Source organism: Cenococcum geophilum, assembly GCF_001692895.1.
Source record: "Cenococcum geophilum 1.58 unplaced genomic scaffold K441scaffold_5, whole genome shotgun sequence".
In the NCBI taxonomy this organism is placed as follows: Eukaryota; Fungi; Ascomycota; class Dothideomycetes; order Gloniales; family Gloniaceae; genus Cenococcum; species Cenococcum geophilum.
Window position 1 is genome coordinate 168,205 of NW_027137563.1, and position 140,019 is coordinate 308,223.

At 42.4% G+C, this 140,019-nt stretch overlaps 23 protein-coding genes across 23 annotated transcripts; 12 read left to right on the forward strand and 11 right to left on the reverse strand.

The window, feature by feature from the left end:
- The first annotated feature begins 17,287 nt into the window (after positions 1-17,287).
- Positions 17,288-19,058, forward strand: K441DRAFT_653190 (malate dehydrogenase). The gene is made up of 6 exons (XM_067647492.1): positions 17,288-17,615; positions 17,713-17,830; positions 17,891-17,931; positions 17,984-18,092; positions 18,143-18,237; positions 18,301-19,058. The coding sequence occupies exons 1-6, from the start codon at positions 17,550-17,552 to the stop codon at positions 18,889-18,891; spliced, it is 1,020 nt and encodes a 339-aa protein (XP_067508334.1). The 5' UTR covers positions 17,288-17,549; the 3' UTR covers positions 18,892-19,058.
- A 213-nt stretch (positions 19,059-19,271) lies between these two features.
- On the forward strand, positions 19,272-20,013 carry K441DRAFT_250598 (uncharacterized protein). Its single transcript, XM_067640770.1, has one exon. The coding sequence runs from the start codon at positions 19,406-19,408 to the stop codon at positions 19,880-19,882; it is 477 nt and encodes a 158-aa protein (XP_067508335.1). The 5' UTR covers positions 19,272-19,405; the 3' UTR covers positions 19,883-20,013.
- A 130-nt stretch (positions 20,014-20,143) lies between these two features.
- Positions 20,144-21,088, forward strand: K441DRAFT_673854 (NAD(P)-binding protein; the record flags this gene model as incomplete). The annotated part of the gene is made up of 1 exon (XM_067650682.1): positions 20,144-21,088. The coding sequence occupies one exon, from the start codon at positions 20,144-20,146 to the stop codon at positions 21,086-21,088; it is 945 nt and encodes a 314-aa protein (XP_067508336.1).
- Positions 21,089-21,722: 634 nt separating this feature from the next.
- On the forward strand, positions 21,723-24,200 carry K441DRAFT_602920 (acyltransferase ChoActase/COT/CPT; the record flags this gene model as incomplete). Its single annotated transcript, XM_067645284.1, has 6 exons — positions 21,723-21,955; positions 22,018-22,072; positions 22,150-22,865; positions 22,944-23,863; positions 23,987-24,050; positions 24,111-24,200. Exons 1-6 carry the CDS (start codon positions 21,878-21,880, stop codon positions 24,198-24,200), a joined length of 1,923 nt encoding a protein of 640 aa, XP_067508337.1. The 5' UTR covers positions 21,723-21,877.
- Positions 24,201-27,655: 3,455 nt separating this feature from the next.
- K441DRAFT_684426 (uncharacterized protein) lies at positions 27,656-29,963 on the reverse strand (the record flags this gene model as incomplete). Its single annotated transcript, XM_067651778.1, has 3 exons — positions 27,656-28,162; positions 28,215-29,806; positions 29,924-29,963. 3 exons carry the CDS (start codon positions 29,961-29,963, stop codon positions 27,656-27,658), a joined length of 2,139 nt encoding a protein of 712 aa, XP_067508338.1.
- Positions 29,964-31,340: 1,377 nt separating this feature from the next.
- K441DRAFT_653196 (uncharacterized protein) lies at positions 31,341-31,909 on the reverse strand. Its single transcript, XM_067647493.1, has one exon. It carries the CDS (start codon positions 31,796-31,798, stop codon positions 31,508-31,510), a length of 291 nt encoding a protein of 96 aa, XP_067508339.1. The 5' UTR covers positions 31,799-31,909; the 3' UTR covers positions 31,341-31,507.
- A 6,485-nt stretch (positions 31,910-38,394) lies between these two features.
- Positions 38,395-40,255, reverse strand: K441DRAFT_673857 (uncharacterized protein; the record flags this gene model as incomplete). Its single annotated transcript, XM_067650683.1, has 2 exons — positions 38,395-40,076; positions 40,138-40,255. 2 exons carry the CDS (start codon positions 40,253-40,255, stop codon positions 38,395-38,397), a joined length of 1,800 nt encoding a protein of 599 aa, XP_067508340.1.
- Positions 40,256-40,992: 737 nt separating this feature from the next.
- On the reverse strand, positions 40,993-43,857 carry K441DRAFT_628012 (DUF300-domain-containing protein). Its single transcript, XM_067646184.1, has 7 exons — positions 43,562-43,857; positions 43,479-43,496; positions 43,372-43,425; positions 43,235-43,322; positions 42,152-43,180; positions 41,715-42,103; positions 40,993-41,661 (listed from the first exon to the last, which is right to left on the reverse strand). Exons 1-7 carry the CDS (start codon positions 43,690-43,692, stop codon positions 41,370-41,372), a joined length of 2,001 nt encoding a protein of 666 aa, XP_067508341.1. The 5' UTR covers positions 43,693-43,857; the 3' UTR covers positions 40,993-41,369.
- Positions 43,858-44,112: 255 nt separating this feature from the next.
- Positions 44,113-54,249, forward strand: K441DRAFT_733094 (uncharacterized protein; the record flags this gene model as incomplete). The annotated part of the gene is made up of 3 exons (XM_067654251.1): positions 44,113-44,165; positions 44,216-44,251; positions 44,300-54,249. The coding sequence occupies 3 exons, from the start codon at positions 44,113-44,115 to the stop codon at positions 54,033-54,035; spliced, it is 9,825 nt and encodes a 3,274-aa protein (XP_067508342.1). The 3' UTR covers positions 54,036-54,249.
- A 214-nt stretch (positions 54,250-54,463) lies between these two features.
- K441DRAFT_540738 (Sac2 family protein) lies at positions 54,464-56,663 on the reverse strand (the record flags this gene model as incomplete). Its single annotated transcript, XM_067642610.1, has 4 exons — positions 54,464-55,624; positions 55,671-56,021; positions 56,079-56,125; positions 56,174-56,663. The coding sequence occupies 4 exons, from the start codon at positions 56,661-56,663 to the stop codon at positions 54,464-54,466; spliced, it is 2,049 nt and encodes a 682-aa protein (XP_067508343.1).
- Positions 56,664-56,762: 99 nt separating this feature from the next.
- Positions 56,763-58,182, forward strand: K441DRAFT_653203 (eukaryotic translation initiation factor 5A). Its single transcript, XM_067647494.1, has 4 exons — positions 56,763-57,031; positions 57,151-57,417; positions 57,473-57,605; positions 57,657-58,182. Exons 1-4 carry the CDS (start codon positions 57,011-57,013, stop codon positions 57,722-57,724), a joined length of 489 nt encoding a protein of 162 aa, XP_067508344.1. The 5' UTR covers positions 56,763-57,010; the 3' UTR covers positions 57,725-58,182.
- A 198-nt stretch (positions 58,183-58,380) lies between these two features.
- K441DRAFT_673862 (RNA polymerase I-specific transcription initiation factor Rrn7) lies at positions 58,381-60,304 on the forward strand (the record flags this gene model as incomplete). The annotated part of the gene is made up of 4 exons (XM_067650684.1): positions 58,381-58,497; positions 58,550-58,646; positions 58,828-58,937; positions 59,003-60,304. 4 exons carry the CDS (start codon positions 58,381-58,383, stop codon positions 60,302-60,304), a joined length of 1,626 nt encoding a protein of 541 aa, XP_067508345.1.
- Positions 60,305-61,257: 953 nt separating this feature from the next.
- On the forward strand, positions 61,258-61,608 carry K441DRAFT_426346 (ubiquitin; the record flags this gene model as incomplete). The annotated part of the gene is made up of 2 exons (XM_067641583.1): positions 61,258-61,437; positions 61,549-61,608. Coding segments are annotated over 2 exons (240 nt in total), but the record flags the coding sequence as incomplete, so codon positions are not given.
- Positions 61,609-62,026: 418 nt separating this feature from the next.
- On the reverse strand, positions 62,027-63,021 carry K441DRAFT_251052 (uncharacterized protein). Its single transcript, XM_067640771.1, has one exon. It carries the CDS (start codon positions 62,988-62,990, stop codon positions 62,283-62,285), a length of 708 nt encoding a protein of 235 aa, XP_067508347.1. The 5' UTR covers positions 62,991-63,021; the 3' UTR covers positions 62,027-62,282.
- K441DRAFT_673864 (uncharacterized protein) lies at positions 62,990-64,658 on the reverse strand (the record flags this gene model as incomplete). The annotated part of the gene is made up of 2 exons (XM_067650685.1): positions 62,990-63,019; positions 63,087-64,658. The coding sequence occupies 2 exons, from the start codon at positions 64,656-64,658 to the stop codon at positions 62,990-62,992; spliced, it is 1,602 nt and encodes a 533-aa protein (XP_067508348.1).
- Positions 64,659-66,050: 1,392 nt separating this feature from the next.
- On the forward strand, positions 66,051-67,794 carry K441DRAFT_653207 (ribosomal protein L1). The gene is made up of 3 exons (XM_067647495.1): positions 66,051-66,141; positions 66,196-66,398; positions 66,459-67,794. Exons 1-3 carry the CDS (start codon positions 66,070-66,072, stop codon positions 67,414-67,416), a joined length of 1,233 nt encoding a protein of 410 aa, XP_067508349.1. The 5' UTR covers positions 66,051-66,069; the 3' UTR covers positions 67,417-67,794.
- K441DRAFT_653209 (alpha/beta-hydrolase) lies at positions 67,465-68,704 on the reverse strand. Its single transcript, XM_067647496.1, has one exon. It carries the CDS (start codon positions 68,613-68,615, stop codon positions 67,605-67,607), a length of 1,011 nt encoding a protein of 336 aa, XP_067508350.1. The 5' UTR covers positions 68,616-68,704; the 3' UTR covers positions 67,465-67,604.
- Positions 68,705-68,717: 13 nt separating this feature from the next.
- K441DRAFT_251070 (uncharacterized protein) lies at positions 68,718-69,091 on the reverse strand. The gene is made up of 2 exons (XM_067640772.1): positions 68,908-69,091; positions 68,718-68,836 (listed from the first exon to the last, which is right to left on the reverse strand). Exons 1-2 carry the CDS (start codon positions 69,050-69,052, stop codon positions 68,781-68,783), a joined length of 201 nt encoding a protein of 66 aa, XP_067508351.1. The 5' UTR covers positions 69,053-69,091; the 3' UTR covers positions 68,718-68,780.
- A 1,157-nt stretch (positions 69,092-70,248) lies between these two features.
- Positions 70,249-72,508, forward strand: K441DRAFT_693101 (HET-domain-containing protein). Its single transcript, XM_067652620.1, has 2 exons — positions 70,249-70,815; positions 70,878-72,508. The coding sequence occupies exons 1-2, from the start codon at positions 70,470-70,472 to the stop codon at positions 72,488-72,490; spliced, it is 1,959 nt and encodes a 652-aa protein (XP_067508352.1). The 5' UTR covers positions 70,249-70,469; the 3' UTR covers positions 72,491-72,508.
- A 1,423-nt stretch (positions 72,509-73,931) lies between these two features.
- On the forward strand, positions 73,932-74,659 carry K441DRAFT_653211 (uncharacterized protein). The gene is made up of 2 exons (XM_067647497.1): positions 73,932-74,311; positions 74,365-74,659. The coding sequence occupies exons 1-2, from the start codon at positions 74,164-74,166 to the stop codon at positions 74,451-74,453; spliced, it is 237 nt and encodes a 78-aa protein (XP_067508353.1). The 5' UTR covers positions 73,932-74,163; the 3' UTR covers positions 74,454-74,659.
- A 4,016-nt stretch (positions 74,660-78,675) lies between these two features.
- On the reverse strand, positions 78,676-79,077 carry K441DRAFT_653212 (uncharacterized protein; the record flags this gene model as incomplete). The annotated part of the gene is made up of 1 exon (XM_067647498.1): positions 78,676-79,077. A coding segment is annotated over one exon (153 nt), but the record flags the coding sequence as incomplete, so codon positions are not given.
- Positions 79,078-79,688: 611 nt separating this feature from the next.
- On the forward strand, positions 79,689-80,633 carry K441DRAFT_251192 (uncharacterized protein). The gene is made up of 3 exons (XM_067640774.1): positions 79,689-79,913; positions 79,990-80,310; positions 80,373-80,633. The coding sequence occupies exons 1-2, from the start codon at positions 79,778-79,780 to the stop codon at positions 80,286-80,288; spliced, it is 435 nt and encodes a 144-aa protein (XP_067508355.1). The 5' UTR covers positions 79,689-79,777; the 3' UTR covers positions 80,289-80,310; positions 80,373-80,633.
- Positions 80,470-81,518, reverse strand: K441DRAFT_251189 (uncharacterized protein). The gene is made up of 2 exons (XM_067640773.1): positions 80,965-81,518; positions 80,470-80,897 (listed from the first exon to the last, which is right to left on the reverse strand). Exons 1-2 carry the CDS (start codon positions 81,453-81,455, stop codon positions 80,882-80,884), a joined length of 507 nt encoding a protein of 168 aa, XP_067508356.1. The 5' UTR covers positions 81,456-81,518; the 3' UTR covers positions 80,470-80,881.
- Between the last annotated feature and the right edge of the window lie 58,501 nt (positions 81,519-140,019).

The following is a 140,019-nucleotide window of genomic DNA, read 5'->3' on the forward strand; positions in this document are numbered from 1 at the left end:
AGCGCTAAATATATATGGGATATACTACGAATATACTGGATTAATATATATTTAGGACCTCCTAATATAATTATATATAATATAGGCAAGAACTTTATAAGTAAGTGTCTGAATAAGGTTTTGCAATACGGTGGATACGGTTGCTTGTAACCAATTGGGTTGATCACGTGAGCTAAGCGAGCTCAGGAGGTCTATTAAATTCCACCTGTAGAAGTAGAAGAGAAGAACGAGACAAATACAATTGAACCAAAAACCCCCCCACCGTGATTCCAACACTGATCAGTGCTGCACAGATCAGCAAGGTATAACGAAGAGAGGCACTGTCTGATTCTCTAGACCTCTTGTTGAAGGCTAAGAATTAAGGTATTGCTTGCTAAGCCCAAAGGCCAGTTTGTGAGGTTACTCGCGCTTCTAACCTGCGTCTATTACGCCTTTAGAGCAACTAGTTTGTGGGTATATCCACGCTTCTAGTCTAACTGTCGAATTAACTGCGGAACTAAAAGATGGCTACCTCCGCAACAAATACTACCGCGATAGCTACCTCCGCGATGGCTACCTCCGCGTCAAATACTAAAAAATGGGAGACTAAAAAATAGAAGACCGGAATTAACGCGACCGCAACCGATATCAAGGAAGTCGAAGCATTCGTTAATTGGCGATTATCGATATATAAGGAGAATGGATAGAAGGGATTCGACCTATGGGAGAGCTTTATCGACGATTTTGAGTCGTTTACGAGGGATATACTTAATAATCTTGGCAAGGATCGATTGAAGAAGATCAGGGATTACCTCCGTGAAAATAGAGTATACGTACGGAAGGAGGCAAGGAAGTCAATTGCAGACGGCCTCTTAGGAGCTATTCATGAACCAACTCCCTCAAAATGGCCTACTGATGACCCTACCGACGACCCTGTCGACGACCCTACCGACGACCCTACCGACGACCCTACCGACGACTCTACCGACGACCCTACCCCACCTCTACTATCGACTGCTCCCATTCAAACTACCCCAGCTATAGACTAGCTCGCCCTACAAGGAAGCTTCGGAAGAGAGATCACCAACTTAGCTAAGCTCTACACGGACGAAGTCAAATACTCTAGTGAACAAGATAACTTTAATTTTAAGTTTAAGATCTTCTAAAACTACTGCCTCTAAGCCGGCGTCCCTAAGCAAGTGTATATTATTGCTATTCCTACTATACTCCGCGGCCTTGCTCTTAAATACTACTTCACCTACCTTAAAGATCTTAACCTTCTCGAGAATATATGCATAGGCCTTAAATTATACTTTAAAGGCGACAAATATAAACGCGATATCCTATCAAAATGGAATGCAATTACGCTTAAATAAGTCACTGCTTAAAAAGGACTTAATATAGGCCAAGCATTTCAGGTATTAATTGACGAGATGTGGTAACTATAACGCGGGTTAGCAAAGGACCTTTAAAATAACACGATATTCTATAATAAGCTCCTTACTGCGTGCTAAGACGTATTAGCTTGCAAACCAGCCTACTTTTAACCCGCTACTACCCTCGCCGGCCTTATTAGCGACATTAAATCCTTAATCGCGACGTACGGTAAATAAGAACAAGAGATTAAGTTATTCTATACCGACCGACAATACTACCCCTCCGACTAACGATACTACCCCCCTAACCGTTAACACCGCAACAAGGGCAAAAAGTGCTTTGTATATAATAAATCTAAATATTGGTCTATAAACCATATAAAAGACGAAAGGGACCGAAGAATACGTTAATATGTCTCCGACTTTAAGGGCAGCAACGGTGATACTGAGGATAACGTTAAATAAGGAGATTAGGGAGCCTCTAACTTCTATCTTAATATAGAACCCTATTCTAGTTATTATAACAACCCTAAGGCAGAGGTGTTTTGGACCAAATTTTCAAGGGAACAGGAATAGAGACTATGGACTTATTTACCACTTTTCTTATTTTCTTAGTTGTTGCCAGTGTCTGAATAAGGTTTTGCAATACGGTGGATACGGTTGCTTATAACCAATTGGGTTAATCACGTGAGCTAAGCGAGCTTAGGAGGTCTATCAAATTCCACCTATAGAAGTAGAAGAGAAGAACGAGACAAATACAATTAAACCAAAAACCCCCCCACCGTGATTCCAACAGTAAGGAATTTAAGCAGTACGCTATAACATTTAGAACAATTACAAAAAGCGTACCCGTTAAAGCCTATAACTTAATTGGAATAATAGAACGCTATTATAGTCCCCTTCGCCGTATATACCGTATTATTACCACGGAACTACTAGACATTAATAAAGACATAGCTCTATAAATGGCTTTTAAGGCAATTAACGATTTAGTAGGCCCTAACGGCCTTATACCCACCTTACTGGTATTTAGAGCTTACCCGTATATAGTGGAATCCGATATACCTAACCCTATAGTTATATAACAAGCTGTAGCCCTTAGGAAAGCTATAAAAGAAGTTAAGAATATTAGAGCCGAACGTTAAGTAGCAGATGCTCTTAATATGCGCAACGGCCCTAAAATAACCGCAATTTACGACCTACTACTTAACTCACTTATACTGGCATAGAGAGAAGGACCTATAGGCCAGCCTAGTTTTTAGTCAGGTCCCTATAATCTACTTAGTATTAATAATAAGACCTATACTATACAACTCCCCTATAGCCCTGTTAACTTTTACAGTATAGTTATAAAACTATACTTATAAGAACCTAGAGATATAGAGGATATATAACCTAATAATAAAAACGAACTACCTTAGTTAATTATAGAACTACCTTAGAAACCTTAACTAGTTAAGCGAGGACGAGGTAGACCACGTAAGTATCCTATCGCAGTTAATACTGTAAATATATCCATATACTTATAAGATAAAAATAAGACTAATAGTAAGTTTATAGCCTTACGATAAAAAGAGGTTAAAGGACTACTTAAGAAAGGAGTCTTTAAATTAGTTAATATTAAGGACGTACCTTAAGGCAACAGAGTATTTAACTCTAGATTTATTGATGAAATTAAGAATCCCGGTACTAACAAGGCCTTTAAGAAATCAAGACTAGTTATATAGGCCTATAATAACCTAGAAAAAGACCTTATACTAACCTAATTACCTATAATTTAATAAGTTAGCCAACGCCTTATTCTCTGTATTACGGCTATAACCTAGACTAATAATATACACCTTTACTTACAAGATATCTTATAAGCCTACGTTTAGTTAATTATAAAACTAAATTAAGACTTCTATATCCGAGCACCTCTTAAACTTAGTATAGCACTTAGAGTCTTACAAGGCACAATCCTTAAGGTCGTCAGACCTTTATACAGCATCTTAGAAGCAGGCAATTATTAGTTTAAGACCTATTATAACTACTATACTAAGGAGTTAAATATAAACCAATTTACTTACAACCCCTACTTACTTTACCTTAATAATTCTACAAGCTTTGGAATAGTTGGCCTTCAGACTAATAATACCCTCTTCTTAGCCAATTCGGTTTTTGCAGCTTTAGAATAAGAAAAGATTAAGAAAGCAAAGTTTCTAACTAAGGAACGCGAGTACCTTACACTAGAGCACCCAATTAAGTTTAACGAAGGCATTATTTAATAACAGGACTATATAATTATACTTATATAGGAGCGCTAATACTAGAACCTAACCCTTGTTAATATTAAGGAAGCTATTATAACAACTAGCTCCAGAGGTATTATTCGTACGGCACTCACACCTAAGGACTAATACGTCGCCCAATAAGTAAGAGGAGCTTATATTGCGTCCGTATGCCAGCCTAAAGCTTCTTTCAATTTATCCTACGCTGCCTAGGTAATTAACCCTGACAAGAAAGACACAAAACTACTTAATAAGAGAATTTAGTGGCAAATTAAAAACTTAATAAGAGGTTTAAGCTTTGTTAAACTTAATATAGAGATACTTTAACTGCTTATATTTACCAATTCCTTATTTATAAACAATAAGGACCTCTTATTACAAATTAGATATATCCTAGTACTAGCAGACTTATCAAATAAGGTAAATATCGTCCACTAGTCCTTAGTTAAGTGTAAGAGAGTCACTAGAAGCGTACTAGCCTCCGAATTATACGCTATGGCCTATAGTTTTAACATCGGCGCTGTAATTAAGACCACAGTTAAATTATAACTCAATATTAGCCTACCGCTTATCCTTTATACCGATTTTAAGTTAATCTACAAATGCCTTATTAAGCTAGGAATAACACAGGAGAAGAGACTTATAATTAATATTATGTACCTACGCCAGTTATATAAAAGACGTGAAATAGCTAAAGTTAAGTAGATTAACGGAGACAGCAACCCTGCGGACGCTATAACTAAAAGTAAACCGTTATTAGCCCTTAAGCGACTTATTAATACAAACCAAATTAAGTTAGAGATGGTAGAATGGGTAGAATGTTCTACCGATAATAGCGTTAATTTAGAGGCATAGGGTAGGGAAGGAAGGGAGGAGAAGTGCGTATATAGATTTCTCGGACTACATAGTTATAGCCTACTAGTTCTTCGTATTTTCTAAAGTACTTCTAGTGTAGCTAGAAGCGTTGGACATATCGCGAGGACGGCTAACGCGCTAGTAGTAAGCGAACTAATAGTGCGATGGCAGAATATGGTAGAATATAGCAGGACATAGCTAATACGCTAGCGATAAGCGAGCTAATGGCGAGGTGGCAGAATATGGCAGAATATAGCAGGACGCGCCTAATATATATATGTGACGCGCGTCGTAAGTAGAAAAACAATAATCCACTAACAATACCGCATAGTATATATCATTGTGATATATATATTCTGCACGTTGTTAAAGCATACTAACATTTACTGTCGGTATACTTTAATATAGTGTAATAGACATAGTATATATGCAGTGCGGTGTGTAGTTAGATTCTTAAGGTTCTAAGTATACGCCTACCTATTTCCACTACAAAGATATTAGTTCCGCTTACCGCCCTTAATTAAGCTAATAGCGATTTTCCATACCGGGTATAGAAAATCCTAATTAGTCCGCTTAACAATAGAGCCGGTAGAATTCTACACCGCTACCCTATAGAATTCTGCCATATTCTACCTACCCGTCTTCCTCTACCATATTCTGCCTACCCGTCTTCCTATACTAGCAACTCTTTAAATGCTAGGAAACCAATAGAACCTCTTTTATAATAATAAGTATGTTTTAATACGTAACTGCTTTTAACTTCTTTATATCAAATCTCCTTTTATATTAAATATCCTTCCGTTCCACCCATTTTATAGCCTATAGTTCTAAATAATTAGTATTAATTAACTTCTTAAGAGCCGTAAATGCCTTGCTCTTAGTCATTAAGTTAGCAGGGTTACTATTACTATTAATCCACTTAACTTCTGTAATCTTTTTACGCTTATATAACTAATAAAGATATATAACGTCTATTATAAGGCGTTTCTCTTATATAGTGCCTAGCTTAACAAGATATTTGTAAAGTAATTTTAAGTTAGTATAAAGTATAAGTGGGAGTTCGATTTATAGGAGTTATTTAATAATTAACTTAATTACGGCGCCGATATTAAATCTATAGGCCATTATATAAAGTTTTAAGGCTAGTACGCTTCTAGTAACTCTCTTACACTTAATTAATAACTAGTAAATAATATTAGCCTTATATAACATGTCCTCCAATACCAGTACGTATCCTATTTATAATAAGAGGTCCTTATTATTAGCGAATAAGACATTAATAAAAGTAAGTAGGCGTAATATATTAATATCTAATTTAATAAACGTAAGGCCTCTTATTAGATTGTCGATCTACAGTTATAGTTGTTTATTAAGTGCTATAACATCTTCCTTTTTAGGGTTAATTACTTAGGCGGTAAAAGAGAGATTAAAGGAAGCTTTTAGTTGATATATAGAGGTAATATATATACCCCTTACGCGTTACGCAACGTATTATTTCTTTATAATTAGTATATTACGGATAATACCTCTTAAGCTCGTGGTTGTAGCTATTTTACTAAGGTGGACTATATTTAGGTTCTTACACTAGTATTCCTAGGTTATTGTAATATTGCCTTCCTAAGAGAGTTAAATAATACATCTGTTAAATTTAAGTGACTATTTAACCATAAGTTGCTCGCGCTCTTTTGCAAGAAAGTAAGCCTTTTTTAGATGTTGTTGCTCCGCGTCTATAAAGGTAGTATTAGCTAGAAAGAGAGTATTATTAGTTTAAAGGCCGATAATACCAAAGTAGTTAGAGATGTTGCTCTATAAGAGGCAAGGGTCGTATATTAATAAGTTTATATTTAACTCCTTAATATAGTAATTATGGTAGGTTATAAACTAGTAATTACCTACTTCTGGAACACCGTATAAAGGCTTAATTACCTTTAGGATTAAGTTCTTTCTAATACCTAGTTAGCTTCCCAGTTTATAAGGTAGTTAGATATAAAAGTCTTAATTTAGCGTTATAAGAGACTGGATATACGCCTAGGAGATATCTTATAGGTATAACTATATGCCGTTACCTCGTAGTATTGCTGTAATGCATAGAATAAGGCATTAGCTAGCTTGTTAAATAGTAAGTAACTAAGTTAATACGATACCCTTTTTAGGATTATTATATACTTAGATAATAAGTCTCGATTTCTTAAAGGCTTTATTAGTATTGGGGTTCTTAATCTTATCTATAAATTATAAGTTAAAGATTCTAACTCCTACGGGTACGTCCTAAGGGTTAATTATCTTAAATACACCCTTTTTAATCAGTCCTATAATTTCCTTTTAACGGGACGTCTTAAACTACTTATAGTTGCTATCCTCTTATAAGAATACGGTGATGTTAGCGGTATTAATATAAGAGGAATACTTACGGGGTCTTCCTTTTCCTTAGTAAGGTGGTTATACTTCTCCAGTTTTAGTAAAGGACGGTTTCTATATAGAGACGGTTTCTATAGACGGTTCGTATATACAGACAGTTTTGTTAACTTAAATATTATTAACTTAAGTGCCGTTACCTTAAATATCTTTAGCTTAAATATTTCTGGGGTCTATTAAGTATGGTTTAACAGCGGTACTATAGAACTTCGTAGGGCCGTTAGGTAAGTTAATAGCACACATTTCCCCCTTAATATTTAATAGATTATATAGTCCTACCCAGTATCTAGGTTGTCCTATATTACCTTCTCTTTAAACTAGTACTAATAAGTTAAGGGGTAGATCGTAAATTGCGGTAGTGCTAGGGCTATTATATATATTAAGTGCATCTGCAACCTAGCGCTCTGCTTATATCTTCTTTACTTCCTCTATAGCTTTCTTAAATATAATCGCACGCTATATTACTATAGGTAAAGGTATATCAGACTCTGTTATTTGGGGGTACGCTTTAAATACTAATAATATAGGTATTAGGCCGTCTAGTCCTATAGAGTTGTTAATTGCTTTAAAGACTATTTATAGTACCCTATCCTTATTAATTTCTAGTATCTTAGAAGTAATAATGTGGTATATATATCGCAAGGGGCTATAGTAACGCTCTACTATACTAATTATGTTATAAGCTTCAACCGGTACGCTCTTTATAGTAGTGCCTATATTAATCGCATATTGCTTAAACTCTCTACTAATAAAGTTCTTACCTATGTTATATATAATCACATCTAGGGGGCCTAGGTATGTGTTAATCTAGCACGCTTATAACATGTCCCATATATACTTAGCGCTAATATTTTATAACTATCTACCTGCTTAAAATTGGGTACCTTTATTAATAATATAAAGTACGGGCTTGCCGTTAATATATATAATATTAACAATAATACAGTAGTTAAAATTAACGTTGTCTTTTAAGGTAAATCTAAATTTGCCTAGTGACTTTCCGTACTTTTAACAGTATAAGTAGTAGCGGGTAATATACTTAAGGGTTTTACGATTAGTATCGTTTTTATAGCTAGCGCGGTCCAATATTTTTTTTAAGTCGCTCTACTAACGAATATCTAAAGCGTCGGTGTAGGCGTCGCAATTCTATATTAGTTAAGTAGTATAGGTTTTGGTTAAAAGACTCCGTAATAAACACGTGTAATAAAGTATTTTATAGTAGAAATAGGTATCCGAATTAGCGTACGACTAGTACAGTCTTTAAGGGGGCTATTAGGACATTCTTTAGGTTATTAAAGTACACTTATAAGTTATCTATATCTGCTAGGCAAAGCAAAAAGGGGGTATTAACTTTGGTAACGTAAAACTCTACTATACCTATTAGTGTAGCTACCTTAATAGAACCAATAGAAGATATAGAACCTATTCCGAACTATACGCTAACTGTGCCTCTTATAGACTTGTTTAACTATACTTTATTAATCTTTTAAAGTGCGAGAAACTAACTATATCCTACTATAGAACGTTTAGAGGCTCTAGTATTAATTATTATACCTATAAACTTTATAGAGGTATAGCGTAAGGTTGTATTATACGCAAATAGGTTTATGTTAGTAGGGAATATATCTATTATAGTATTAGTAGTTATAACTACGTGGCTATATACTCTATTAGCTAGTTCTAATACTATAGCAGTCGCATTATCTAGTTTAATCTCACTATATAAAGTGTAGTATATTATAGCCTAGTTGTCTTTATTTAATAGAGTGCTAGGGTCCATATTAACTACTAAAGCATTAAATACGTTGGTGATCTCATCGTTTTCATTATTGTCCTCGTCGTCGTTGCCTTTATAGTCTATAATATATTGCTTTATTCGCTCCTAAAAGCGGTCCTTAAACTTATTTTTAAACTTAGTCTTAGACTCTTCTTACTCCTCTTTAGTATGTTTCTATAAGTAATATCCTTCCTTATTATATATAAAGCAACGTAATTTCTGTTGGTTGCGATTATATAGGGGGTTACTGCAATTACTACAGTTATTATAGTTGTAGTTATTATCTCTTCTATAGAATCGTCGGTCCGTAAAGAAAGTTTATATCTTCTCCATATGCTCTTTCTTATATACTATAATAGACGATTAAAGTTTATTAATAAGGGCTTTAAAGTTATTTAGTAGGTTAGAGACTGTATATCTATATACTAGTATTCCCTAGTAAGAAGTGACGATTTTATTATAAAGGAAGTCTATAGTTTATAAGGTGGGTCTAAGGCCGTACTATAGTTAGCGAAGTCTATAAATTAGTAATTAGAGATATTTGCTTATAGACTTGTCTATATTTCCTACCATTACTATTATAAGTATAATGGTATTCCACTTATCTAGGTTCTTACGTTAAAATCCTAGTCCTTTAAAGAAATTCTAAAGGTGCTTGCAAGCTTTGGCAAATAATAGGTAAAATAGTTAGTTTATATAGAAGTGGTCTAAAGCTAATCCTTTTAATATAGTAGGGAATGCCTTAAGGTAGGCTTCTTAGGGTACATCCGCTTAATTACAGATGTTATAGAATATTATTAATTTATAGTCGAGGCTTTTGTTTATACCACCGTATTTCTGCTTCTCTATATATATCTTAGCTGCATTTACAATTTCCTTTCTATAACTAGTTGCAGTAATAGGGCGGTTCTCCTCGTCTATAGGTTATACGTAGAGTTACTATATTATTATTACAGATTAAGGTATAATAGATAGTGTAAAGGTAAAGGTAGTTATAAGTTAAGGTATAATAGATAGTATAGAGGTAGAGGTAGTCAGTATACTAGTTAGTTAGGTTACAGTAGCTTTAGCTTGTTATTACTCCTCTAAAGTACCCTTTATTATATATACCTTAATCGATCTAAATAGCATTAGTCCATACTTATTATCGGCTAATTTAATTATCTCTCTACTCTATTTAATTTAGTCTTCTTTTTATACTATTTTGTATAAAGACTAAGGGAGCGTTTTGCCTTATTTATAGTTAATATTAACCTATACTCCTCTAATATTTAGGTAATTATATAGTTGCTAAAGCTAGTATAAGGGGACTTATATAAAGATATCGACCATAAAGTCCTTAAAATCTCCCTAGAACGATTCCTAGAGTATTAAGTCTAGCTAGTTATATATCTCCGTGTATACGTACATCTTATATCATACATAGTCGGTCAGCTTATCCTTAGTGACTTCTATTAGGTTAATTCTATCTTCCTATTTAGCTACTTCTTCCTTCCAGTCTTTCTCTATTCCTAATATCTTGTATTTTATATATTATTTAAGTAGGTAAAGGTAAGGATAAGGGTGTTCGTAGGGTAAAGGTAGTGGAACGGTTGAGGTAGTTAAGGAGGCGGTTAAGGAGGCGGTTAGGTAGGATAAGGTGTTTTATATAGTAGTCCTCTAAAATAAATAGAATGAGATATCTAGTAGTCGTTATAAATACTAAACAAGTACTTCTAGGTAGTTTCTCTTCTTCTCTTTAACTAAAATAGGCTAATATAAAAGGTGGATAAGTATAACTATTTTCTAATTTGCTGTAAGGTGGACAGTATAACTGTCTTCTAAGCTATCTACGTGTTTCCTAATCTGTGCGCGCTTACTAGTCAGTATTAGTATGCTTTAACATAGTATAATAGACGTAGTATACGTGCAGTGCGGTATATAGTTAGATTCTTAAGGTTCTAATATCGGGAAAATATTCGTAGGCTGGGTTTCAAGTCGACTTTATTAAGCGCGTTTCGCGTAATTAATATGCAGTTAACCAACTTAATACATTTAAAAGTTAAATGACACGCAGTTGACTAACTTAATATATTTAAAAGTTAAATAATATATAATTAACCTATAATTAACCTATAATTAACCAACTTAATATATTTAAAAGTTAAATAATATACAGTTAACCAACTTATATATTCCTTAATATATAATTAAGGTAATATAATAGATTATTTTTAAGTTATATGCTTAAGAGGCTCTATACAAAGCTCTATATAAAGCTTTACGACAGAGGCTCTGTATAAGGCTCTGCACGAGGCTCTATATAAGGCTCTATATAAGGCTCTATATAAAGCTCTGCGTATAGATACTCTATATAAGGCTCTACACAAAGCTCTATATATAGAGGCTCTGTATAAGGCTCTATACGAAGCTCTATATAAAGCTCTACACGAAGCTCTACGTATAGAGGCTCTGTACGAGGCTTTACGCAAAGCTCTACGTACGGAGGCTCTACACGAAGCTCTATATCGGGTCCCCGTACATACCTCTACTAAGTTACCCCCTTTGCAGCCACCTTATTTTTTACCCTTCCTTATATCCTCCCTACCTTAGGAGGTACTGGAATAGCAGCTAGTAGAGGACCGTCGCCAGAACTAGACAACCGTCGCTAGAACTAGACGACCGTTGCTAGAACTAGATAACCGTCGCCAGAACTAAACGACTGTTGCTAAGACTAGATAACTGTTGCTAGAACTAGATAATAACCGTTTAAATAACTAGCCAGCAAACACTACAAACGATTTAATTAATTGATTAATTGAATTAAACTAGAGCTTTAATATCGGCCCGTTACTAAATCGAATTAAGACTTCCTAGGGAGGCACCCTAGATAACTACCGTTTAAATGTACAGCTAGCGAACGGCTATAGAGAACGATTCGAATTAATAAGAGCCTTTAATTAGGCCGACTCCTCCTCTAAATTAAACTAGACACTGACGCAGGCAGGCAGGCAGGTAGGTAGGCAGGTAGGTAGGTAGATAAATAAGTAGGTAGGCAGACAAGTAGGTAGGCAGGCAGGTAGGCAGGTAGGAGAGAACCGTTGCTAGAACTAGACGACCGTCGCCAGAACTAGACGACCGTCGCCAGAACTAGATAACCGTCGCCAGAACCACGACCGTTGCCAGAACCAGACGACCGTCGCCAGAACTATGACCGTCGCCAGAACCAGACGACCGTCGCCAGAACTATGACCGTCTTGCCAGAACTAGACGACCGTCGCCAGAACCAGATGACCGTCGCCAGAACTAGATGACCGTCGCTAGAACTAGACGACCGTCGCCAGAACTAGTAGACGATCGTTACTAGAACTAGACAACGACCGTTTAAACAACCAGCCAGCGAACACCACGAACGATTTAATTGATTAATTGAATTAATCTAGAGCCTATTACCGAATCGAATCGAATTAAGGCCTCCTAGGGAGGTACCCTAGATAACCACTGTTCGAATATATAGCCAGCGAACGGCCATGGAGAATGATTCGAATTAATTAGAGCCTTTGATCGGGCCGACCTCTCCCCCGAATTAAATTAGATACTATAGGCAGATGTAAACAGGTAGGCGATATAGATAGGTAGACAATGCAGATAGGTAAACGATATAGATAGGTAGGCGATGCAGATAGGTAGGCGATGTAGATAGGTAGGTGATGTAGGTAGGTAATGTAGATAGGTAGACAATGTAGACTAGTAGACGATGCAGACAGGTAGGCGATATAGATAGGTAGACGATATAGATAGGTAGGCGATGCAGACAGGTAGGTAATATAGATAGGTAGGTAATGTAGATAGGTAGATAATGCAGACAGGTAGATAATGTAGATAGGTAGGCGATATAGATAGGTAGGTAATACAGATAGGTAGGTAATGTAGATAGGTAGGTAATGTAGACAGGTAGACGATATAGATAGGTAGCAGATGTAAATATAATAGATTATATAAAGAAGTGTATATAATTTATCTTAATAGCTTTATAAACGGCTTTAAAGTAGCCTTTATTATCTAAAATTATAAGTTATATAGGTTGCGCAGGTTACGTAGGTTGCGTAGGTTACGTAGGCTATGCGCAGGCTACGCGCAGGCTGCGTGTCAAATGAACTCAATATAGGCTGGTTTGTCAAGTTGGTTAATGCCCTTAATGGCCCACTAACGACGCCAACTTCTAGCAGCTAAGGTCATTTACAAGGGACAATATTTTGCCGATAAAGTACACGCCTACCCATTTCCACTATAAAGATATTAGTTCCGCTTACCGCCCTTAGTTAAGCCAATAGCGATTTTCTATACTAGGTATAGAAAATCCTAATTAGTCCGCTTAACAATAGAGCTAGCAGAATTCTACACCGCCACCCCATAGGATTCTACCATATTCTACCTACTCGTCTTCCTCTACTATATTCTGCCTACCCGTCTTCCTATATTTACTATTAAGGGTAAATGTCTACTACTATATAGAGCTCTCTATAGACTTTAACGATTGCCACGTCTTTAGCATAATAACTTTAGTAATTAGCTTGTTAAATTAGGGTTAAAGCCCGTTAATAGTAAGCCGTGTCTCTACTATAATAACTCACTAATTATATTCTTCTATATAGACGATATCTGCGTCTCCTTTACTAGAGAAAATTAATTAGAGCTCTAAAGCTTTAAGGAAGCACTAATAAAGAAGTATAAGATAAAGGACCTAGGTGAACTATCCTAGTTTTTAGGAATTTAAGTCTTAAGAAATAGGAGTTAGAGGAAGCTATAGCTCTATTAAGACTTCTATATTAAGAAGATTACTAATATATTTTACCTAACTAATATACGCTTAGTTAGTACACCTATAAGCACTAATAAGCTCCTACCTAACCCGGAGAAAGCTTTAAAGTAGGAGATCTACGTCTACTAAAGGATAGTTAGATTACTACTCTACGCAACCTATATTATAAGACTTAATATAGCTAGAGCTTTAGGCAAGCTATCGGAGTTCCTATAAAACCTCTTACCTCTATATAACGCCGCGGCCCGTTAAGTAATTATATACCTTTATTAAACGAGGACTCTCGCCATTAAATACTTAGGAGAGAATTTAGGAAGTTAAGCCTTTACGGGGGCAAGTAACGCGGTATTTAGAGACAATTTAATAAGCAGACGCAGTATGGAAGGATATTTGTTCACCCTATTTAGAGGAGCAATTAATTAGCGCTCTACTAAGCAGATATTTATAACGAAGTTAAGTACGGAGGTAGAGCTTACGGCTCTATTTTATATAGAAACGGAGTTAATCTAGTAGAGTCGCTTCTTTAAGGAAATTAAATTATCCTTAGATAAGGAACAAACAATTAGCTATAATAATTTATAGACAATTAGACTGCTTATAAAGGACGGATAAGAGCTCTCTATAAAGCTTTAATACGTTAATATATACTATTACTAGCTTTACTAAGAAGTATATAATAGCCGAATTAAAATTAATTAGACGCCTATAGCTGCTATAGTCGCAGACAGCTTAACAAAGGCCCTACTACGTTAGAAGTATAAGGCGTTTATTTAACAGTTAAATCTTATTAATATTAAGGATCTAATTTAATTTAATTTAAATAATATTAGGCAAGGTAACTATAGAGGATTTCCTTTAAAACTTAACACCAAATTACCTATTGTAACTTTTCGTTCTATTTTCTATCCAGCTGCTTAGTCAAGACTGAGCAGCTAGGGGGGTATGTCAACCGTTGAGGTCACTCTCAGGTACTACCTTAAGACTCACCACCCTGTTCTCGTATATCTTACTACTGTCTCGGTCAGCGACTCGGTCAACGACTTGGTTAACGACTTAGTCTCCGACACGGTAACCAAATTAGTCTACTACCCTTTTTCTTATGTATTTATAGAGGCTCTAAAGCCACATTCAATAGACAGAGTTCTTCTTAGTGACTTGTCCGTCCGACACCTACGTTCGAGCTAGGCCACTATAGCTTGAAATTTCTCCGTACCTACGTTACTAGGGGCAGCACAGGATAGATTTATGCGAAAATACCTTCTTTAATCGCATAAAGCCGGGTTTTCGTTACCTAAGATAGATAAGCCCGACTTAGCTAGTACTTAAGCGCTAAGGGTAGCGGCCCTAGAGGGCTAAGCAAATATATACTAATCTATACTAAGCAGAGGACGGTAAAGACATAATTACGTTAGCGTTAACTAAGTTGCTGCCTGCGAGCTAATCCTTTCTCTTTACTATATTATATACGCTACCTATTCTAAGTTAAATTAGCAAGAACCTCTAAGGGGCCTACTATTATAGGCCCAACATTGTCTAATCTAGGCCCCCTATCTTTTAGAAAAACTTATTTATAGGAACTAATCTCGCCAGACTATAACTACACGAAGCTACTTAGCTCGGCTAACCTATAACGGAACTTATATAAACCTATATTGTGCTTAACTAGTTATATAACCTTTATCTCCGTAAGATAAGGTTACATAGATCTGCATAGCCAGTAATGGCGAGCCTAACTTTAGCCCTTGTTGCCGTAGTAAAGCTTTAGCTTATATGGTACGATCTTTCTTCTACTTATAAGGATATTTCGTAAAACCCATGTCCAGTCGGCTAAGATTCCTTTAGACTGGGCCGTGATTAGCCCCCTTAACCTTAACGTAGCTTTTTACCATTAGAGCCTAATCGGCCTATTTCTTTATTGTGCTGTATAGGCCAGGGGGTTACAATGCCTCTCGAGAAGCCTTGTTCCGGCCAGCACCCAGTACTAAACTTAGATCGATATCGTTTAATCTAGCTTCCTTACTATAACCTACACCAGAGGATAATACAAGAGCTTAGGGCGTAAAAGAGGCCGCGAATCTAGTATGCGTGTTATAAGATCCGCTTTTTTAAGCAGGTAATAGGCAAACATCGTAACATTCGTTAGCTAAAAGTATAGGAAAATATAATTAGATTATAAAGAACGTAGGAAGATATATACCTTAGTAAGGAACAAAGCTTACTACGCTGCAAGGCGCGTCTTGCTATAATGCAATAATAAATTATATAAAGTAGTCTTCTTCTTAAAGTGTACTGCTGTTCTAGCCAGGAGACTAATCCGAGGTAGAACTCCGCTGGTAACTGCAGCCGAGGTAGGGGCCAAAAACGGGACCATTTGGGGGCTGCACAGGGGGGCCAGAAACGGCTACCCTCCTTGCACAGGCACGCTCAGCCTTAGTTCAGGCTTCTTCTCCCTCAGCTCAGGTAAAAGCAGCAGCTGTTCAGGTTGGCAACCGTAACTGGAACTGGGAGAAAAGAATCTTATGTTCGACTATGCAGGTAAGATTTCTTTAAAACTACATACCTGCTAGCTAGATGGCTCTAGTCTTCCCTCAGGTTCTCGTAATGTTATTCAAGATCTCGGGGACAGGGTTGCCAATCCATTGCGCATTGGTGCCAATTCCATTGGATGAAAATAAGATTATCATGTTATTTCTATGCCATTGGCTCTTGTTCTAGATACCCCTTGGGCCCTGGCCTACTGTTTGAATGGATCCAGCGCTGCCTTGATCGCATACTCACCAGCAACTATAATAATTTATCGCCTTAGTTCAAGGCACCGCTGAACGTTTAGCTCGGCCTCCTCATACTACACATGTCCTCTAGTGTTGTCCTCAAAATATCATTCTGTAGCGCCTCACTTCCGCGGAAGAGGCACAAAGAGGCAAGAATTGCATGTGATAATGCAACCTTATACCGCGGTGAACTGAAAGGGTTGGGAACAGGGCCATGAGGCGATGATTGTTGAAAAGACGTTAATACGCATTCCGCGTTCCGGATGGCTGATTCTGCCTGCAGGAAGCTGGTCAGCCGTACCTGCAGCGCTATTCACGGTGACTCGGATAGCTCAGATGGCTCATGGCTCAGATGGGGGCCATAGGAAAGACTAGGATCAATGCCGGTGTCCAATTCCGTAATGATTCAGCCGTTGCCTTCTTAGCACCATAAGAACACGAAGCTAAGACCTGTGACGCATATGAAATGAGGCAGGTGGGAATGATAACATGAGTAGGCAGAAGGTTCTATTCCAAGTTGTCGCCAGCTGGCTTGCGTCTCTGCACGCAGCGACAAGGTACATCGCTGCAGAAGTCTAGGCTTCCTCAGCTGAATACGAAAAAGCCCTGATCAAAAGGATGTGGATTTAATTTAACATGACTACTCTCTATTTGGACTTGTGCTAAATGGAGAAGCTAGGCAGGGAATAGTAGAGACTAGGCAAAGACGAAGATACCATACGAAAGAGAAATTTAAAAAGCATGGTAGACGCACGACTGCCGAGGAATGCGAACGGCTTGTGAGGCATTCAGCTCGGCTTGCCGAGAATAATAGTAAAAGAAGACACATACAGGTAGTTTCGAATATTCTAGTTGCCTTCTTCTTGAGCACAGACGATGTTCCTACGCATGTTGCAAGGCTGTCTTTCCCTACAAGGCACTCCAGACCTGGTCCGTGCGGCTGGGGAGTGGGTAGGCATCAGTTTCGAAGCTTTCGCCTTTTCAGTTGCTTGTCGAGTGTTAGTAAGGTCACTTCCTGAGGCTGACAATATATGGCAGAAATTGTGGATGTGTAGCAGAAGAGTACTGGTGAAGATGGAGTGTGACGGTTACGGGTTATTGTGTCGTGGTGTTTAGGTTTGTACTTGTCTTCTGTCATCTTTTTCATCCCGCGGGCGGGCTAGCGCTTCCGACTTCGCCAAGCCTGAAGCTTCCCCGTGCTTCTCAGAAATTGTCTCGCAACTGGACTCACCAGATCTTCCTTACGCCCGACCATTGTATTCAGTTCAGCCCAAACTTCATCTCCACTCTCTCAGCTCCATCACAATGTTTTCAGCACGTCAGATATTTGGTGCCGTTCAGCGGCGATCCTTCTCCGCCTCGTCTAGACAGGTACGCCGGGCTTGGCATTAGTGTTGCTTTTGCAACACCCTCGGGTTTCTCAATGGATTGAATATGTTGGAATTGATGCTAACTAGAGGGTTTATAGGCATCTAAGGTAACTGTGTTGGGTGCTGCTGGAGGCATTGGCCAGCCATTGTCACTTCTGTTGAAGCTCAACCCCAGAGTCAGCCAGCTCGCCCTCTACGATATTCGTTTAGCTCCCGGTACATACTCCATTCCGCCGACCTATAATAAAATGCCGGGCTGACAATTGGGTCTTCTAGGCGTTGCTGCGGATATCAGTCACATCAACACCAAGAGCGAGGTATGATTTGTTGGGATGTTTGTAAAGAAGAGTTTGTGCTGATATACAAAAGGTTAGAGGATATGATCCAACACCATCAGCTCTCGCCGAGTGTCTCTCTGGTAGTGAAATTGTCCTGATCCCTGCTGGTGTGCCTCGTAAGCCAGGCATGACCCGTGATGGTGAGCACTATACCAATTTCTACGACAGCAACTTCTAATGTCAATCTTAGATCTCTTCAAGACAAACGCCTCAATTGTCCGAGATTTGGCCAAAGCGGCCGCGGATCATGCTCCAGAAGCCAACATCCTCATCATCGCCAACCCGGTATGTCCTTGACAGCGCATTGATACTTCTATCAACCATCCATAAAACTTATAAAAATTATAGGTCAACTCCACCGTCCCGATCACTGCCGAGGTCTTCAAGTCTAAGGGCGTCTATAATCCCAAGCGTCTCTTCGGTGTCACCACGCTCGATGTTGTTCGTGCGTCCCGCTTCATTTCGCAGATCAAGGGCACCGATCCCGCCAACGAGAACATCACCGTCGTCGGTGGTCACTCCGGTGCTACGATTGTTCCTCTCCTCTCGCAGTCCGGCTACGACCTCAAAGGCGAGCAGCTAGACGAGTACGTGCGCCGTGTGCAATTCGGTGGTGACGAGGTCGTGCAAGCTAAAGGCGGTGCCGGCTCGGCAACGCTTTCCATGGCCATGGCCGGTGCTCGTTTCGCCGAGAGCCTGCTCAAGGCTGCTCAGGGCCAAAAGAACGTCATTGAGCCGACATTCGTTGACTCACCGCTATACAAAGACCAGGGCTGCGATTTCTTCGCCTCCAACGTCGAGCTCGGCCCTAACGGCGTTGAGAAGATCCATCCGGTTGGCAAGATCACAAATTACGAGCAGAAGCTACTCGATGTGTGCTTGGGCGACCTAAGCAAGAACATCACCAAGGGTGTCGAATTCGCCAAGGAGAACCCGTAAATGTTGAGATGGGACTGAGGATGGTGATGAGGGGACCACGGTTTTACGCAGTTGGTGACGACCGGGGGGGTTGAGGGACGGCGCAGTTTGCTTCCAGCACTTGTAATATGGGAACTGGACTGGACTGGAACTGGAGCTGGGGTCTCTACATAAAGCGTTGGAGTCGATTCGTTGATTGCATGTAGATTATAAAGCGTTGGAGTCGATTCGTTGATTGCATGTAGATTTTTGCGATTGTATCGTATAACCTGATCCTCCTCTCTGAACTCTGTCGCCATGCCTTTAGTTGTGCATACTCCAAAAATCCCTTCTACGGAGAACAATATGCTAGAATGAGGTTGTGATTCTCATCCATGATTCTGCAATTACAACTTTCATTATCACGGGCTGTCACGTGGTGGGGCCGATATTCGGGACAAGTCGGCTCAGCGCACATGCAAACCCACGTCCCGGCAATAACCCACCCTTAGCTAACAAATATTCAGCCACAACTATTTTTGATATCCAGGGCGTAATGGGCTTTATCTCAGCACCCGCTTACCGCTTAAATAGCAAGATTATCGCAGACATGGTGCTTTTAGAAATGGTGCTTTCAGAAATGGTGCTTTCGGAAATGGCGAGCTGCAGCAAAGGATTCGCTTGCTTACCTCCGAGCTTAACACCGGGGTACGTATATCAAGCCGTTCAGCAAGGGCAGTATATAGACACGTCGCTAGCTCTGAGCTCAGAAATCCTCCGCTGCCAATATCTCATTTACGCCCTCACGTCGCCCTCTCCGCTTACCTTTTCCGTTCAACTGCATTTTACCCGCCTAGGCACTTCCCTAGTTAGAGAAGGCGAGTGCCTGAGGCCACCGCTACATGCGGTTGTTGCTGCATTGACTCAAGCGCTGGCATTAGAAGGATCAGGATCGGGACCGGGATCAGGACCAGGATCAGGGTTAATACAGTGTTGGCGTTCTGCCGGCCTTGAACTACTACAACTGCTGTAAGAAGGCAAAGAGACGCAAAACACCGCATAAAGTTAGACGGCAGAAAGGACGCGGAGTTCCGCTAAGGCAAGCAGAAGCCGTAAGGGACGCACGCGCGGGGACGCAAAAAAGCCAGCTTTGCAAACGGCGCCTCGAAAACTCCTCCGCCTGGACACCTTCTCTGCATATCCGCTTTTAGAACTATCAGCTTTGTGATTGACCACGTAATCTAGACCAAGCCTACTCGCCGCACGCACCGCAAGCACCGCACGCACGCACGCCATGCCAGCTGATCCAGAGCACGACCTTCTGCTGGTCACCTGCGCCAGCGGCAAGCAAGCCTCGCGCCTGCTGCCGCTCCTCGCCGGGCGCTGGAAGCGGCTGCGCCTGGTGGTGCACAGCGCGGCGTCGCGCGCGCAGCTTGCGGCGCAGCACCCGGGCGCGAGCGTCGTGCAGGCAGACCTCTACGACGGGCGCGACGTGGCGGCGCTGCTGGACGGCGTGGCGGTCGTGCTGCACATCGGGCCCACCTACCACCCGCACGAGACGGAGATCGGGTATCTGATGGTCGACGCGGCGGTGCGGGAGGCGCGGAGGGGTGCGTTTAAGCATTTTGTCCTGAGCTCGGTGCTGAATTCGCAGCTGCGCAAGATGATGAACCATGACTGCAAGCGGTATATCGAGGAGTACGTCATGGAGTCCGGCCTGCCGTACACGATCCTGCAGCCGACGACCTTCATGGACAACCTCCCGCTGCCGCTGCTGTGGCGGCAGGCGAGGGACGGCGAGGATCCCGTGTTTCGCGCCATGTGGAGTACGGATGTGCCGTTTTCGTTCGTCGCGCTGCACGATGTTGCGGAGGCCATGCGGGCGGTGCTAGAGGAGCGCGAGAAGCACTTCTATGCACAGTACCCGCTCGTGTCGACCGCGGCGCCGCTGACATTCGAGCAGGCCATGCGCATTGTAGGCGAGAGGCTCGGAAGGGAGGTCAAGCTTGAGAGGCTCGGGTTTGAGGACGCTGTCAGGGCGACGTTGCTCAGGTTGAAGGGCACTGAGGAGGTGGACCTGCGGACCAGAGATACGGCACAGAGGATGCTGTTGTTTTATAACTATAGGGGCTTAATTGGGAACCCGAATGTGCTGAATTGGTTGATTGAGAGGAAGCCGCTAAGTTATGCGGACTGGGCTGATATGCGGGTGAAGGAGGAAGAGAGTAAGGAGAGTTAAGGGAATTCTCGGATGTTAGGAAGAGACATCATCCATCTAAGGGAGAATCGAGCCGCGATCCGTTGAGCCGTTACTATTATATACGTACCTTCACACTTGTGGTCAACGCTGGAAAGGCTTTAGGATGGGATATTTGGTGAAACCTATATAGTCATCTTAAGTAGCCAACATGCCCTTCAAAGCTTTTGTTGTAATTTTTTTTTGCCATACTAAAGTGACTGTAGCCATTCAGGAAAGCTGAGCTCTAGCAACCAGATGGCAATATTTAAACCGTCTACCTCTCGGATGTGGCGAGGTCTATTGCATGATACCTGGTGAATTGGTGGTGGCGTTCGGTGTGATGCGGAATGCGGTGGATGAGAGAGGACGAGGTTGAGCTAGTCTGTGCTCTAGATCTAACGATCACCAATGGCTTGTGCCAAGATCCGGGGAAAAGGGTCCCATCTTATACAATGATCAGAGAAACAGCTGAATAAATAATGACTCAGGCTAGCGTTGGTATAGCAGAAGCTGCAATCGTATATAGAGGTACATGGCCGGCTCAGCGGCAATAGCAATGGTAGTTGGTGTTGCGGCCCAGGCGGTGGTGCCCCTCGTGCAGTAAGAAGATTTCCGCTTCCCGCGGACCGAGGTTCATCTTCAGCAGCAACAATCCCAGCAGCAATCCCAGCAACTTTAATGGCCACCAGGCGTCACCTATTGATCAAAACATCATCAGCCCCACTGACTTTTTGTTTCTTCTTCCCCTAAGACTTTCTCTTCACAACTGTCCTCCAAAAAGACTGAGGCATGTTCAATGCAGTCGCAAGAGCGCGTCCACCTGCCTCCCTCTTCCGCCAACGGTTAATACCTAAGAGCTCTCTAAAGGTACTTTAGCTTACCCGAACACGAGAGACGCTGAGAATATTCTAACCGCCACGCCTGTACAGTCCATAGCCATGGCTCCGGTCAATTCTCGAAGAAACCAGTCTTCGTTCCCAGCGGGTATGTTCTGTCTCGTGATCACCCTCCAGGCGTCTCACCCTCGACATCAGACGGCTAAGACAGCTACAATACTACAGGCTACAGAGAAGACCACTCCAAAGGCGCTATGCTCCGCTTCGAAGATTCTCTGCCTCGTCTCCCTGTCCCGACCCTCCAAGAAACAGCGAAGCGCTACCTCAGATCCGTCCACCCACTGCTCAGCAAGCCCGAGTACGAAGCCACCACAAAGGCCGTTGAGGAGTTCGTTGCTCCCGGTGGCCCTGGCGAAGCGCTTCAGAAGCGACTAGTAGCACGGCGGGAAGATCCTACCATTCGCAACTGGCTCGCGGAATGGTGGAACGAGGGAGCCTATATGGGCTACCGCGACCCGATCGTCCCCTACGTCAGCTACTTCTACTCCCACAGAGATGACCGTAAGCGGCGCAACCCCGCAAAGCGTGCTGCTGCCATGTCCACCGCTGTGCTTGAGTTCAAGAAACAAGTCGACAGCTGTTCATTGGAGCCAGAGTACATGAAGAAGCTACCCATGGCTATGAGCTCGTATGAGTGGATGTTCAACTGCTGCAGGGTGCCGAAGAAGCCAGCGGACACAAGTGTCAAGTACCCATATCAGGAAAACCCGCATATTGTAGTCATTAGGAAGAACCAGTTCTGGAAGGTGCCGCATGAGATCGATGGCAAGCAGCTCAACACAAGCGAGTTGGAGCAGCAGTTCAAGAGAATTTATGAGAAGGCGGAGAGGAGCGCACCTGTGGGAATTCTCACTTCACAAAACAGAGATGTATGGACCGATGTATGTGTATTTCCCTCTCGAATCCCTGACTGTTTTTTTTTTTGGGAGGGGGATTTGTATGACTGACAGGCACCACAGGTCTACGAACGCCTCGTTGCCTCCTCGGACGTCAACAAATCTGCCCTCGAAACCATCCAATCCGCCTCATTCGTTGTCTGTCTTGACGATGCCTCCCCGGTCACCTTGGAAGAGCGTGCGCATCAATATTGGCACGGCGACGGCTCTAATCGCTGGTTCGACAAGACCCTTCAATTCATCATCAACGACAACGGCACTTCAGGCTTCATGGGCGAACATTCCATGATGGACGGCACACCTACACATCGTCTCAATGACCACGCTAACAAGCTCATCTTCACCAACGCCCTAGATTTCGACAACCCGAATGTCCGCAGCAACCTACCTGACCCGACTCCCATCCGCTTTCACCTCACCCCAGAACTAAAAGAGGACATAGAAGCTGCCCAACACCACTTCGACGGCCAAATCGGCGCCCACGAACTCCGTGTTCAGGCCTATCAGGGCTATGGCAAAGGCCTCATCAAGAAATTCAAGTGCTCTCCCGACGCTTACGTCCAGATGATCATCCAACTCGCCTACCACAAATTCTACGGCAAGAACCGACCAACTTACGAATCGGCCGCGACACGGCGCTTCCAGCAAGGCCGCACGGAAACCTGCCGCTCGGTGTCGGACGAGAGCGTCGCGTTCTGCAACGCGATGGCGGACGCGTCGGTGCCGGCGGAGAAGTGCCAGCAGCTGTTCCGCGAGGCGCTGCACGCGCACGTCAAGTACATCAACGACGCCAGCGACGGGCGCGGCGTCGACCGGCACCTGCTCGGGCTGAAGAAGTGCCTCGAGGAAGGCGAGGAGCTGCCCGCGCTATACCGCGACCCAGCGTATGCGTACGGTAGCAAGTGGTTCATCAGCACCAGCCAGCTGAGCTCCGAGTACTTCAATGGCTATGGCTGGAGTCAGGTTGTGGATGATGGCTGGGGGTATGTTTGACTGCTTTCTTCTATTTGCTGTTCCGACTTCTTTTTAACCTCTGCACAACTCGGTCCTTCGACTCGCCTCTGCCCAAAACTCGAGTTGTCGAGTTATGCTAACAATGGCATTAGTATCGCCTATATGATCAACGAAAATAGCATCCAGTTCAACGTCGTCAGCAAGGGCCTTGGCTCTGTATGTATTTTCCATCTTCGTCCCCGATACCCTCCTTGTAGAGTTAACATGCTATCGCAGGAACGCATGTCATTCTATCTCAATGAAGCGGCGGGCGATATTAGAGACTTGATGTTGCCGACGCTCGAAGCGCCGAAGGCGAAGTTATAGATAGACTTGCGCTCTTCCTGTCCTATTACCTCACTCTGGGTTGGGGAAGAGCGACGCAGTGCTCAACGCAAGTGTGTATATAGGTTTTCCTAATTTCGACAGATAGGGAAGGCGAGTAAACGGGTAGGTCGTACTGAGAGGGCTGAGGAAGTGGGCAGTCTTGATCTAGATCTAGATGCGCGTCGTAGTTACTTTTCTGTTTCTTTTTCCCTACTGTGGTTTGTATGATGCTAGTTTCCTTTTTTCATCACGACGCGATAGAGGCAGAGATGGGGTGGGGAGGCCGTGGAAATCCTATAGAACGGAATGTGAGATTTCACACACACATGCAGCCCTATCGTCCAGCCTTGCATGCAGATACGGGGAAGGTGCAGCCACAGACAGACTGCTGGGCCAAGGCTGAGACACTAGCCTCGACCGCATTGCAGACCCACAAGGCTGAAGAGAACCGTCCCGCCGTACCTGTCCCTCTCTCCCTCGGTCTCCTTCTCTCTGCCGAGCTTAGTCGGGAGAAAGGCCTGAAGTACGGCAACCCAAGCATCTCAATCCCTCAGCACCGCTTACCCGCAGAGGCCCCATGACGTGGACACATTCACCTCATTCATTTTCCCGCAAACATCCCTCTAAGGCAATTGTAAGAAAAAAAGCCGCCCGGAAGCATTCATCCATTCATCCGTCCCACGCCATTATCCCCCTCCCCACCTAACACCGCAGCCTCATGCAGCCCCGAACTCGCCAAGCCAGTCGGCGCTCGGGAAAAAAAAGAAAAAAAAAACCCCCCGGCTCTGCAGCTATATGCACATCTACCCTCTCTCCTGCTTCTCCTCGCTCCAGCCACACGCACGACACACGCAGAAAGAACCGTGTTTCAGGCCTTGGGAATCGGGGGAAATGGCCCGTTTTTTCTAACAGAAAAAGGAAAAATAAAAAAAAAAGACTTCGAAAAAAAATAATAAACTCTATTCGCACGACTCGTTGGCCCGAGATCGCCGATTACCATCCCTTTCCCCGCGGGGCCGTGCCCTCTGGCCTGCTTTTCCGGGAGGATGCTAATGGCGCGGTGAGGGAGTCCGGCTCTGCGCCTGCCTTATAAGGACCACGGTGAGCGTTGGTGGTGGTGGTGAATGGCGATAGTGATGGTCATGGTGACGGTTGTGCTGGTGGTTGTACCGATGGTTGTGCGAACCACGGTTGCGGTAGTGGTGGGGGGGGGGGCCGCGTAAGGCGCGCGTGTGCTGATGACGAGGGGCTGCTGATGACGAGAGCGAGCGCGCGTGGGACGGGGATTTGGGACCAGTTCGGGGGCGGGAAGGGAGGGGAGGCGCAGCAAGGGGCGGGGTTGTCAAAGGTTTTTTTGGAATCGGGGTGAATGTTGCGATTTGAGCTTTTCGGGAAAGAGATCTGGTGCAGAAGGGGGAAACAGGTAGACTGCAGACTAGGGAATTTGTGATGATGGATTGACTAAAAATGGGAATTATAACAAAAACAGAATCAGATAGTTATCCCTATACAGCTCTCACCCAGACTTAGTGCCAAGCAAGCTGTCAAGCCCGCTTTGACTTCTACGAGCACCTTGCGCATCGTCACGGACCTTTAGAAGTACCTTGCACGGGTGCACCTACCATATGCTTGTCCATGCGGGCTTGACAGCTTGCTTATTACCAAGTCTGCTCTCACGATGCCACCATCAGCCTCACCACCGCCCAGTTTCAAGAAATCGAATGGATTTGACATGAAACGTCTCTTCTAGTCCAGCCATGCAGCTTCGCCTGTAAGCTGCATGGCATTGCACGCCTGCCAGCTTATAAAGAGCTTAGTAGCTATACACGCACCGCGAAAGCTGCTTGCTTCAACCGCACGCCCGATCTTTCTAAGTATGGACCGGGAATCCTTTCATGCTATTCGACTGGAATCCAAGAATACGGTTCAGGCCACGAAGCAGCTGCATGAAAGCATCCAAGGCGTGCTCCAAGGCGTTTCAGCAGGAAGCCGGAGAGAGAGACAGACAAAGAAACATGTGAATTTCTAATTGAGAATGAGGCAGAGACACTTGGACGCTGATGTGTAAATGCTAAGAAGAGAGGCGTCGTTGTCAAGGCACGAAAAGGGATACGACGTGCAGCGCGCCACGTCACAGCAGGCGCAAAAGAAGGCGGCTCTTGACTCGAGACTGCGGGGTCGGTCACTGTGGTGGTTCTGGAACCCCTCTTAAGCTCTTCAGACGCCTTCTGCTAGTGCTGCTAACGCTGTTAGTGCTGCTAGTGGCAAGGCCAAGAGGGTGCACTTTTGCGGTCAATCGCGGTCAACCCGTCAGCCCCCGGTGGCCGCGCTATTAGGTACTTGTAGCGAACTGCTTCATACAGAATACGGCACGCGCACACTATCACTGGTCAACTTGGCCGCCAAGTGAAAGCCACTCGCGCCGTTTGACGAAAGTTGAGGGGTTTGGGACACCATAGCCGCTTTTTGCTCGTACGAGGCCTTGAGGCATACTTTCTTTCTCTCTTTCACTCTCCATTACTGTAAATAGCTAAGAAAAGAACATATTGTAAAAATTAAGTGGATGATGAAGAAACGCCGCGCTCCTTGGAATGTGTTCCCTGCGTTCCCGTTACAAATTCCGTATAGCCTAGTTCTTCCCAGCCTAACACCCCGCCTTGATGCAAAAATAAAAATATAAAATCCCTGGCTCCATGCCCAATGCAATGAGTCGAAAGAACGCTGTAGAAGGCCATCCGTACAAACCGAAAAAGCATATGCTGACTAGTGCGGATAATGACAGGACGAGAAATTATTACAGGAGCATTGCCGCCACAAGCCCTTTACACGTGGTTTAAAAAAAATGAACAAATGAATAAACGCCGCCGTGACTGATGGTTAAACACCCTTCTCCCCGAAAGAATCCTGTGATCATTCCCATTAAGGTCGCCCGCTCTACGCCATGCGCCACCTGACCCTTCTGACGCCGTGACCATGATATAGTTGTGTAAATGACGAGGACATGAGGGAAAGTATGAAGACAAAAAAACTCAAACGCCAAATTGCCGGGGTATTTGTGCTGGTGCTTTCCTAGCACCAACCCAGTATTGGGCCTCGTGGGAGGGCTGGTTCTATTCTGCTATGCGCCGAAAGCCCAAGTCTAACCTGAAAAACGGAAGATGCGAAAAGCGTAAGCAAGGAAGAGAGGGTACTAAAATTATCAACAAACAAGTCTAACAAGGGAGTTGGCATATTATCTAGGAGAGCGTATCGAGGTAGTCGGTCGGGGATGGGGGGGTGGCTGTGCGAGGGGTGAGGCCGAGTGGTCTAACTTGTTAGCGAGTCGCAGCACGCGGTTTGTATCCCGGTGTTGGGCAAACGGCGCTAACAGTCCAAAGCGGACTAGAGTTCCCGTGTGCGCATGATCTCGACGCAGATCAGCCGGCCTGCAGCACACCCTCACATCATCCCTTTGCTCATCCACGAGAGGTCCGCTGACCATACTGCTGATAGGCCTCGTTGCCGGCTACTTGGCTTGCCTGGGGCGCAACATCTGCCCGTTGTAGCTGCAGCGACTGTCCAGATCCCGGCACCGCCGTTGCAGCGCTTGGCTCCAGGAATGCTCCGTAGTCCCAAGATGTGCGCCCCGTTGTAGATAGCCCCGCCGAGTATTGTGATGCCGGGTGGTGTGCGGCTGCTTGCCATGGAGTCATGCTTTGTACTGTCGGAGTCAGCTGGGGAACCGAAACTCGCAGGTCGGATTGGCCAGCTGATGCCTCCAGTCCTGCTGATGCCTTGATATTCGGAGACAGGGTCGTCGAGGTCATGCCCGATGTATAGGCTGTAGAGGCCACCGAACTTGAAACCGATCGAGGCGATGTGTTGCGGTGGAGTTCTGGAGCGGCCTCTGAGGGCCCGCCGCTGCCATAGCTGCTTGATACCGGGGTGAGGAGGGCGCCAGCCGTTGACGAGTAACTCGCCGACTGTGGAATGTTAGCTGCATGCAGAACCGAGTTTGAGCTATCAAACACATACGTATTTACTGATTATCTTCTTCAATGCATGTGCGAGAATCTTCCAAGGAAACACTTTGACGTCCTTTTCGATGTTCCTAGGCTTGGGATTCGGAAAGCCCATAATAACCTTGAAGAACTCTTCGCTCTCCGCCTTGGCCTTAGACACCGTCAGAGGGCGAAACCCTTCCAGGTTGCGTCGAATGCGGTTCTTCTCCTCCACGGTGAATCTGACGGCTACTAGAGACTCAAGGAGAAAGATGGTATCCACGCTGGTAATAAAGCATTCCTGTTTTTCCTCCCATAGGATACAGCTCACGCAGATGCTGTGTGGCGAACGCTCCTCTGGTGTGACTGCCTCGAATAATGTGGTGATCGTGCTGCCCGACTGACTTCTGCGAAATTGTACCAGGCGGCGCTTCGCATCCCATTCGTCTTGAGACCAGCCTTCAGCCATTTTCTCCAAATCTCCATCAATCTTCAAAACAGCTTTGGAATTTGGATACATGGCATAGGGATTAAAAGATTGAGGATGCACAGAGACCGGTGTGACTGCTGAACTTGGTGGTTGTATTGTCGATGTCCGTATCAGAGGAGGATTGGCAAGTGAAGCTGGAGAGGGCATAACTGGCGTTCTAGCCGGCGTGGCTGCGATAGAAGCCGGACTCCGGCCTGTTTGGCTCACCGTTGAGTAGGGGCTGTACGTTGGTTGGCTCGGCGATTGAGCCTTCACATTCGGCTGAGAGATGTTTATTCCAGATGGAATGGAATAGAGTCCCTTTTGTTGCGGGTTTTGCTGGGGGTAAACTGGAACCTGTGGCTGCTGAACCCTCTCGTACGCGCCCGAGTATGAAAAATTGCTAGGAAGCGCAGGTTGAACGTAGGATGCAGCTGGCGAAACCGAACTGTGTGCGATAGGGTAAACACTCGAGCTCTCTCTTGGTTTTGCGTACAGTCGCTGCGATGCGACTCGCTTCGCAGGCGATCTCAAGTAATCTGGAGTTTCTAACGATTCTGCTGAAATCTTTCGCTTTCGTGAAAGATCTTGAGACGAGCTGTATGTCTGGTATGCAGAAACGTCCGTGTACGTAAAATCGCCGACTTCAAAAACATCAAGAATCCGGCTGTACTCATCTTCCATGTTCAGAAGGAGCTGCATCTGGCCACTAAGGCATGCAGTCACCGCATGAGGCGGGATGTCAGTAGCGAGGGTGTAGTTGAAATATTCTCCTTCTGGTTCGAGCTTCGTGAGCGCGGTTTCGCACCGTCTGCTCCCGAACATGATTGAAAAAAAAGTGTTCTGTTGAATGGTGAGGTCGTATTTGGCCCTAAGATTGATCAAAAGCTTGTCTCCAGAGCCACCTTTCGAAGGCAGGTAAGAAGTTATTTCCGGTGGCCCGGGAAGATGACGAGATCTTGCATCAATAAATGGGAATTGAGCTTGGTAACTGCCTGCGCCGCGTGACTCGTACGTCGAGCTAGGAATGAAGGGCATCTCTGTGGTCGATGGTTCATGGGGTACCCGCGCCTGCGCGTCTGAATATTGCGAGGCGAATGAAGGCTGTGCAAAGCTAGCATAGCTTGGATTCTGATTTGGTCTTGTGGCGGGTTCTTCTAAAAGAAGGGTGTCAGTCCAACATTAGCTCTCACGTGTGCCTGACCCGGGGCCATCCGCCCAGGCCGCTGTGCTTTGCTCCTCTAGAAGCGTCAGATGAACCTCAATTTACTCACCATACACATAGGGTTGCTGAGACTTTCCGTAACCAGACATCGACAAGAGGGCGGCCGACAGATCAGCGACGGTCAGAGGACCACTTTCGCAGTCTTGACCGTACTGCAACAGTACCGGCTCTGAAGAGTCACAATCTTCGTCTACGATAAAGGGCGCCTTGACGCTTCGATCAGGCTGTGCTTGGAGCTCTAGTTAGCAGGCAAACCCATAGAGTGGTTGGAGCGTAGGCAGCAGCATAATGAACACGGGCTATGTATGACACAACCCTCGCCGCAGCCATGAAACCAAAAGGATGAGGAAAAACACACCTGAAAGCATCTACCACCGATGCAGGCCAGCTTGACGGTATTTCCGAGGCTCTAGGAATGGGCGAAGTAGTGTTGCTCTGGCTGCACCGTCGTGGAGATGGTTCTAGCCAGTCGATCACAACATGCAAGGGGTTTGCAGGTGTGGAATAATGTTTTTGGACTCTCCGTACATTCAAGTATTTGAAGCATGCGAAGGAAGTCTGAGTTCAAAAATGTAGATGTCGAGCACGGCGGGACTCGTGACGCAGATATCTGGCAATTGCTCGCTGCTGACAGAACAGATAGGAGCAGTCTCTAGAGTAAAAAGCATCCGGGAGAGAGGAATTGCAGGAGCACTTTTGAAGGGCCCCGTTTCTCCCACTTCCGATAAGTTCTGATCCTCGCCTAATGCAGGCTACCGCTGCCTACTATTGACAGGTTTCGGGAAGTTGAAGCACCTTGAAAGAGAACCAGAGTGATTCAGAGCGGGAAGGCTGGTTTGGAAAAATGAGATTTGGGCTCGTAGATGATCGAGTGTCGCATCAAAGAGCAGTAAGTGCAGCTTGTGGTCCAGAATAGCTTACCAAGTAGACAAAGAGGACAGAGACATTAGGCTTTGGAGATGGTCTAGACAGGTATGAGGCTGGGCGAAGCCTCGCGGTAGGAAGGTGGAGTGCTAGCTGCGGAGAAGCAAGCGTTAATAGAGGCGTGAGAGGGTGGTTAGTTACCGGGGTTTTGGCAGAGGGCGGGATTGGCGGACATAGATAACGACGATCGGCAAGTAATGCAAGGAAAGTGGAGGATGACTGACCTCTGATGACTTTGTATTGTACCGATACCGTCAACCGGGTAATCAAGCGAAGTGCGGAGGGCTACAAGAAGGCTGCCAACCGCGGTACAAGATGCCTGCCAATTTCCTACCAGCCTGGCGAACCACCTACTGAGCTGCTGGGGCTGTGATCCGTGACCAGAGGCTTTGAGGCTCTTGTTCGAAAGCGAGATGGCGCAGCCGTCAGCTCAGCTGAGAAGCCCTTGTGGAATTTACCGGGGCGGCGGAGCGATCAGAGCAGATTCCGATGCGAAACTACTTTCGGGTACCGGCGAGGGCTGCCTGGCAGAAACGTGCCGCTCTGTCAATGCTGCTGCCAACCTGCTACTTTTGCAGCAGACAAAGCCGCCGGGTTTCAAGGCTGAAGCTGAAGTGACGCCGGGCTAAATGGCTTGTAGGCAGAGGGCCCAGAGGTCGAGAGAGCGAGAGAGCGAATCAGCAAATCGACGGGGGGCCAAAGCGCTGAGTCACTTGGAGGCGCTGTAGCAGAGACAACGAGGGGGGAAGGCAGTCAGATGAAAATGTAAAACGAGAGAAGCGAAGGGCAGCAAGGCAGCAAACCGGGTTGAGGGGTGACGGGTGGACTTAGATGTGGGTGCGGATGTAGATCGGATTAAGGACGCGCAGAGGCAGCTCAAAGCGAGTGTTGTGATGGCCCGATGGCAGCATGCCGAAGTAGAAGAGAGCTCCAAAAAAGTCGGGGTGACGGAGGGCGGTGATATATGAGCTAAGCTGTCTGGACGCGCATCAGCACACATTATTACTGTTACGATCCGATGTGAAAGAGCATCCCTGCGCCATTCAGCGCAGCGAAGAGGCCTCTGTCGGACGTGAATGGCCCCGGGGACAACCAATGCCTTCCTGCTAAGCTTCGCCTCAGGACGCTTTGTGGACAGCCATCTGGGCAAGCATGTGGGAGTCCATCAGAAAGGGAGGCAGCCAGAATGCCATGGCCCAAGGCGCATTACATGTGGTGAGAGACGGCCCAAGCGATCTATCGAAGATCTATTCCTGGCGTGGCTTGCATGCAACCTTAAAAAAATACCCATGTCGATAGCCCCAATCGAGGACCTGCAGCAAAGTCTAGCAGCAGCAATAGTAGCAAGTAGCAAAACAGTGCAAGTCGTTAGCAGTCCACGATCCTCGCTGCAGGCCTTAGGATCGACCACGACCACGGCCACCACGGCCACCACGGCCATCGTGGTATTGCCGTATCGTCCCGTATTGTGTGCGCTGGTATCACCGTGGCGAGCAAGCACAATTACCTGGGCACCTAGGTAATCCACTGCTAATCCACCGCGCACCCCGCTGCCTCAACCACCCCAACGCCCGCTTGCTCTCCAGTCCGCACCCTCGCCCCTCTGGCCACCGCTTGACTCGGGACTGGGAGAGATGCATGCGGGCAAACCACCCGACCCGACGACGGGAAGGGGAGGGGAGGGGGAAGGGAGAGGTCGACAACGGAGTTCGGAGCCCAGGGTGAAGTGCTTTTAAGAAGCACCGCAGCGCCGCCCTTACGCCGCCGCAGTTCAGCTCCCTCTCTCTCAACGCATGATCCTGGGCGTCGGGCACTGGCAGATATTATGGCCATGTTCGTCATTGTTAGACGCCGCGAAAAATGTGTGTACGTGTGCATCCAGGCCGAGTGGCATCATCCGGGCAACGAACAGGGAGAGTGGAGAGTGGATGAGTGGTGGTGGCCAGCAGCTTCACGCCTCCCACCGATACAATACAGCATCTTCAGCATCCTCAGCAGCGTCAGCAAGTCCAGCAGCTTTTCGCGATGGCCGGACCGACCGGCTCCTCCCTTGCGACATCAGCGTCGGCGTTTGTCCCAGTATTCTTAGCAAGCTGATGCCGTATCACGCCGGCCTTTTCCACGAAGGGGTTGGTTTGGGTTGGTTTGGGTCTGGGTCGGTCTGGGTTTGGCAGCCAAGGGCGAGCTGGGTGCAGGGTTGCGGCTGTGTCGATCGCACGTCAGCCTCCACTTTCCCACGTCAAAATTTTCCCAGAACGGCGCTCGCCTGCCACCAAAGACGCCTCTTTTGGGCTGCAGCATCGCCACGCTGCGATCGTTGCAAGCTTTCTCGGTTGGCTATGCAGCTTACTGGGCGACTTATGCAGGCACCGTCACTGCTCGCGCCCCGGTTATTCCACAACTTCAACCACCTTTTTGAGTGCTAGGAGTGCTTCCATGTGCCTCCATGCGCCTCTCTATGCGCCTCTATGTGCCTCTTAACCCACCCCAACCCCCAAACCCCTCCCAAGGCGGCACGTCGGATGGCAATGGGCGAGTCAGGGCACCGCGCTTTCGTCCCACAAATCATAAGAACTGCCGTCGCGCTCTTGTTTGCGCCATTTGCCTGCTTCTTGACTCCTTTTGACCCTTTGACTCTTTGACTCTTGACTCTCCTCAGCAAGTAATAATGCAGCTTAGACCCCCGGCGAGTCGAGCAGAATTCGCGCTGTCTTGCAGTGCCAAGCTCCTAGGACAGTGGACCATCTCCCTCTATCTGATGAAGCTTCACGCCGTTTGGCTTGTGCCATGGGCTTTATCAGAACAAAAGATAATGCTCAATCGACGTTTGTTGGGTCGCCTTCCCGCCGCTTCGTATCGCCCTTTGTCCAAACGGAGGCTCTACCCTCCCGCCTCCTGGCCATTAAGATTTGAATTCAATTTTTAATTTTTTCGTGCTTTTGCTTCTATCGGTCACTAGCTGCTGTGACACTCCATGCGGCACTCCATACAGCTTGCCCTCTCTCCTGCATCTGGAGTCCTGCAGGGTTGTATGGGCTTCTGCGAATCTATTCACCGCCCTCAGCTTCGATTTCGCACCTGTCAGATGGTCGATCATGGCTTGCGCCAAGTCCTGGAGCAATCCCCGTCACAAAGAACAATACTTGGAGGTCCACTTCTGAAAAATCACTGGCGTATCGCATCTGCAATTCATCCAGTGACAGTAGATTACTAAAAACTCTAAACAAGCTGTCAGGGCCCAAAGCGGATGTCCTAACCTGCCGAAACGATGCTCTGCGGGCAACGACTATCTGAATCGCGTCTCGGATCGTCATTTCCAAGCCTTTGCCACAGGCGGTACTAACTCTGCTCGCCGTTCAGCTGCAGTCTGCTTCAGTCCTAGAACCCCCCGGTACCATCCTGTGTGGCTGCACCGCTGCATGGCTTCACGGCCTGGCCGTCAGAGATCCAGATCTCCAACCAAAATTCAACACCATAGGTATGGGATATTCGAAACCCACACAACAAGTGAGACTTGCATGGGCCGGTATGAGCCTCTGTGGCTATCCGTCGGCTAGCAGCGTGCACCACCGCCAAGATTACAAGATTACTGGATTCAATCCCATTGCCTGCTCTACCAACACTACTCCCTGATTGACCGTGATTGACCGTAGCTACCGAGCGGTGTGCCGCCCTAACGGCTTCGATGGTTATCTGTGGGTGCTCCTGTAGTTGCGCCCATGTAAGTTACTCAGCTTGTGTGTCAATACGCGCGGCTGCTAAGCTGGCTGTCCTTGCTACTCAGCGATATATTGGCTAGCTTTTTGGCGGTTGCGCGCGAGAAAAGCACTGTTTCCTTTCCCCGTTACATTGGCTAGAACCCACAGCTTACTCTAGCCTGGCCTGCGCCGACATCCTGTCAATTGAGGAGGCTTTCGAAGGAAAGGGAGGCTTTGTGCGAGACCGGTTCCAAGAGCTGAGTTATTCTCAATCACCGGCAAGTGGCGTGTATGCAAAGCTAGCGTTAGAGCACGGCGGGTGGTGGATGTGGAGGGGTTGGTTAGCATAGTGCCAGGTGCCTTTTTACCTATGGTCCACGCTGTGGTCAAAAGCATGAAAAACAATGAACAAGTGGTATACCTGGTATGCTTGGTTAACCCGGTCAATACAAGAGTCCTGCTGCACCTGCTGCACCCTGGGAGGCCACAGTCATCCTATCCCCATGGCCGATATCGCCGATATTCCCAAAACCAACTCCACCTTTCTTTTCACCTCGCGCGCTTCTCTAATCCTACAGTCCCACAATTCCGCCTCATGCCTATGCCTAAGACACGCTATCATCACTCCAATAATTAAATTTATTATATTTTTTTTTCACACGCCAAAAGTTTCAGCATTTTCTCTAGTCACACGAAAGTCTCAAAAGTCTCAATTAACGTCGCCCAGATTCCTCTGCCCGGCACCATCCGGACCTACCCGCTTCGGCCATCATGTTCTGTACAACCTGGTCGTTGGGCCCCGGCTGCAGGCAGTTACACCAACGCTGGTGATTTCCTTGACTGCAAGGGTTGAACCCAGCGACCAGGTTGAGATGAAGTCTGCCCGGAATCTCCACTGCGGGGCCTGGTGGAATGCAAGATTGTCCGCGGCGCTGCATGAACTGCTCGCATGAACTCCTGTGCATCTAGGACAGCGTTGGACGCAACGGTTCCCCCACGGTCCATGGGTTGGGCCGGCACCCGTGTAACGACCGAGCACGGAGATGTTGAGCGTGCTCGATTGCCGGTCTCTGATGCTGGGAGGAGTCCGCGGCCTCGATCTCAATGCCAGATCTAGGTAAATCAGTTCCCGTTTGCGGCTCAACCTTTCGCAGACTCGTTAGCAGGATCGTCATGCGAGGAAAACAAACATTGGTCACTAACACTTATTGGCAGGTTGCTTCCTTTCTAAGAACGCCACAACTAGTGGCTTTGAATTTGTTAATGCTTTTCCCGCACAAATCCACGGGAATATACCGCTTCGAATTCCCAAATGCCATTCACGAGTGCTGATCATCAAACGGTGCTTCAAACCCATGGATAGCACATCATTTTCACATCAAGCCACCGCTCAACCACCCCACACTGGCCAAGCGAGTGGAATATGCTGGTAAATTTATTACGGATGAGGAAAGGCAAACGGGGTGTGCAGATCCTTTTGGGCACTGAGGGACTTGAAAGCCTCCACCATCTATAACTTCACTGTCTTGGTTGGGTTTCTATTAGCTATTTCCTGTTGGTTCTCCGGTACCCGCTCATTTCCACTGATACGAAGGTTTTTGTTTTGGCTCATCCAGCCAATTGTTTTGTTTTACACTAGATACCCACGGCTGTCGCAATCGTCCTACGTCAGGGCATGAGCAAACGACAGGTTATAAGCGCTCCTTGCCCCCCACAATCAACATCAGCACTAAATCTTGATCCTAGCTTTGCTGTGGATTGATAGCACAAGAGTAGATGTTCCATGCTGACGAAAGCCCCGACAGTTAACCTCGAGCCAGGTAGTAAAACAAGTTTCGTGATATCTTCTCACGCCAAAGTCTACGCTTAGACAAAACAGTTGCAACCGTTCCAATCGTACGCGGACGGCTCCAATCATAGCGGGAGATCGCTTCTATAATTATGCTAATCGATAGGGATATGCCGCCGGCTCGACCCTTCTGCTCCGGGAAACGCCATCATGAACTTCATTATCAAAATTACTCTAACACACTGCCAATAGCTTAGCAGGTCCAAAAACGCTATGAACATGGCCATACTAACCGACGGGAACAAAGCAAGAAACCGTCACAAATGCTCTTCCTTTTCTATTTTCAAATTTAAACAGAACATTCGCAGTTGATTCCGAAGTGTTCGATGAGCCTCAATATCTCTAACCGAATATGATTACAGTTATTCTTGACCGACAGCACGATAAACAGACCATTGTGACTGCACCGTGCACTAGAGTCTAGAATCACAGTCCGGGGTGGCAAAAACCAAGAGAAACTTGCCTTCTCCAATCTCTACATATTTCCATATTCAGTACTGCCTTTCCTAGACACTCAGAGCCAGACTCTAGAGATTTCGTACAGACAGACTATAACCTCTAGAAATCATCTGTCAGTCTTTGATATTGTATGACCACCCACTTTTCTGCTTCTCAAGTAGCATGTTCAGCCCTCTGTGTAACCATATCTCGTATTCCTGAACAGGCCACTCAAATCCCCTTCCGTTTCCAACAGACAACAGCAACCATACATTTCAAAACAAACCCCAAAGCTACAAATCAAAACACCACCCGAAACTGAACAACCAAAACTAATCACACAACCCCCAACCCTTCCCCTCCACCATCGGCCATCACCCTCAATCACCCCAATCTCCCAACCACTCAGGCCCCCCAATATCCCCATCTCCCCACCACCCGCCCCACCGCGTGACCCCAAAAAAAAAAAAGCCCACAACCCAAACAAAGCGCGATCAGCCACCCAATCGCGCCTTGAGCCTCACTCTCTTCCAGCTCGCTAACACGAGAAAAAGAGCGGCATCGTCCGTGGCGCCCGTCTGCGGCGCCCTGGCCCCAGACCGCTCTTACCGACCGACCCGTTCCGTAATATTGGCGCTGGAGAGAGAGAGCTCGATTCACCAGTGTGTCGACCGTCTGGGCTCTGAGTGCGCCCGACTGGGGGCGGTTGGGGGGCGGGCTGCGTATTCGACGCACTGGCTTGCTGCTCGGACGCGAGGGCCGCGCGATAGATGGAGTGAGGCGGATGGAGAGAGTAGAGGGGGCTTCACCGCTTGAGGGGAGGCTGGTGGGTAGGTAGGTTGGGTGAGTAGAGGTAAGTGGGGTGGTTAGGGTGATGTGTAGGGGGTGTACTTTGAGGGGGGATGTGAAGGGAGGGGGGCTTGGGGAGAGAGCTAGGGACGTTGGCATAGGGGATGTGGGCACAAGGGACGTTTGCTTTTGCTTCCTCTATATTAGTAGATAAGGTTAAGGTAGGTAACTATATAGACCACCGAGCCGCTGTACACCACACCGCACCACACCGCACCACACCACCCCACCCCGACGGCCGTGACATCAATCTGGAAAGGAAGAACAGGAAGCGCAAACGCAACAAAACAAGCGCCAGGCATTTCCGCCGAATACGGGGACGACTCTACGGAAGGGTATAAGCCAGACGCTGTGAAAAATCGAGAACAAATATAAGAACAGAATGAGAAAACCAAGGAGAACAGCTGAAACAGTCAGAAGCTCCTCTTCCCACTTCCCTCCCTCCCTCCCTCCAATTCCCTTTTTCCGTTTCCGTAAAACCCGTTTGGCATAGCCTGGTCCTGTCCGGCCCTGTTTTCCGTCTGGACCGATTATTTTGTTCGAATCCGAATCCGGGGCATGACAGCCGAGAATGGTCTTTCTATGAAACAGAACACTGAGACACAAGACCCAAGCTGCCCTATATCCAACCCTGTCTCCCCTCCTCTCCATGAAACCTCCTCCCTCTTAGCCCGCTCTCAACTTCCTCTTCATCCCCACTCCACCCTAACCCTCCTAAACTCTTAACATACAAAACCATCTCACCACACCACACTCCCCTACTCAAAACGCCACCCCAACGGGCGTTCTCGGCGTCCCAGCAAACGACTCCACAGCTTCATAAGGCGGCGGCGCCCTCCACTCCTTCTCCTTCTCTTTCCCCAATCCGAGACTCAACCCGCGCTTCCTCGCCCGTTCCCGAAACGCAACCCCGAACCCCTTAACGCCCTCCAACGGGCCTTTCCCCAGCTCGCTCGTCGCAGGCGTGTCCGGGCTGCTGGGCGAGCTGAGGCCGGGCGAGGGCGACAGCGTGCGCTCCGAGAGCGCGGGGGTGCTGGGATACGATGTCAGGGTAATGGTGGTCGTGTCGTTAGAGTCCTGGCGCGCGTGCGTGGCTGTCTGCGGGCGCGACGAGGGCGACGATGGCGACGGTGAGCGGCTAGAGTCGTGCTGCTGCTGCTGCTGCTGCTGCTGCTGCGGTGGTGGTGGAGGCGGCGGTGTACACTGGTAGAACGACTGCTGGTTTGACTCAGACGAGCCGGGCTTCACGAACGAGGGTGTCGTGGGGGTCGAGGGCAGCGAGCGCTTCAGCCAGGCGCCGAGGCGGCCGAGCGGCGTGGTCGGGGTTGGGATCGAGGGGCTCGGTGGTGTGATGGGGTTGGAGGTCAGGGGCCCGGCGCGCGGGGGCGGGGGCAGGGGTGGGGGGATTAGCTTGAGTTTTTTCTGCGGCTTGGGCTTGGAGCGCGCGCTCGTGGGCTGGTTGAAGGCGGGGGAGGAGGAGGGCGGCGTCGGGAGAGGTTTGGAGACTAGGGGCACTGAGAAGGCGGAGCCGATGTCTGAGAGCGTCTCGGAGCGCACGTGCATGCGGAGCGAGGGTGCGATGGCGGGGATGTGGTGCGTGTGCGTGTCCGAGTTGGTGGTCAGGGTTGGGGATGGTATTGAGGACCGCAGCGCGTCGGCTCGCCGCTCTTCGACGATCGTGTTGAGCTCCCGGATCGCATCGTCCACGTCTGTCTTGGCCCTTCGCAGGCTGCCGCGTTTGGAGAGCATGTGCGTTGGCTCGGTGTTCGAGCGAGCTCGGGCTGGGGATGGGAGACGAGCGAGATTGGAGCGAGGGGACGAGAGACTACTGTGAGTGCTGGAGCGTTTGAGAGACGTTGAGGGAAGAGGGGATGGCTCCCGTTGGGAATCTTCTTGCGAGATTAAGAGAGAGTGAGGGCGGCCGGTCATGCTGCTGAGGCTTGACCGGTTCGAGCCCGAAATTGGTTTTCGTTGAATTATAAAAGAAGAAGGCGTAGATGAACGAGAGTCTAACTTTTGGTCTTTGATAAGCGCCTGCGCGGGAAATTCCAGCCCTGCTGGCAATTTGCTCCATTCGGATTCGGTGAAGTCGGGCAAAGGTGATAGCCTGTTGCTGGGGAGATAGATGGACAGCTCCAAAGGCCTAAAGCTACGTCTTCGGCGTACTGGCGTCGACTCTTCTCCTGTGCTACCTGTACCATCGAACCTTCGAAAGTCGGTAGGACGGCTGATGCTCGGCTTCGCTTTGGAGTGTGATGTCCATGGCCTGTGGCTTGTGGAACTTGTTCGTGCCGAAGCTCTCGAGGCCATCTCCCGACCCGTGGCGACCCATTGGGAAACGTGATGGGTCACAGAATGGCTCGTAGTAGGCCGGTGCTGTTCAGGTTCAGCCCTTGGGGGATCAACCACGCGAGGTTGGTTGTAGCATATTTGCATATTAGTAGCTAATATCCGAACGTTAGTCACGGTCTTAGGTGGTATGCTATTGTAGGTAACTGGACTTACCCTGCTCTCGAAGGCCAGCTCCATCGTGGTCGTTAGGAAGGTCTCGGGATGCACAGCACCCAAATGATATGGCCAGCCATGGGGTTTGCGGCGGCTTGACAGGTTGATGCGATGACATTGCCGCTCAGGCACGCATTTCTGTCAAGACTCACAGCGTCTAAAAGGTAGACTTTTGGAAGAGAAGAAAAGGAAAAGAGAGACAAAGCAAAGAGCTCTTCGAGCAGCGAGGAAGGGCAGGGAAAGCCAAAGTTTTTCAGAAGGGCAGGGCTGCACGGCCGAGAGCTTACAAAAGAGGAGCGAAACGAGCAGAGTATTGCAGTGTGCCATGCAGGATAGATCCCCCATCTCGAAGCGCCCAATAAATGTTGTTAGAGAGGTTATCACAAGGTAGTCGGTAGCTGAGGATGCCAATCACGGCGAACCACGACGGGCGGCATCGGAAGCAGCGCCGTCTGTCTTGCCTGAAAGCGGATGGTGGGATGGGCTGCGCGCGAAAAAAGCCTGGCGGGGTGTCGTGATTGGGCGGGGTCGACACAAGCCCCTGGCCCAACGGCGCCTACGCACGCCCGCTCTACGCACGCCCGCCTTACGCACGCCGCCCTGAGTCCATGACAGCCGTTCATCCTGTGCCGAGCGCTGGAGGCTGAAATCGCTGTCCGACGAATTGCAACTCACCTCCCATCAGTCCCGTATCACATATGTTGCGTGTGAACCCCACTGGCGCCCGTGTCGTCGAAGAAGAAAAAAAGGGTCATCTGCTGCAGGGCTGAGCAGCCATGTCACATAGCCAGATGCCATTGGGAAGGTGAGGTGAGAAGAAGACGTGAGAATAAGTGATGTGAGCAGCGACGACTTGAGTTGGCCACCCTTCAGCGGGAGCAGCACCGGCACCAGCAGTACACGAGCAGTTCCAACATCCACGCATACTAACACTCGGTCCAAGGTTATTTGAAACGGTCCCCGAGTGACGGGCGCCTGAATGTTTCGACTCTTTTATTGGCCACTTTGGTTTTATTACAACAAGACGTAATCATCGACACTAGGATTAGTGACCATCGCCAGCCCCGGCTTGCCAACACCACAGGGACAGGCCTAGAAGAAGACAGAGAACAGGCAGGGCCAGGGTATATTGCTTCTCCGAAGTTTCAAATGTCTGCTTAATGTACTTCCATAAACAACGCTGACCACGGTTTCATCCCGATATTAATATCTTCACTGTGCTCGTCTTTGCCTCACCCAGCATTGTTTGATCCCCACGCATTCCGCTCCTCATGGAAGCTCCCGTAATGAAGGCTCCGCCGCTCTTCCTCTTCCTCTCCACTCCCCCGGTCATATTCCCGATGCTCCCACCGCTGCGCTTCCTCTGAAACAGGCGGGGCCCGTTCACTGCTGGCCTCATCCTCTCCATCACCAACCGCGAACGGAGAGTCTAGGTCATGTGCCTGCTCCGGGTTGTGTGGCTCAGGATTATCTGGATCAAATCCTTCACGCACCTCTTCCTGACCATCGTCCGGGAAGGCGCGTCTGTTCCATGAGCTGTCAGAAATTTGGGCATGAGTAAATCTGGCTTGGCTTACACGAAATACTTCTGTGGAACCTCGTTCCATCCTGATCCGCCTTCCTTGCGTGCCCGGACGCGCTCGACCTCCTCCGCCTCGTGGTCTTCGACCACCAAATCCACAAGCTGGCTTCTCTCTGATTTGGTAGAGCTAGACGATGAAGACTCGTGACGTAGAAGACCGAGAGGAGCACGCGACTTCGAGCCGGATGGTTCGCCGCTACTTGAACTGCTCCGGTGCTTGCCCTTGTCCGCAGATTCTTGAATAGCTTTTATCCTGCTCTTACGCCGCTGTTTATTCTCACGTGTTGGCTGTAATAAGTTTCGGTTTGTCGATGCAGTAAGAATAGCGGGACTCGCGTATAAGCGACTTTCCCGAGTCGCGGTGTGTGCTGTAATTACTGGGTACTGCAAAAGTAAGATGGGATATAACTATACGAGAATGTATGCACTTACATTCCAGTCACCGAACTCCAGTGCTCTCGCACTGTCAAACAGTCGCTCATCCTCGGGATTCAGAGTGGGCTCGTCGTCATCGGAATTTGTTGTGCCATATTTAGCTGCATCGAGAGCTCGATTGGGACCCGGGCTCATCGTCCTTGCGCGACTGGATGTCACTTTTGAAAGTAGAGGCGCGTGTTCACGACCAGGCTTTGGAATCCAGTACTTTCCTTTCCCGCCTCTTTCATACCTCATGCCTTCCATCATGCGAGCAGTGCGTGATGCCGACTCCTCGTGACCTAAAACATCGTCGTGGGCATCGAAGTACCGGTATTCGTAGTGCTTGCCTGCAAATGTTTCCTTGGTATCCTCAATCAGATCTCTGGGTCCGAACGCATCGCGTAGAGCGTATTTGACTGGTAGGCGAGCCGCGGAAATTGTTTCATCAGCGTAGTCATGCCACGAGAAAGCGTACCAATGCGCGACGGCAAAAATAGGCATTTCGAAACAAATTAGAGCGTCTTGGATAGAAGCCGCAAGATTGTCAGGACTGTAGCCGGGAACATCATCCGGAATAGCTCGCAGCCAGACGAGTATGGATAAGAAGAACCCTTGCCAATATGACGCAAATATTATCCCTTTAATGGACAGAAATTTGGGCATGGGTCGGAAAGGCTTCAGGTCATGTGCCATGCATACCCAGAACATCGCTAGGGCGTACAGACTAATTGTGATGCTGATATTGTATATGAGGCCGCTCCAGAAATACCCAGAAGATAACCCAATGTATCCTTCTTGATAAGTCCCCGTGGCCTTCATAATGATTGTAGCTATGGCTAGTATCGGCTTCATCCACGTGTATTGTAGTATACCCCGTTTCACTGCGAGGAAGGTATGAGGATCGGAGATATCGACTTTAGGGAGGACATAGTTCAATGGCCACAGGTGCGAGACGGGCGGACGGCCGTGCATCAAAATTATTAAGGCGCGCTCACCTCCAATAAAATTGGTGAGCAGCTGCACAAAGGTATAAATGGTGAAGGCCTGCGCAAACGAGGTTAGCTTCGAAGGCAATGTAATATTTTCTAATGTCCTCACCTCATATACGTCGCGAAAGGGTCCTATCCAGAAGGCAGCTTTTAAGGATATAAGACTGGCCCATGATGATGCCGAGTAAATGGGGACCCTGCCTGGATATCAGCACCGGAATATTTGCCAAAGACTTCTCCACCCACATCAACAGTATTCGCACTACGTATCTCTGTAACAAAGGTTTTCTGTAATTTTTACTGCGACGAAGATATCAGTTCTGTCTGTGTCTGGTAATTTCATTGGCTCTTACGTCTGTAGCCACACGGATCTATTTTACGTGTTAGCATGGACCGCACTGAGCATGAGACTGAAGGTAGAGGAGATTATACGAACAGGACTGTGACAAGGGTAGCAGCTAAAGCTGCAATACCGGCAAGGATAACAACAGCATGACTAAAGCGAGCTCCAGTGCCGCCGTTAGGACTTGAGAATTCTCCAATACTTTGATGGGAGGCAACCTCCATTGTTGACGTACTCCCTAGTTCGAGCGTCAGGTATTGAGGGTTAAAACCACAGGACCTGGGCAGGGCGGAGATGGCAAGGCCCGGATTAGACAGAAGCACTAGAATCTAGGCATGCTCATCCCTCGCACCGTTTATTTGTATGCGAGTTGTTCGTAGGCAGACGATCATGATAGCTCACAAGCGTTGGTGTTTTGCGAGCTTGGACTTCTTGGCCTGTGACGCGCATCACGAGCCAACAGCTGCAGGTGCCATCGACCTACACTATGGGCTTTTTCGTGGCACACCCGCCGAGCCTATGGCTTCTCTATTGTAATGGCCAGGAACGTGTCTTATAGATCTCACTCAAGATCTCCGATTTCGCGACTTACCATCAATCCACAATGATCCTCGGATGTCTTCTATCATCCATTCGTAACCCGCATGGCGGGAGGTCTAACTTCAGAGCCCTTGAATCCGCAGACGGGCTTTAACTGGTCGATATATTTCCCTGGATTTATGATTCCTCTCACTAACGCATTTGCAGGGTCTTCCTGGTTGAGTTACTGGTCTGCGGGATTCTGTAAGTCGCGTTTTTGGTCTACTTTGTACCTTATTCTAACGTGAACAGGACTGTCTTTTTTCTGTTCTACTTCAATCGACTCTTTGCAACACTGGTATCCTATGGAATTCGAGCCTATACATGGCACACATACCACGTCTACATTGACATACAAGCTCTTCAGATTTCGTTGTTGGGAGGTCGCATCTTCTTCAAGGATATACGTTATCATGGTCACAATGAGACAATACTTGTCCACAGAGGATATATTACATGGCAATACTGGCTTCGTAAAGTCAAGGAAGCAGAGTTATTCTCCCAGGACCAAAATGACCCCGGGAGGAATCGTTCCGCTAGCTCGGCTAGTGATGAAAGCGCAAGGAGAAGCAAGAACAGAACTTTAGACAAGGAAGAAAAAGGCGGAGTCCAAAATAAGAAGGTTCTCCCGTGTAGAATCTCTATCAAAGTGTCGGGCGTGGAAGCCTTTATGTACAATCGGAGCCCCGCCTACGACGGAATCGTCGAGGCCATGCGCCAAGCGGGGAATGACGGGGCGAACGATAGAGGCGCAACATCAGGAACGAAGGCACCTGAAAGTATCCGCAGTAATGCATTCAGTGGCTCTTATGATGGAAGGCTTGACGAAGGAGGCAAAGAACACAACAGATTGAGAAAAGGTAGAACGGCTGAAAGTGGAGGCCCCAGCGCTCTTAGAAATGCCCACACCGAACAGAGTCAGGCAAAAGAGTTGAAGCCGTCTGCGCCTCCTGCTTTTCTGCGCTTACTACCGGTTCATATTGATTGCAATAAGGGCGCAATTGTCATTGGCAACGAGAGCACGCCAGCAGTTATTACTGCGCAATTCGAAAGAGCTAGCGGGGAATTCGATGTGTCTTCTTCTGGTCCCTTGGATGTCTATCAGCAATTGTTCAATTTCCAGTTTACGCATCCTGTGGTGCACATGAAGCCGAATCCGGACTTTAAAACACTCCAGCTGGATTCTGCAGCTCGACTTAAAAAAGTGGCTGAACAGGAAACACCGCACGAGGAAGTCACTGAGAAAAGCCATCCTTCTAGGAAGAAACGCAAGTCTTGGCACGCTCTTCGTAGCCTATCATCATTGTTCTCTCGCTCGACGGATTCGATCAGCGCTCACTCTCGGGCAGGCGCAGGGAAAAGTAAGAAACGAACACCGCAATTGAACATTCCTGGTCAAGAACGCTGGCAGGGCTTGACCCGCTATCTTGATGAGAGTCAGCGCGATGAGCATGATGAGTGGGATGCGGTTGAATACGCCAGGACATCCCTCATTATTGATTGTCCTTGCATCAATGTGAGTTTTTACTGGGATGTCCCAGGGCCTGTGCCCTTCGATCCCGACTATGCTGCATCATGCTCTTCCATCCACAAAGGGGACATTAATGGTGGAGCCCCTCCTGAATATGGGTTAGATGTTCAAGTATACGGAGGTACGATCAATTACGGACCATGGGCAGACAGACATCGGGCCATTTTCCAGTCGTTCTTCTTTCCGGGGGCCCATGTTGATGCTATCCCCGCTGAGCCTCTACGTCCCGGCGAAATTCGTATATTCTCCGTATTTAAGCTGTACCTAAGTATCGAAGATGACACCGTACTTCGTATTCCTGTTCGAGAGCCGTCAAAGGACTGGAAGTGGAAAGGCAAAGCGCACACCGTCGCAGGCCACGGGAAAAACGCCCCGGAGAAAGAGAAACCAAGAGGAAAGGGTAGGCGAAAGTCCGTTAGGGGTAAGCAGCGCGATAAAGGCGCGCCAGGCCCGAATGTCAGACCTTTCGCCTGGCTTGATATTAAAGTTGCTTCCGATTCTACAATTACTTACATGATGGATATGGTCGCCTCGAACAACGGCTATCGAAACAAGTTAGATGTTGACATGCGCGGTTCGGAAATCTCCTCTAGCGTTAACCATGGCTTGTTGTGGAGATCCGGCGGCTTAGCATTAGACTGCGACCTATCGAATCCCCTTAGCTGGAATCAACTTAGGAAATGGGCCTTTAATATTTCCTGCGATAGCCTGGAGCTATTTCTGCTGCGAGACCACCTATTCCTACTCACAGATCTTGTCAGCGACTGGGGTTCAGGACCGCCTCCTGATTACTTTACTTTTGTTCCCTTCCAGTACTTTCTTAACGTGGATTTCCACAACTTTAAGCTTTTCCTGAATACCAACGACTCAAACATTGTGAACAATCCCTCTGACTTGGACGACAACAACTTCGTAATTCTATTTGGCCAGCGGTTACGTGCTAAGCTGACAATTCCTTTGGACCATTATCGGCCCCTCCAGAACGAGATTCCGTTCGATGTACAAGCTCAAGACTTAGGGCTCGAGCTTTGTATGCCACCGAAAAACTCACTAAGCACATTTGTTCGCTCGAAAAATGTAGCGAAGCTGGGGGGGCTGACCATATCCGGAAGCCATAACTATTTCACAGAAACGTCCAGCGCCAACACTGATAGGCTGCACCTTGATATCCATGGAACAAGGCTCTCATTGGACGTATACGGTTTTCTCATTCGTCATTTTATGAAGATCAAAGACAATTACTTTGGCGATGACCTGCACTTCAAGACTTTGGAGGAATATCAGGGCCTCCCAAATCAAAATCTGGCAGTGGACGGCACCACACTATCAGACCAACATGTGAATAAGTCTAATGACCTTGACGTTATTCTTTGCATCTCTGTGGATCAAGCCAGTGTTTTTGTAGCCTCCAATCTCTATTCGGCGGAGAATAATATCAGGGTGGATCTTCCATATGCATCAGCAGACCTCAGATTCACAAACTACTATATGGACCTCATGGTAAACTTCAGCCCATTGAGTGTATCACTTGGCGCATCGGTTACAAATCCTGGAATACCCTTGGAGCCGAGCGGACAGACCGAGATCTTCATTGAGTCGGTTGATGTTTTCGGACATCGGCTATTTGGACTGCCGCCAACAGAACCCACGTACGTGTGTAATTGGGATCTCAATATTGGAAATATATCTGGGGAATGCTCTAGTGAGTTCTTGGAAAAGGCTGCGGGTGCGGCACGCTCTTTTGCTTTCACTTTCGACGACGACGAGAATGCCCTACCGCTAGCCAAGCCGATAATCATTCATGACTCAACATTTCTACGGCTCAAAACTAAAACTGTTCGTGTGTGGCTGCACATCGCAAAGGATGTCGTACTCATGAGTACCGGACCAGTAACTCTTGAATTTAATGACCTAGCTACGTCAACTTTCTCTCAGCGACTAAAAGTATTGATACCTGACCTGACAATAGCGTGCGTCGATGCAAGGTCTGCTTCACGCCATCGAACGCGTGCAGGAGAACGTCACACTGTCGAGACACATGCATACCTCCAAACGACTTTGGCATTAAACATGCTTAAGCGAAAACTTGACTTCGAAGCAGAACGCGAGAAACAACAGTCTCATATGCGGAAGGAGGATCAGAGAACTCACCGAACGCCATTTCTATTACTGGAAGACCAGCAACTTTCTGCTAGCCAACATCCTCAAAATCAGAGTAAAGTAAATCCTCCAGCTATGCAATTTCCGTTGATACCACATCCGATCGTTGTCGAATCACAATACGGCTCCAACTCTGGCTCCCAAGCCTCTTCAAGCAATTCATTAAACCTTGAATATACCGACATGGGCTCTTCATACGATAGATCGTCGATCAGGGGGAGGCCGTCCAGGCCGGTACCCCTACGTTCTTCCTCAACTGGATCTCTAATACACAGTATCCGCAACGCGCACCAGCTCAGAGGCCATAAACATCCTGTTGCTTCTAGCCAGAGTAGGACTCTAGTAGGCAGATCTCATTCTCGTTCTGAGAGTGTCGATTACTCATATACTCTTCCCGGCGACGAAGAGCGGGAAAAGCGAGGGTTACCTCCTTCATCTGTTGCATTCTCAAGCTCTCTGGCAACTCCGTACTTTCCGTTAGACCTCGTCGAGCCCGATTTATCTGACGTGCCTCCTTTTCCAGTGGCTTCTGGAGAGCCTTACGACCCTGAAGACGATTTACCCATATTTGACGACGTTTCTATGAGAGCTTTTAACGAGAACTTTAACCACACCAGTTTTCTCATAAGCGCAGAGCCTGGCATCCGGATTCACTGCACACCTCACGCAATAAAATGTGCGGCGAACCTAGTCGATATAATCAGCCCTAAGCACCCTGAGGAACTCCTAGATGTTTTCCAAGTTGACGTGATGTCTAAGATTCTAGATCTTCAGAAGCGGCGAGAAGGTAAAGGAAAGTCGAATGAAATCAGCCTGCGAATACCTTTTACTCATGTACGATTTGCCAATGAGTTCACCAAGAATTCTGGTGAGTCGGAGCTTGAGAAAGACCAATATGATCTGATATTAGATCAGTTCAAAGTTGCTGCGCGAATAAAGGACTTTCAGGGCGAGCATGCTGGTGAAAACACCGTGTCGCTGCATTCTACTCTTGGCTCACTTAATATCTCTGTTAAGGAAAGATGTCTTGATTTACCTAATGAAGATGTAGCTGTTCAGGCCCAAGTGAACGATCTGCTGCTCTGGGTCTTGAAAGGCAAACACGCATCGGTAAACCTTTCTTTCAGGGCCTTTGAGGTTGCAACCGCAAGCAAGAAGGTGGAATATCTTGCTTCACTCATTCACCGTACCACTCGACTTGCACAAGAATTTGCTACAACGTTTGGAAACTTGAATGTTGAACAGCAAAGGCGCCTTCGCTTCCTAGCCTGGTTCTTGACCACATCCAAAGGCCAAAGCCCGGACCCAGCATTCTTGACGAGACCCTCATACGCCATACGCGCTGCCCGTGATCATCTCCGAAATCATGATTCCTGGAAGATCATATCTCGCTTCCGTTATATCTACCAGTGCTTGCCGGATGACCAGAAGTCAGAGCTCGGGCATTGTTGTCAGAAGAAGTTCACAAGTTGTCCGAGCGATGCTGAGGAACGAGTCATATCAATGTGGGATCAGTGGCGCACTTGGGATTTAGCACATGTCAAGAAGAGCTTGGCGATGCGAAGACTTTATGGCTCAATTGCTGGAATAGAGAAAATATCTCCAAAACCGATACCAGTCTATATTGACATCAAATCAGCGGGTATTAGATTGGTCGTCGACCCTGGACCGAAACAAAGTGAGGCCTCTATGCAAATTGTGGCGATCAATCTTATTATGCGCCCTCCGCCTAAGCCGACCGGTCTTATGCTTCTCGAGGCCGAGAAGCCGAAATCAACATTACTTCAGATCAATTCTAAGAATAGTACTGTGCAGATCAGTTGGGAAATTTGCGAGCTTATTGAGTTCCTCATGAAAATGTTTCAAAATGTGATACCTGCGGAAGGCCTGGTTGCTGGGGGAGACGTTGAACCAACACCGCAACAAAAAATCCATCATACTGAAGAGCAGCCTGAAGACCACGATTTTCAGGTGATCTACGTAACTGAGCACGCTGAATTCGGTCTCGATAGTATAAATCTGAGGAGCGTCTCCATGGGCAGGGATCTACAACTGTCCCTTGTTAGATCCGACAAAACGGCTTTAGGAGAGGGTAACACCTTAAGCATATTGGTTCATGCTGATGCAGCAGCTACAAAATTGCTTTCAAGGTCCCGCCTGATGTTGGCCTCCAGATTGGATCAACCAAATCTCTCTTTCTCGCGATACGACAGCGGTGATGTTGGGAATTTATCTGAAGATTTCAAGATCGCAGGTGTGAGTAGGATGATTACTGTTGAAGTTAAAGAGGATGTACTTGGTTTCCTTGAAGTCTTTGATTCTGTTCTGTGTGATGAGGTTGCCTATTTCCAACGCCAAGCTATCCTCTTCCAGGATTCCAGCAAACCAAGGCCTGTGGACTCAATCAACTCGGACAAGCGTTTCCCGAATATCACAGTCGCTTTGCTGATGGATTCCTACCTCATCGACATCACACTCTTGCAGTCCCTCACCTGGTCAATCTCTGGTGGGCCTGGTAGAGTCTCAGTTACTCCAGCTTTGGGACGGGAGACCACGCTGAACATTGATTTGGATCTTGAAAAACACTCACATAAAATGTACAGCAGTACAATTGATGGTTCAAACGTCATCGCTGCTCTGGAGCTGCCTCCTGTTAACGGTACGATAAGTGTAACACAGACCGAGAGGCAGACCACCCTAAAAGCCTCGGTGATCGTTGATGCTATTACCTTTCAAGCTTCGGAAATACAAGGACTGGTCACTACTATCAACAAACCGGGGATGTCGAGCGTTTTCCATACTGCTCGGGATGACATTGAGATTATTAAAGGTCATTTTAGCGAGATCTTTCCCGATACGGCCCGGACTCCATCTATCGAGCTTCCCCCTGCGGCAAGGGATCTGATTTTCGGGATACACCTTACGCTTGCTGGCCTGAGCATTCTTGCCAGCGCCCCTGGACAGAAACCTGGATCTGCAACGGCCAATCTTGCCCTCAAACTGGCTTCCATTCAGATGAAGGCGACAAACATTTCTCCCAACGAAGATGGAATTCTACCTCTACCTGAAATTACTGCTCGCCTTCAGCAAATTAGCGTAGAAATGGTGTTATCTGACAAAGAAACTGTTCGTCACTGTGGAAATTTAACATTCGGTGCTTCTTTCCATGCAACTGCAGAAGATGGCTCACAATCTGCAAAGAGAGTTTATCGCATCCGCAGTCCAGGCCTAGAGGTTAACGTTTTTGCCGACACTGCATCCGCCGTTGTTGATGTGTTAAATCATCTTCAGGATAAAATCAAAGATTTAGATCTTTCAAAAGAGAAGAAGTACCTTCGAAGACTTCGCCCTAAGAAAAGTCGCGCATCCAATAGAGACTCTAAGGTCGTTGCTGCAAGTGCGAGTGAAGAAGGTAGCGTCAACTCTAGTGCGCTTTTCACATCTGCTTATTCGCTCGAATTGCTGGATATTCAAATAAGCTGGATTGTTGGAACTTCTATCACAACATATCTCGGCGTTGAGTCAGAAGATCTGGTGCTGTCTTTTCAACGAATCGACTTGTCGACAAAGAGAGACGATGCTGCTCGGTTAATGATCGAGGACATGCAGTTGCAAATGATTCCATCGTCTGCCGATAAGAAACAACGATCATTAAATTCAGCACTACTGCCAGAGGTTGTTTTCAATGTTGCCTACAGCTCCACCAAAGAAGATCGTAAGCTGGCTCTCCAGGCAGCAGGAAAATCTCTCGATCTGAGGCTGGAATCCCGTTTCATCCTACCTGCAAGTATACTTGAGCAATCAATTGCCCTTGCTGGAAAGAAATTCCGCGCAGCCTCCGCAACATGGAATACAACGCCCACATCGAGCGGCTGCCAAAGAAAGAGTCCATTCGGGAACAAAAGGTTGTCCTCACTTCTGGTAGATGCTGATTTCGCTGGTGCTGTCGTCCATTTGCAAGGTAACACGGGTTCTAACAGTACGAGCACACGTCTTGGTGGATCGAGAGAGAGCCGTACACATCAGAAAGGAAGATATAGCCAATTCGTAAGCGATGGCTCGACGAACAGCACCTCTTTACGTGCTCCCGGCGTTGCATTAAAGGTTGAGTACAAAGACGATGGCCAGGAGCCCTCACTCAATGCCGAATTGAAAATCGATGCATCTAACAATACTCTTTACCCAACTGTGGTCCCTCTAGTAATGGAAATCTCGAACAGTATTAAGGAGGTTATTCGAGAAACGGATGAATCTGGTGGATCAGAGAAAGAAGAGCAGCTCAAATCTTCCAGCAAGCTACTTGACGAAGAGAATCTAATAACAGCCGATCCGAGCGCAATTCTTGGAAGAACCCGCTTGAGCCTGGGTATTCGAATATGCAAACAGGAATTCACACTCAGTTGTCAACCTATTGCCAGAGTTGCCGCTACAGCACGTCTAGAGGACATTTATGTTACAATCAATAGCGTAAAATCCACTGATCACGGCCATTTCTTCGCCGTTTCTGCAGCATTCGAGAAATTGCAAGCCTCTGTACAACATGTTTACTCTCGAGAATCAACGTTTGGATTTGATGTGGAATCAATCATCCTCTCTTTTATGAACAGTAAGCACCTAAGTGGGACTAGTGGTATCTCAGCCATTCTCAAGATCAACCCAATGCGGACACAGGTAAACGCACGCCAATTGCAAGACTTCTTACTCTTCCGCGAAATTTGGATTCCTCCTGAGGTACGACAGGCGTCAAAGCCTCCCGCTCCGTCAGTTAGCACGGAGCCTCAGGAGTATCTAGTCCAACGCTATCAGCAAGTTACAGCAGCGGCAGCTTTCCCATGGAATGCGAATATTGCCATCGCAGAAGTATTCGTCGAACTCGACCTTGGTCAGGCCATCGGAAAGACCTCATTGACAGTATCTAATCTTTGGGCATCCTCCAAGAAAAACTCGGACTGGGAACAGAACCTATGTATCGGCGTTGAAAAGGTCACAGTTGATAGCTCAGGCCGGACGAGTGGGTTAGTCGAGCTGTCTGGCGTTAAAGTACGAACGTCAATTAGTTGGCCGTCGCGGGTCATCAGCATTCGCCAGACACCACTCATTCAGGCTTCTCTTGGCTTCCAACGATTGCGAGTCAAGGCTGGATTTGACTATCAAGCTTTCGTCATCGCTGACATTGCAAATTTCGACTTTCTAATGTATAACGTACGAGAGCAGCTGAAGGGTTCGCGAGATCGCCTTGTGGCGATTCTCGACGGAGACAAAGTTCATGTCTTCTGTACCGCGACTAGCGCAGCCCAAGGACTTGCTCTCTTCCAAGCTCTTGAGCGCCTTGTCCAAGAAAACCAGCAAGCTTACGCGCAGTCACTCAAAGACATTGAAAAGTTCCTACGTCGCAAATCATCTATGGTACCATTCCGCACGGCATCCCAGACACTTATCTCCACGAAACTACATCCAGACGCTCTCAAAGCGCCAATATCCCTCCACACAGACGTGGTCGTTACTCTCCGCTCCGTTAACATTGGTATCTTTCCCTCAACCTTCACTGACAGCCAAATTTTCATGCTGGAGGCCTCAGACAGCCAAGCTCGATTCGCGGTAGCGCTTGAGAAGGGCCAGATCCATTCCGTGCTCGGGATGACTTTGGGCCAGCTCAGCGTAGCTCTTGCCGGCGTGCCTCAACCCAAACACACCAAGAGCCCCAACGACATCACGGTCGAAGAAGTCGTCGAGAGCGCGCGAGCAGCGCGCGGAGGCACCATCTTGCGTGTACCAAAAGTCCTCGCGACCATGCAGACGTGGCAGGCGCCCGACTCAAACCACATCGACTACATCTTCAAGTCGTCACTGGAGGGCAAAGTGGACGTCGGCTGGAACTACTCGCGCATCTCCTTCATCCGCACCATGTGGTCGAACCACTCGCGCTCGCTCGCGTCCCGGCTCGGCAAGCCGCTGCCCGAGTCCGCGCTCAAGATCACGACGCCGGAGAAGCCCGAGACGAGCGCCGCTGATACGGGCGGCGAGGCTGACGCGCACGACAAGACGTCCGCGGAGAGAGAGAAGATCACGGCGGTGGTGAACGTGCCGCAGAGCAGGTACGAATATACGGCGCTCGAGACGCCGGTGATTGAGACGCCGCAGTTGAGAGATATGGGCGAGGCGACACCGCCGCTGGAGTGGATTGGGCTGCATAGGGATCGGTTGCCGAATGTGACGCATCAGATTGTTATTGTGACGTTGCTGGAGATTGCGAAGGAGGTTGAGGATGCGTACGGAAGGATATTAGGGTCGTCGTGATATCGAACAGGAAAAGATTGCATTGAGAGGTATAGGGAAGTTGATAAATGTATAGATGGTCTGTAAGCAGATGGCATCAGTTGGGATGGTATGATTATTTGTAACATGTAGCTGTGGCATTACTTGGGAGGCGTGGAGAGTAGCTTCATGCTTTGTTATTTTGGCGTTGTAGACAGGGGCTGTAGTTACAAAACAAACCCATAGTAGGAATAATTTTTCAACGATCTAAACATCGATTGTTGCGAAAACTGAATAGAGGTATCACAACAAATGTAGCCAGGCATGCCATGCATTCTATTTAAAGACAACTTTAAAATTGCCGAGTCGAAGCTCGCGATTCTCACAAACTACCCACGCCAAAAAACGTTTTCAGCGCCTTTATCCAAACGACACCAAGAAAAAAAAAAATGGTAAAACGTACTATTACATCACCGTTCATCACCGAACGCATTCTTTAACGCCTCAAAGTGGGATTTCATCTCCTCTGCAAGCCTCCCGTCCGCATCCGCGATAATCGTGATGACAAGGCTGTAGTTGTTGCAAAGGAACCTGTCCCTCTTCCTCTGCTCCCCAATACCCTTGCTCAACCTGGTCAGATAGGCTTCGAAGTCGCTGCGCAGGCGACCAACGCTGTTGGAGACAGGCTCGTCATCACCAGCCTCGGAGCTCAGGGCCAAGATGCCCTGCAGCAGACTGGCGAATTTTTGGGTGAGTGGGTGAGGGGCAGTGGACTGGGAAGTGTTTGTTGAGGAAGCTAGGATTGATGCGGAGGCAGATGGTCTGTTCGGAAGCGAGGCTGCGAGGCGTCGGAGCGACTCACAATGCTGGTCGATGATGAGCTGGAAGCGTGGCCATAAGAGCATGTTCGTGGCGTTGATATAGCCTTCGACGGTAGGAACTTTGCGGCGTTGGAGCTCGAAAGCAAAGTGCTGATTAAAGCGGACGCAGAGCATGATGCCAAGGGTATCTGTGGTGGTATCTATGAGTTGTTTGGTGAGTGATTGACCGAGAGCAAACGTCGGTTCAAATATTGAAGTGAATGTGCGGGAGATGGTATGATAGTTCTGAACAGGACTGAAGTATGTTGTTAAGAATGTGTATTCAAATGAAGCGTTATCGATCAGGGCGAGATTGAAGGCTCGAAATGGTACTTCAAGGTAATGGGTTGTCTTTTCTTCTTCAGCAACATACGCTGTCAAAGCTGCGTGGGAGGGATTCTTCAGGAGATCCATTCGCCGACCTAGCGAGAAGGCATCATGTGTGGCCGGCATCATCCTTGAATTACTCAGGAGAGGTGCGCGCTTAGCGTTGTCGTCTTGCCCCAGTACATCATGCTTATCGAGAGCATGAAGCTTCATCTTTTCTAAAGCTTTCTGATAACGAGAGAAATGGTTTAAGTAATACCAACGCATAGTGTAAACGTAGGCTTGGCTGATCTCCTCTGCTAGCTGAGGCTGGTGCTTTGCCAAAAAAGCATACAGGTCTTTGTACTCGAGGAAAGTTTGCTGCTGGATAATTTGGGCGTTGATACTCGGAGATCGAATGGCTTTAACCTGCGCCACTATGTAGTCCCGTATGCGTTCAACAGCCTGATATGATCAGCACCGATTTTCCGCAAACACCAATTAATCATACCTTGTTTATCAAGTCCTCTAGTAAAGGCTTTACATCTCCAAGAGCCTTGGCATTATTTTGCTCCTTTGACTTCGCATTGATAGTCCTCGACCGTTTCTCAAGCTCTGATAATGCTTTGAGAAAGCCATCATCAATTGGACCTTCTGATATCTTTCTTACAACAGCTGGCGATATGCTAATATCCTCCACTGCAGGACCCAAGAATTTTTCCACCACTTTCCGATTATCCAATTTAGTGTTCAATGCAGTAGACCGAGACTGGAGCGTTTCGATTTCGGCCGAGACAGCCCCGAGATCAGATCTGAAATTAGTGAGATACATCTCAACGGATTTGAGCACTTCATCACAGGCCTGCAAACTTATGGATTAACCCAAGCTAAACCCAAAATTCTTCGTACCATATCATACCAATATTGACCTATGAAGGTCCTCAAATTTATCCTTTTCTTTTCCATCTGTGGAATATGAGTATGAACCGATGTATGTGGAAGGAATAAACGTACATTCTTCAACTGATTGCGCACTATATGTATGTACACGAGAAATACGCTGTGTCGCATCGCTCTCTGCTTCTGCGAATGCTTGCAAACTTAGTCCGCGGAAGTCTATATCGCCCACTAATTCCACAGGCCTTGCCGCCGGAACACCTTTTGCGACACCTTCTTGCCCAGAAACAGTCTTTCGTGGTGGGCCTCCAATTATAGCCTCTAGCACCTTCAGAGGGTCCGGAATGTTTGCGGGAGGCACGCCATTGCCTTGGCGTCTGCGTCCTGCGTCATTTGGTACACGTGAGGCTGTTGGAAGACTAGCTGTTGAAGAGGTAGGAGAAACAAGAGATAGAGACGAGGATCGCGGGTTCAAGCCAGGCCTTGGGGGCAATGGGCCCGGCCCAGGCGTAAGATAGGGTCTTCGTGGAGCTGGTGAATAGGAGCGGCCTTGCGGTGGAGGAGTTGCGCTCGGAGTCGATTGCGCAGAGAAGCGGTCTAGCCACATTTCGCTAGACTGATAATGTTGTTACCTGAACATGGTGCGGCCAAGGCTACTCGGAGGCAATCCTGGTCTTGCAAGGCAAGAGAGAAATCTGAATATATTATTCTCTTTGTTCTAAGTCTGGACTGTCGCAAGCTTCCCCGTCAAGGTTCGCGCCGTCTCGAAGCTCAGGCGGCGTAATATTTTTTCCGAGTCCTAGCGTGAGCCTCGATTTCTTCTTTGCTTCCCCTCGTCTTCGACAAATCCCACAATCCAAGTTCTCCCCATCAAACCCTCTCTTCAAATATCCACTCACCTCTGCTGCCTCTTCCTCCCATCTAGTCGCTTGAAGCAGACACTCATTTATCACCATGGCCGACAATGATGCGCAGGTGAGTAAACTGAGCGCCCGCAATTTTATACCCCACCTTTATCGATTACTGCTGCGAAAGTGCTCAGGCATCAAGGGGTGGGATTTCTTCAGAACATCGTGCTAACGCCATTTTCGTAGCATGAGCACACCTTTGAGAGCGCCGATGCCGGTGCCTCTACCACCTATCCCATGCAGTGTTCCGCCTTGAGGAAGAACGGTTTCGTCGTCATCAAGAACCGCCCCTGCAAGATCGTCGAAATGTCTACCTCGAAGACCGGCAAACACGGCCACGCCAAGGTCCATCTCGTTGCCATTGACATCTTCACCGGCAAGAAGTTGGAAGATCTTTGCCCTTCCACTCACAACATGGACGTTCCCAACGTCCGCCGCCAGGAATTCCAGCTCGTGAGTACTGGCGCACGTTCCCCTCTCATCTTCCGGGCTAACAGCAGTGACACAGCTCGACGTTACCGACGATGGTTTCCTTTCTCTCATGTCTGATGATGGTACCACCAAGGACGATGTCAAGCTTCCTGAGGGCGAAGTCCACGACAAGATCACAAAGCTCTTTACAGATGAGGGAAAGGATACCAGTAGGTATACTCTCTGGTTTTATTGGAGTACACATGGCTAATGTCATTTAGACGTCATCGTTCTCACTGCTATGGGTGAAGAAGCTGCTATCGATGCCAAAGAAGCTCCCCGCGGTTAGATAACTTTTCGCGTTGGACATTCAGGGCGACCAGCAGGAAGCAATTCGGGTGGAATGTTGGCAGATCAGATTAGGAAAAGTCAGATGGTTCTACATTCTTTGTGTAGATCTATTTCTTTGTGCGCTATCTTGGCGTTCTCCAGCGCTATCCTTTCACCTATGCTGATGACGACCAATGTTTGTGGGTTCTCTAGGGTTGTCTTGGGTTATTTGCATGGCTTCACGCGTTCACACGCTGGGGGATACCTAGTTATGAATCTTTCCCCGTTCAAAAACAGCTATGATCTGATAGGACGAGGAATTAGACTCCTGTTGCCAAACATGTTTCCTTGAATTTTGTTGCTGAATTGGTGTGGTCCCAACGAATCTGCTGTGATTAAAAAAAGAGAAAGGGTCCCTTGAGCGGATAATGGAAGTATTCGCCAAGCAATCAAACGTCTGGACCAGCTGGCTGGCCCGAAAACTTATCGGAGTCGACTTGGTTCGTGCGTCTGAGAGTTCCATCTAACATCGTATACTGCGTCAGGCGCGCGTATTGCTGTCGCACAAAGCGTTGCGCGACTATCCCATAGTTATTATTAGGCGAAAACTATTGAACGTAATCCCAAAACAAGTGGCCTCGTTTGGCGACTTCCAATCACCTAATGAATTCCGAAATGGGATCTCATTGGAAGAAAGGTGAAATCTGTGGAGTAGACAATTGCCGTTCACGATTATACACTGTTGACGAAAACGACGGCTATCAATACTGTGAAAATGGCCACCGAAGAGGAGTAAGTCATCTCACAAGCGAAGTGAAGTCCGTCTATCTGATTGTCGAAGTAGAATACGCTTGTTATTGGAGAAGATGAGGATCAGTTTAATCCACACGCCAAAAGACTACGTAAAAAATCAACTGATGAAACAGAGAAGACTTATCAATGTAGGTCACTTCTTCAAAATGGTTCTGTAGAGCCTTCAGTCAGATCTTTACAATTTCTCTATTATAGTTTTCGCCGGCCTAAAATCACTATTTCTCTCCCCTACCATATCATTGTTCACACAACAAAGCATTCATCTCAGCATAATTGCTACTTCATGCCCGCTCACTATCATGAGTATAGATTTCAAAGGTCGTGAGGCTTTTGACCTTTACCTGCAGTGCTACCAATTAATACTGCGGCATCAAATATGGTTTATGGTGCATTCGAAAGGCTTGCCCGCTGAACTTGAGGTTCGTCTTAGGGCATTGAGGATCCCCCCAATTCCTGACTTGTGGTTGCTCATGTAGGTACTTAGAATATCATATTTGACCTTTGGGCTCTCCGCATTTCTACCCTAAAGGATCGAATAGATGACGCATCAGGAGATGAAAGCCAGTCGCAGATGTTCAGCTCAGCCTCCGAAGGAGAAACGGACCATGATGGTGAAGCGCCGCGCTTGGGCAGACGCGGGAGAAAAGTAAACGACACTCCAAAACTCATCGACACGCTGGCTCTATGCTACCTAGGCACTCTAACGCTACGGCTACCGGTAACGTTGGGAGACCTTCATGATTGGGTCACAGAAGGCGACATGGTATATATACGGGCTATTAAGTCTATCCCTGTGCCCATGAAAGAGCGATTACCATCAGCATATCACTCCTCTCTCGACCCAAATAGCACTCTAAAGTTTGAGCGCCTGCATACAGCAGTACTTGACCTCGTTGTTTCCTATCGGAGGGATTGTGGTGCCGAATTTCCGCCGCTCAACCATCCACTCCTCCTATACCGATACATGAAAAGGCTAGCACTCCCACTAGAAGTTTATCCCGCTGTTACAAAGCTTGCGCGACTTTTGGGTTACACTTTTACATACCGTCTCGAGCTTACTAATAAGCGAGCGCGGATTACCGATATTCCAGAAGCACAGCTGATATCTCTCATTATCGTATCTGTGAAGTTGTTTTATCCGTTCGATGACGTGCGTCGGTATCCTTCTATGGTAACAGAACCGGCGGCAGCGGTGATTGATTGGGATGCATGGAAAGACGCTACAAGCAAGTTCAGGAAAACGTTAGAGGTCCCTGATAAGATGAAGGCTGGAGAGCTGATGGCTGTGAAAGAAAAGGATGTTTTCTCGATGTCTGGTTCCCAGATGGACCAATATCTGGATTGGTACCAACGGACATGGACGGATGAATCAGTGCGGGAGCAGGACAAAGACAGTGATTTCCGAACCGCTCTCTTCAGGGAGTTTCCTGTTGGGCCCAACGACGAACAAAGGTCTACCAGCCCGGCGGCAATCAGTGAGAAAGCGATTCAGGAGGCAGAGACGGAGAGGCTCAAGGTTGTGCTAAGCAAGTTGAAGGCGAGGGCCGTCATTACGGAAGAGGAAGCCCAAGATCAAGGAGACATCAAACGGCCGGGGAGCCAGTATAAGTATTTTCGAAAAGAAAGCGATCTTCCCGATAATGCTAAGATGTTCTACGAAGAGGCTGCGAAGATATCTGGGCTTTCGATGAAGATGCTTGTTAAAGCGGTATTCTTGACTGAGATGAAGATTCAGCGAAGGAGTGATGAGCGACGGAAGGAAAAGAGGCGGAGAGAAGAGCTGTAATTACTTATACTTTTTGACGTGCTCCACGGCATGTGATTATAGAAATCCCATGTGCTTGTAGTATGATGAAGCATGCTTCGAGGATACGTAACAAGGAGTAATTAACAGTTCCCCAAGCGCCAGAGAGGTTTACGACACACTCGGTGCGATATCCAAGTAATGCATTTGGTAATGGCTTTGGATACTTAGGATAACTTTGCAAATTTCTTTGCACAATTCTAGAGTTTTCCACGCCCAGCTAAAATCCATATGGCGTCGCGTGCACGACTTTATCAATCGCTCATGGGATAGATGTTCTTCCTGTATTCCTGAGATTGTGAGCAGAAGTCGATGCAAAAGTACTATACAGCAATTCATAATATTTGATTCGTGAAATATAATATTACTAGGCGTCATAAATTTAGAGAGAGGGGAGCCTGTACAGCGTAGAAATAAGCGGCCGATATTGGCACATGCGCAACCACTAAAAATCGATTCCCGAAGATATATTACTACTCTAATACTTTGTCATTTGCTCATTACGTCTTTTATAATCGTGTAGACGCTTTATATAGTACTTGTATATATTCTAAATCATCTTCTAGTCCATCTCCTCCTCAAACAATCGTCGATTTTTGGTGGTTGCGCACGTGCCAATATCGGCCGCTTATTTCTACGCTGTACAGGGAGCTCTCTGTTTGAAGCGTCCCGCCTCGCTTAGAAGCCACTAGCGCACACTCGATTGTCTTGGCGCCCAAATCCACGACTTCCTCGACTTCGTTTGACAACCTCACGATCATCTCATCGACGAATTTCGCAACCAGTAAGTAGTCAGCCCTTGCCTCTGTATTAACTAATTTGGACGCACCGGCTAATATATCTCCCTAATTAAAGTGCAGATGTGAGTCTCCCACTCGATCTAGGTCCCGCGATGTAGTATCTCGAATCGCCACTGACATTTTTCCGCCGGCAGCTTCGTCAAGACCCTGACGGGTAAAACCATCACCCTTGAGGTGGAGTCGAGCGATACCATCGACAATGTAAAGTCGAAGATCCAGGACAAGGAGGGCATTCCCCCGGACCAACAGCGCTTGATCTTCGCCGGAAAGCAATTAGAGGATGGTCGGACGCTTAGTGACTACAACATCCAAAAGGTACAGAAAACCCTTCTTTCCTGCCCGTGCATTAGTCAGTGGGGTTTTTTGAAGTTGGGATATGGGTATCCGAGGCAATATGGATATGCTGACCTGGGTATCAACGAACAGGAATCTACTCTCCATCTCGTCCTTCGTCTCCGTGGTGGCATCATCGAACCCTCCCTTAAGGCCCTTGCCTCCAAGTACAACTGTGAGAAGATGATCTGCCGCAAGTGCTACGTATGTGATCCCCTCTATTATCTTGTTCTTGGCTAGAGAGGATCTACCGAGTTTCTATGGATCAAATTCTCCGGCTCTTCCGCATCCCCTCCAGCAGACAACAATACTAACTATCAATTTAATTTAGGCCCGACTTCCCCCGCGTGCTGTCAACTGCCGCAAGAAGAAGTGCGGCCACAGCAACCAGCTACGACCAAAGAAGAAGTTGAAGTAGATGTGTGTGTTGGAGGTGTGGAGGAATGGAGAGAACGGTTACTTTATCAGGAGGCGTTGCATACTTGGCGGCCAGTTTCGGGGTTGTAGACTAGCCCTCAGAATTTTCCTTGCATCTGACAACTCGGCCTCCAAACGCTTCATAATGGTTTTGACTAGTGATTGTTTGACCGCTTGCGTTCGTCTCATTACCGGAATCTTCTGACCAGTCCGCTTCACTTACGGATTCTCCGATGGCAATGGAACCGGATGGTGTCCTCCACCTCTTAACGGCAAGTTTGGCGGCGCGACACTCGTTAATCCGTCTGAAGACTATCCTGCGGATCAAAGAGCTTATAGATAAAAAAAACCTGAAGACTAGCACCACAGATCATTATCCACTCCTTTGCGATAGTCCATTAAGCCCATAGTCAATTCCCAATAAAAATCTGAGAATATAGCATCACGTGCTTTCGCGTTTCCTTGGCGTTGACGTCATACATCACGAAATTGTCACACGAGATGTGAATTTTTGAAATTTCTTTAGAAAGCCTGTCCACTTTTCGAGTACACGCTACATCCACTACCTCGTTTATCTCACTAGCTCTACACATACCAGGAATTGCATGGCTCAGAAAACCGAAGCCAGCTATGGAGTACAATCCACACAAGTCCAACGCTAAAAAAAAGACACGGTGTTCAAGAGACAGGTAGGATATATAGACAGCAACGCTGACAACAATGCCACCGGTCGTGTCTAATCGAATGAAAACACCCTCCCGACCTCGGAAACCCGTAAGGTACAGTAACAGGAGCACAAGTTTGTCTAACGCCCGAAAATGCAAAGATGGGGTTGAGAGGGAGATAGGGCTGGGAGATTGAGTTGGCCTGTGCCGGAAAGGCAAAATTTGGTTTGAATCAGCATAGACATGAAATGTTGTGGTATCAAAAAACGCCGCGCTATGCTGTCGCGAGAAATAAAGAAATTTCAGAAGAAAGGTGAAAGTGGAAGGGGTATTTGATTGAGTGTATAATCGTGTTTTCGGCGCCACGATTTGAAAAAAACTGTACAATAGCCTGCAAACAGCAATGTGAAATGTCGCGGTCTCGTCAACAAAAAACGGAGCCGGTGTCTGCATCAATGGCGCGGTCTCTTCCAGTAGTATTGCTATTAACTGTCAGCATGCGAATTCGCCTATTGGAGCCAGCTCCGTCCTTCTCAATTGAAGACTTACCTTATGAGACTTTCGCACCGCCCTAAGCCCTGTCCCACCAATGCCTCCAACAACAGCATCTCGCCTCACCTGATCAGAATCCATCTCCGGCACGTAATAGAACTCGTTCTCAAGCTGTTTACCGGCTGCGTCCTTGCCCTCGCGGTTGATTTCACCAATGCAAGGGATGCTGTCGAGAAGCCTCTTAAGCTCGGGGGACGTGAGCTGCGTAGACTCTGTGGCCTCGGCAGAGTCGGAGTCCTTCCCCGGGTTGGGGGAGGGAATGCCGCTTTTAAGCTCTGCAGGTAGGTTGCCAAGAATGGTGGAGAGTGGGATGGAGTGCAGACGCGAGAAAGCAAGCTGGTTGATGACATGGTTCTTGATTGGCGATTCGTTTAGTCGACACGTCGATTCAGAACTTGTATGTTGCTGTGGAGAGCGAGAGGATGTCAGTGGGCGGCGGCGGCGCATGGATTGGGTGGGTGTATTGCCGCTGCTGAAAGAGTTGAGGGATGCCATTCGTGGGAGGAGATTCTCGCCAAAGGGACCGAAGGAATGGATAATTGGGTCGTTCTCTTCATCACCATCTGAGAAGTCATCGGAGTGGAAAGAAGATAGCACGCTGGACTGAGAGGCCTTGGCGTCATTGGCGGATACGGGCCGTGAGAGGAACGAACGAATTGGAGACTCTGTAGCAGCAGCGATATTACTCCCGTTGTCCTCTCCAGCATCAGCATCTTCATACACTTGAACCGCTGCATGAGATTGAAGATCAGAATCCGAAGCTAGGAACGTCGAGGAAGCATTAAAGTTAGGCTGAGCGATAGGACTTGGAGAAATTGGCGATCTTGGAATAACTGGAGGACTCGAAGCAAAGTGTTCCTGAAAAGGACGGCGCAATGGCGAAGATTCCTCGTTCCAAGTCGAATCCGAACGCTGAGAGTCCATCGATAGTTTCCTTTCCGTGTACGGCCACGCGATCAGTACGCGAGCATCCTGCACATCCAACATGACCTCTGCCTCTGGTTTCTCAGACACAAACGATTCTCCCTTGCTCAATTCATGCACTTGTCCCCTGCAATGCACCTTCGCTCCATTCCAGCCCAAGCACTCTATCACAACTTGACCGTGTTGGCGGGACGCGTTCGGGGCATGGTAAACGGCTTGGATGTGGACGCGTGAGATATGGCGATTCGCCGACAATTGGTAGTCCGAGGACTTTGAAGATCTGCCCATACGAACGGGTTCGCCGTTCACTGGAAGATCGATCGAAGGCACAGCTCCTAGAGGCATACGCTCCGAGAGCGTCGACATAGTACGCTGAAGGCCGGGGCGGACATGACGCGTTGGTGAAGAGGGCAAGATACCCGTAGACGAAGTAGGTACTGGCGTAGGGTAATACTTGAGCTCTTGTTTTGGGTGAGAGGGCGAGTCCTCGTTATATTTCCGCTTCGCCGACAGAGGTCGTGGAAATGGTGAGGACGAGAGAGGCTCGAATGCAGGCAGTAACGATGGCTTCCTTATAGGCTCAGGCTGCTCTGAAGATGTGATAGAAGGTAATTGAGAACCTTCCCTGCTAGGTGAGGAGTCCATAGCGTGAAGAATCTGTGTAGACGCGATCAAGGGCTTCTCTGGCCTCTCCAAGCACCGGTTGATATGCAGCGCGATGAGAGCGGCTCAGATGAACGGAGACGCGATATATTAGTAGTTGAAATGGAGAGGATGAGGAAGGGGATGGAAGGAGAGTGTTAGGACAGCAAGGCCATGAGGTCAATTGAAGAGGGAGGAGGTCACGTCTGCAAGGCCCGGGGCCGTGAGCTTTGTAGACGCGGTTGTGGGTTTTTGGTCAGACACGCTACTAAGCTTGGAGCAGTGACCAAGGAACTTCTTCGTGCTGAGCATAACTCAAAACATTATTCACCCACAACAGATTAAGTAGTTTTGTGCAGATGCAATAATTAGAAAATTAGGAGGAATCGAATGCATCTTGCAATTCTCCAGCTCTATATAAAATCCTAGCGTTGCATACGTCTCGGGATTTTGAAGCTGATTCTGCAAACCTATGCAAAAGTACATTACACATAACTTTTATCCCACCTTCTGTCCTCAGATGTCGCTATCTTATTTTCGGCCCGAATACGCTAGCCCAGCCCCTCAGCGCTGCATGTCATTATTAGGCTTCCAGGCGCGTTTACTGGTGCACTTCTTACGCGCCGTGATGTGATCTTCATGCAGCGGGCTTCGCAAATATCCTGAAGGATCAAAGAGCTGAAGAGCTGGCTACTTCTCAGCGGGGTTCTGTAAGCTCCATTATTACAAGTTCTGGTGTTCGGTGCGGAGCTCTTGCAAAAGAATCAGAAATTTCTCAATTGTGCCTCACATACCGCCTTTTAGTGAGCATCCTTGATGTCCTCGTGTTCTGCAAGATTGCAGATGACCCACTCTACATACGGAAGATTTTTTTTTCCTTCGGCAATTCCACAGTTCGCACGCGAGCTAGTTGCACGGTCCCAGCCCCAGGAGAACGAAATAGACGCGTCTTAAAACTGTGATAATGACCGCCTAGGGTTATGGTGAGGCAACCTGTTTCAAATTGGTGATGCGAGCGGGTCAGCCTTCTCGCGATGAAAAATCCTATCGTGAACATGGATGCAGTTATACAGGTACCAGGGCTAAATCTGCTCAATTCATCTATCCTTGCAGTTTGTGGGCTCTCCAAAATCTCGAATCTTTACCATCTACACCTTCAGATATCCATTGGAATAGTTTCTTTAGAGACCTAATGGTTTACTGAAATAACTTGGAAATAACTTGAAAATAACATCATCCCAGGCGCGTGGTGTGGAGATGTAAGATGCAAGGCCTGATGCAAGGCCTGGCTGTGACAGCCGAGGGTGGCATAATTAAGGTTTCTCCGTTCCGCGCCGGCGGTGAGACTTCACACGGCAATTCAAACTACGAACTTTTTTTGCGGTGCAGCTTGAACAGTATCACAGTGCGAACAATGACGAAAACGGAGACTAGACTCACGACCAAGGTTGTGGAGGGGACGCCATATCAACTGGATTCAAACCAGGTATGTTTGTCATGGTGTTGCGCTTGATAGGCGCTGATCGTGAGGTTTTTTCAGACTATTCGCGCCGCCGAAGCATTGGTCAAGCATATCAAAGCGGAGCAAAAACGGATAGGGAGTTCTGCGACCAAGAAGAGCCTACTTGCCGAGGGTGACTCGAGCGAGGATAATGCAGCCGATGAGGAGTATGTGCCAGTCTGGTTGATTCTTGGAACAAAAAAGCATGTCGTAGACCAGAAGAGACTGAAGCCGTCAAAAATGTATGTTTACTCCATTACTCTGAGAAAATCTGAAGAGTTTTATATTAATTCACGATACAGCGTTCTCCCTCATCCCATCAATACCTCGCCTACAACCCGCATTTGTCTCATAACCGCAGATCCCCAGCGTTCCTACAAAGACCTTGTCGCACACGCTTCCTTCCCCAGCTCTCTTTCCTCGCGAATTAGTCGGGTTATTGGCATTACAAAACTAAAAGCAAAGTATAAGTCGTACGAGAGTCGGCGCCAATTGCTCGCTGAGTACGATATCTTTCTAGCCGACGATCGCATTATCACGTATCTTCCCAAGACGCTAGGCAAAATCTTCTACAAGGGAACAAGCAAGCGACCGATACCTGTTAACTTGGCTGCAGGTGTCAAATCGTGGAAAGATAGCGAAGGGAAGAAGGTGAAAAGTGAAAAGGGCTCTTCGGCTGTGGGCGCGCCGCAGAATGTAGCCCGTGAGATCGAGGCCGCACTGCAAGCTGCGCTGGTACACATTTCACCATCTGTGACGACGGCGATTAAAGTTGCGAGAGCTAGCATGGCGTCTCAGGAGATTGTGGAGAATGTAGAAGCTGTTGTGAAGGGATTGATGGAGAAGTTTGTTCCAAAGGGGTGGAGAAATGTAAGATCGCTGCATATCAAAGGCCCGAATACCATGGCTCTTCCCATTTGGCTGGCGGACGAGCTATGGGTTGGCGAAGAAGATGTGCTAGAAGAGAAGTGGAAGCCTGTGGAGGGTACCAAGGACCATAAGAACGAGAAGAAGAGGAAATGGGAAGAATGGGAGGATGAGCTGTTGGAGGAGGGAGATAAGCCTCTTAGGAAAGTCAAAAAGAGCAAGGAGCAGAAGGCGGAGGCTGATGATTTGGCAAAGGAGGCTGTACTTCGAAAGCAGAAGCTTAAGAAACAGAAGGAGGAGGCCTTGAAGGCAATTGAGGCACCACCAGTCAAAGCGATTGAGGGGACGGAGAAGAGCAAGAAGTCGAAGAAAATTAAGGCTGTTGCAGCTTAGTGGCGGTTATATGCTAGGCTAGTAAGGCGTTTAAGGAGTACGATATCAATGGTTGGGCTAGTTATGTTCGAAATTTCATATCATACACAATTCATACACTTCGCATTATCCTATACAATCAAGCGTTGCAGCGCCACGTCTACCCGCTCAAAACGCCATCATAAGTCCAAACCGGGAAACATAATTGACTACAGCTCGCCTGAGCTGTCTGAATCCTGCATCACTATTTCCTCGGCCTCTTTCCCCTTGCCCCCCACAGGACTAAAGAAATCCTTGAAGACCTTCACCAACAACTCATCACTCAACTGCATATGTCCCCCTTTAGTCTCTCTAAACACCAAACCTCCCTTCTCGTCTAACTTCTTTAATCCCAGCCAGTCCTCCTTGTATATTGCCCGATTCCGCAAAGGTGTCACAATCCCACTGGTAAGGTTCGTCACTTGCGCAAACCACCCACTCTCCTTTGGTATCACCGTCGTATCGTCCTTGAACAAGTACATGACGAACTTATTCAAGCTAGCAATATTCGCAGCGTATTTGGTGTTCTTCAGAACACGCTCGTTATTGATATCAGCCAGGAAATTTGAATTTTCGAGATACTCAGGCGTCGGCTCCCCGGTGCTAGTATTGCACGAACGATAGTATTGCGCAGGCACAAGCCGCGATTGAACGTAGTTCGACCAGGTATTCACCCTCAACAACGCCATGGCGCCTTTGCAGAGCCAATCCGTAGGCGCGCAAGCCTGGAACTCGGCAATCCCGTTATGCTGGCTCCCGAACGTGACCAAGTTCCGCACCGGCGGGTTGTTGCATCTCTCCACATATCCTCGGAGGAACTGCCCGCCTTGCGAGAATCCCAAGGCATTGACGGCAGGCGCAAGCGAGAGGACGGGGTGCACAGCTAGGGTGTCGCATACTTGAGCCAGCTGCTCTGTGAGATTGCCGAAGAAGGTTGCGGTGCGGTCAGAGCCTGGGTCCTCGTCAAGTCGGATGTTGTAGACGTATGTGCCGGGGTTCGTTTCATTGGCGAGTTCGCCAACAGAGACGAGCCCATCAGCGGCGTAGTTGTCGCCCAGGCCGTGCCAGATTATGAGAGGTAGAGGTCGGGAGGGTTTTGTGAGAGTGGAAGGGATGGCGGAGGCGGAGGCGGAGCTTAGGAAGAGAAGAGTGGGAACGGAGAGATGCATTGGGAGATGCATCTTCAGGGCCCTAGGGATAATCAGAGAATAAACATGGATATAGTTATTCGCGGAGAATAAGAAAGCGTGTGGTGGGTTGGTGACGGAGCTGAGCCCGGTAAGTTCACTTACGAGATGCCGCGCAGGGTGGAGATCTTCTATGACGTTCGTAGTTAGCGCCGCTTGTTAGCGCCAGTGTCTTTCAACGACAAGGCTGACTGCCAAATTATCGCTCTCCAGGTCTACACCAATAAATTCAGCATAGGAAGTTTTACACAAGAATGCCTTCTAAACGTCTTCAGGTCTTCCATACCTCGGCCGCGTAATAATTTTTGTGTCAGGCGCCAGACCGCCCAAGATATCAAAATAGTGCAAATTCCGATCACGACGTTGAGTACTAGACCAATCACGCTGATCGTGTCGCTTACGGACAGAGAGCGATGGACGATGGCTGTCATAATAATTGCGATGAAATATCAACAAAGCAGCTGTAGATTGGGGAGCCAGCAGAGGACTATTTAAGGACGTGGGTAGGTGCAATTGTGACCGACAATGCCCACAGCGCACGGATCACACCCTCTTTCGAGGGCAGGGCTTTTTCCGAACGTTGATCCGACTAGTCCTAGGCCGGGTTTGGCCATGGCCCGCCTGGGGTGCGCGGATGAATCGTGGCTGAGCAGGCCGCTCGTGCACGTGACGTGTCTCTGGAGCTTCCAGCATCGCCGGTCCCTCCAGCTTTTTCAAGGATGAGAGGGCATCTGCAGGGGTTGGCTATCCAAGCATTAGGGCCACTCTGGCACAGGCGAGCCACTCGCTAATGTCAGCCTACCATTATAACGTGTGTGACCACTCCCTGGGCCACACCAGTCCTCGGGCCGCTCCAAAAACCACCAAAAATCGGGAAAATCGCATCTTGATATCTCAACAACGGCTTTATAATAAATTCTAAAATTCCATAGCTAGCCTTTCATGCCCATTCTAAGACTCCTATTAAAGTTCTAGAATAATAAGCCTAGCCGTTATTAAGATATTGAGTTTTGGCCCCAAATTTTTATCTAAATTGCTATTCCTCTAGAACTACTTAATGAATTACTTCCAAAGTCAGAGTAGAGTCTTAGAATGGGCATAAAAGGCTAGCTATGGAATTTTAGAATTTATTATAAAGCCGTTGTTGAGATATCAAGATGCGATTTTCCCGATTTTTGGTGGTTTTTGGAGTGGCCCGAGGACCGGTGTGGCCCAGGGAGTGGTCAAACACGTTAACCCGCCGCGAGCGGCACGTACATGTAGATCAAGGCTTGGTACGTCAAGTCATATGCGGTCGGCGCTATTACGCAAAGCATATCATAGCTGACGCCCACTCTGCGGATGTGAACCGAGACCCTAAAAGAGATGTCTGGGTGAATCAACGGCCGACACTCTAGGCTAAACAGGCGATGCCGCGAGCAAGTTCACACGGCGCCAATCCTACCAAAGAGAATTGGCTTCCTCAGTCAGCACCTACGAGTTTTATAAATCGTTTACCCTATTCCCGTCTAAAGCTGCGGTTCCTCTTGTGCCTATGCAGTTGCCTCAAGACTTGATTTTCATACAACTAGCCGCTAATAAGCTAGCCCACAGCCCAACAAACCAAAGCTAACCCCTCCATAACACCTTAGGCTTATCAACATCGACCTTTTCTTATAAAATCCAGCAAACCCTTGAATAGAGTTTAGAGAACATCTCTAATGCTGTAAAAGCACCAACGTAGTCTTTAATGGGATAACACAGGCAATGTAACTTCGCGTCAGACGGCTGTTCCTATTTTATCGTACACGCAGCATTTAACATCTTCACTCAAGGCCTTTATCGCCACGCTTCTGCTCCTCACCTCTAATGCCTCTATGCAAGTTCTGCCAGAATATATCTCCAGAAAGCCTCACAGCGGAATGGCCCCACCAGCTTGCTAGTGGCCTAGAGGTTACTAGTTCCGGGTACGAGCATCTCACAAATTTCGAAGATATCCCAGCATCCGCGCGAAGCTGCGCAATGTGCAAACTGCTTCTCGACAACTTGAAAGGACCCACGATGAAGCTAAAACCGCATCGAAAACCGCACAGTATTATCCTCATGTCCGACACTCACAGAAGCAGCCAGACGGTACCGTGCGGCGTTGCGGGTATCACAGCCCTCGTTAAAAATTCGGACTTGAGGGCGTATTTTCATCTGTATACGCTGCCAGGTTAGAACGTGTTAAGATTGTTAAATTGCAAAGGCCGTAGGCTAACATCCTTCGTACGCTAGACTTCCCGGCTGCATTGTCGGGAGACATTACTGGACGGCAAATATCCTCTGACCCTGGATCCGAAGAGTCTATTCAAAAAGTACTTTCATGGGTTCAAAAATGCTGTGAAGGCCATTCTGAGTGCGGATATGACGACGTTATGGATCGGAAAGATGGGTTTCGCAGATATCCTTCTAGGCTTCTCGATGTTAGTTTGCCGCCTTTCGACAAGTCCCCATTTTGTGTTCTGGTAGACGGAAAGGAGGCGCCAGGCCATTATATTACCCTGTCTTATTGTTGGGGAAAAAGCCAGGCACTGCGGACTTTGAAGAGTAACTTATCTAAGCACAAAAAAGGAATCCAAGCGGACGAAATGCCCAAGACGCTTCAAGATGCAGTAATTGCCACCCGAAACCTAGGGGTCCGCTTTCTGTGGATTGATGCCCTATGCATCGTGCAAGACGATTCCTCAGAATGGACTAGCGAAGCCCTACATATGGGCCGCATCTACCAGAACTCCTTCTGCACAATCGCAGCTGCAGGATCCGACTCTTCAGATGGTGGTCTCTATATAACCCGTCCGAGCTACAACGACGTAGTGGCATTTCAGTACACTCCGAAGGCCGCGGGCAGTGTTAAAGCACAGAGCGAGTTCTTCATCCGCCCAGTACACCATACGCTTCTCAATCGGGTCCAGGAGTCTACATGGAATTCTCGAGGTTGGATTCTTCAAGAACGAATACTCAGTCGTCGCATCGTTCTCTTTGGCTTTGGCCAGACATTCTTCGAATGCCAGCGTCATAGCATTGGGGAGGACGGTCGGGACCTTGGTTACTACGAGCACAAACGTTTCGGCAATAAAGCCCTTCCGCAAGGAGAAGACTGGGGCTGGTGCCTTCTGGTTGAGGATTACACGCGGCGCGTTTTAACAGAGCCACGGGACAAACTATTTGCGGTAGCGGGTCTGGCTTCAAACATGCATTTGCGTACTGGCAAGAAATATTGCGCAGGGCTGTGGTGCGAAAGACTGCCACTTCACACCCTTTGGTATGGCCAAGATGGTAATATGAAAAGACCCCCTTTCAAAAGAGCTCCCTCATGGTCCTGGGCTGCTATGGATGGTGCAGTAATGTGGGAGCCATGGGTCTTGGATGCCAGGGATAGGTGCGAAATGTCAATACTGGAGCAATTCCATGGATTAGATCCCAGCTCTCCAAGTCTCCCGGACACTTGGATCGAAATTTTGGGTCAGGTCACTCCAGTCGGCCGCTCGGATTACACCCTTTTTATAGAAGGAAAAAAGTCCGGGCTCGACTGCAGCATGCTTTATTTGATCGATATCGATAAGCACACGAGATGCTATGCGCTTCTGGCAAATACGAAGTCAGATGGACCTCGTGAGAAGATTGGTTGGGCTGTGTTTGATGAAGGTGATCATGTCGATGGGCCTTTTGTAGCTGCTTACGTTTCAGAGAACAACGTGGATAACAGTAAGAAAAGCAATTCAGCCAATGTTATAATTCTCAAGGCATTGCAGGATCAATCAGGCCAATTTGAAAGGGTTGGGTTGGGAGAGATAATCTCATCGGAGTGGTTTGATAATGTACCCAAGGAGTCTATAAGAATATACTAATATAATGAAATACTCCACAATCTCCCTTCAACCACCAGCAGTACCTAACCCAACAGAATCCCATGTAGCATGTGTAATACACAAACTTTGAATGTGTCATTCAAGAAACCAGAACAGCCCGCCCAGGTGGCGAGATCGAGCTCGAATTGTAGCTACGAGTTCGCTAAAATAGACGAGGCCAGCGAGCATCTAGAGCCTCGATGTTCCAGAAAAGAACTGATATCTGCTCGGAACCGAGAGATGACAACTTTTTATGGTGTGGAAATTTATCGTAAGAGAGGTTAGGTTTGTTGGTGAGGCCGGCGCCACCATACAGAATAGTGTAAGCTTGCTAGAGAAAGGCGGAGATTAGCTTAGCATTTTATTACATTGAGCATAGAAAGTATTTAAATTAGACACAACCGATTGCTTCTTGATATGTGTCAGGGTTGAATGGAGGAGGTACCTTTGTCATTGCCTTCTTCGACCAAATACAAATCGAAGCTCGAAAGATGGGTCCATATCTACTTCATTTAAGTAGGATGTCAATATGAGAGTCACTTCTAATATTGGTGCGCTTAGAGGACTAGCAAAGTTGGATACCTCTTTGTCTATGACTATTTCGATGGAGCCTATAAGTCACTCCGGCGATGAGTACTGAAAGGAAAGCCAAGATGACCCCAGAAATATCGAAGCTGAGATTGATCAGGTCGCTACTAGCCAGCGCACGGTTGTGAAGGACTGGCATGATGCTAAAGTAATGTGAAAGGTAGAATAGAGGGTCAGGCTTTATAATCGCCGAAAGACGCAGATGGAAGAACAATTCGAACTAAGAATTATCAGTGGCCGGAGCAAGATCGATAAAGAATATTATGGCCAGTTCGCTCATGCTGCAAAAGGTCAGTACTTGTATTTTCCATGAATGTGGTTGGACCATTTAAGTCGTTGTTCTGTGGTGCTAACTCGTGCAGAGCCCGGCAACAGGGCTACCCAGGAGAGTATGTGAGTATGCACGATGAGAGAGTATCTCACGAGTCGTGCGACTATATGGTTGGCTAGCGCGATCGGTTGCGCAATACATGACATGGACTTCACCGTTAAGGTACGGTAGATCTTTGTACAGCCACCTGGCAAAGAGCAGGGCTTTGCGGATTACAGAAAAATTAGCGGCGTGCTGGAAAGCGCGCCATGCCAAAAGCGAACACGGGCTGCGTGGCGCCTCTGAAGCGGACCAGTTAAGCTCTGCTCAGAGTGCTTGGCTGCTTTGAGAAGATTTTCGTCAAGCTTGAAAGCGGAGGAGCGGTCTTAAGTGATTCTTAAGCGATTCTTGATTTGCTGCCAAGATAAAAGGGCAAGTGACAATCCGCCTCTACGCCCACTTCCTTGCATTACCTGCCGATCGTCGTTGTCTATGTCCGCCAATCCCGCCCTCTGCCAACACCCCAGTAACTAACCACCCTCTCACGCCTCTATGTGTATATATAACTAACCCCCCTCGGGGTGAGATGCAGTTCATGCGGACAAGACTGCTTATAAGCTCGAATATTTTAACTATAATATACCAACTAGAATTTTATCAAGTCTTACATCTCTGCACTACAATTGTCAACCCACACTCTCAGCCCTGTTCGCAAAAGACAATCATCATTATCCCGATGGTGGATTAAAGGTCAGCCCATGGCACTAAATCGAGCATGATATTCCTCATCGCGCGGTCTTTATCAGAGGATAGCAGAATTAACATCGCGTTCGGCATCCTCGCTTTCATCTTGTCCCTAGTCTCAATCATCGTCGGGATTGCTACTTGGCGTGTCCACCATCGAGCAACCACGCACACCGATGGTGAGTAGGCTACCATCAACTGAGAAGTTCTGCATCTGATGGAACCAATGTAGATGTTGAGAACCACCCGCTTTATGACTTTGAGATCAGAATCGGAAGGAGAAGAGAGCTTCAGCGAGCTCCTTACGGTAGTGGTGCCTGAGGATGGTTACGAAGTGAAGCAGAGAATCTCTCTGGAAGCTGGCTCAAAATGGTTTAGGGTGCGGCCTGAGGTCGCGCCGTAAACTAGTTTCGGAGAGAATATTTCTAGTAAGATCGCTTGCTTCCAGAAGCGCATCGTTGCATTTTAAATAGAAAACTTTCTGCCCACGCCCAATCCTCTGATTAAGTAATTATCTCAATCTGAACTCCTAATCAATTCTCACATCTACCTTATACGTGTAGGCCTTGGTGCCGCTGAAAATCTACTAATATTATTAACTAAATAGCGCAGCACCCCTTTTTCTGGTGCTAAGTTCCTGCTGCTTTAAAGCTTTGCTGCGGCGTGCAGCACATCATAAAGGACAATGGAGCGAACCCCTACCTAGCATGGAGCCGTGACCCTGTCTAGCCTGTCGAGAGCAGTGAGCCCTAGAGGGTAAATTTGGGCATCCAGAGTAGCGAAGGCTAGAGAAGCGGTTTGTTTTTCAGCAGGAACGCCTTGTCGAGTTCGCCGTTTTGATGCAACCCTGCCGCTTCGACAAATTAGTGCTTAGCAACGCCGCCAGACCCTCATGCAGCCCTGTAGCATGCGGTTAGTAAAGTGCCAAAATTACGGCCCCTCGCTGCTCCCATCGCTGCAGGCTCGGCAGCACACCCCCCCCCTTCGTACGCAGCCCGGACATCTTCACCTCCCGCCAGTGGCCCCGCGCCGCCGGCCTCAGCGCTAGTAAAATAAAAGCCAATCATCATTGCGTACCCATGCTACACAGGAGGATTTGGGGCTAGCGCTGGGCTAGGTGAAAGATAAGGGGACTGTGGGGGAGTTTGGTGTCGTTTCGTCGCAGCTCCAGCCACAGCAATTTAGGCGCCAAAACAATTGCAGTCTCAGGGCGAGGTTGATAATCTTTGAAGATTGCGAGCGGGTGGTGAGTGATTGATAACCTTATTTGCTGGCACTCCCACGCTGGGCAACACAAATGTCAGAGTCGTCAGAGTGGAGGATGACGGACCTCTGATGACTTTGTATTGTACTGACACCGTCAACCGTGTAATCAAGCGAAGTGCGGAGGGCTACAAGAAGGCTGCCAATCGCGGTACAAGATGCCTGCCAATTTCCTACCAGCCTGGCGAACCACCTACTGAGCTGCTGGGGCTGTGATCCGTGACCAAGAAGCTCTGAGGATAAGAGAGTGCGGGGCATCGCCGACAGACCCCTAAGCGAGAAATTAAATTACGCAGCGCTGTGCAGAAAAGAGTAGAGTTTGGTGGTCCTTCAGCGGCTTCCCGGCGAAGTCGCGGTCGGCTTTGGATATTTGGTAATTTAATTACGGTCTATTCACCATATACACGCTTAGTACTGGATTTCTGGGGTTCTGGAACCAGACATCGACAAAGAGCATCCTGCACACTTTTTAACTACTCTGGAATAGTATTCGACATCAAATATTCTTCGCTCTAGCCGTCATTACGACAGTACTACAAAAATAAAAAGGGCTAAAGCGTCAAGCCGCAGCCCTAATCCCAACAAGGCCATACCGCCTACAAGCAACTTCAAGGAGCAACGATCTACCAGCTTATTATGTTCATAAGCTGCAAGAATTATGCCAAGCTTAACATGCAGGCGTGGGACACTTTTGACATCGTTATACACTTAGAATTGCGTTTCTAGCCCATCAAGTTGAAGTGAGGGGTATCGTAAGGTCGCGCAGCAGACACGAATCAATCGCATAAAACATCGGTGTATTATTTCTGGATACTAGAGGAAACAATAAGCTCTCAATTAGTGACGCAGCTAATGCACACCTGCTGGAGTAATGATAATGACAACCTAGCAGAGACAACTTGTAGCATGGAACCTCGCGCAATGTTTGCTAATCCAGGCCGCTTATGTGTTTGGCGAATAGATAAATGCTGCGCTGCCTGCAAGCTTGATCCGGGCAGTGACTCTGTAATTCCTAGCTAGGCGATTTTATTCTCTCTTGTACTCCTCGTATTGGAATGGTTCCGCATGTTGTTTGCAATGGTCTTTCCGTTTGGATTCCTTAGGATTTTTGGGCAGCCTACTGTAAAGAAGTCTGTCAGTGTATGAATTCTATCATGCGATGAAGTAAGGCTTACCCACTTGTTTGGCTGAGGGGCCGGTGTATCGCAGTGCTTCTCATTGCAATACCATGGTCATCAAGAGCTCGTGACTAGCTGCCTGAGAGGTCTTCTGCTGAAAAGCTCTAATCCGTAATTCTCTTGGTGCATTGCAGGTATAGAGCCCCTGGTTTCCTGTTGTCCATTGCCATGCGATTTGTCCTGTGAAAACGAGGCATACCCGGTTAACACTATTTAGGTAGCGTCTGCATGGGCGAACCTGCATGGCTCAAGCTCTCCTTGAAGATAGCCGCAATACAGACAGGACCCGAAAAGGATAAGGGCGACTTCGAGTCTGGCTGACCGAGCCTCGTTGAAGATACCTGTGGTTGCAGGCGACGTAGGAGTCCGACTAATCCAGCAGGAAAAGTGAAGGTTTATAGAGCCTACATGTAGACTATAAATCAAGGGGGATCGGAGTTTGGCTCCATAGTCGGTGATGCTAATGAATTTTTCGTGCTGCTAAGGTTTGAGGGTTGGAAGTGAACGAAGCGGAGTTTAAATCGTTGGCGGCATTTGGATTGCGGCGCAGGGGCCATGTGAGAGATCGTCCATTCCATTTTCGGATTGGCGCCTCCTAGCGCTGCCTTCTTTCGACGACAAGGCTGAAGACAGCATCCATGAGACTCGATATCTAATTTGCGAGGGCATCTATCAGAATCTGCTTTGCTTTACTGGCTGGGGCTAGTAAGGTCCGTACCATTTTGCCGTTGACCCCGACAAGTGACCTTCCAGGTGACTGCTGCTATGACTATGGCTATTACTGAACACACGAATGCGACGAAGACCCCGATTAAGTTAATCTCGTCGCTGCTCGATAACGCTCGATCTCTGATTATGCACATTTTGACCCTTGAAGATGCGATCAAAGGAAAACGGTAATGAGAGGTAGTCGCCTAAGGTCAGAAGAGACTTTACGAGAGCGGCACGAAGCATTCATAAAGTCGGGAATTCGCTGTTTTGCGACATATACAGTTCTGACGTTAAATATCAACCCTTTATAACTCACGGGTTGACAGCTTAGCCCGGAGTTTAACGGGTAACGTATGACACGGGGTTTTGCTCGTCCCTGAGTTTTGTTTTGATTTGTACATCAAATTCCGCCGAAACGCCAGTTTGGTGGTAAATCGGGAGGCGGTCTACTAGCGCAAGCAAAACTCAGGGTTCGAGGAAAACCCCGTGTCTCACGTTAGTAAGTTTGTGGCAGTGCTACTTCGAACGTGACCGAAAACTCGTCTACGTCTCCTGAACCAGCTGAATCATCTCTCCAATTCATACCTCCGAGAAGTTATACATCTTGCTTAGGTGGTACCCAAGATAATATGCAAACGTACCACGCTGTGGACAAAAAAGTTGGCACTGCGAAAATACCGCGAGATGTCCTCTCCCCAAATTTGTATGCGCAAGCACGAATACACCCATTAATCACGTCCTCTGAGCGATAAGCGAGGCCACATTCGCTCGCCCCGCCGTGACCAGCGTGCTCCCTCGACGAATCGCCACCGCAGACCCGAGACTCAGCGGGGGGCTCTGCGCAAACGGCTGCCTCCCACAATCGCCAAATTACCACAATCCAGATTCTTCTCGCCCGATTCCCTACATAGAGCCAAAGAGTCAAAGAGCTAGAGGGTGGCCAGCTCTAAACCGCAGGGTTAACATTCAAAAGGAAGCAAGGAAGCAATCTCTAGAAAAAGCCTTACGGCACGAATTACGTCCTCTTTTAAGGCTAAAAAGCTAGTTTACGGAAATAAAGGATTAGTATAACTGTTAGACTTTAGTGCCCGTGACCCAGAAGGCATTACTAAAGTAAAAGCGCTTTCTTTATGTATTAACATAAAACCTCTCGACCAGTCTCCTGTGGCCAACGGACGTGATAATGATGCCTAAAGCGGAAATGGGGATGCAGTCACCGCAACCACAGAGACGTCCGAAAAGCAACGCTGCCACAGGGATTCAGCCACCCCGCAGGTTGGTGCCGGCACGGTGGAGGAGCAACAGTGAACCGCACTGGACGGAGCCCACAACCACCCCGGCCGTAATGGAATGCCATCGCCCGCCGTTGCGTCTCGTATCGTTTATGGCAATAGGGGGGTTTCGATGAACTGACGGAAGGTATCTGACGGAAGGTAAAGCTAATTTTTAGTGCTTACATATACATTTAGCGCGACCTTCCGTCAATTGGTCAGGTAGGGTTTCGATAGAGAGCGACTCTGGTTCATCAGGACCCCATCTTGTACGTCTTAGCGGCTGCTCTAGAGCCTCATTATTTAAGTCACACTCTATTCTGGTTGCCTGCTTAACAGTTTCGGTGATAATATTTTGGGGTTAGCGGCTTCAATCGGGCTCGACTTTAGTGGCGCTAGCGTCACGTCTCATTTGCTCCACCAGCTCGACGGTTCAATTAACTTGGCGCGCGGGATTAGAAGACATAGTGGCAAGGATCAACTATGCGAAATTTAGAGTCGCTAGCTGCTGTAAACAAAATAGGGGGCTAGCTTGAAGTTCTAATGAAAATATTCATCAAAAACTTTTGATATTTGTCAAGATACAAATCTGACGGAAGGCCCTACTAACCATATACTACTAGTACGCGACGATCGCCTCGACTCGAGTTGCATTACCTTCCGTCAGATACCTTCCGTCAGTTTATCGAAACCCCCCTAATGGCGACCTAGCGAATGGGAGAACCGTAACGCTGCACTTAAACTAATTTAATCTCATTTGATACGTTAATTACTAAAGACGCATCTTTCCTTGAATACCAAACCGGCACCTGCAAACCCCCCGTACCTCGCAAGCTTGGGCGACATGTGCCCCGCACTCTCGGTTGTAAATCAATCAACGAGACTTCAATATTGAGTTGAGTTGGGTGCCAAGACCCAATCAATTCAACCAACTGAGAGTTCGCTGGCTTAGCAATTCAATCAATTTGGAGGCTCCGATTGAGTTGAGTTGATTGAAGAATATTGAAGCTTTGATATTATATAGAAAATATTACTAGAGTTCACATAGAGCAATGCTTTAAGCCTTATTATTCTTAGTCTCGCCCACCAAAAATAGCTTACCCGAGCATCGCCCGTTGTTTACACCGTCATATCGCCGCCCGAGCCTTGGCAGGTGAGAGTCTTACTCCTAATTCTACGATATCAATTCTACTACTACTAGTTATGGCTTCCAACGCATCAGATGATGGCTAAGCGAATACCTCAGTCCTTTCTACTGCTCGTTCTAATCCTACCGTACCTACCAACCTCCAGGGCGCCTCAGATCAGTGTAATTGGCAATACCGACGCGTTAACTACCGAATTCGCACCAGAAGATTATGTAGGAATTGATCGGACGCGTCTTCTTGGCTACTATATTTCTCATTCGACAACGGGCTAACGTCACGGGCCTACATGGCAGTACGGATATGATATTGAGCATAGCTACTCCAATGTCGTCAAACCCCGAACGTATATTTAGCCTTACTGGCTTGCTCCTTACTGCCAGTCGCGCACGACTACAATCTGATATAATTGGAGCTTCAATGGCGCTAGGGTCATGGGATAGGGAAGGCGTTATTAATATGGTAGATGGGCAGTTAAAGCGGCAGGCAAAGGAAGAGACAATATTGACGGGCGGGGAGGTGAGTCAACACCATATCAAGACTCGCGATAGACCTATATTGAGAGCCGGGCGACAGGAAGGACAGTAGGAAATGATTTAGGCGTCGCTAGGTAGGTCGTCCTGCATCAACTCTATGCCAAGAACTCGTGATTGTTGCTGACTACTACACCAGTTGAACTCAGTTGAACTAGTTGCCAAGACTTCAATATTGATTCAATCAATTCAATCAACTGAGCTCTCTGCTTACAAAGCTTTCAATTCAATCAATTTGAAGCCTTAGTTGAGTTGAGTTGATTGATTTACAACCCTGCTCTCGGGCTGTGACAAGGGTCGCCTCAGGGTCGAGTGGCCTGACGGACACTTGTAAAACCTGACTGACCTTTATTGGCTGGCATAAGTTAGTAGACTACACATTGAGCGCTAGCGATTGGTAAAGCCTCCGCAGACACCGATGACAACCTTATAGCTTAGGCTTGCGCTTAGATAGCTTCCACTTTGTACTGTAGTCGAAGAGCATATCCGCTTTCGCATATTGGCGGTTAGTGCTCAAAGCGATGTTATGCGCGCTGATAAAGTCATTGCCAAGGATGTTAATATTGGCAAAGGGTGATGTCTTCGGTGATCTACGAACTGGATGGGGGTATCCGGCAATCTGAACAACTAGGGGGGTCCTTCCAACCCCTAAAAGTTCGGCCGCCTAGAGTTAAGTTAGCAGTTAGATATTCTCTTTATAGATAGAAGTATTTACATGAGTTGAGAGGTACGTTAATGGGGCACCAGTGTGCACAATAAAGAAAACCCAACGAGCATTATCCTCAAAACTGACCACACATGGAAATACCATACGGAACTTTGTGCCGTAGATAATACCAGCGATTTCAATCTTCTTGTTGGCCTCATCTTTAGTCGCCTTCTGGAGATATGGGATACCCAGGAGTTCCGCAATATCAGTTCGCAGCATATTGTCGCTCGTATAGTCGCTCATATCCGTGATTATGACATCGTGATCTTCGGGATCCACGCCCCCAATATCATGGATATCGATGAATTCCCCACGCTCTATAGCCTCCTTGGCCTTCTTCTCAGTGAAGAAGTGTATTGGATTAGGTTCTGAAGAGAAGCGCCGATTGATAGTCGCATAACTCGGAGGTCCAGAGAACGGGACTGGCTTGGTGTGGACATGGCGTATGAGAAGAGTATTATGGAGAGGGCTACGAAGAGCCTTGAGCGCTTGCTGTCTTGGGAGTCTCAACATAGCGGAGATTGTTAAAGGCAGGGTTGCAAAGGTAAGGAAACGTCGAGAGGTCTCATTTTTAAGTTTAAGAGACTTTAAAAATTCTTATAGTGTACCACTGTTTACTTAAATTTTCGGCAATTTTAGTGGGGCTCGCGTACGATATCTCACGAAACGTGGGGACCGCCATAATGGTTCAGGATCGTCTGGGAAGGATTCGACGCAGTGGGCTGTGGCATGCTATCGATGTGACCGCACCCTATGCACCCAATTTGGCCTGACGGACGAAGCTTGACCGTGTAGCGGAATCATCCGGTCGAGCTAGTGATAGAAAGACACTGCGTGTAACAAACGCCTTTATTGGAACTACAGGGGAGTTCGTTGCGATGCAGCGGAACCCCCCTGCAACATTCTTGGCGCACGGAAAGCCCTGAATCACCATATACCCAGAGTGAAAAATTCTGATTCGCCTGCCCGTAATCTCCAAAAATCGCTCCCAAACCCAGGTCGTAGATCCACTTAACGTAGGTAACAGGGTTTTTGACTTGAACACTAAAGCTCGCCAAAATGCCAATTTAGTGGTAAATAACTAGTAAAAGCATATATAATAGTCTATAAAGTCGAATTTTATATAAAGGTCTACTATTTTTAATAATATATATTTTAAAAGCTTAGATTCTATTATATAATTAATAAGCTTTTAGAAGCATTTCTAGCCATTGTTATAGAGTAATTTATTAAATTATATAGGGAAAATTATAAAACACGTTGACGCGCTTAACAAATCTTGCGAAAGTGCCTCAGACGTGCTGGACCCCGGTCCGAGTCTGTGGAGTCCAAGCGCTGACAAACCCTTTCTCAGCGTCGCTTTTTGCCGACGACAAGGCTGAAGACATATTCGTTCCCTTCCAGATCTGTGCGGGTAGGCCAATCAGTAATTGTTCGGCTGGGAGAATGGCAACGAACCTTGTTGCCGTTGCTGAGATTGTCGGTGCAGCCGCCATGTAGCAACAGCGAGCCGCAAGGTTGCTATTGCAAAAACGATCGAGAGTATTGAGGCAACGAAGGCGAACACGATGCCGACAATATTGATGGAATCGCTGGTGGTGACTTTGCGGGGGACGAGCATTGCGGTGTGTGTAGTATCTATAATGGACGATAGAACTTAAAGATAGTAGGCGGGTTGAAATATACCGAACGATTTGAATATTTGCTAGCGTGGACTCGCATCCTGTGCCTTGGGGATTGAAGTTCTACTTATATGGCATGTAATATGGGGATTTTCCACATGGGATTTTCCACATGGGATTTTCCACATGGGATTTTCTACATGGGATTTTCTACATGGGATTTTCTACATGGGATTTTCCGCATGGGATTTTCCGCATGGGATTTTGAAAACCACATGGGGTTTTTCCACCAGCTGCCGGACGGCTCCTCCAAGGGCCGGCGCAAGGGCTCTGATGCATGAATGACAGGCGTGGTGCGGGCCCCGTCAGCGAAAGCCACATTTGCAATTTGTTGCCAAGCCTGACATAGGCAACCTTATTCGTTCCTATCGGGGGGGCGAACCGGGCGATCAAAAGCCAGCGCTGCCACTGCTGCTAGCATAGCCGAGGGGCGGCACATTGCACTTACTCGCGCCGATTCACTTGGCTATTATCCTTCTGGAAGACCTCTAGAAATCCTAATGCATTCGTTTGATCAGCCCTCTGCTACCTAGGATGCGCGCCCAAGTCGATTTTTGCATGTGCACCTAAGATGGAGTAACAAACGCACGACTGATCAGATCCGGACTCATGCAGTTGACTGCTCACCACCCCAAGCCACCTCAAGCCATCCCAAGTCACCGCCTGCGCGTAAAACGCTATCGAATGCTGATTGGTACCGCCCCATGGCCGTCCATGGCCTGAGGCTATCAATTTGGCAGACGGCCCGCCGGCTCTCTCCAATTGGCAGGACTGGGGACAACAATACCTGGGATCAAAAGGCGGGACTGGGATGTGGCCGTGTGGCACTGATCATCAGAGTGGTTGCCGCCATGGCAAGGCACTTTGTCGTGGGATTAGTACCTTGGCATAATCAAAATGCAGATGCCACTACTGGGAGAAGCTAGCTGTGCTTTTGGGCTGTGCAGATCCCTGTTAGTGTCTAGTCCGCAGGTTTCCGATTGGTAAGACGTGCAAAGCCTCGGGGCAACAGAGGGTTTACGTTCCATATGAAACGGAATTCCTCTGCTTAGTCCAGCAACGCCTTGTCACAGCCATTTCATCAGAATACGGCTTGTTGTTCTTCCACGACTTCTCAAAGCCCCTCCAGTTCATCCATTTTGAATTTATCGTGGACTAACATGTGAGTCGCAGCGATCCGCGTCTTACAAATTGGGCTTCTAGAGAAACTATCGTTCGGCGGACAGCAGCATACGCAGAGTGGGTAACAAGCAAGCTGAAAGGCTAATTTTGGCAAGCCAGTAAGCCGAATAAGGCCCAGCTTGCTTGCTTGCTTGCCCGCTTGATAGAATATATATATATAAGTTTAGTAGTTGAGAGTCGAATCTAAACATGCGGAACATTGATCCCCCAACGTAAATTTTGACCTAAGTTTATAAGTAATAAGCTAATTAATTTTAGAGCTTTATTATATAGACTTTAATTAATATATATAGAGATAAGGTTTTCCAGGGGGAGACCCCCTGGGACCCCCCTATATAGAGCTTTTGCTTAATTTAGAAGTAGTAATAAGATTAAGGCGCCTTAGTTACTGCTAGGTAAGGATCTACTACAGTAACTAAGGCGCCCTACTTAAGCTGGGCTTAAGGATTATATTGGTTACGAATCTAGTATATATTTAGACTATAGAGCTTTAATATAGAGCCCTTTATATAGAATCTAATATAGTAGATTATAATTCCAATTTAAAGCTTTATATACTAAATATTTTTAATGCCTAATTGTCACGGAACCCCGCCGCAGGGGCCTCCATAGGAGAGCCCCGTGCTCTCGCGTACACCTCGCGTACAGCTTATGTCAGCTACGCGTAGGTATATCACCTCCTTACGCCCTCGACCCTTACGATCGATCGCGCAACGTCTTGTAGACTCCTCGAATACATACGTCTTGTAGCCACTGCCCCCGTCCCGTGACATTACGTTGCGCCTTTTTACCACCGACACCCAGCCTATAACCAATTCTACGTCTCTGCAATACTATAGGCGCTGCTAGAAGCAGCGTGCCTACGAGTTACCTCACTTTATACTTCTAAGGAACCCATAATAGTAAGACAATATTTCTTACTAGCCACTATATTAAACCTAAAGAATAATCTAATACCTATACTTAACCTATAACGCCAATCAATCCCAAAAGAATTTAATTTATTAGCCTTAGCCTTAACCCCTAAAAAGATAGACACTAATAATATCTTATCTTTTATTAACTACACAACTACGGATAAGCAAGTAGAAGGGCTATTACCTATTAAAATTAAAATATAAGACGCTAAGACGTTTATAAAAATAGTAGCACGAGAACCTAATAAATACTACTACCTTCTATAGAACTACTACCTAAAGCTTACATAAGCCGAGATGCGTACTGCCTAAGATCGCGATATTATCTAAGACCTATAAGCTCGCGAGGCGCTCGCTAATAACACGCGTTAAGAAACTAAAGATAACCTCCGCGTATCTAAATGCGACGTCTAATAGTTAAAGAAGGCTAAGATTATACTTATTGCTACAGTTACTAAAAGAGAAGGTATAATTAAATACCTATAATTTTAGCTTAACGAGTATATTTATAATAACGCTAGATACCTCTATACTGTATATAACGCCACTTAAGTCTCTACGCCCCCAGCAACTTTACTTACTTAACGCTTAATAAAGGGTTAGCGCTAAGCAGCCTTACCTAATAAGAACCCCTACTAAAGTAACAACAAAAGCTATAATAACTAAACCTAAGCTGCTACTATAGGGTCTAATGTATATTACCCTAATCTCCTAGTTTTCTAAGGAGACCGTAAAGAATATAGCTACTAGAAGATATAAATCTATAAAAAACTAACTTAGAGCGCCTGCCTTTTTCTTACAGAAGATACTAAGATTGGCTATATTATTAGGCGAATAAAGGGTATACTATTTAATAGACTCTTTACCTAATAGGAAACTAATAGCCCCTAGAAGTAGCAGTCCTACTAAAAAGTCCTTAATAATCTTAACCTAATATACCGTAACTATAACCTACTAGCCACCAACTAAGCTAAACTATATACCCTAAAGATAAGCCCTACTAAATTATTTAACGAGTTCTATATTAAATTCTAGGAATATACCAAAGCCCTTACCTAAGACGATACTAAAGACTAAAAAGATCTCCTTAAAAAAGTCACTTATTGCCTTAGTTACGCAGCCGCTAGCTATAACTATAATAATATTTATAATATAGTAGCAGCTATATAGAAGATTAAACGACGACTAAATTAAATCACTACTATAAACCCTTATCTAAAGACCTCCCTATAAAAGCCCTCTAGACCTACTAAACTACCAACGCCTACTACCCTAAGTAACACTACTGGTTCTAATATTAACCTTTCTATACTAACCTTCCTATAGAAGCTACTAGATAGAGAACGCGAGCTACTCTAGAAGCTAAAGTGTTGCTATAAATGTCGTTAAGAAGGCTGTTATAGCTATAGCCTAAACTGCCTAATAGCTAAGTTTAGTAGCTACTGCCTAATACCTAACCTAGTATCTTAAACACTAAATATATTGCTATATGCCACTACCGTATAAGATAAAGACGTAGTAATAGTAGTAGAGTTAGATACGGAAATGGAAAACGCTAAGTTCTAGCCCTAAGTTATAGGTTGGGACGCCCTAATAATAAGGGGATCTATATATCGGCCTGCTTAATAGATAACTTAGTAAAGATAAATAGACGGAAATAGATAGTTTTACCCGTAATAGGAACTACTACTAAAAAATAATATAAAAGCCGTTCTATAATTAATTGCGGAGCTACTAATAAATTTATAAATACTTAATTCGTATATACTTATAACCTACCTACCTTACCCCTTACTAAAGCCCGCGCCTTATAACTCGCTAACGGTAGTTATACCGTATAGAAGATTACCTATATAGTATAACTCCACTTAGACATAAATAGGCACTAGGAAGAACTTTAGGCCTATATTATACCACTTACTAACTACCCTATTATTCTTAAAATAAACTGGCTTAAATAATATAACCCCGCCATTAACTAGAAAAAGAGAGAAGTAACCTTTAACTCTAAATACTATAGAGAGACCTACCTAGGATATGGCCTAGCCGCCTTTATTTACTCCCTAGGATACTAACCTAAGGAACCCTTATTACCCTACCTATAACTAACTACCACTATATAAGTGCTGCGGCCTTCTACCGTATAGCATATAGGAAAGGCTAGACCGTTACCGCAGCCTCCCAATTATAACTATATAAGCTTAATAAAGAATAAGACTACGTCCTCTATAGTAATAGGATAGATATAGTTAACCTTCTAAAAAATAATGCCCCCATAAAACTCTATGGATTTTTACCTTTAGACTTTAAAAAGTTTATAAAGCTTAAAAAAGGACTTACTAATAAGGAACTCCGCAAGCTTCTCCCTAAGAGGTACTATAACTTTATTAACGTATACTTATAAAAGAGCGTAAATATACTCCCCCTATATTAACCTAATAACTATACTATTAATATTAAATAAGGAAAAACGCTACCCTACCTAATATTAAAAGACGAACTTCTAGTTATTAAAAAGTATATTAACGAGCACCTTAATAAAGGGTTTATTCACCCCAGCATATCCCTAGTAGCCGCCCCTATTCTCCTTACTAAGAAGCTAAAAGGAGGTATTTAATTCTATATTAACTATAGAGGACTTAACGCTATTACAATTAAGAACTAATACCCTATACCGCTTATACGTAAGACTTTTAAGCGGCTTAGCTAAGCCAAAATCTATACTAAGCTCAATATTATTGCTGCCTTTAACCGCCTCTAAATATAAAAAGGTAACGAATAGAAAACCGCATTTATATCGCGCTTTAGCCAATTTAAATATACTATTATACCCTTTGGCGTATATAACAGCCTAGGCAGCTTCTAAAGCTATATTAATAACGCCTTATAGGACTACCTCAATAACTTCTGCTCTGCGTACCTAGATAATATACTTATTTATAACAATAACCCTTTTAAGCATACTAAGCACGTTTAAAAGGTCCTATAGCGCCTTAGGGACATAGGACTTTATATTAATTTAAAGAAGTATAAATTCTTAGTTATAGAAGTAAAATACCTTAAACTAATTATTACTACTAAGGGTATCTATATAGACCCTAAAAAGGTACGTATAATTACTAAATAGTAAACCCCTAACTGTATTAAAGACGTATAAGCTTTCCTTAGTTTTACTAATTTCTATCAAAAATTTATATATAACTTCTTAGGTATTATAGCACTATTTATAGCAATAATGCGAACAAAGGGCCTTTTCGCAAAAGGAAGAAAAATATATTTACGTTTTATCTAGACGCCTAAATGCGAGAAGGCGTTCTAAGACCTTAAAGATACTTTTACCAAAGCACCTATCTTAGCTTACTTTATACTAGGACAATAACTCTATTTTAAAACTAACTCCTTAGACTATATTAATATAGGCGTCCTCTTCTAAATAGGTAATAACGGTCTCCTCTACCTAGTTACATTCTATTTATCTAAGCTTATACTATAAGAATATAACTACAAGATCTATAATAAGGAACTTCTCGCGATTATATAAGCATTTAAGGAATTCTAACTAGAACTTTCCTTAGTAGAACCTAACTAGCTAACTAAAGTCCTTACGGATTATCGCAACCTTAAGTACTTTATAACTATAAAATAGCTAAACTAACGCTAAGCACGCTAGAACGAGTTCCTCTCTAGTTTTAACTTTAAAATCTTATATAGGCTAGAAGTATAAGGTACTAAGCCTAATAGCCTAATACGCCGCTTACAAAACCTTCCTTAGTCTAAAGATAACCCCTATAACTAGTTCTAACAATAAATAATCCTAAAAGCACAGAATTTAGCCCTAAGTATGCTACCTATAATAGAGCTAACTATACCTTAGCTCTACACCATAGAACTAAAATTACCTCCCAAAATTAATAAGCTTATTACCACGGTATATAACACCTCTATTAACCTATTACTATATTAACTTATTGCCGTAAAGACCGCTAGCGCCTATACGCTACTAACTAAACTCTAAAGCTTAGGCTAGATTAATATAGTAGCCTTAAAAGTAAAAGAAAATAGGCTCTATTATAGAGGCTGTCTATTTATCCCTAACTTAGAAAATCTATAACAGTAACTAATCTAAATAGCCTATAACCTCTAATTAAGCGGCCACCCAGGCAGAGGAGGAACCTATAAGCTTCTTAGCCAATACTACTTCTAGCCTAAAATAATAGACTTAGTTAAACGCTTTATAGGCGCCTACTACAGTTATAAGCGNGCTAAGGCCTTTAATATAAAGTACTAAGGACTATTACACCCTTTACTAGTACCTATACGACGATAGGCAGATATCACTATAGATTTCGTTATTAACCTACCACCCTATAAGCAATATAGCCGTACCTATAAGAACATTCTTATAATAATATACCGACTTATAAAAGAGCGCCACTACATCCTAACTAAAGGCGTAGCCGTTAGCGATATCACTAACGCCTTCTTTTATGAAATCTACTAATTATATAGGTTACCTAACTTAATTACGTCCGACTAAGGCATATAGTTCGGCTCTAATATATAGAGACGAATCTACTAACGCCTTAGCATCTCCGTTAAGATATCTATATCCTTTTACTATAAAACTGCTAGGTAACTAAAAAACGCTAATACTAGCATAAAAGCGTACCTATAATAGATAGTCGCCTATAGTTAAGATAACTAGGTAAATTACCTCCTACTAGGTAAATTCGCAGCGAATAACTACGTCTTAACTACTATAGGACTTACCCCGTTCTTCGTAAATAAGAAATATTACCCCTAATCTAGTATAGAACTACTAGAACCTATTAATAAGAAACTGCTATATAGAAAACGCCTTAAGATGCTACTTACTAACTAGCATACAGACCGTATAAAAAATCTACTTAACTACTATAAGGGAGAAATGGCCTAGGCTTAAGTAAAGCAGGTTTACTTCGCCGACTATTATAAAACGCCACTACCGGAGATACGTGTTAGCGACTAGGTATGGCTAGATATACACAATATCTCTATATAAAGGCCTATAAAGTTACTTAATTATAAGAACCTTAGCCCCTACCTAATTAAATAAGTTATTAATAGGGGAGCCGTATACGAGCTAGAGCTCCTACCTACCCTAGCCACCCACGGAATATAGCCTATATTTTACCTATAGCTACTACACCTTTACTAGCCTAACCCCTTACCGGGGTAGATATAGCCTAAACCCCTACTAGTACTAATTTAAAACGAGAACAAAGACAAGAACTACGAGGAGTGGACCGTTAAACAAATTATTAACTCTAAATACTTTAGCAAAGGTAGAGGACAATAGCTCTACTACAGAGCTATATATATAGGATTTNATATANATTAGCCAGAATNGNAACTATAGGAAGACTTTAAAAATGCAAAGGATCTAATTAGCGACTTTTACTACGCGAACCTATAGAAACTAGGCCTAAGTAGAGATTTTATACCTAATCCTCTATAGGAGCCCTTATAGAGTTAAACCATTATATATTACTACGTAGGGGCAAATTACTATTAGATTGCCATTAGATTGCGGTAAAGTGCGATTACGTAACCGGAATATTATTAAGATATCTAGGAACTTCAACTAGCGGTTAAAGTTATTTAATTAGTTAGATTTTTAGATGCCAAGCCTTATTATATAATGTTATTTTAAGCCTTTAGCAATACCCCCCTTTCTTCTTTTCTATACCCTAAGTGTCCCTTCTATATATATATAGTAACCATAGCGTCGCTAGAGCTCCGCCTCTATAGAAGGGGGGGTAGTGTTACAGAACCCCACCACAGGGGCCTCCATAGGAGAGCCCCGTGCTCTCGCGTATACCTCACGTATAGCTTATGTTAGCTACGCGTAGGTATATCACCTCCTTACGCCCTCGACCCTTACAATCGATTGTGTAACGTCTTATAGACTCCTTAAATACATACGTCTTGTAGCCACTACCTCTATCCCGTGACACTAATATAACGGAACCTTATAGCAAGTACTACGATAGGCTCGTTATTAGGCTAGGTATATAGGTAATACAAATTAAAGTTAATAACGTAATAATAACTAGTGGAGTAGTTACCTAATAGATTAACTCTAATTATATTCTAAGAATTACTATAAGAAAGGAACTATCTAGGTAGGGATTAAGGGTCCTTAAATACACAACCGGACTCCTATAAAATCCTTCTTATATATAATATACGTATACTCTATCTACTTTATTATAGATCGCATAAATCCTATAAATTATATAGATTACGTTATATAACCTTAGTTACTATTCCTTATTATATAGCTTTATTAGTTCTATCTTAGACTATACCTAAATTAACTAACTAGCTTCTTTTAACTCTTTCCTAAGTAGTTATAATATTATACTTAAAGCGTCCATAACACCATCTCCCTCCTCTTTATCTTTGTCCTTAAAGATTCCTAATATCTCTAAGTTGTTTACTAGAGGTGTAATATCTATCTAATTAATTTAGTTAATATTGTTACTTATTATACCTAAAGCAATTTCTTCTTCTTTAACTACCTGTTATATTTGCACTATTACTATAATATTATCTCTTAGTGAGATTATACCGTCTCCATATTCTCGCTGCTTAAAAGAGGGGTTAGTTTATATTACGTTGGCGAACCTATCTTCACGACAGCCGTTCTCTTATTTAGAGTATACTAAAGCGAATATTCGTTCGTCCTATCCCTTAACACGGCAGGGTCCTTTGCCAAGTTCGCTTATATTGACAACTGGATTTAATTAGATATTTACATTAACCCAGCTTTTCTAATTAGTTAATTCTTATTGATAACCTAAGGACCTAAATTGCCGTGTTAAGGGATAACGTTCGCTCTATCTCTAATGCTAAATATACGTAACCTATTATCCTTAATAGTCGTCTAGTTCCCTAATTAATTTATTTTAGGGTCTTATATTTAATCTGCTACTACGCAGCTAGATAATAAACTGTTTATTACTTTAGCAGAGTTACGCTATTCTTATAACATAGAATGGGAGGCTGCTAATACTTAGCAACGGGCTCTTAAATCTTATCTTACGGCGTTTACTTAGTTAATCTGTCTTAAAAAGGTTTATAAGAAGGTTTATTTTAAGAAGTAGAAACTTATAAAATAAGGTTTACAGGAACTTAGTAATAAAAGGGTGGACTTTCCTCTAGCTAAGAAGGAAATAGATCTAAGTAGTTTAGCAACTGCTCTTCTTAGGTCCCCCTTAGGTAACTTATTTTTTAGCGATCCTTCTTTATTAATATTGCCTAACCTAATCTCTTCTAATACTTCTATACCTTTCCTATAGCGTTCTTTAGATTCTCTAGTAGCTCCTAGGTAGTCTTATTATAGCCTATCCACTTTATCTTATACTATATTTTATCGTTAATGTCCTTATAGCTAATAATCTTTAAAACTTACCACTTATCCTTTTCTTATCCTCTATATATATCTACTTTGTAAACTAGTGGCTTAACATTCTTATATACTAGCTCTAGCATTACAATATGCTATATAGGGTAGATCTTTATTTTAGCTAGTAGGTTTAACTTAAACGTAACTAGTAAAATCCTTTATTTAATTTTAAAAGGTCCTAGTCTAATATAGTTTAACTTTTTACTTAGTCGTTAGCTCTTGAAAATTTTATATAATAGCTATACTTTATCTCCCTCCTTAAGATCTAGTCCCTTAGATCTCTTAGTATTATAGTACTTTTTTATTCTCTTTTGTACCTTTTTTGCTGATTTTATAAGGTCTATATAAAGATTTATTAGTGTTTTTATCCTTTCTTTAGCTGTGCTACTCGTTTTCTTCACTTAACGTAGCGATAGCGATATTCTTAGCTTATATCCGTAATTTGCCTTAAATAGTAATATACCTATTCCTTTTTATAGTGTTGCATTATATATAAACTATATAACTAGTAATAATAATACCTAATTATTCTATGCGTAATTAATATAATATCTTAGATACTGTTCTAGTGTCTAATTTAGTCTTTCTATTTAACCGTCTGTCTGCGGATAATATATAGTAGAAGTTGCTACTCTAACTCCTTATTCTGCCAAGAATACCTCCTATAATACTGCTATAAATCTTAAATCTCTATCTAATATAATCTTACTTAGTGCTTTATATCTTATAAATACTTCTTTAATATAGATTCTAGTGACATCTTCTACTAATATTTCTTCTGTGCATATTATAAAGTACCCCCACTTTATAAGCTTGTCTACTATTACTAAAATCGTGTTATAATCTTGTCCGGTAATAGGGTCTCTTAATTTTAGCAACTTTATAATAAAGTCCTATAATATAACCTCCCATGGTCTCTCTAGTATTTTAATAGGTTATAGCCCTCTATATAGCTTATACCTTATTAGTTTATTCCTTTAGCAGTCTAAATACTCTTTTATTACTTTTCTTACTAAGCCCTAGATTTTATTAATAATATACTCCTTTTAAAGTCTTAACACTAAGCCTATAGCTTCATTATATCCTTAAGTCATTCCCTTATAGAAATCTTCCATAAAGTGTTCTACTATGCTTCTTAGGATATACTTTGCTTCTCTATATTTATATAGTATTTCTTCCTCTAAATATTCCAACTATTCTTTTAATTATACTTTAAAGATCCTTTATACCTAAAAGCTTTTTAGTAACTTATAAACTCTATCTAATTCTTCTTAAGTTGCTGCGATTTTTAGATAATTATACCTAATTAATCCATCTATATCCTTTCGCAGTAAAGCCCCTAATAGCTTTTCGTCATTTTATAGTTTAGCCTTTTAACTTAAAGTGTCTGCTTGTGTATTATCTATACCTTTAGTATACTAAATCTTAAAATAGTATTCTATAAGCATTTCTGCCTATCTAACCTATTTTTAGTTAAGTTTCTTTATCGTTAGAAATCCTATTAGGTTTTTATAATCCGTTTTAACTATAAATAGTTTCTTTATGCCTTATAAGAATACTTTCTATTCCTTTAGTGCTATAACTATACTTAATAACTCCTTATTATAGATATTATAGTTTAACTCTAGTAGTGTTATCTTCTAACTATAATATGCCACTAGGTGCTATCTATCTTAATATCTCTATATAAAGTACGCCCCTAGTATAAAGTCTAATATATCTATTTCTATAACCGTCTCTAGTTCTAGTTAATAGATTTTAAGAACTGGCTCCTAAGTAAATAACTCTTTAACTTTCTTAAATAATTTCCGCTATTCTTCTCCCTATACCTATAGTTCTTTCTTTATTAACCGCATAAATAGCTTAATATTCTTTAACCATTGCGCTATAAACCTTTTATAGTAATTGCAAAACCCTAGAAACAATCTTAGCTATATAACGTTCTCTAGTTTTTACCAATTTACTATAGCTTTAATCTTTTTTAAATCTATACTAAATTAGCCTAGTTTAATAATAAATCTAATAAAATTGGTCTTCCTAGTAAAGAACTCGTATTTTTTAATTACTACTAGTATCTATTCCTCTTATAGTCTCTTTAAAACCCATTTAACGTATTCCCTATATTCTTCCTCATTTATTAAGTAGATAATAATATTGTTAAGGTATACTATAATAAATTCATCTAAGTATTCTCCTAATATATTATTAATATACTTCTGGAACGTTGCTAGTATATTTATAAGCCCAAATTATATAACTAATAGTTTATATAGTCCTTCCTTTAATCTAAAGGCTGCCTTTTATTCATTGCCTTTCTTAATCCGGATCTAGTAGTATACCTATCTTAGATCTATCTTTATAAAGATTTGCGTATTACCTATTCTATTTTAAATTTCGCTAATTAAGGGTAAAGGATATCTATTCTTCCTGGTAATATTGTTTAACTACCTATAGTTAATATACAGCCTTAGTTTGCCGTTTTTCTTTAATACGAACAGTACTGGATAACCCGCTAATAACTGCAATAGTCTAATGTATCCCTTTTATAAGTTTTCTTAGATAAACTCTTTTAGTACTCTACCTTTCTCTTTAATAAGCTTATAGATTAAAAAGAACCTTAAACTTATTCCTAGTTCTAATACTATTTTATAGTCCTATACTATATACTTTAACAGTTTCTCGCTTTCTAGTAACTATAGTTTCTTACTATACTTATGGTATCTCTTTAGTATATAACTTAGTCCTTTTTCCGTTTCTTTATAGGTTGCTCCTACTTAGTACTATACTAACTTGGCTTATTGTTATATCTTACGCCGTTAAGTATCCCTAATATTAACTTAACCTATAATCCAATTAATCTTTAGATTGTATTTCTGTAACTAAGGCATTTCTAATACTGCTTTATTATTCCCTAATAGTAATATATTAAAAAACATCTTAATTTATCTCCCTTTAATGGTTAACTAAATAGGTCCTGTTTTAAGGTTAATAATACCTCCTTTATAGGCTATCGGATCTCCTAAAATTATTACTAATAGGTAAAAGTACTCCTTCTTCCTATATGGTAACCCTATTCTTTTAACTGCTGCTAATAATATATAGTTTCTTCCTCGTAGGATTACGCCAGTAGGTATGTAAGACGGGAGTTGCGACCCCTGCAAATGGCAGCTTATGCCCATACCGGCGGAAACAATGAAGAAAGGCGTAAAACTAGAGGCTATGGAAGGCTCCCAAGCCGTGCGAGAGCGTACTAACTCTGGGAGGAAACTCTTATACAGACTGCTGGGGGGCGGACTGGTACTTAGGCTATCCCTATTATAAGATATCCGTAAGAACTGGTGAGAATCCCTATACGATTGGTGGTGGTAGCTAACTACTTATGGTTGGGACAAAGCACTAAAAAACTGAGGTAGAGGCCTGGATAAGCAGGCATGGGAAACTCTACTATATTATTAGTACTACTAGTATATATAACTACCTAACTACCTAGCAGCCTGGACAACACCATACGGTTTTTCTGTCTCCTCTTAAGGAGTGGTGACCCTTGGCGAGGGCTTAGCAACTGGGGCCTAGGCGTAAAAGATACCCAGGCATACACACACGTCCCGCTCGCCTTTTGGTATAGTAGTAGTTTATAGATAAATTCCCCTTACGCCTTCGATAGGCCCTAGGGGGGGGAGGTATGGCGTATATAGCAATGGTCAAACAAGAGATAGCACACAGGGGATGGCCAAGATATGGGAAACAACAGTATAGCAATTAATTGGCAAGGCCTAGCTGGGACGTAGTGAACCCTAGCTGGGATAAGCTAGAGAAGGAAGCAGTGGTTCCTAAGGAGTTCGAACATCTAAGGAGGACAGGACGTAGCCGTAGGCCCGCAGGGCCGCCGCTATGGACAAATATGGCAAACTGGGGTTTTTTATCCTACTAAGGTGGCTTATAGTGTTTTTCCTCCCCCAACTATAGGGTTTTTCTTCCTGTAAATTATAAGTTTTTCCCCTGTAACGGAGTAGTCTGCGTGGGCCGCGTAGGATCTATATTAGACGTTAAGCAATGAAATATTATTATTATTATTAATATATAGTTTCTTATTACTTTACTATCTATTAATACTTCGAACTATTAATCTTACCACTTAACTTATAAATTTAGGTGTTATCCTTAAATTCCTTTAAGGGTCTAAGGCTCTACTACTAGTTCCCTTTAGTTTTATAGGCCTCTACTTTTCCTAATCATTAGCTACTTAATCCTATTTATACTTAGTCCACTTTTAGCCAATACTTAGTTTGCTTTTTATCTTTAATATACTATAGATACGTGTTCTCTAGGCATTTCTACCACTATTATCCGTCTAGGCATTCTTCTATAAGGAATCTTCTTAGCTAAAGTATTAAGTCCCTTTAGCTTTATACTTCTATAGGGTGCCAACTATATATATACTTAGCGTTTTAATATTTCGCCTTATCTGGTGCTTAATATATCCTTACTAGGTACTTCTAGTTCTTATCTTTAGGTACTCTATATATATTATACGCATTATCTATATATATAATCCATGCTAATATATAATATACTTAGTGTCTTAGGTTAACTCTTAACTTATCTTTATCCTTAAGTTTAAACCTTTCTTATGTTAATCTAAGTGTTATAACTTTATTTATAGGTACTAAGATTTACCTCTTACTTCTCTAGTCCTCTAATTACTCCTTTAGATCTTTTAACGTTATAATTAAAGCTCCTTTAATATAACTTATAGCCTTTTCTATAATTAGGTGGTCTTGGATAACTTTTTTATCCAACTATATTGTAAGAGTATATATATTAGGTCCCGCCGCGCTTGCGACAAGTTCGCAAGCACTCTTAGTCTTTTTGGCCGTATGGCGACGTGGAGGCGGGCCACGTTACAATTGTGCTTGCGAACTTACTGGGGCCAGGTATCGTGGGTTCGATCCCTATTAGTCACTTCGCTCTAGTATAGTCTAACGCGCATCCGTGCGATAAGGCGTCGGTGGAGATTCCGATTGCTTACGTTACTGGGGACTAACTAATATGGTGATACTCTTGGCGATAATCCCTGTGGCCCGGAATGGGCGCATAGAGGAATCCCTGCGAGCGCTCGGGGACGAGCGCGCAGAGGAGAGGGCAATTGTAAGAGTATATATATTAGGTCCCGCCGCGCTTGCGACAAGTTCGCAAGCACTCTTAGTCTTTTTGGCCGTATGGCGACGTGGAGGCGGGCCACGTTATATATATATAGAAATCTTCCCACTTGTCATTATATTGTTATCTATACTACTTTTAGTATAACTCCTTAAGTATATATGGCTTATCCGTAAGGAAGTATTTTCTTATTATTACGTTATAACAGCCTTTTATATATCGTCCTTTAAACCTAGTTAAAATCCCTAGATTCTCTTTTTATTCTAGTTTAGTAAGCCATTTAGCTCTTAGTATACCTATTCTAGGCCTATTAGTAATTCTTCGTACTAGTATCCTATCCCTTATACGACCTAATATACTAAATCTCTTATCTAGTTTCTAATCTTGCTATAAGGTAATTCTTACTCTAAATTCCTCTATAGTTTCTTTCTTTTTGCGTCTTATAAGTAGATTTTTAAAGTCTTCTTACTTCCTAATCTTATTAATAGTCCTTATTTATATATTAAAGTCTTAGTCCTATAGGATTCTCAATCCTAAGCTTACTTTTAACTTAAGCTTTACTCCTACCTTAGTCTAACTAGGCTTAGGTATTCTTGTCTCGTCTTAAGAGTTTTAAATCTTACTTATCTTATTTTAAGAATCTTATACCTATGGGAAACTCTATCCCAAGCTTATTTATATATCTTTAAAGCCCGCGAAGCCCTACTATACGCGTCCATGTCGCTGCGGGTGGAAACATCATTGGGAAATCATTCCTTATAATGGCTAAGTGCAGAGGTAATAGAGGAGAGCCGTCGCAGCGCGCGCAGCGCGCTGGTGTTGCGACTCTGTGGTGTTAAGCCTACGACGCGTATATCGCCCTTAATAACACTAGGAGTCCTACTGCCCCTGCTTAGAGCTCCTGCTATACCATCTAGGGGGGCTATTAAGGGAAACTGGGATACAAAAACCGCCTAACGTATAACTACCTGGCTCGCAGCCAGGCCCAAAACTAGCCTTATTTAGCTAGTTAACGTAAACGCGCCCTAGGCGTACAATAGGACACCCTTAGGCTTACACTAGCTCTAAGACCAAAAGAATACGGCAAGGGCGTAGGGAACCTCTTTTTATAAGAACTTGTTAAGGTTAACGCGTCGTAGATACTTCGTACAAAACTTATTAAGGCCTTAAGGCCACTATAAAGAACTTATTAAGGCCCTTCTATAAGGGCCTATCTAGTATCCAGTATACCTAGGTAACTTAAAAAAGGGTCTTAATAGGTGTAGTACGCGCAACCTAGATAATAGCGACGTAACTACGATATAATAGCAACGTGACGGCGACTAGATGGCTTAACGAGGTAGAAACATAGGTAAAGCTCTAGGTAGCGGAAACATAGGCTAGCTTTAACGGCCCTATAGCGTACAACTTAGTCGACTTATAGTTAACCTATAGTTGACTTATAGGTGACTTATAGGAGGGTCTTAATAGGCGTAGTGTATGTAACCTAATGCGTATATATATAAGGCGACTTATAGGAGGGTTTTAATAGGCGTAGTATACGTAACCTAATGTATATATATAGGGGAGGCTATAGGGGAAACACAGGCTAGTTAAATAAGGTCTTAATAGTTAGAGATATAGGCTAGCTTATAAAAGGGGGGAACATAAGCTTAGTTAGTAGAAGAGGGAGGAGTAGGTTATTTGGTGCGGGACCTAGTGTCTCTACGGCCCCTCTTCTATAAGACACGGTCGGCCTATTATAAGGAGACTCTTATAGGCAACGCAAAACGGGAACCTCCTGCGGGGCGTAGTGTGTAGTAGCCACTGCTGGCTCTAAGGACCTTACCCCTTAGCTAGGCTCTAACCCTTAATACACCTAATAGGTAGGTAGGATTACGTCCTAGCTAAAGAGACTACTACGTAGCTTAAGAGAACGGATGCGCGTGTTAGTATATTAATAGACGGAACCGTTTATCTCTAAGGCGGTATACTAGCGAGATATGCTTAAGGAGTAAATAGGAGTTACTTAAGCAGGAAGGTTTTAGCTAGGCCTAACTATAGAAAGTGCGCCTAAGTCTGCATTATAGGATATAGCTATAACGCCTTTATAGGATTACGCCAGTAGGTGCGTAAGACGGGAGTTATAACCCCTAGAAATGGCAGCTTATACCTATACCGGTAGAAATAATAAAAAAGGCATAAAACTAGAGGCTATAGAAGGCTCCTAAGCTATATAAAAGCGTATTAACTTTAAAAGGAGACTCTTATACAGACTGCTAGGGGGTAGACTAGTACTTAGGCTAATAACCCGTTATAAGATATCTAAAAGAATGGTGAAATTCCCTATATAAGTAGTGGTAGTAGCCAACTACTTATAGACTAGGACTAAAGCACTAAAAAACTAGAGTAGAGGCTTAGATAAGTAGGTATATTAAACTTTACTATATTGCTAGCTAATATATAACTACCTACCTAGATAACACTATATAGTTTTCCTATCTCCTCTTAAGGAGTGGTAACCCTTAGCGAGGGCCTAGCAACTAGGGCCTAGGCGTAAAAGATACCTAGGTATATATACACGTCCCACTTACCTTTTAGTATAGTAGTAGTTTATAAATAAATCCCCCTTACGCCTTTAATAGGCCCTAGGGGGGGGGAGGTATAGTATATATAGTAATAGTTAAACAAGAGATAGTATATAGGGGATGGCTAAGATATAGGAAACAATAGTATAGCAATTAATTAGTAAGGCCTAGCTAGGACGTAGTAAACCCTAGCTAGGATAAGCTAGAGAAGAAAGTAGTAGTTTCTAAGGAGTTCAAATATCTAAGAAGGATAGAATGTAGCTATAGGCCTATAGGGCCGCCGCTATAGACAAATATGGCAAACTGGGGTTTTTTATCCTACTAAGGTGGCTTATAGGGTTTTTCCTCCCCCAACTATAGGGTTTTTTTTCCTATAAATTATAAGTTTTTCCCCTATAACAGAGTAGTTTGCGTAGGCCGCGTAGGATCTATATTAGACGTTAAGCAATAAAATATTATTATATATCTTTAAACTAAGCTATTACCCTACTCTATCGGTTACTATCTATTGTAGGTCCTTAGGTATACCTTATCTTATCTTAAAAATCTTAGTCGTCTTTTATCTTATTTTAAAAATCTTAAGCCTTTAGCCTTTTACCTTTATTAAGTAATAAAGTAGCGCTAGCAGTTATCTACTCGCTTAATCTTTATAAAATATTCTTCCTTTTATCTTATAAAGCAATAGATACTATATTTAACGGTATTATAATTCCCGTTACTAAACCTTGCTCTATAGTAGTCTTAGTCTCTACTTCTAATATAACTTCTTTAAGGTTTACACGCTCCTAGTAAGCTACCTTTATTGCCTTATTGTCTATAAATACTTCGCCTATATTAAACTCGTTATCTTTAATATTCGATCTGCGTAATAGTTTATTAGTTCCCCTATATTTTAAGGATTTTGGCTTCTATAGCTAATAGCTTACGCCGTACTTAGCGTCTTTATAAATTTAGTATATGTTATTATAACAGAACGCAAAACTTCTAATTAAACATTCCTTTATTCCTTATAGTATACTATTATCCCTCTATATATATATATCTTCTACTAGTCTAGTTCCCTTTATTACATAGTAACTCTAACTATCTTTATAATCCCTCGCAAAATAACCTTATTTCCCACAATTTATATAAGCTCTATCTTTAAACTACTAACTTTACTATAGAGTCCGCCTAAACGTCTTTTATTACTAAAATCCCTGGTTTAGCCTCTACTCCTTAGTCCTATAATTACTAAATCCTTAACCTCTAGGTTTTTATAGTTTCTTACTCTATCTCTTATAGGCTTCTTTAGTACCACTTAGGTCTATTAGCTTTACGCCATACTATAGTTTCTAATTTAGCTTTAGTCGTTGCGTACTTTACGCCTTATATAACTATAAAACTCTATCCTAGCCCCTCTTAGCCTATTCCCTTTAGTAGATCTAATTATTATTTTTAATTACTTAATCTATTAATTCCTATAGGGTGTCCATATCTTCTATTAGGATAATTACGTCCTAGACTTTAGCCTTAAGTCCCTATTTATATTATGCTATAAGCGCCTTATTATTCCACTTAACTTATATAGCTAGCGTCTGGAACTACGTAGTATACTTAATTACTAAGGTTCGTTGCATAATATCTTAGAGTTTTCTTTCCGCCGTAGTTACTACCTCTAGGTCTCCAAATATTTATATAAGTCGCTCTATAAACCCTTCCTAGCTTAAAAATATAAATTATACCTTCTAATTAGTAGTCGTCATTCCATTTACCTATATTTCCGTAAGGTAAGGCTTAAACTACTTAAGTGCCCTTCCTAATAGGAATAGTCCCGCATATACTATTCGATCCATAGGTATTAGTAGCTTTACCCCTTTTTATATAACTTTAAAGTGCATTTACGTAAGAAACCCTTTAAGCTTTAATCTCTCTCTTAAGTATCTCTTAATTAATAGTAACTTGATCTTTACTGCTTCTATCCTATTAACCCTTTCTTTTAGCGCCGCATTATTTATTATTAATTGGTTAACTATCTCTTATAATTATCCGACCGTTATAGGTTGCTATAAGTTAGTATTTACTATATTAGTATCACCTTCTAACCTTAAAGTAGTTGCCGCCGTTAATGGCGTTATGGTAGCTGCTTTTAGTAGCATATTATTTAACTTTTTATATTTAATACCGTAACTAGGTAGTAATTATATAACGGAACCTTATAGTAAGTACTACGATAGGCTTATTATTAGGCTAGGTATATAGGTAATATAAATTAAAGTTAATAACGTAATAATAACTAATAGAGTAGTTGCCTAACAGATTAACTCTAATTATATTCTAAGAATCACTATAAGGAAGGAACTATCTAGGTAGGGATTAAGGGTCCTTAAATACACAACCGGACTCCTATAAAATCCTTCTTATATATAATATATATATACTCTATCTACTTTATTACAGATTGCACAGATCCTATAGATTATATAGATTACGTCACGTGACTTTAGTTACCATTCCTCGTTATATAGCTCTATCGGTTCCATCCTAGACCGTACCTAGATTAACTAACTAGCTTCTTTCAACTCTTCCCTAAGTAGTTATAATATTATACTTAAAGCGTCCGTAACACCTAATAACTAAATCGCCGTATAGCTGAAATTAAAGTAAGTTTACTACCCCAACTTAATTAAATACGTATATAGGAAGAGATATAACTATATATAGAGATATCTAATATAATTAAGTAACTATATTATTGCCTACCTAGTTCGGACGTATAATAACGTAATAGCTTAGTAATAACGTAATAGGAGGGGGGAGGAGGGGGAGGAGATTAGGGGTGGCTTAGCCACTATAAGAAGGTCGTAATATTAGTATAGTATTAAACTTTAAAAATTATATCCTGAGAGCTTAATTAACAACCCCTATATAAAATGTTAATAATGTTTAATTATAGAGCTTTAAACCGGTAGATCTCCTAGGAATGCCTATTATAAGTAGCTTTAAGTATAAAATCTAGAATATTTAGTAGTGGTATAAGTATAGGACGGGGGTATATATTTGCGTTCCTAAATATTATTATATAACGCAATTTTTAGGTAATAAAAACCGCCATTAATATTGCTTAACTAATACCTACCGGAGGTTCCTCTGTCCTTCCTATCTCCTCTCTTACCTATCTCCTTATTAGATACTATCTATATCGCTATATTAACTAATAGATCCCTTAGTAGAGACTAGGGAGGGGTATTAGAGCGCCTCTAGCTCTTATAAGGAAGAAGAAAGAAGAAGAGAGGAAGGTATAAAGGAGGGAGTATTTATAGACAGGAGGAGGCCCTACGAGTACGTAATTTGGTAAGTACTAATAGTATAAGATTCTTATATAAGATGGGCTTAATTGCTTACCAAAATATAGGGTGTCTTTATTATTATAGTGGCTACTATAGTAGTAGAGACGCCTTAAATATTTAATATAACTAATTACTTAGGCTGTTAATAAGTAAAAGGTAGGCTACTAATATGGTATAAACAATATAGTTATTAATATTATTTATAGCCTATTTTTGCTTCTAGTATATATGTAGATCGTCTTTATATTTAGCGTAGAGCTAGTTATAGGCAGTAAGCTAGTTTAGGTCTAGCTTTACTATTAATATAGCCGTAGGTAGTATATCCCTTAGTATAGGCCAACTTAGTAGTTCTAGCTTTAGAAGATTGTCTTTCTTCTTAGATAGGTTAATATACTACTATACCTCGTTAGTTTTAGCTATATCTTAGATAATAAAGAACTATTAAATCTAATTAGATGGCTTATTAAGGATAAGGTTAATTTTTAATTTAGTAAAGGTTGTTATTTTTAGAATTTAATAGTTAGGAAGGGTCTAGGTTAGGGTTTAGCTAGCGTTTTAATAAAACCTTATTTAGATATTCCAAACTTTTAATTTAATTCATTAGTTTAGATTATTAAAATCTAAAATTTTATTACGGGGAGCGCGATTAATAACCCCTACTAATAGCTCTAACTACGTCTAATTTTTAATTTATAAATTGGCAGATCTATAGGTAATAGTTATTATAAGTAGCTCTAGGTGTAGTATATATAAAATCTTAACTATAGTGTAGAGAAGTCGTAGCTGCTAATATACAGTCTTAAGTATTCTCGGAGGTTATATAACTTCTTATATAAGCGATATTTTCGCCCTTTAAAAAAATTAAAAAATTAAAAAAAATTAATTAACGCTATAGATAGTAGTAATATTAATCCGGTAGTACTGCTAATTCTCCCTATATACTATTGTATATATATCTAACAGCTTTAAAAGCGGTAAGAAGGTAAAACGGATAGGGGGGGGTTAAAATTTAGAAAATTAGATTTCGTGGTTAAGCTATTTAAAAGTTAGGAAACTAAGATAAATGCTATATTCTTTACTTACCTCTAAGCCAGTATATAATTTTCTAATTAGGAAAAGTCGTTTATAAGTAATTACTACTACCTCCATGCAAAATCTTCTTATTATACCTCTTTAGTCTTACTTATAGATAACTAAAATTATTTTATATTAAACCTATATTTAAATATAAGCCCTAAAAGCTTCTTAACTCGTAAGATTGCTATATAGGTTAGCCTAGTTGTTTTATTCTTTTCCTTAATATCTAAAACTACCTAGTTAAGTATTAGGCCCTAGTGTTACGGACGCTTTAAGTACAATATTACGACTACTTAAAGAAGAGTCGGAGGAAGCTAGTTAGTTAATATAGGCACGGTCTAGGATGGAGCTAGTAGAACTATATAACGAGGAATAGTAACTGAGGTTATATAATGTTATACGCAGTGTATAAAGTATATAAAGGGAACGTACGTATAATACGTATAATATATACATTATATATAAGCAGAATTTCATAGGAGTACGGTTATGTATTTAAGGACCCTTAGTCCCTACCTAGATAGTTCCTATCTTATAGTAATTCTTAGAATATAATTAGAGTTAATCTATTAAGTAACTACTCCACTAGTTATTATTACGTTGTTAATTTACTTATAATACCTATACACCTAGCCCATTAATAGGACCCACTATAATACTTCCTATAATGTTAGGAAAAAATTTACCAGCATCTAATTTTACTTTTCTGCCATTTTAGCATTTTTAGCATTTTCTAGCATTTAGTGTAACGGCTGGCTGCCTCACAGGTATGGATCTCGGTCGTACGTCGGTGGTCAGATTAAGGTTGTTCCGTTTATATACTTAGTTGTCGCTGCGTCGCTGCCTTTATAGCTCCTTATCTTAGTCTATTTAATACATAGCCCCTTATTATTGCTTGATCTATTGGATCGCTTCCACGGGAAAGCTAGCCGTGACATTTAGCCGCTAAATGCCGCATTTATAATTAAGTATTAGCATTTAGCAGCTAAATGCAGCATTTATTACTAAGTACTAGCATTTAGCCGCTAAATGCCGCATTTATAATTAAGTATTAGCATTTAGCTACTAAATGCTAGAAAATGCTAAAATAGCAGAAAAGTAAAATTAGATACTAGTAATTTTTTCCTAAAGTTCTATATAAAGTTTAAAGTTCTATATAAAGTTTTATATAAAGCTTTGCGCAAAGCTCTATATAAAGTGTTGGCCATGGAGGTAGCTTTACCTATAGGTAATATTGACCTATGACGACGGCTGTTAAACATTAGTATTAGCCTAATATCGTCTTATTACACCACCCTCTAGGGACCCCTATAGGGGGTCAATTCTATTATATATATTAGGGCTCTTAGAGCCACCTTAAATAAAACAGATTACTTATTTAATTCTATATCTCTACCTATAAGCCAGCTTAAGTCATTTATCTTAATACCTACCTAGCTAAAAGTTATAAGCCTGGTAACCTTCTAAGCACTAGGGAGATCTTAGTGGCCAGACAACTACCACTAAGCCTCTTTAAGTATAGTTTGTTACGAAATATTGCGTGCTTTACGCGTAAGCGCGTCTCTTTACGCAACCTTAAAATAAAAGCTAATATGGCAACCAAGGACTCTATAAACCCTCTTTTACTAACCTAGAAAGACTAGCCTATATAGTTTTAATTTATCTGCTAAGAAGTAAGTTTTATAAAGATCTAGGACTATGTTAACCCAGATAAGACGGAGAACGAAATTAAAGAAAACAATAAGCTAGCCATACCTTTGATAGCAGCAGCTCCTATAGCACCTACAGCAGTACCTATAGATCCTATAGTACTAGCAGCGGATTCTACAGCTTCTGTAGCACTAGCAGCGGCTCCTATAGCTCTAGTAGTAACTCTATTATCTACTAGAATAGCTACACCTAGGTTATTAAGTTAAGGATAATAACCTTAGCAATCTCTAAAGATATAGAGAATGCTCTTTAAGCTCTATAAGCTCTAATGATAGGATTACCTAAAGCGGGAAGAGAAGCTCTATATATTTATAGCACTTTTATATACTACCGTAGGCACTAACTTCTTAAGGTATCTTAAGAATCTTACTATACTATATTTAGTTTTAAGACAGCTAAAGAAGGTAACAAAGCCATCTTAAGCTACGCTACAGTAGATAGTATTAGACGATCTTAAGAAACGGAAATAAAGGCCTAAATGCTAGACTCTGGAATTATGGCTTTAGCTTTATATTACCATTATATAGAATAGCAAAGAGCTAGAGAAAGGGCTAATAGAGGTAATGGAAAGCAGCGTTATATAAGCCTTTATCTAGGACTATAAGGAGATCTATCTAGCTCTATATTATGCCTTTATTTAAAAGGTAGCAAAGAGGTTAAAGAAGCTCAAAATGGCGACAATAATTAAGGAATTTAACCTCCTCTACAAGCATCTAAATACGGGACGTAATGCCTATACTACACTTTTAGGGCAGCCAGCTACAGATCCTATAACATCTACCACCCTAATACCTTCTTAATCAACTAAGGCAAAGTGCTTTGCTTATAGTTTACCCTATAAGTTAAAGAATTGCAAGCAGCTATTTCAGTCTCTTTAAGGTCCGAACTTTATACTAAATAATAAGTATTTATAGAGGTATTAGGAATGGCTTAAGGTTCTAATAAATAAGCAGTATTATAACAAAAGGGTTAAGCAAATTAAGAGGGAAGGCCCTAGGTCAAGGACGTCTCTATTAGTTTCTACTAAAAAGATTAAGGATCTAGATAGGCCCCGAGCTATAGCGGCTGCCGTAATAACATCCTACTTATTATCATTATCGCAGAAATATCCGGATCTGTCTTTAATTAACGCCTAGGGGTATAACACTATAGCAGATACACACTTCTATAACAATATTAGATACTTCTATAACCTTAAGCCATGCATATCTATAGCAACAGCTAGAGATTCCGGAGTAGAAATCCATAGATATAGTAATATTAGCTTAGCCATTAAGGTAGGCGAATAACGTCTAACTTAGTATCTAATATTAAGGAACATAGCTTACGCTTTATATTTTTATACTAATCTAATATCCGCAGCAAAGCTCTATAGGGTTAAAGTAATTATAAAGTAATTTATAAACTACTTACACTATAAGGATAACGGAAGCCTATTTGCCAACCTTATAGAATACGAAGGTCTTTACCTTATTAATGCCATCGCCTACTTACTACCTACTCCTATAGCCTACGCTACCTCTACTAGATTCTTTAAGACCTTAGCATATAATAGAGTATAGTATTAGCGCTTACTATACTACAATATAGAGTTAGTGGATTATTTACCAACTACGGCAGATAGGGTTAAAGTGGTTAAAACAGACAGAGGAAGGACTCCGTACAGTATACTACTTTATAAACTATATATTCTTAGAAAGATAATATAATAAATATCTCACAGAATATCCGCAAAGGGAACCTACCCTTTTAAACATATTTACTTTAATATTATTATAAAGGAAGACGGGTTCAATAGAGATACGTATATAGCTCACTTTTGGTATAACTATACAAAGTACCATTATACTTTTCCTATTAAGAACCACAAGCAAGAGACACTACTCCTACTCTTTAAATCAATAATAGCATTTACGAAAAAATTTAATACTTAAGGTATCCGCATTTAGTATATAGACAAGGAGTAAGGTATAGGCGCTAGGGTAAAGAACCTTATATAGCTTAATAGAGGTATTATTAAGCAATTAACGCTATATACCCTAGCTTAAAATAAACCTACGGAGAGGTTAGGGAGAGCTATTTCCAAATAAGTAAGGACTGTGGTTATTAAAGCAAAGTTACCCATAGATCTATAGCCCGAGTTTATACTCCTTACAGTATTCCTACTTAATTAAACTCCTATTAAGTCCATTAACTAAAAGACCCCATTTAAGATACTATATAAATAAAAGCCATAGCTAACAGGACTTTATGTAGCCGGATCTTTAACCTACGTGCTTATTAAATATAGCATTCCTAAAAAGGCAAAGTTTAAGCTACAAGCCTAAATAGGTTATCTTATTAGTATAAAAGCGTTAAATATCTATAGAATATGGATACTAACTACTAACTACATTATCCGATCTTATAATGTACGAATTAATAAGTTAAAGAGATATTAGTCTTTAGAAAAACTAGAACACCTTATTATCTTATAAGCTTAAAAGGACCGTTTTTAGCAAGTCTAGGACTTACTGGATAATCTTTAAGATGGCAGTAAGGACTAAATAGAGAATTTTAATAATAAACTAGATATAAGACTACCGCATTTAGCAAATATTAACGTTACTCCTATATTAAAAAGCATTTAGATCTTAATGGAAGAACTCCGTTAGCTACCTACCTTAAAGCTAACTCTAGAACCGTCTAGACTATCTACGTCTTCGGCGCCTTAACAGACATCATTTACTACTTAGTTATCTCCTAAAGTTACCAAACCACTATTTGTAGATCCTACACCTTATTCCAAACCTCAGACGATAGCAGGCTTATTATTAGGGGGTAAGAGACGTTCTAGCCGTAAAAAGCGGCCTACGGTAAAGAAGAAAGATATACTAAATTAGGATTTATAATAACGAGCCTTTGCGGTTTAAATTAATAACGGTGACAATAACCTTATTAATCCAGATATAACACCATTAGCTTACGCTTTCTATACTGCTGCTACGAAGACATACGGATATTAAGACGATTTTCCACCGCCACTAAAGTCATGGAAAGAGATGCTTAATTATAGGTACGCTACAGAGTTTAAAGTAGCTGCTTATACCGAGATAAAGGCCTTAATGGGAAAACACACCTAGGACGAGGTACGACTAGTTAAGAAAGTTTATCGACTTCCTACTATATAGGTCTTTACGTACAAGGAAAATTTAGACGGCTTTATTACGAGATTTAAAGCTTATCTAGTTATCTGTGGAGACCTTTAAGCAGTCTTATAAAAGGAGGTTAAAGCTATTACGGTAGCCTATCGGACCTTCCGTCTAATCTACGCTCTTATCGCCAGCTTTAACCTAGACGTTATACAGATTAACGCCGTTAACGCCTTTATTAATGCCTTAGTTAACAATAAGGTCTACTTTATTCCCCCTAAGGGTATAGACCTACCGCCTAGATTCTCTCTCTATCTAAGAAAGGCAATATACGGACTACAGAAATCTCTAAAATTATAGTTTTTAGAAATATCTGCTGCTCTATAAAGTATGGGTTTAAAAGCTATACCGGATAAGCTATGTCTCTATATACACCCTACCAAACCTATCTTTATATTCTTCTACGTTGACGACATCCTAATTATAGGATACCTGAACTGTTAATAGCAAATAGAGGACATCTTAAAGCAGCTATAAGATCAATTTAAGATCCGCCAAATACCTTAGTTCACGTCATTCCTAAATACTTATATCGTGCGAGATCGACTAAAGGGAAAGCTCTAGCTATGCCTAGATTAGTATCTTAAGAAGCTAGTCTTAATATACCACCTAGAGTATCTAAAGCTATTAGCTACACTACTATTGGGCCAAGAATTAACACTATATAAGGGAGAAGCTACGCCAAATTAGATAAAAGGATATTAACGCTGTATAGATTCTGCAATATATCCTATATCTACTATATAACTAGACATTGCTTTCTTAGTTAGTAAGCTAGCTAAGTTCTTATAAAATCCGTCACTAGCTTATCTTACGGAGATTAATAGATTGCTTACCTATCTCTACAATACCAGATACCTTACTCTTAAGTTCTCTACTATTACGCCGTATAAGATAAACTAGGTTCTAAAAGCTGCTTCTAATGCTAGCTTTGCTAACGATACTCTAATACATTAGAGCTTACAGGGCTTCTTAATAAGCTTGTTTAATGGGCTTATAGTATAGCAGGTAACTAGATAAAAGGCAGTTACTAAGTCTACCACAGAGGCAGAACTCCTAGCTCTCTTATACGTTAGTGGGGAGGTTAAGCATATAGTTTGGATCTTTAAAGCCATTAGATTCGATCCCAAATAGGACATTATTATTAATTGTGACAATTAGTAGTTAGTACGGATCGTGATGAAAGAAACCCCTACGGTATTTATAAAACTCCGATATGTAGATATCTATTAATTCTAGCTTCGCCAAGAAGTCTAAAATGGAAGCTTTGTCGTTTAATAGGTATTAATGAGTGAGATAGTTGCAGATAGACTAACTAAAGCTCTATTAAAGCAAAATTATCAAAAATTCGTTAATATGGTAGGGCTCCGCGATATTAGATATCTAGTTAATTGACGCTTAGCAAAGCTCACTACTAGCTCGTCTATTACGACTACCTAATCCGGTAATCTAGCTCTGCCGCTCTATGCTAGATCTGAGGGGGTGTGTTGGCCACAGAGGTAGCTTTACCTATAGGTAATATTAACCTGTGACGACAGCTGTTAGATATTAGTATTAGCCTAATATCGTCTTATTACACCACCCTCTAGGGACCCCTATAGGGGGTCAATTCTATTATATATATTAAGGCTCTTAAAGCCACCTTAAATAAAATAGATCACTTATTTAATTCTATATCTCTACCTATAAGCTAGCTTAAGTCATTTATCTTAATACCTATCTAGCTAAAACGAAGTTCTATATAAAGCTCTATATAAAGCTCTATATAAAGCTCTATATAAAGCTCTATATAAAGTTTTATATAAGGCTTTATATAAAGCTCTATATAAAGCTCTATACGAAGTTTTATACAAAGCTCTATATAAAGCTCTGTATAAAGTTCTATACAAAGTTCTATATAAAGCTTTATATAAAGTTCTATATAAGGCTCTATATAAAGTTTTACATAAGGCTCTATATAAAGCTCTATATAAAGCTCTGCACGAAGTTCCGTATAAAGCTTTACGCGAAGCTCTATATAAAGCTTTATATAAAGTTCTATATAAGGCTCTATATAAAGCTCTATATAAGGCTCTATATAAAGTTCTATATAAGGCTCTATATAAAGCTCTATATAAGCTCTGCACGAAGTTCTATATAAAGCTCTGTATAAAGCTCTATACGAAGCTCTATATAAAGCTCTTATATAAAGCTCTATATAAGGCTTTATATAAGGCTCTATATAAAGCTCTGTATATAGAGGCTCTGTATAAGGCTCTGCGCGAAGCTTTATATATAGAGGCTCTATATAAAGCTCTTGTCGAGCTAAATCGGAGTTACTTATTACCGTCTTACCCTTAACTTGGTTACCGACTTGGTCATTAACCTGTAACTTATACCTTATATATAAATAGTCTCTTTTCTTTATAGATTAATCTATATATGAGTTCTTTTTTTCTTATAATTAGTACACGGACTTCTAATTGATAGTTATAAGCCCGGAGTTGTTTCCTATACACTAGTTATTCTTTTAATCAGCTGTCCCTATAGGCTTATATTTAGGTACTTTAATTATTAATATACTTATAATTACCTTTATATCCTTCCACTAATGTTATAACTAATAATGTCTACTATACGCTAGAGACGAGGCAGGAGCTAGATATAAGGCAGGTATTAAAGTACTAGATTAAGGTAGGCCGGGTTAAGGTAGGTACTTAGTGCTAAATATAAGGCAGGAGCCAGAGATAAGGCGGCCTAAGAGTTTAGGTTTATTAGGGTAATAAGCTAGTGGAAGGACAGGAGCTAGCACCTTACTGCTATATTACCCTAGACGCTAGCACCATACTACTAAAAACTAATAAGACTCCGCGCCAATTTACCTACGGATACTAACCAGTCGCTAGCATTATACTACTATTTTACCCTAGAGCTAGCACCTTACTGCTATATTATTATAAAGATAGCGTGTTACCGCTTTACCCCGGAGCTAGTATCTTACTACTATATTACCCTAGAGCTGGTACCTTACTACTATATTATATCAACACTGGCACCATACTGCTAAGGATAAGATAACGACTATACTATTACGGCTTAGCTAAATATTAGATAGACGATTGTTAGATAGTATAGGAGGATCTAGGTATAGATAGACGATTGCTAGAGTATATAGGAGGATCTAGGCATAGATGGACGATTGCTAGATAGTATAGGAGGATCTAAACACTAGTACGGCTAGTATTAACGGACAAAGACTAATAACGTGGCTGCTGACCTGCGGCCCTATTGACAAGTTAGCCTATATATGGCCTTACTAAAGACTTACCGATAACTATCGACAACCTGGCCTTAATAAGAAACTCAACACTGCGCTAGGACTAGTAATATAGCTTTAATCTTAGAGAGCTTAAAGCTAGGAGGGTGTGTTGAGCTAAATTGGAGTTACTTATTACCGTCTTACCCTTGACTTAGTTACCGACTCGGTCATTGACCTATGACTTATACCTTATGTATAAATAGTCTCTTTTCTTTATAGATCAATCTATACACGAGTTCTTTTTTCTTATAATCGGTGTATGGATTTCCGATTGACAGCTCTGCGTACGGAGGCTCTACACAAAGCTTTGTATTGGGTCCCCGCTATATTCCCAATAGCCTCTATATGTGCCTCTGCTAAGTATACCCCCTATATACACCTAGGTAGCCACCTTATTTTTTACCCTTCTTTATATCCTTTCTACCTAGGAAGATACTAAAACGACAGCTAGCAGATGACCGTCGCTGGAGCTAGACGACCGTCAGAGCTAGACGACCGTCGTTAGAGCTAGACGACCGTCGCCGGAGCCAGATGACCGTCGCCAGAGCTGGACGATTGTCGCTAAAGCTAGACGACCGTCGTCAGAGCTAGACGACCGTCGTTAGAGCTAGATGACCGTCGTTAGAGCTAGACGACCGTCGTCAGAGCTGGACGACTGTCGCCGGAGCTAGATGACCGTCGCTAGAGCTAGACGACCGTCAGAGCTAGACGACCGTTGTTAGAGCTAGACGATCGTCGCCGGAGCTAGATGACCGTTGCTAGAGCTAGACGACCGTCAGAGCTAGACGACCGTTATTAGAGCTAGACGATTGTTGCCGGAGCTAGATGACCGTCGCTAGAGCTATATGATAACCGTTTAAACGACCAGCTAGCGAATACGATAAACGATTTAATTGATTGATTGAATTAAGGTAATATAGATAGGTAGGTATAGATAGGTAGGTATAGACGGGTAGGTATAGACAGATAGACAGGTAGNTAGGTAGGTAGGTAGGTAGGTAGGCAGGCAGGTANGCAGGTAGGNAGGTAGGTAGGTAGGTAGGTAGGTAGGTAGGCAGGCAGATAGGTAGGTAGGTAAGTAGGTAGGTAGGTAGGTTAGTAGGTAGGTAGGTAGAAGAGAACCGTCGCTATATATTAAATTATCTAAAATAATATAATTTTATACTAACTATATAAACTAAGCAAATACTATTAAGTGTGTAGGAAGAGCAAAATATATAGAATGTGTGAGGAGGGTATTATATACAGAATGCACGAGGAGGGCATTATATATTAATTGCGCATTAAGTGCAAAATGCGTAATTAGCTGCACTGTATTATTAAATACGGTAGTATGCTGTACTATATTGTTAAATACGGCAGTTAGCTGCACTGCGTTGTTAAATATAGTAGTATGCGGCAGTATACTATATCGCATTATTAAATACGGCAGTATGCTACACCTTAGTTAATACTATACGCTACACGTTATAGTGCGCGGAATGCGTATTTGGCCGCTAAATGCTGCCAAATGCTGTAAAAATGCTAGTAAATTTTTTCTTAACGAAGGTTCTGTTACACCTAGCTTTTATATATAATAAGAGTAAAAGCTAGAGTAATTAAAAATTAACGCTGTAAGTAAAAGCCTCTTATACCCTCCTATTTATAAAGCACGGAAAATATAGGGATAACTTTCTTACTATCCTACTAAGTAAATAGGGTAGGTCCGTTATATATATCTATTATAATTAGTAGTAACTAAGGCTAATCCTTTTTAATATCCGCGTGTCCCTTCTATATAACATCTTTAACTATACTAGTAGTACCGTTTACTAAGCCTAGTTTAATTTAGATATTCTATATTAGTATTACTTTTACGCTAATATATAGGGCTAGATTCTCTATAGTATTGCACTAATTAAGAGTGACTTTCTATATACCTACACTAGTGTTAACTAACTTAATAGCCACTACTAGCTATAAAAGGTCGTAAAGCTAAGTAGTGTTATACTTACCTATAGTAGCGCGTATGCTATATAGCCGAATTATATTATTAAAGCCCGTAACCTTATTAGTAGATAAGCCCTACTTATACCTAGTTAAAAGAAGCTTTTAGGTTAATTTACTTATAGAATTACTATATAGCTTTATAAGGGTAGTCCTAAATATAAAGCTCTTAGCGTTATTACCGCCCTACCGTATAACTTAATTTAGAATAATAGTTTGGTTAATTGCCTTATAGGCTTCTTTTTTATAGCTAGTAAGCTCTAATAGCCTAGCGGGTAGATTACTATATAAGGCCGCCTAATTTATAGGGGGAAGCTAATGGAAATCGCCTATTAGTAAGATGTTTAAGTGTTACGGAACACCCCCGTAATACCTTATACACATCTACCTATTTCTACCAACTTAGCAATTAGAGACTAACTGCGAAATAGCAATCTAATAGTAATTTAATGGCAATTTAACGGCAATCTACGGTATTCTGCTATATTCTACTAAGTTCTGCTAAGACTATAACCTAAACCCTATTCTGCCCTATATATATATTAACTAAGCAACTAAGTTAATAATATATGCCCATCCTTCCCGTTTTCTTACCTTCTTTCCTTACGTAATATCTTAATCTCATTACACAGTTTATATATATAGCTTAATAATATCTACTTTGCTATATATTATCGTCGCTTATACTTACTCCGTAATACTATATTACGTTAAACCTATACCACCTTACCCTACCTAATATACAGAACGACCTAGAAGCCCCTATATCTATAACTAATTTACGTAATATATTTACTCTATTAAAAAAGAAAATGGAGATCTAACTGCCGGTTTTGGAGGGTTCTATCGCCGTTTTTGGAGGTCGCGTCGCCAAAACTCCCCGCCGCCCTAAGCCTCCTGCTTGCCAGTCTAACGTTAAACCTCTTACTTACTGCCCTATGCCCTTGCTTTTTAATAGGTAAACTATAATCTTCTATGCGCCTGGCGCTAAAGCTATATAACTCTATAACTCCTACCTCTAATCCGTTTAATCCAGGCCCCGTTTCTCTTATTCTCTACCCCCCTATCTCCTTAACCCCATATTGCTCTTTAGATCCTTCCCGCCGTTATTACCCTTTAGGTCCCTCCCGCCGCCACTACCCTAAGTTCTCTTCTAGCTCCCTAAAATGCGGCGCGCTTAATTATTAGATTGCAGCTTATTGTCTAGCGTTACTGATAATAAGTATATAGACACAGATAGCGACGGTAATAGCTATGGGATAGAACCGACCGTCTTTAACAGTAATGCCGATAGTGATGCCGATAGTAACGCCAACTATAACGCCAATAGTGGCATTAACTGTGACGCTAATAGTATCGCTAAATCTAATGATGCTTGCGAAGCGCCTGCTCGAGCATAGCTTTATAAGGATTAAGATTATCTACTAGAATACTATCTTAAATAGTTAAAAGAGTTTAAGGAATTTAATTTTACGACGTAGGACTACGCCGATGGCAGTATGAATCTCCTTAACTGTATTAAAGATTAATAGTATTAGTAAGTAATAACCTGTTTTATGGCTTTCTCTTAGGCTTAACTTAGAGCTGACTATTTCTAGATACTATACCTATATAAGGAAAGACCCTAAGAAAACGTACTAAGTCCTCTCGCTTTAGCTGCTTTATAGCTTTTTTGACTAGCTCCTAAATTAGAAATGAGGGAAGGGGGGTAAGAAATAGTACGGGATAAAGCTTTCTAGCTCGCTTAGTGTATACTAGAAGTACTATCGCCTTATATATAAGAGAGCAACTAGTAGGAAAATTGCTAGTAAATTAACCCGCTAGATATATAAGGTAATTATATTCCTAGTTAACCCTTTAGCCTAGTAAAGTAAGGTAGAGCTAAAATATCTTTTCTAGGTACTTTAGAAACTGGCGAAGAAACATGGCTTAAGTAATAAGAAGTAAGAAAAGCCTGTTATAGACGTAGAGGATCTTGCCCTAGTTCTTAAAACCAACTTAGTTATAATGAGAAAGAGATATATAGTTAGGCGACATTGGATATAAGTCTATTTCTTACTATAGCTAAGCTTTTACACTATAAGCCGACCTAAAGCTCTTCTTAATCTATGCTATTAACATATAATAGTTACACTTATTTATAACCTAGAAGGTAGGCCTTATAAGATTATGCTTAAGTTTATATTCAAATTTACTAAGAAATATCTTAGCATAAAAGAAGCGTATATTCTCTTTCTATCTTATTCCTCTTACCTTATGCTTATAGAGAACTAATAATACTTTCCCAATTCCTAAGATTATTTTCAACCCTTTACTTATTTTTAGCCCTTACGTCTTTTTCCTAGGCCTTCTCTTTACTAACTAAGCTTTTGCACCCCCTAATCTAACGTTTATAAAGCAGCTTAGTAAGCTATATATTAAGCCTAGGCGTAATAAGTTACCGCTGCCACTCTGTTTAGACCTAGATAATATCCCTATATTTCGGCGATTAATTAAAACCCCCTACGGCTATAAGGTCTCACTTAACGAGCCTTTACTATACTTAACTCTTTTGCCCTAAATTAAGGACCTTAGCGTAATTATAGGATTTTGGTAGGTTATATGCCTATATAGTCTCCGTTACGGCGTAGGTAAGGCATTTAACGAAAATAGTGAGTTTTATTGTATAGAGCTAGTTCTACTAAAACCTTTCTAACGCCTATACTACCTAGGTAATGTAAGTGACGCCCTCCGGAACCTAATAATGTAGTATGCTAACGCTCGAACATTCCTAAAGCACTACCTTCTGCGGCGTGTTAGCGTAGATATATAGGCAATCGTTTAAGGCTTAAAGCCTTAAGAAAAGTTAATGAAAGCAGTATGCCGAATAAGCCGATTAATTGACTTATGGCGGCTATAGTACCTAATAATAGAATAATCCTTATTGGTAAACGAGAACCCGCGTATTTATTTCTTAATTAAAGTTTAAAATAAGCTAAAGCTTAGCCTTAAGCGCAAAACTACAGGAAGTATAGAATACTAAAAGCTTAGCTAAGAAATTATAAATAAAAGGCAACGTTAGAGAAATGCGCTATTAGAAAATATTAAGAAGAATTAGGATAACGAATAAGCTATAATTAATATTAAGCGGCAACTTTCCAGGGTTATATTTAGTGAGGATATTAAAGCAACCTTGAAATCTAGTAATAATAAATCAGTTGAACACAAACGCCTTATTAAAGTGATTATAACGCTACCTAGTACGTCACTAGAAGATAAGATACGTAGACGTAATAATGCTATTAATACGGTCGTAGATTACTGTAATATTAAGGAGGGTAGAGCGTACTAGCCGAGTTATCGCTAGAGATAGTTTAAAATAGATATCGCCCTTGGCTAAGTTAAGATTAAAGAAGATGCTAAGATTTTAGAAGCGGCTAAAGCGCTAGAGAGGGTAAGGTTATTCTTATATAAGGAGAAAAGACTAAAAATATGCTTTATCTGCCTTGGGAATAAAAAGCTTGTAATTAGTAAGTATATATATAAGTTCTATACTCTAGCTACTATTATAAAACATTTTTAAGGTAGTTATCTCTTTAAACTCCTATAGTAGGGTAAGATTAAATATAACGTTTATAAAGTAACCCTTAAGTATAAAATACATCTTTAAAACTATGCGCTTAGTATATATAGGACCTTTTCCTAGTTATTGCGCGCTTATCTTATTATTCTTTACTACTTTTTATTTCACTTTAGTCTGTTATTATCCAATCCTATTATAGTATTTAATAGAATAGATATAATAACTGGGATTTTATAATTTGTTTAGGAGGGGTAATAGGTAAAATAAGGGATAAGGGCTCCTCTCTAGCCTTGTTATATAAGCCTTACGCGTTATAGAATAAACTAAAACCGATAATTATAGACTAGAAAACGCTGCCTCTTTATATTATGGCTTAGCATTTTAACTAAGCCCTATAAAGCCTTAATCTAAGCCATATTAGGTTGGCTTGACTTTTCTATGTCCAATCTTTAATCCTCGCGTTTGCTCGCATCTTGCTTTTTTCCTTATACTTTTCTCCCTGGTTATTTCCTTATTATAAAACGCGCCCGACGTGTTCTTAACCTCCCTATATTTATTTGCTATTATACTGTCCTTATATGCTAGCCTCTTTAACCTCCCCTTTCTGCCTACCTACCCGCCCTCCTGACGTAGCTTTTGGCGCGTTTGTTTATAATAGCGAATTTCTTTAAATTAGAGATAATTAAAACGAACCCTATTGGGGAAGGACTGAATAGCTTTCTTAATTTATTTAACTTAACTTATTAGGATCTAGGTATCCCTAGCTCTCTAGACTTATTACGCCAGATAGGCAATAAAGGTAATTGTTAATTCATCCGTTATAGGTTCTCTCTAATATATATAGGGCTTAAAAATCTTACGGTTGACCTTATCCTGGTATTATAGAACCTTCTCACTACTTAACTACTCCCGTCTAGCGCTAGCCGCGGCACTCTTTATAGTAACCTTCTTTAACTCCTCCCTTTAGTTAATTCTAACGACTTTAATATTAAACGGTTTACCCCTCTCCTAAAAACAGTTATTAATCGCGAATTAGATAAGGACGTTTAAAGTAATACTATTACTACTATAACAGAGTCTATACCTCCCCCCTAACCGCTGCCACTCTATATTTAATAAACCCTATATTTATGTAATATAAGTAGCTTTACCAACTCGTCCGAATATAGGGAATACGTAGATTATGTTCTAAAGGAGGAGCTAGGCCCTTTTTATGTGGGGATTCCTAGCTTTTATAAAGCATTCTTTAAGGGAGTAGAAGGTCTTAAAAAGGTAAGCGCTGCCGTTTTTAAGAAATGTAAGAAAGGGAACAATCTACTATATGCTAAGGGCGGCTGGCGTAACTGGCCTAAAAGCGTAGAGCAAGATAATGTCCTAGAGTAGTTTAGTAGCCTAATTAAATTAATTTTAGGCTTTATAGAGAAGTATAGGTCCGCCCTAAAGATATAATAAACGCTTGTCGTATATACTAAGCAGCCCTTATAAGGGTCTATAGTAAAGCGAAAACTAGATATTGGTTTTGTGGATAATCTAATAGCTAGCAAAAGCTCTTAATACTATTAGTCGTATATACTTATACTAGGAGAGCTAAAGAGTAATCTAAACTCCGATATACCCTTGTAGGCATGGTTTAATTTAGGGAAATATATAAAAGAAGTCTTCGCCACTTAAGACACTTATTGCTTTATCTTAGGCTTTACCCTCTATAGATCTATTATGCGGCTATAGAAGTATAACTAGGTAGGAGGCATTGTATTATCATTATTTAATATTAATAAAGACGGACTACAATTTACCTTGGCGATGTTGGGATTTCTCTAAATAAATGAGGAGCAGCTTGGGTTTAACCCTACTATTCTAATATTAGACGGTAAATGATATATTAAGGTTATGCGTAATAATTAAACCGAGCGTCTTATCCTTAACGAATCTATAAAGCGGGCATGCTGTATTGCTGGTTAAGTAACTACTTACTAGAAAGCATACTATAAGGGGGACACCTTTAAGATACCCCTTGTTATTAAAGACTTGTGGTAGTACCTATAACGTAAGGAAGAAGGTAAACTGCTGCGTAAGGTAATGGAGAAAGAAGTAGTTAACGTGGCTAGGTACTATTATTATAAGATAGTTTATATAGGCGGTAAAGAAGATAATATTTATAATAATGTCTGTAAGGGGCTAGATATTATAAGAGCGATAAACTATAAGCTAGAAAACTTAATAATGCCTCTAAGACCGGCTGAAGTAAAAATTAGAAAAGGCTAAAGTTCTAGTAAAAAGAGGTCGTCTAGCTATACTAACGCCCTATTACCGCCTAGCAAATATATATATTTGGGCTCTCCGCCTAAAGGTGGAAGGCACCCTATAACCCTAAATTGAGTATATTAACGCGTTATTACTAGGGACTATAGAAAGCCTCTTTATAAGGTAAGCTCTTAGGCTATAATGCTTACTATACTAAAGGGTAGTATTAAAGGATATAAGTCTTTATATACGCGGGCTGGTATTATTTAATATAACATTTTAATAGGTAACCTTATAATGAACGAGGAAGACGACAATCCTTCTTAGCCGGCATTCTTAATTGACTTTAATCTTATAATTAAGGAGTAGTAAGAAGGGCCTTTAGGAGCGCGGGGCAAGATTGGCATAAGAGCGTTTATAGCGATTAGAGTGCTCCTAGGCGAGATATACTTAGCTTAGCATAATCTTAAGTCGTTCTTTTAGGTGCTATTCTGGATATATATTTACTATAATAGACCTAATAAAAAAGGCAACGTTATTAATAGGTTTAATAAGTGGAATTCTATAGATACGGAAGAGCTAGCTAAGATAAAGAAAGGAGAAGTAGATAATAAAGGGGATTTTCTTAAGAGTGTAGATAATAACTTTTTACTATACTATTAGCTACTAATCCCTTAGGTTAATAGATTACGGAAGGTAGTATTTCTAAGCGGTAGAAGGCAAAAGGGAAAGGATAAAAAACTTCCTTTTTAAATAAAGGAGGTGCTTTAGGAAGTAAGGAAGGATCTAAAGGTGCTAGTAGAGTAGATAGAATAATATTTTATTATCTTATGCTCTTCTATATATAAGTGAAGTTTTACAGAGATTTGGGCGGTAAAGGCTAGGTAGTAGCCTTGGTTGAAATGTATATAAAATAGTATAGGGCAAGTAAACTATTCCGTGGTTAATATATTATTCCTACTTATTTATACGCTACTAGATATGTAATTATACCTAAGTTTACTATAAGTGCACTAATCTCTAATATATGGTGAAAGCTTAGTGTATAAAATACTATAAGACCTAAAAAAGATACCTAATAAATGTAGCTAATAGATGGTTTCTTTTAGGTAATTGTAAAGAAATATGGTAAAGATACTAGCAAAAACTATAGTAAAAGCCCGGCTAGTTATTGAGATTACTATATAGTCTTACGCAGCTTAAATTTAAACGGGTTGAGTACGGCGTAATATTTAAAAACATTAGGCAGAAAATATAGGAGGGAGGCTCTTTAAAATGGCTTTTAGAATCTAGTTTCCTTATATAGGCATAGGCCTGCTCTAGGAATACTTAGTACCTTTTATAAGCTTTATTTTTCTATAAGTAGATAAAATGTGGCCCTATATAAATTAGGGATATAGTAATTTATTAAGCCCTTCTTAATAGAAATTATATTATGTCGGGACCACTAGTTATTAAAACCCTGGGTTAAAAGTAATATTTTTTTAAGTATTTGCCCCTAAGTAAATGAGAACTATAGATTTATAGGTGAACACCGCCGCTTTTAAAGGCCTATACGTTAACGTTGCCTATAAAAGTATAGTTCCTATCGCCGTTTTATTTCTAGCTTTAACTACTATTTCTCTCCTATAGCTTTATGCCGTCTATACTACCTATACTACTAGTCCTTTTCTATTCCTTCTATAGTTCTAGATATCCTTTAATAGTAAAACTATATATAAACCACACCCCTTTATTTTAATTTAAATACTACTACTATAATATAAAAGATATTACTACGCCTTTAACTATAGCAAGCTTAAATATTCCTTCCTTATAGCGACGTGTAATGCTTAAAGGGCTTTACTAAAATCCTTTACGTTAGGTAAGATAGAGCCCTAACTAGCAATATAAATTAACTTATACCTTTTAGCTCAGTATGCATTAGTAAGTTAGTTCTTTATAACTAATAGGATTAGGCAATTGTATTTTAGGCCACTATGGCTAATTAAGCCGCTATTTAACAATCTATAAGGATTAACTTATAGGATCCTTATTACGGTAAGTAACTCCGGCGTTTAGCTTTACGCACTACCGTTATGCTAGCGCTTTCCCTACTTAAGATAGTTATACAGCGAAAAACCTAGGTTAGTAGCGTGATTTAACTTTTAGATTGGATAGCATTATCTTCTAATTGCTTTAGCGTCTTAAGTTATATACCTATGTTGGTAAGTGGAGCTACCTAATATATTATAAGCTATAAGGATAAAGCCTAAGCAAAGTCTCCCTATGGGTATAGTAATTATATAATCTAGACCTTTTAATAGTAGCACCACTATATAGTATAGGGAGTGTTAGGGAGTAAGTATAGATAACCCGTTTTTACTATAGACTATAAGATAAAATAGCAAAGTTTAAGCAACCCCTTAAAGCCATCCTATGCCTAAGGCCGTTAGCTGAATCGCTATAATGGTACTATAAGGCGCCGAGATAAGAATTTTCTCTTAGGTTGCGGCAGATCCTATATCTTATCGTATTAAGGTAAGCGGGGTTAATAGCTAGTATATTAAGGCTAGAATCTGAACTAGTTTATGAGCTAATAAGCTATAAGATAGCTAAGTTCCAGTGTAACAGAGTCTCTTTAATAGTAGAGTGAGTCCTTAAAGAATTCTAAGGTAGTAGGCTTAATTAGGCGATAACGATCAAGTGGGCGGTAGATGTATTAGTGATATAGTAATTATACCAGAGAGCTCCGCTTAATACTACTAGGCCTAACTATACGACAATAGAGTGGGCAGTAGGTATGTTAGTTGTATAGCGATCTCTAAAGAGCCCCGCCCGCTATTATTAAGTTTAATTATGCGATAATAAAGTAGGTGGTAGGCGAGTCAATCCTATAGCGGTTATACTAGAGAGCTTCGCTTGCCACTATAAATATAGCATCCTTTATTTATATATTGCCAACTTTTAGGTATATAGGCGACCTAATATACAGAGCTAGAAGTATCTGTGAGACTCTAGTTGCTATCTATCCGCTACCGGCGTATACCGTATAAATGTTAACTTAATGGTAGATTTATAAGCTAGAGCGCTAGGTCTAAGGGATACTTAAGCCGTATAATAGACTATAGTATATAGGATCGAATTTGAACCTAGTATATGGCGCCTTTACCTCTATAATATTTTACTTAGATAATAAACATCACTACTAATATACTTATCTCTAAAGTATAAGTATTAGTGGCTAGAGGCTGTATATAGCATCTAGTAAGTTTGTCCGCATTAGCGAGCCCTAAAAAGGCGATTCTGAATCATTACCTTAGACTATAAGATATAAAGCTTCTGCTTTCGCTAGTAGTTTTTAAGTATCACCCCCTTATAGTGTATATCTTTTATTTACTAGAATGCATTCTATACCAGAGTTTAGGACTATAAGCCCTAATTATATATTTAATGCTATAGATTAGGCCTAAGGACCCTAACCCCTATTTTAACCTATAAACTATATATTAACAACTTTATAGAGGCCCTTATAAATATACGGAGCGAAAGTCTTAATTATCCCGCCTTTAATCCTAATAGTAAGACTGATAGTCTTAATTTACCAGAATGTAGTAGCCTAGGGATTATAGTTGGATCTAATAATAACAATCCTCCTAAAACGAAGCGAGAACTATAGTTAAAGAAGTTTACTAAGTTTAACCCTTTAATCTATCCTAAGGAGACGACTTTACAATACCTAATAAATACTAAGCTTTATTCATTACCTAACGCTCTATCTCCTCGCTTTTTAGTAGAGCCAATAATTATATAAGGATATTTAACTTAGGCCGGAACTATTATTGTTAGGAATTAAATATATAACTAGTACCTCTTGCCTATAGAAAACTATCTAACCTTATTATACGGAAGCCCTCGACCTATATTATCCCAAAAACCGATTTTCTATTTACGCGTATTATTGGGTTTCTATTTACCCGTATCTTCCTAATTATTGGGTTTACCCTAATGAATAAGATAAGCGTTTATAAAAAAGGATAATAATAAATTAATTCTATTAAGGAGCAATAACGTCTGGTAAAAGGATATTATAAAGGAATTTCCAGATTAAACCTAGGTAAGTTTATAGATCTACTATTACGCTTAGTTAACAGAGAAGGTAAAGAAGACTAAGGATGCTAAGGGGCCTAATATGTCTGATATTGAAGAGGTAATGTAGTAGTAACCGTTTATAGTTATACCCTAGTATCCGCGAAATAAAATATACCTTTTTTTAACCAATTAATGCTATATCTTAATAACTTGGCTCTATTTAGTCGCAGGCCTTTAGTAGAGTTATGTCTTTTAGCGCTATCTAATTCCTAGCTAAAGTATTTAACTAAAGTACTCTATAAACGATAGAATACTTTAGCGGTAACTCTACCCGCACTAGCATATTGTCCTCTTTTATATTACTGTATATTTAACCGTCTAATCCCTTATATACTATATTAACAGCGTTATAAATTAGTTGCTGGCTAATAAAGCACCTCTTTTTAAGTATAGGTGTGCAGTACTAATATTCGCGGATGTGTTCTTTAAGTAGGTCTAGTATTAACGTCTCTAATATAGAGAGTTACTGACAATAAGACGTCGTAGGTAAGGTAGGGAAGTATACGGATCTTAGGGAAGTTATTTCTTATATAGAACTTTTAAAAGTTCCCAAGCTATATAGTAAAAAAAGGACTGGGGTATAGGCTATTACAAAGGCTATTGGGCGACTTAAGGTATCTAGTATAAGCTAGGTAAGCGCCTAGGGTGAGCTAGATAAGCGCCTAGGGTAAGCGCTTAGGGTGAGCTAGGTAAGTATCTAGCGTAAATAAGTAAGCTGCTAGCTAAGTAAAAGGCGAGCTACGGCTTTATTTAGATTAAACCCGAGGTATATTTCTATAAGTTGCACTTTTGGCTATTTAACGCATCTTTAATTAAGTTTATTGTTTTGCTTTAGAGATTATATTCCTACTAACTATACTTTATTCTATTAAAGTACCTAATAACTAGTTAACCTATTTATCTATATTATTTAGTCTCTCCTTAATCTTAAGGACCTTCTTTATTACCACCTCTATCCCATAATTACATCGCCTAGCTATTTACTTAAATGTTTTGTGATTAAAATTAAGAATTAATATATTATAATCTAAATCGCTAATGCTAGTTTTAATATCCTATAGTTGACACGCGAAATTTTCTAGCTCCTTCTATTCTTTATTAATTGCCTTATAATAATCAAAATAGATATACCTACTTTGCTATTACTTAGCTCTAAGTTATTAAACCTGTTTTCTAAGGTCTTCTAAGGTCTTTGCTAATGTCTTTTATTGCTACGTAAATGCTTCTAGCCGCGCCTTATATATATATTGCCACTTTATAAGATAATTAGCTAAAGTAGCCCTAGTACCCCTCTTTGGGTACCATTATACGGCTTATATTATATTATAAAGAGGTTTAGAGACTTTTTTGACTTTTCTATCTTACTTTGCAGGATGCAGCTATAGCGGCTAGTTAGTTAAGTAAATTTATTAAGATCAGACGCTAGCTTATGTGGTAATATATAATATAACTAGTAAAAGGATTATAAAAGTTCTTAATTAATGTATAGCTATTAATAATAGGGCTTAGTTATTAAAAAGTGGGAAAAGTAAAAACTTATATATTTTATATATTAGCCGCTCTAATGCCCCCTATAATATTTTAGGTATATTAAGTTATGTCTTAACTAATTCTAACGTCTATATGCGTTATACTATAACTAACTAATTTAGCGCTGTATCTAAAGTTAGAATAAGGCTGGAAATATCTTCCACTTCCGCCTTATTATCCTTTTAGCTACCTAAATATATAGGATTAGGCACAACGGGCCCGGTAATTTAAGTAAAAACTTATCCTATTATACCGTTAAACCTATAATAAGAGATAAAACCTAGAAACTGTACTTTACTAAGAGAAAATAGCGGCTGTAAAGAGGTTCTATTAAGGAAGTCCTAAGCTGTATTTAACTAGCGTTTTGGGTTTTATAGAGTAAGGCTAGTTAGTTACTATAAAACCGTTCCGGGCTCTATTAATTGCATTATAATACGGCTAACAGCCTTTATATTAATATCCTCCGAATAAAAAGCCGCTTAAAGTATACTTTTACCTATATTTGCTGCTTAACCGTTAGCTTTTTATTTTAGGATAATTATTAGGTACTTACTAATCTTAATTTCCCTACTCCTTAAAATTAGGAGATTTTGGCAATTTAATAAGCTATAAATAATATAAATGCTATAGATAAATAGAAGTCCTTAGATTACCTATATTTAAAATTAAAGGCTAGTTTTAAATAGAATAGCTATATTACCTCCTTATAGACTATAGCAATTTTAAACTCTGCTAATATTTTAAAAGGGCTGGCCTAGATATCTGCTAACGATATGGACAGGCACTTGTATATTAGATATACTATTTCGCCCTCTTTAAATACTTCTAGAATATTGATAATATTAGGGTGAGGTAACTTTAAGCATTCTAAACCGTTTACTGTCTTACTTGTCACTCTTATCTTAATAACTATAATAGGGAAAGTTGGCTCTATTTTAAAGGTAATAACCGTAGGTCCTACCTAATCTTCTTTAAGTAATTTGCGGTAGTAGTTTTACGGACTTTTTAAGACTATAAGGGTCTCTGATTCCTTTAATGGTGGAGTAGTTTTTTTATTATCGGCGGTAGATGATAATAAGAAGAGCCCTAAATCTCTATTAACTTTAAGCGGAATATAAAATGGTATACGCTTGCGCTTATAAATGTACTTTCGTTTTATAAGTATATTAGGCCGATCCTAATCCTCATTCGCGGTAGGTTTAATTGTTTTAGCGTTTTTTTTATATGCTAGAAATTTAGTAACCCGTCTTTATAAAGACATTTTTCTCTTTATTAAAAAATTATGCTTTACTATAATATATATATATACTTCTTCTAAAAAAAGAATTCTTAAAATAAAACAAATATTAGAATATTATATAAATTTAAAACAGCTCTTTTAACACTATATATAAGATATCTAAAAATATATACATTTATTTAGGGATCTAGTTAAAAGGCCATTGACGCAGTAGAGTATCTATATTATCTCTACTTTGAATAAAATAAGAGATTCGGCGTATCTTATAGGCTGTTTCGTTAGGAATTGGATTTAAGGACTAAGTATTTCCCCCTAGCTTATTCGTATCCCCTATAAAGACCAACCCTTTTTTTTATCTCCCCTATACCTCCCATACCTATCCACTTAAAACGCTCTCTATTAGCAATAAAAAAATTATGCCTAGTATTCGCTAAATCCACTAAAGTGGATTTAAATCTTGGAGACAACGCTAAGAATATATAAAGCCTACGATTTATATAAAGATATAGAATAATTAGCTTTTCCTAAATCATTTCTAAGAACGTAGAGTTATCGGGTAAGGGTATTGGGTCGTTCTCGCTTAAGGGTACGTTAATAGTTAGCCTTTAACTAGCTTCTAACTTAGGGTTTATTGTATTCTCTATATTACGACCTAAGGGGTTCCCTATACTAGGGCCTAAGGCTCCTAAGTTAGAGCTTAAGGGAGGCTCTAAGTTAGGGTTTAAGAGAGTGCCTAGTAGCCTACTGCTTAGTCTTTAAATAAGCGGCTCTAAAAGTTTATCGGGAACCCTAAAAAAAAGTATGGAATATATCTCACTTAATATAAAACGTTAAGGTATGTTGCTTTACCTAAATAGGCTACTAACTATTTATATTTTTGATAAATAAATATTTCCTATTAGCAATATGGGATTGTTTAAACGGTCGACTATATTAGTATATTTTTGGCTGACGAATAGAGTTATTTGTAAGAAATGGGAAACTTATATAAGGATGGCGACTTGGTATATCTCTAATTATTTAACAAATCCGCTGCACTTACTAAAGTATAAGACTTGGCTTAAGCTTAGAGAGAGTTCTAAGGTAAGTTATACTAAGGAAGTCTTCTACTATATTCTCTATGTGATTTGTATATATTAACTAAGTAATCTTATTAAAGCTAAAGCCTAGTCTTTGTGTAAGGAATCCTAGCCATTCCTATAATATATCGCATAGCTTGACCTCTAGTTTAGGCTTACCGAGGTCCTTCCAGGGTGTTATACTAGTAAGTTAAAGAAAGTGTCGTATAGTAAAAAGCTAAATTTGTAGGTAGCCAAGCCTAAAGTTTAATTCCTTTAAATTACTTTCTTTTATAGTGTAAACGCTTTCTACTGTTTATATACTTATTTAGCCTTAATTTAATCCTAGGTAGGCTCGTCCTATAGCTATCTACACTATACCTTTAAATTTATTTGGCAGAAGTCTTTTAACCACCTTAGAGTACGGTTTAAGATATTTTATGTCCTTAAAAAATGTATATAGAGAAGGAATTCATCCTAGGAAATTCTTTAGGCGCTCTAAGATTCCGCTTCGTACTTAGTAAGAAATAACGGCTAAAAAGAGTTAACTATCCTTTATAAGATTTTCAATCTCTAATCTATTATATAACGAACCTTAGGGAATAAAAAGCTTAATAAGAAAAACTGTACAAAAATCTAAGAGAGGTATAAGGGCTTTGTTATTATTAAGTATATATAACTATAAACTATAAATATAGTTAAGATAGTAAATAAGCTCCTATACAATATTAGTTATAAATTTTAGCCGGCTTTAATTATTATAATTACCTTATCGCATTTTAAAGTAAGGATATAATATAAAGTGCCCAGCTAAAGTGCCGGCCAAAGCCTAATAAGTAAAAGAAGTGTTGGTACCAATTTAATGGTATAAGTGAGTCGTGTCTAGGGGCACAAAATACGTATAGTATCGTATGCTTATTTAGACGGTGGTGACTGTCGATTCTATTGAGGTAGACTACGTGGTCTATATACTGACGCGCCTCCCCCCTAATTAGTCAGCACGTAGGTGGTTGGTGCACGAACGCGTATTTACGCGTTCGTACACCAGGTGCTATAATTATACACTGGCGGTACTTGGAAAATGAAACCACTTGTGTACAGCCTCCGTAATTACCTTAATAGAACCATAAAACACATAAGAAAATACATAGGAAATCCCTCCTGAGGTGCCTTCTGGGTTGCCTTCCAAATGGTGCTCCAAGCTGGCCGTAAGTCCTGCTTACGGTCCGTAAAATGAACTGTACGGCCTTTTGACGGGCTGTAAATGCACCGTACGGCCTTCCGACGGGCCGTAGCTGAACTATAAATGCTCCGTTAGTCTCGCTCTACTTATTCTATAACCTTTAGGTTGAGCTTGTTCGTGTCGATTAGGGTTTTAAGAGCTTAATATGGCTTTGCCTTAGTTATGGCGTCTGCTAGGTTGTCTCCACTACTAATCCATTTAACCTCCGTAATCTTACGTTGTTCGTAGGCCTAATATAAGCACATTAGGTCGACTATAAGCCTCTTCTCTTGTGTCGTACCTAGTTTAACTAGGCAGTCGTAAAGGGACTTTGAATTGGTGTATAAAACTAGGGGTAACTGCTCCAGTTATAGAATCTTCTGGACTGTTGATTTGATTGCGGCTGCTATATTAAAGCCATAAGCTAGTGCATATAGTTTAGAGGCTAGTACACTACGGGTTACTTGTTTGCACTTAATTGAAGACTAATATAGTATATTTGCGTCCTAATTGCGGTCCGTAAGTATAATTATAAAGCCGATTTGTAATAATAGGTCTTTGTTATTGGTAAAGGAGGCGTTTGTAAATGCTAGTAAGCTAAGGGAACTTAGGTCTAGTGGTATAAAAGTAAGTCCCCTTGCTGCATTGTCAATTTGCCACTAAATGCGCTTATTAAGCTGCTTAATATTTTTTTCTTGCGGATTTACTGCCTGGGCCGCAAAGGACAAGTCGTAGGCAGATTTGGGTTGGCAGACTATGGCAATATAGGCGCCTCTTGCACGCTATGCAGTGTATTAGTCCTTTATATTTACGGTCTTACGGGTCTCTCCGCGGGAACTGGTGAGGTTTGTAGGCTTTGCTATAATAAGCTTTAGGTTTTAAGCTTGGCGTTCCTGGGTCAGCTAGATTAAGTTGCCCTTTTATATAATTAAGCCTCCGTTAAACTTAATTAGAGTTTACTTAGTTAACTGCTTTTGCGGCTTTGCCAGGAACTTAGCTTCTTATAGTTTAGTCTCTTTAGCGTCCGTAAATATCTGGTCTGCTAAGAAGAGGGTATTATCTGTTTGGAGTCTAATAATACTAAGGCCGTTTAATAGGCTGTATAGGAGGCAGGGGTTGTAGGTCGACTGTTCCATTTTAAGTTTACTGACGTAGTGCTAGTGGTATGTCTTAAACTAATGGTTTCTGGCTTCTGGTACTCCGTAAAGAGGTTTTATAACCCGTAAAATTGTTCCTAGTTATAGGTTAAGCTTATAGGGTGGTCGTATAAAGATATCCCTACTTAGGTAGGTGTTAGACTGCACGTAGGCTTGTGAGATATCCCGTAAGTAAAGGGCTACGGATTTGGTTTGCTGTAGTCTAGGCGTAAGTGCGAGTATAATCCGTTAACTAACCCGTTGAATTGTAGGTAATTGCGTAAGGACTAGGTCCTTTCTCTGGTCGTTATAAGCTTATATAATAAGCCTTAATTTCTTAAAGGCTTTGTTAGTACTAGGGTGCTTAATCTTGTTAATAAAGCGTAAGTTAAATATACGGACGCCTTGCGGAACGTCTCTCTCCGTTATAATTGCAAAGACACCCTTTTTAAGTAGTCTATTAATCTCTTTACGCCGTAAGTCCGTAAAAGGGGTTTCCTATACTAGAACTGATATATCTATAGGCGGAGATTGCTTTGCGGATATGCCTGCGGAGGTTAGGTAGTTCTCCGTTACGGGATTCTTATAGGGGCGTCCTCGGCCACGCTTTACGGCAGGTTTAGTAGGTTTAGTGGGTTTCTGGGGGACCTCTGGGGTAGGCAAGGGTACCTCCAGTTTGTCTAATTCGGCAGTCGTTTCTAGTTCGTCTGGTTTGGTGGTTACTTCTAGTTTATCTAGCTTGATGTCATGGGTGTTTTTAGGCCAAAAGTAGGGTTTTACGGACGTGCTTCTGAAGCTAGTTGGCCCGCTAGGAAGCTGTACGCAGCACGTCTCGTTTTCTACGGCTAGTAGATGGTAAGGTCTATTCTAACTGCCGCTTTTACGCTATATGAGGACTTCAGAGTTAAGCGGGAGGTTGTGTACTAAGGTTGTATTAGGTCCGTTGCGGTAGTATAGGGCGTTATTGACAGTTTGTTTGGCCCGTAATTTGACTATTTTGGCCATTGCCTTCCGTATTATAGCTGCTCGTTCCGTAATAGACGGGGCAGGAGGGCCTAGGCTGCTTATCCTTGGGTAGGCTCCGTAAACCAAGAGGGTGGGTACTAGTCCGTTAGGGCTAGCGGTGTTGTTAATAGCTTTTACGGCCATCTATAAAGCTAGTTCCTTTTAAATGTCCTTGTACTCGTCTATAATAATCTAATAAGCTCTCCGTAGAGCTAGGTAAGCTCGCTTAATAAGCCCGACGGACTAATACGCCTTAACTGGAACAGCTTTTATTAATATAGCCATGGCCATAGCATACTGCTGGAATTCCTTGCTGATGAAGTTCCTACCGGTGTTGTAGGTGATATACTTAGGAGGTTTAACGTACGTGTTAATCTAGCAGGTCCGTAAGATATCCCAAGTGTGCTTTGCGGATATATTTTGCAACTAACGGGCGGCTTAGTAGCGGGTTGCCTCGTTAATTATGTGTAATACTGGGCTGCCGTTAATATACATAATGTCTACGTACACTGAGTGGTTGAAGTTAAGGTCCTCGCGAAGGGTGAACTTAAATCGGCCTAGGGAACGTCCGTATTTCTGGCAAAAGGAGCAGTATTTAGTTAGGTAATTAACTGCCTTTCTATTAATATTGTCGTGTCTAGAGCGTTTAAGGACTCTATATAGCTTTTTGGCTAATGGGTGGCCGAAACGGCGGTGCAGACGGTGGATCTTTGTACTGGTAAGGTAGCACGGGTTATAGTTGAAAGATTCCTAAATATAGGTCCGTAAAGTCTCTCCCTATATAAGGAACGGGTGTCTAAATCGTTGTGTAATTAGTAGGGTAATATGCTTACTTCCTGGGGCAGTTACGGGGCCGATTAAGGTGTCTGTAATATTGTTATAGTAAACCTGTAACCTGTCTATGTCCGCAAGGCAAAGTAAAAAAGGGGTGTCTGCTTTTACTATGTGGAAGTTAACTAGGCTAATTAGGGTCTTAACTGTAACTAATCCAATTAATGTAGTTGAGCTAATGCCGAATTAGACGTTTACGGCCCCAGTTTGCGTAATATTAATATCCGTATTGTCATTTGCGGTAGTCCTATATGCGAGGTATTATCTGTAGCCTGCAGTAGACTTCTTGGAGGCGCCTATATCGATTATAACACCGTAGAATTCCTTAGGGGTATAGCGTTCTGTAGTAATATATGCAAATGGGTCCTGCTTGTAATCTATAACGTCTGTAATGGGGGTGCTTGCGGAATGGTTTTTGGGCGCAACTGAGTATATAAAGGAACGGTCGGCTAATACGGTTGTAATATTAAAGGCTTAGCTGTCTGTAAAAGGTCCGAAAGTAGTTAGGAACGTCTCTAGGGTCTCCTGTTCCTGGTTGTCTAGGTTAAAGTTAATTATAAGAGCTTCTATTAACTTATTAGGGGGCTCCTCTTCTTCCTCTCCTTCGTATTCTAAGATAAACTGGCTAATCCGTTTATCAAATCTCTTCTTAGACCTGTTACGTTCTTCCTGGGTATGCCTTATAGACCAATATCCTTCCTTGCTGCATATAAAGCACTTCTAACTGGTTTGTCTGCGGGGGTATGCTTTTGTACGGGAGTTGCTGCGGAGGTTGCGGGTAGAACCTGGTCGATGCGGATACTGCTGGTGGTATTGGCGGTCCGTAAAGTAGGCATCTAAATTAGGTTACGGATTTTGCAGGTCCGTAATAAAAGCTTAAGTACTGCCTGGCGGGTTTAAGGCTTTATACGTTGCAATAGAGGACCATAAATTGTTAATAAGGCCAGCTATGGTGTCTGCGGGCTTGTAATAGGCGTATTTGTAGGGTTCCATTTCCTGGCAGGCCGTAATTAGTTTATTATGCAAGAAGTCGTCCGTTTGAAGCTTAATATTAAGACCGTGCTATAGGTGGCGGAGGTCTTTGATAAGGATTTATAGGCACTCTATGGTTAATTTTTTAGTATTCTTGTCCATTACGGTCCGTAACTTGGTCGCATTCCATTGGGTAAGGATATTATGCCTATATTCCGGTCCTTTAAAGTAATTGCGTGTGGCTTCGCATAGCTTATTAAAGGGAACACCAAGGGGGTTGCTTTTAAGGTTGGTGTAGTAGTGGTTAAGTACTAGGCCGCGCAGTATGGTAGAGTAGGCTTGGCTAAACTCCTGTTTAGGAATATCGGCCTTCTAACAGAGGTCCGTAAAGATGGTTAGTTTAAAGTTAAAGTTGTCGTTTTCACCGCTGTACTTGGATTTGTCGGTGTAGAGCTTAGCTAGGTTAGCTAGCTCCTTGCTGTAGGTCTTTACTTAGGTAGTTTGCGGGTTTGTAGCTTGTGGATTTGTGGGTTGCGGATATGTGGGTTACGGATCTGTAGTTTAAATAACGGGAGGGGTTTGGTCCGTATTTTGGTTCGCGGGGGTATTATGGTCCGTAATTTGGGTTACGGGGGTATTACGGTCCGTAACATGAGTACTAGGTGTACTTTGGCCAGTAAGATTAATTCTAAAACTGCTTGGGTTTGTAGGATGAATTTGGTTAAGAGGGTTAGGTATAAGGCTAGTGATTATATTAAGTTTGGAAGAAGCAAAGAGTTCCTTAGTAGTGTTGTACTCGTCTAGGATTTCTTCCTTAGTCCATTCCGTTCGGTCCTCCTTATGTATTATATTATATAAGGACCGTGTGACAGTGACCCATTTGTTCCTTTTAACCCATACGCCTTAGTTACGTAAAAGGGTCCGTAGGTTATAGATGGTAGTGGGGTTGCATTTTTTAAAGATGGCTTCTGTAAAGTCCGCAAAGTCTTCCTGGTATTGCTCCCATAGGTTAACGTTTATGAGCTTAAAGTATTTGTACTTAAGGATTTTAAATTTAATATAGTTGTTGACGTCATCTATAGATGTAACGTTAACTCCTTGTCTCTACTTTTTTTGACCTTTATTAACCTACTTACTAATGTCTGCCATACTGTGTAGTGTAGTATAGTGCGTAGCGGGTGGAAGAGGTCTTGTGAGGGTCTGTAAAATCGGTTGACGGGCCTGTAACGGTTCGTAGAAGGGTAAGGGGGTCTCCGTAGGGTCTTAACAGGTCCGTAGTGGTTTGTAGGAGGGTAAGAGGTCTCTGTAACGGTCCGTAAAAGTAATTAATGGGTCCGTAATGGTTCGTAAAAGGGTAAGGGGTCTCTGTAAGGGGTTAGAGAGGAGGCCGGGGTATTTTAGTAGGGTGTGGTGGTTGCGTTCTTGGTGTAATTGTGTTCTTAACGTGGTCGCGTTGACTACTAGTACAGTGGTTAATATCTCTAATTAAGGTGGAGCGTAAACGTCTTCCAAAACTAGGGTAGATTTAAGGTAATTCTAGGTAAGGTGGAGCGTTAGACGTCTTCCAAATCTAGAGTACTTTAATTCTCTTTAACTGAAATAGGGGCTTGTAAGGTGGAGCGTTGGACGTCTTTTAAGCAAGTGCGTATCTCCTGATCTGTGCGCGCTTACTAATTAGTGTTGGTACTAATTTAATGGTATAAGTGAGTTGTGTCTAGGGGCACAAAATACGTATAGTATTGTATGCTTATTTAGACGGTGGTGACTGTCGATTCTATTGAGGTAGACTACGTGGTCTATATACTGACGCGCCTCCCCCCTGATTAGTTAGCACGTAGGTGGTTGGTGCACGAACGCGTATTTACGCGTTTGTACACTAGGTGCTGTAATTATATAAGAAGGTTATTAAATGCATCGCGGAGACGCGGCATTTTTTTAAGCAGTTTTTTAATATCCTTTTTTTTGCTTTTAGAAAGCCTGGAAAGCCATTTATTTTCTTATATAAGATCTACGCGACGCTAGAAATATTAAAGGTGTTAAAATATATTACCGTCGCAGAATAGGCGTTTATTTAAATATTCTATTCGAAGTTCTAAGATATAACTCAATAAAAGGCCTTTATAGATTAGTTTTAGATTACGTTATTCTATACCTTAGGTTAACTTACTATTAAGATACAACCTTATAACTTACTACTTTTCCCTTAGGGCAAGGTAAGCTTTACCTACTTTAATATAATATTAACTATACAAGCAAACTACTATAGAGTTATTATTAAGCAGTAGTTCTGGCGGCTCGCTTTAACAGTCTAAAAGACCTACCTATGTTAAGTCAGACTTACGCAGACCTTTATTAAGGGTCTCTTGACTAATTAGAGCTAATATATAGTATTCTAGCTCTAAGCGGTAGCAGCCTTCTATCTTAAAGATGTTAATAAGTTAGAGAACGTTTTCCCAATTAAGGGTCCGAGCTCCTTTAACCTTCTAGTCCTCAAACTTCAGAAATAATAAGCGGATCTTTACATCCCCATAAAAGTAACTCTATTTCTCATTAAAGAGAGATAAGTCGCGCTCTAACTTAGAATCCATTGCCTTTAACTTTAGCCTTTCCAGGTATATTAAAGCATTTTCTAGTTAAAACAGGTTTGTTCTATTTTTATTACAATATATAAATAGCTTTTTTATTTTTTTATATCCGTTATATTATACTACGTATAATAACATATACCTCTAGACTAGGGGTTTACCGGTCTCTAGTAAAATATTAAGTTGCCAATAACTAATAGGTGGTTTAAAAATAGTAGAAAAGATTATAAGAAATTAAGAGATCCTAACGCCTATCTATGTCCTATTTATAGCTTATTTCTATCCTTTTGCTCTATAATATCTATCTACTAGGAGCTTAGTAGAAGTTACCTCCTTCTAAGGATCCTGCTGTTATTAGCCACTTTCTTATAGCTATTCCTATCCTATCTAGAAATAGAAAAAACGCCTCTCTTCCTTTCTTTATACAAAATAGTTTCTATAAAGAGAGAGAGGGTCCTAATTGCCTTTGCATCTTCTCTCTCTCTATAAATAGCTTTTTTTGCCTTAAATACTAACATTATTAAAACTATTCTATTATAAAGCTAATATAAAGATTCCTATAAGAGTATAACGCCTAAACTTAGCTATATTTAAGTACTCTTATATACTTACTAAATAAAGTAACAAATTCTCTTCTACTTAATAATTATATCTTATAAAAACCACGCTATATAGCTACAAGTGGCTAAATCTACTAGCTTTATAATTAATAACACTTCTTAGCTAGGCTATATTATTCAAGCCTTACTAAACCCTGCTTTATAGACGCCGAGTTTACTTCTATTCCTAGGTAAAAGGAGTAAAAACATTACTTTGCGGCAGCTATTTCTATATAATAACTTTAAGAGGTATAGCTCTAAGGGAGTTTTAAATATCCAAATTAATATATCTTTAATAGCGTGTAATAACCTAATTATCTTTATAGACGGCGATTTTACTAGCGCTGTTCTATCTTACCTAGCGCCTGCGTCCTACTATAAGAGCACTACTTATATAGTGGCTTAGTAGCCCCCTAGCGGACAGTTGGTTGTCAACGCTATATTTGCTTATATTATACTACCTTTTATTACAGTTCTTACCGTATTTATTAATGACTTTAATTCTATTGAATAAATTCCTGCCTTTTTTAAATAATAGGCTAATATTAGCAGTTATATAGGTGTCCTCCTAAAGACTAGCCCTAGTTTAATTATTGTTTCTTTATAAAAGAATATAACGAAAGCTAGAGCCGTTTACACAAGTGCTTACACTATAAAGATTTTCTCGTAAATTGCCGCGCTTAAGATAAACGGCTCTCTATCTCCTCTAGCAGGCTATAGGCCTTTAAAAAAGGAAATACTAAGACAAGTTAACAAGATTAGATATCATTTACGGCTTAAATACCAATTATTTACTGCGCATCACCTTAATGCGCTTTATTAGGCAGCGCTACTATATATAGCTATAACCGCCATAAAGCCCTTTAATATTATTTAAATAACTCGAAAGTATTATATATATAAGGATCTTAGTAGTTACATAAAAACCGTTATAAGGCTTAGGAGGGAGGGAAAGATCCTCTATAAAGACGTCACTAAGTTCGTCGCATTAAGTATTTTAATAGATGTATATCCTCCATAAGCGTATAGTAAAGTCACCTTCTTTATACTATTTCTTTTAACTAACTATTTTACTAGATTTTGCACTAAGGCAAATTTACCGTTTATTATATCAATCTGCATTTATTTATGCGTTATTAGAAGTCTTTAATAAAAGTATAGGAGAGTATTAGAGCCGCTAAGCTAAAAAGCATATTTATAGTCTTTTCAAATTATTATAAAATATACCTTTTACAAAAGCCCAAGCTCTAGATATTTGTCTATATTAGGCCTATATTAAAATAAATAAGATATACCTATTCTGTTGCTTTCGAACTCCTTAGTATATACTTAGTTATAGCCACACTATTTGCGACATCTATGTTTAAATATTTGGCAATATAGCAATAGGAGCAGAGTATAAATATACTATTAATACCTATATTCTCTGCAAAGCAGTTCTATTTATAGGCTCTCTAACTATAAAGCTAAAGCCACCTACTTATGGTATCCGTATTTTTGGAATTAACAGTAGTGGTATAAGAGGCGTAATACCTCTAGAGTTCCTCTTATAAACCCAAAATTTACTTAGGTCCTGTGTTATTTAGGACTTTTTTAATATAGTTGTCGGTATAAGCTCTAGTAAGTAATCTATTTATTATTTAATACGGCGCTTATAAAAATAGGCGGCCTAAAAGCCTTACTTATATTTCTTTATAGATAGGACGTTGCCTAGTATAGTAAAATATTTAACTAAACCCTTACGCAATTTTTTAAAAGCCAAAGGCCTACATCCAAGTCATTTCTCTTACGTTTACGCGGTTATCTCCGTATATAGCTTTTAGACAGTTAGTACAACGCTACAGCTTTAGAAAAATACTTTAAAAATATCTTTGGGCTAATAAGACGCTTAATAGATCCGATAGCTTCGGCTTACTTAGGTATAAAGGTGGCCGTAATAGCCACTAATATCTTAAACGCGGCACTTTTCTTATTTTCTAATTATAACCCTTTTATAAAGAAGACGAGTGGTTTGTCTAATAATAATGCTAGTAAAGTAAATAATATAACTAAGGCTTCTAGTAGGCTATAAGTATACTAAACCGAAAGAAAACGGTATTAAAGAGATTCCGTATATCTGGTAAGCGTAAGTTAACCTTTAATAAACTAGGCTTCTTGCGCTAATTACTAAATAGTACTAGGGCTACCTCTGCCGCCCTAATATATATATTTAAAGCCCTTTAATCTTCTCTTTTACTACCTGCTAATTAATTAATAAGGTTATTCCGAGCTGTAGAACTAAAATTATTCGGCGCCTTTTAAGATAGGGGATTAAAGTATAATAATCTAATAAGCCTTGGACTTTGCGAGAGTTATTATATTTAGTTTAAAGACTATAGGGCTAATATAGTCCTATTTTTTAGAACTAGTATTATAGAGAGCTAGTCGCCTTAAGCTTTATATTTTAGGCATATTCTTAATAATAGGTTTATTCTAAGACTCTATCAATTATAGCTTTCTTCTTTTAATGGCGAAAGAATATAGAGGGATCTTACTGTATACTTAGACGATAATTTAAAAGCGAACTACTTTCGTTTTAATATAAAGCTAGAGAAATTAATAGCCATTAATAATACTTTAATTATGGCTAAGCTACGGGAGATAGTATAAATGTAGCCTTACGGAGCTACGGAGCGTTAAAGATTAGTCCTATTACTTTTGGCTTTATCCTTTTTTTTTAAGCTAGACTACGCCCTAAAATTTAATGCAGGATTTTATAGATATAAGGGATTAATTTACTACTAAAACCAAATTAGCGTAATTACCGATATAATTAGTTATATATTCCCTTTGGCAATAGAATTTGTTACTAATTTAGTTACCCTAGCAACCTTTAAGGGTGCTTAAGGTGTTTATGCCTTATGCCTAAGGTTTAGGAAACTAGTGGTATTTTATATAAGATACCCTTCCGAAATTATTATAATATACCTTAGAGTAGATAAAGACATTTATATTAGAATTAGTAGGTTTCCGTAAAGCATATTTTGGTTTATTCGGCAATAATAACTTAATACTCCTTTTGGTGTTCCTAATTATAGTATACCTAGGTTAATTACTTGCTCTTACTGTTATATAGTAGAGGTTTCCTTAAAAAGACGTTTTAGTTCCCTAGGAGATACTGCGTGGAAGTAGATATAACTCCAATAGTTATAAAAATGTCTATAGTAATTTACCCATATTATTTTTCTATCTTTAAAATTTATATTTTATAAAATTATATTAAGAATAAATGTCTATTTATTTTCGTAATAAATTAGGCTAAGCTATAAATAACCTTAGCAAAAATATTTTAGAGTATGGCTTACTTTAGAGCACAGCAAATTTAAGCATAAGGAATATTTTCCCCTATTTATTAAAATCCCGTAGGGGATTTA

Bases quoted from the DNA above. Each gene is read 5' to 3' on its own strand.
- K441DRAFT_250598 (XM_067640770.1), top strand. From the start codon at position 19,406: ATGGGCTTTATCTCAGCACCCGCTTACCGCTTAAATAGCAAGATTATC.
- K441DRAFT_653203 (XM_067647494.1), top strand. From the start codon at position 57,011: ATGGCCGACAATGATGCGCAG. The intron at 57,032-57,150 runs GTGAGTAAACTG...CCATTTTCGTAG, and splicing joins TGGCCGACAATGATGCGCAG to CATGAGCACACCTTTGAGAG. The intron at 57,606-57,656 runs GTAGGTATACTC...AATGTCATTTAG, and splicing joins AGATGAGGGAAAGGATACCA to ACGTCATCGTTCTCACTGCT.
- K441DRAFT_251070 (XM_067640772.1), bottom strand. From the start codon at position 69,052: ATGACAGCCATCGTCCATCGCTCTCTGTCCGTAAGCGACACGATCAGC. The intron at 68,837-68,907 runs GTATGGAAGACC...TTATTGGTGTAG, and splicing joins AAAATTATTACGCGGCCGAG to ACCTGGAGAGCGATAATTTG.
- K441DRAFT_653196 (XM_067647493.1), bottom strand. From the start codon at position 31,798: ATGTGTGCTGATGCGCGTCCAGACAGCTTAGCTCATATATCACCGCCC.
- K441DRAFT_251052 (XM_067640771.1), bottom strand. From the start codon at position 62,990: ATGCAGACACCGGCTCCGTTTTTTGTTGACGAGACCGCGACATTTCAC.
- K441DRAFT_653207 (XM_067647495.1), top strand. From the start codon at position 66,070: ATGACGAAAACGGAGACTAGACTCACGACCAAGGTTGTGGAGGGGACG. The intron at 66,142-66,195 runs GTATGTTTGTCA...AGGTTTTTTCAG, and splicing joins ATCAACTGGATTCAAACCAG to ACTATTCGCGCCGCCGAAGC. The intron at 66,399-66,458 runs GTATGTTTACTC...TTCACGATACAG, and splicing joins AGACTGAAGCCGTCAAAAAT to CGTTCTCCCTCATCCCATCA.
- K441DRAFT_693101 (XM_067652620.1), top strand. From the start codon at position 70,470: ATGCCTCTATGCAAGTTCTGCCAGAATATATCTCCAGAAAGCCTCACA. The intron at 70,816-70,877 runs GTTAGAACGTGT...TTCGTACGCTAG, and splicing joins TCATCTGTATACGCTGCCAG to ACTTCCCGGCTGCATTGTCG.
- K441DRAFT_251192 (XM_067640774.1), top strand. From the start codon at position 79,778: ATGATGGCTAAGCGAATACCTCAGTCCTTTCTACTGCTCGTTCTAATC. The intron at 79,914-79,989 runs ATGTAGGAATTG...TCACGGGCCTAC, and splicing joins CGAATTCGCACCAGAAGATT to ATGGCAGTACGGATATGATA.
- K441DRAFT_628012 (XM_067646184.1), bottom strand. From the start codon at position 43,692: ATGGAGGTTGCCTCCCATCAAAGTATTGGAGAATTCTCAAGTCCTAAC. The intron at 43,323-43,371 runs GTGGGTGGAGAA...ATATCCAGGCAG, and splicing joins GTAGTGCGAATACTGTTGAT to GGTCCCCATTTACTCGGCAT. The intron at 43,181-43,234 runs GTGAGGACATTA...TCGTTTGCGCAG, and splicing joins CCTTTCGCGACGTATATGAG to GCCTTCACCATTTATACCTT.
- K441DRAFT_653190 (XM_067647492.1), top strand. From the start codon at position 17,550: ATGTTTTCAGCACGTCAGATATTTGGTGCCGTTCAGCGGCGATCCTTC. The intron at 18,093-18,142 runs GTGAGCACTATA...TGTCAATCTTAG, and splicing joins GCCAGGCATGACCCGTGATG to ATCTCTTCAAGACAAACGCC. The intron at 18,238-18,300 runs GTATGTCCTTGA...TAAAAATTATAG, and splicing joins TCCTCATCATCGCCAACCCG to GTCAACTCCACCGTCCCGAT.
- K441DRAFT_251189 (XM_067640773.1), bottom strand. From the start codon at position 81,455: ATGTTGAGACTCCCAAGACAGCAAGCGCTCAAGGCTCTTCGTAGCCCT.
- K441DRAFT_653209 (XM_067647496.1), bottom strand. From the start codon at position 68,615: ATGCATCTCCCAATGCATCTCTCCGTTCCCACTCTTCTCTTCCTAAGC.
- K441DRAFT_653211 (XM_067647497.1), top strand. From the start codon at position 74,164: ATGATATTCCTCATCGCGCGGTCTTTATCAGAGGATAGCAGAATTAAC. The intron at 74,312-74,364 runs GTGAGTAGGCTA...GAACCAATGTAG, and splicing joins AGCAACCACGCACACCGATG to ATGTTGAGAACCACCCGCTT.